Here is a 144179-nt window from a genome sequence, read left to right as displayed (position 1 = left end):
TTAACATAGAATGCATACTTGGACCAAGGGCATTATTTCCTTCAGTCTCCCTCTTGTCCTTAGGGACAAGTGTGCATTTCCTAATTCCTTTGTCGCTCGATGCTTGCTCTTGAACATAAGGTAAGAGTTGTCATCCTTATTATGTCCAGAGGTGTTCCTCGGTTTCAGAGTTCAACTGATCAAATAAACAGATAATCATAGCCTATGATTCATCCGAGCACGGCCATGCATTTCACAGTTTCTAGCTCTCCGAGTGGCCTTGTACAACTTTTAAGCATCTCATCCCGATTTATGGGAGGACAATCCCAATCTTGCGATCTTGAGATTAGACTTCGTTTGATAGGTGATTACCTGAGCGTTGCCTTTATAGCCTCCTTTTACGGTGCGACGGTTGGTCAACGTCAAAGCAACCAGTTCTCAAACAAGTAATCTCAAATCACTCAGGTATTGAGGATTTAGTGTCTAATAATTTAATGAAATTTACTTATGACAGACTTTCATCTCTTACAGTAAAGTTTCATAGGTCTTGTCCGATACTAGTCTTCCCAAAGTAAGTATCTATGCAAATGATTATGACATTGCCATGTCCACATAGTTCAAGAAACAGAACTACTAGTCATCTTGCATTCTAATCGTCTAACGTTTTCTATGCGTCCAATTTCATAGAAAACTCCGACTAGGGACCATTTTCAACCTTTGACATTCAAGTTCACTTGATAGACATTTCTTAGTCACAGGACTGGTCCTGACAGTCTATCTTGAATATATCGTCAAGTTGAAGGGACTCATCATTTAATAAACCACAAATTAAATGGAAAAATGAATTCCTTTCATTTATTGTGAATGATTAACCAATAATGTTTTACAAAGATTTAAACTCTAAAACTTTAAAACATTAAACAGAGACATCAAAGCCATTCTCCAATATGCTTGATTCCCATAGCTGCAGTGTGCGAGTTGTGCTTCGCTTGCGGCAGAGGTTTAGTTAATGGATCTGATATGTTGTCATCAGTTCCAATTTTGCTTATCTCGACTTCTTTTCTTTCAACGAACTCTCGTAGAAGGTGAAATCTACGAAGTACATGCTTGACTCTCTGGTGGTGTCTAGGCTCTTTTGCCTGTGCAATAGCTCCGTTATTATCACAATACAGGGCTATTGGTCCTTTAATGGAGGGGACTACACCAAGTTCTCCTATGAACTTCCTTAGCCATATAGCTTCCTTTGCTGCTTCATGTGCAGCAATGTACTCCGCTTCAGTTGTAGAATCCGCAATGGTGCTTTGCTTAGCACTTTTCCAGCTTACTGCTCCTCCGTTGAGGCAGAAGACAAACCCAGACTGTGATCTGAAATCATCTTTGTCGGTTTGGAAACTTGCGTCCGTATAGCCTTTAACAATTAATTCATCATCTCCACCATAGACCAGGAAGTCATCTTTGTGCCTTTTCAGGTACTTCAGAATATTCTTGGCAGCAGTCCAATGCGCCTCTCCTGGGTCTGACTGGTATCTGCTCGTAGCACTGAGTGCGTACGCAACATCCGGGCGTGTACATATCATAGCATACATTATTGAACCAATCAATGATGCATATGGAATCCCATTCATTCGTCTACGCTCATCAAGTGTTTTTGGGCACTGAGTCTTGCTTAGAGTCATTCCATGAGACATGGGTAGGTAGCCTCGCTTGGAGTCCGCCATCTTGAACCTATCAAGCACCTTATTGATATAAGTGCTTTGACTAAGTCCAATCATCTTTTTAGATCTATCTCTGTAAATCTTGATGCCCAATATGTACTGTGCTTCCCCTAGATCCTTCATCGAAAAACATTTCCCAAGCCAAATCTTGACAGAGTTCAACATAGGAATGTCATTTCCGATAAGCAATATGTCGTCGACATATAATACTAGGAAAGCAATTTTGCTCCCACTGACCTTCTTGTATACACAAGATTCGTCCGCGTTCTTGATGAAACCAAAGTCACTGACTGCTTCATCAAAACGTATGTTCCAGCTCCTGGATGCCTGCTTCAATCCGTAGATTGACTTCTTTAGCTTGCATACCTTTTTAGCATTCTTTGGATCCTCAAAACCTTCAGGCTGTGTCATAAACACAGTTTCTGTTAAAACGCCGTTTAAGAAAGCAGTTTTGACATCCATCTGCCATATTTCGTAATCGTAATATGCAGCGATTGCTAACATTATTCGAATAGACTTTAGCATTGCAACTGGTGAAAAGGTTTCATCGTAATCCACACCGTGGACTTGCCTGTAACCTTTCGCAACCAATCTAGCTTTGAAAACTTCAAGTTTCCCATCCTTGTCCTTTTTCAGTTTGAAAACCCATTTGCTTCCAATGGCTTGGTAGCCATCTGGCAAATCGACCAAATCCCATACTTGGTTTTCAGACATGGAGTCTAATTCAGATTGCATGGCTTCTTGCCATTGCTTGGAGCTAGGGCTCGTCATAGCTTGCTTGTAAGTCGCAGGTTCATCACTTTCAAGTAATAGAACGTCATAGCTCTCGTTCGTCAAAATACCTAAGTACCTTTCCGGTTGAGATCTATATCTTTGCGATCTACGCGGGGTAACATTTCTAGATTGACCATGATTCTCACCAGATTCTTCTAAAGGTCTCTGAGTTTCATCCTGAATGTCATCTTGAGCATTCTCTAGAGTTTGTTGTTCGACTCGAATTTCTTCGAGGTCTACTTTTCTCCCACTTGTTATTTTGGAAATGTGATCTTTCTCCAAAAAGACACCATCTCGAGCAACAAACACTTTGTTCTCAGATGTATTGTAGAAGTAATACCCCTTTGTTTCCTTTGGATAGCCCACAAGGATACATTTGTCAGATTTTGGATGAAGTTTGTCTGAAATTAATCGTTTGACGTATACTTCACATCCCCAAATCTTAAGAAAAGACACATTTGGAGGCTTTCCAAACCATAATTCGTATGGAGTCTTTTCGACAGCTTTAGACGGAGCTCTATTTATAGTGAGTGCAGCTGTATTTAGTGCATGTCCCCAAAATTCTAATGGAAGTTCGGCCTGACCCATCATTGACCTGACCATGTCTAGCAAGGTTCTGTTCCTCCGTTCTGACACACCGTTCCATTGTGGTGTTCCAGGAGGAGTCAATTCTGATAGAATTCCACATTCTTTCAGATGGTCATCAAATTCATGGCTCAGATATTCACCGCCTCTATCAGACCGCAGTGCCTTGATCTTCTTGCCTAATTGATTCTCTACTTCACTCTGAAATTCCTTGAATTTGTCAAAGGATTCAGACTTATGCTTCATTAGGTAGACATAACCATACCTACTGAAGTCATCAGTGAAAGTGATAAAGTAGCTGAAACCACCTCTAGCATTTGTACTCATTGGTCCACATACATCTGTATGGATTAAACCCAATAGTTCATTTGCTCTTTCTCCAACTTTAGAGAAAGGTTGCTTTGTCATTTTGCCAAGTAAACATGATTCGCATTTACCATAATCCTCTAAGTCAAATGGTTCTAGAATTCCTTCCCTTTGAAGTCTTTCTAAGCGTTTCAAGTTTATATGGCCAAATCGACAATGCCACAGATAGGTGAGATCTGAATCATTCTTTTTGGCCTTTTTGGTATTTATGTTATATACTTGTTTGTCGTGATCTAATAAATAAAGTCCATTGACTAATCTAGCAGATCCATAAAACATCTCTTTAAAATAAAACGAACAACTATTGTCTTTTATTATAAAGGAAAATCCCTTAGCATCTAAGCAAGAAACTGAAATGATGTTTTTAGTAAGACTTGGAACATGGAAACATTCTTCCAGTTCCAAAACTAGCCCGGAGGGCAACGACAAATAGTATGTTCCTACAGCTAATGCAGCAATCCGTGCTCCATTTCCCACTCGTAGGTCGACTTCACCCTTGCTTAACTTTCTACTTCTTCTTAGTCCCTGTGGATTGGAACATAAGTGTGAGCCACAACCTGTATCTAATACCCAAGAAGTTGAATTAGCAAGTATACAGTCTATAACGAAAATACCTGAAGATGGAACGACTGTTCCGTTCTTCTGATCTTCCTTTAGCTTCAAGCAATCTCTCTTCCAATGCCCCTTCTTCTTGCAGTAGAAGCATTCGGATTCAGAAGTGGGTTGACTGACCTTCCTCTTTGCAGATTTGGCGCCAGTTTGCTTAGTTGGGCTGGCTTTGTTGCCACCTTTCTTAGCATTCCTCTTCTTTCCAGATTTCTTGAACTTGCCACCACGCACCATAAGCACATCCTGCTTATCACTTTTGAGCGTCTTTTCAGCGGTCTTCAGCATACCGTGAAGCTCAGTGAGCGTTTTGTCCAGACTATTCATACTGTAGTTCAGTTTGAACTGATCATACCCGCTATGAAGAGAATGGAGGATGGTGTCTATAGCCATTTCCTGAGAAAATTGCTGATCCAGCCGACTCATATTCTCAATGAGTCCAATCATTTTGAGAACATGTGGACTTACGGGCTCGCCTTTCTTAAGCTTGGTCTCAAGAATTTGCCTATGAGTCTCGAATCTTTCGACTCGAGCCAGATCTTGGAACATGTTCTTCAACTCACTGATGATTGTGAAAGCATCTGAGTTGATGAACGTTTTCTGCAGATCCGCACTCATGGTGGCGAGCATTAGACATTTCACATCCTTGTTGGCATCAATCCAACGATTGAGGGCTGCCTGAGTGATCCCGTCGCCTGGAGCTTCGGGCATCGCCTCATCTAGGACATACTCCTTTTCTTCCTGCATAAGAACTATTTGCAAGTTCCTTTGCCAGTCAAGGAAGTTTTTCCCGTTCAACTTCTCCTTTTCGAGAATTGATCGAATGTTGAATGAATTGTTGTTTGCCATATTAAAAACTACAATTGAAAAGAATAAACAAATAAATAACCATTCACAGTTTCTCTTAATAAACTTAAATTCTAGCATTCATGCATAATTCAATGTTTATTAAGCATTTTATTCAAGTTATGTGTTCCGGCAGGTGTGAATAAAATGATTCCAAGATCCTAAAATCATTGAAGAACTAAGCACAGTTTGTCGACTTAATCCTAGAACATCTTAGGTAAGCAAAAGCCTTTTGCTAATAGTCTAGAAACTATTCTTGGTTGATAGGTACGTCTAAGAACTTATTAGGTAAACCTATCGAATTTGCCACGACATAAAAGGACTCCTTACTTATATCGTTGAGTTTCACCAAAACTAACATGTACTCACAATTATTTGTGTACCTTGCCCCTTTAGGACCAATAAGTAACACCTCGCTGAGCGAAAACTATTACTAGATTGATGTAAAGGATATCCAAGCAAGTGTATATTTTGGCATGGCACCTTTTAACTCAATTTTTAAGTTTGGAACTTAAGGCTCTTACTATGTTGGTTAGATTTTAAGTGAACTAAAATCCTTAATCATGCAACATAATCAAGCTTTTGATCTCATGCATTTTAAGACATATTTAAAGCAATAAATAACTTAAAACATGCATAAGATATTTGTGATCTAGTATGGCCCGACTTCATCTTGAAGCTTTGACTTCAAAGTCCGTCTTGAAAATCTCCGTGGGAGGCACCATTTTCTTCAAATAGGATAAGTTATAACTAATTACAACTATTTGATGGTACGCAGACCATATTTGAATTGAAAAACAACTTTGGTACTTTAGACCAATTACATTCAAATTAATGGTACGCAGACCATATTTTCTATCCTATTTGGGCCATACTAGTCACTTCATAACCTGCAAAACAGTAAATATACAATATATACCATTCACCCATTCATTATCATGAATGGCCCACATAGCTGGTTAGTTAAACACATTATGCATCACGTAAACATTTGCAGCAATTAATCAAGGGCACCAATAATCTACCAATTATTCAGTCCTTATTAATTCTAATCGAGTTGTTTTAACCTTAAGGATTTGTAGACCTAATCAAGAGTTTATGACTAAAAAGTGCTCCCACTCAAACCAATAAATTCATATGCTTTACTAATTTTAAACATAAAATTGTATTTCTAGTCTAACCGGAAACATACAAATTTAATTAAAATTTAAAGCTCATATAAATTTATAATTGAATCCAAAAATTTGATTTAATTTCAGTCGCATTTAAATTAATTCATGATTTTAATTTTAGTAAAATAATTAGAATAAATTCCATTTATTATAATTATAATATTCAAAATTAAAATCCAAGAAATTAATTCAAATTATTAATTTTAAAATTAATTAAAATTACGTGAACTGAAATTTTCAAATTAAACATTCAAAACGATCTAATCGAAACGCAAACACCCTACGCGTTGCACGCCCATGGGCTGTACGCACACAGCCGTTGCTGGCCATGTGCGCGCAGCCCATGCGCTCGTTGCATAGCTGCTGCTGTCCCATACGCAAGCCTCCGCACAGCGCCCCATCGCACGCGAGCTATCGCTCGCAGTGCGCGCGCGAGATCGCTCGCTGGGCGCGCTGGTTCGCTCGCTGGCGCGCGAGATCGCTCGCTGGCGCGCGAGATCGCTCGCTGGTGCGCGCGAGCCATCGCTCGCTGGCGCGCGAGATCGCTCGCTGGTGCGCGCGAGCCATCGCTCGCTGGTGCGCGACATCGCTCGCTGGGCGGGCGACGTCGCGCGCTGTGCGCGCGAGTGATGCTGTGCGCAGCGCTCGTGGCACGCGAGCTTGCGCTCGCTGCGCACGAGGCTGCGCGCTGTTGTGCGAGGCAGCGCGCGCTGTGGCGCAGCTCGCTTGCTGCCCACACGCGACTGCCTTGGCTCGCCCCTCGCCCATGCCCATCCGTTCATTGCTCGTGGCACACGTCACAAGGCAGGGCTGCTGCCTTGTGCTCGTGCACTACGCCCTTGCTCATTGCATTCGTGCCGCACGGGCGACGAGCTCCCTTGCTCGTCGTCGCATGCCCGCATTATACAACACCCCTTAAGGGTAACACGAAGCGTCCATTGCTTCGTGCGTGCAAGTTATTTGAACGAATCGCATAAAAATTTAAAATTTATATTTAAAATTAATGACAAATTAATAAATATTATTAATTTCATAATTTTAGGGCGAAAAATCGAAAATTTATTATCCAATTGATTTCCGATTGATATGGATTCAAGTCTAGGTCATAAAAATTTAAAATTTATCGTAAATTTACAATTTTTATGGTGGTTTTTAATCATAGGTTTCTAATTAAATTACAATTAATTATGAAAATCAAATTAATTCTAAATTATTCTAATTTTCAACAAATTAATCATAATTACAAATTAGATTGCATAATTAACAAGACTAGGCATTCAAACTTGTTAAACATATGCAGTAGGTCAATCAAAAATTCAAGATTTATCAACAGGAATCGCAAATATTTAATTTAACATCTTAAATTTACGAAATTTTGCATCCGAAAAACTAAAACCTTCGAAAAGTCATAGTTAGGCTTCGAATTTGAGAATTCTGGGTTCGGCAGAAAAATACCTTTTTGTCAAAATTTTAGAATGCCTTTTACATACGGAATTGACACAAAAATCACTCAATTCGGATGAGTAATGAAGAAACTGCCGAAAAACTGCGTACATATATTTAAATAAACGCAATTTGCAATTAATTAACAATTACGAAAATTAATCACCCCTTTTAATTCTTGCAAATTTGTAATATTTAACCATGTTCATGCAATTTAGATTATGAAAATAATAAGGGGCTCTGATACCACTGTTAGGTTATGATACATATGACATTTACATAGATCATGCGGAAACAACCATTAACCCAGGAAACATATTATTTACACATAATCATATAGCATAATTAGATGCATACTCTTTGTTGCGTGCCTTCCCTAGCTGCGCCCGAACCGAACAAGAACAAGTCTTTTAGGACTCCAAGTGTCGTCCCTCCGTAGAAAGTCCACAGCACGTCCGGATCCGCCTTAAGATTGACCAACTAGAATCGCCCTTAAGGTACTCAGAAAATTCGGCACTTTTGGGGCAAGATGGGTGTTTGAATTTTCTCTCAAAAACCTCACTTTTGAATACTTTGAAACTTATGTATAAATTATGACCCCTAGGCCTTTATTTATAGAGTTATGGAAAAGGAATCGTAATCCTAGTAGGATGCGAATTAATTGGAATTAGAATTCTACATGAATTCTACTTAATCAATTTATCCAATAGGAATAGACATTTAATCATACACTGACTCTTGCAGATTCAGGAATCTCGCATGAGCTCAAACTCACACACACACGGCAGCCACAAGGGCTGCCCACGCATGCGAGCAGCAGCCCACGCAGCGCGGCCCACGCATGCGCGGCCTTGTGCGCGCTGGGCTGTGGCGTGCGTGCTTGCTGGGCGATGGCCTGGCTTCGTGCTGGGCCTTCGTCCGGCAGGCCTCGTCCGATGCTAATTCGTACGATACGCTTCCGATTAAATTTCCATTTCCGGAATCTATTTCCGATACGAACAATATTTAATATTTCCGATTCCGGAATTAATTTCCGTTTCGAACAAATATTTAATATTTCCGTTTTCGGAATTATTTTCCGATTTCGGCAATATTTCCGATTCTGACAATATTTCCGTTTCCGGCAATATTTCCGATTCTGGTAATATTTCCATTTCCAATAATATTTTCCGATACGTACCATGTTTCCGTTTCCGGCAACATCTACGACTTGGATAATATTCATATTTCCGATACGATCCATATTTCCGTTTCCGGCAATATCATCGTTTCCGGAGTATTCATTTCTTGCCTGTGACGATCTTAGCTCCCACTGAAACCAAGATCCGTCGGTTCCGAATATTCATAGATGGAGTATTTAATGCCATTAAATACTTGATCCGTTTACGTACTATTTGTGTGACCCTACGGGTTCAGTCAAGAGTAAGCTGTGGATTAATATCATTAATTCCACTTGAACTGAAGCGGCCTCTAGCTAGGCATTCAGCTCACTTGATCTCACTGAATTATTAACTTGTTAATTAATACTGAACCGCATTTATTAGACTTAACATAGAATGCATACTTGGACCAAGGGCATTATTTCCTTCAGTAACTACCAAGAGGAGTACTCGCTCTTAGATAACTCCAGAGGCAGGATATCCTTACTAGCTCAGCATAAATAATTGAAGGGACATGCGTTAACTATTAAACTAATCTGAGTCGATTTTAACAATATGCAACATATAGTACTAGATCGAGCGTGATTATCTGATTTAGATTGTTTTAAGGGACCTAGCATGATAATCCGATTTCCCAAAAATATCATATTTATTAAGCGTGATCGAACAATCAGTTTTTAGTTAGTTTAACAGTTCATAAAAGGGCGAGGAAAGCAATTAAACCATGGAAAAGGGACACATTACGACGCACCCTTGAGAGGTGCGTCACGGTTCTCAGAAAACTAACCACTTTGACTTTGCTATTTCTCCTTTTATTTAACGAATCTCAAATGATGGGACAGGATACGTTCTGTTCGATTTATGGATCGATTGCGACAGAACGCGTGATCAGTTTTGCGGCGTGAGGCTTAGGCTTAGGGGTTTAGAGTCAATACTCAGAATATAATTGTGTGTTGTCTTTCACGTCGAACTTAAGGCCCTATTTATAGAAAAGAGTTCGTGGAAAGATAGAATTGCAGAACCCTAATCCACGAGGAATTAGGAAAACAACACGTACCAGGTATTTTCAGCGCCCAGGCCTGGGCGCCGAAGATTTCGGCGCCCAGAGCCAGGCGTTGAAAATAGGGTCTGGGCTGTTTTTCTTAGTCAGATTCGGATTCCTAGAATCCGGAGTATTTGAGATTTAATTGAGTCCTTTAGTGCGTATTAACCTTGTGACCGGATGCGTCTGGGCCTGTTACGAACTCTAGGCTCGTTTGGATTTTAATTAATACGTGGCTCTTACTTTCGAATCATATTAGGAATAGGATTCTCTCGCAATTTCTATCTCATTTAGCATTTATGTTGGAGTGCAACACCTAATTCTGACAGGTTTCTATCTTTTATGACTTGCCACTTTTAACAACTACCCATTACGGCAGTTACTATTTTTAGCAGGTTTCCATAAATAGCAGGTTTCAATAAATAGCAGGTTTCGGGTGAAATGAAAAGGGGAATTGAGATTCGTTATTTTATAAGAGATGCGTTGTCAAGTGGAGATTTACGTTTTCATCATCGAACCTTCCCTTTCGGGAATGGGGACAAAAGTAGGTGTCTACACATTTCAAATTTGCATAATGTTTGAACCACATTTGCTTGAAGAGTATCAAGTTTAGACGGATGGAGCACTTTGCTACATATGATATTGAAAATTCACAAAGTTCTGTAATAGTGTCCCTCACATGCTTAGGCAATATCCCACGAATTGCAATCGGTAAGAATACTTGCATCATGACATGACAATCGTGGGATTTCATACTAGATAACTTCAACTCTCCATTTAAGGTCACAAATCTTTTCATGTTCGATGAATACCCTGATGGAACCTTAATACCATACAAACACTCAAAAAAAGCCCGCTTCTCTGCTTTAGACATCGTGTAACAAGCAGGAGGCAAATAATTCTTCTCAACACTTTCGTCTTTCTTCTCTTTCACTTTAGTCTTGAATTTTCCTTTTCCCTTTCCCTTTCCCTTTCCCTTTTTGCTACTATTCCCTTTTTCCATCTCCTTCCTCTTCTTAGTGTCCTTCACCTGAAGCCACAATTCTGGTCGAAGCCCCTTAGATTCCAAGTACAATCGCACCCCCTTACTATCCTTTGTCACTTTCGGGATATTCATAAGTGTCCTAAGAATGGCTTCGCAAACATTTTTCTCTATGTGAATGATGTCGAGACAATGTTTAACATGTAGATCTTTCCAATATGCAAGTTTCCAAAAGACCGACTCTTTTTTCCAAAGTCCTCCTACCTCTGACTCTGAGCCTTTCATTGACTTACTGGAAATCGTCTCAATACCTTTCACTTGCTCATAAACCTCATAACCAGTCAGCGGCCTACGAGCTATTCCTTCTTCAACTTCCCCATTGAATGCAGCCTTCTTCTTACGATACGGGTGATCACGTCTTAACAATCTTCGTGTGTGCAAGAAAACATGTTTATGACACTGAGGTAGGTATGTGTAACCGGTGTCCTCGATATAAATCGGGCATGCTTTTATTCCCTTGTTCTTATACCCAGATAAATTGCCGTAAGCCGGGAAATCATTGATGGTACAGAAAAGCATTGCACGCAATGTGAACATCTCATTAGCATGTGCATCATATACTGAAACTCCTTCGTCCCACATTTTTCTCAAATCCTCAATGAGCGGTTCAAGATAGACATATATGTCATTTCCAGGTTGTTTTGGCCCCGAGATTAGAAGGGACAACATCATGTACTTGCGTTTCATGCACAACCAAGGAGGCAAGTTATAGATAACTAGAAGTACCGGCCATGTACTGTGTTGAGAGCTAAGAGTGCCAAATGGGTTCATCCCATCCGTACATAGTCCGAGCCTCAAATTTTGATTTTCGAGACCAAATGACTCATGTAACCTATTAATGTTCTTCCACTCAGGAGAATCAGCCGGATGCTTTAGCAAGCCATCTTTCTTTCTTCCGTCTGCATGCCACCTCAAATTCTTAGCATCTTTCTTTATTGAAAACAAGCGCTTGAATCTCGGTATTATTGGAAGATACCACAATACCTTAGCCGGAGGTCCTTTCTTATCCCCAACCCCCTTGCGCTTGTAACGCGACTTTCCGCACGTTGGACACGCATTAAAATTCGCATATTGTTTTCGATACAACACACAATCATTCGGACAAGCATGTATCTTTTCGTACTCTATATCAAAGGGACACATGAGTTTCTTAACGTAATAGTTCGACTTGGGAACTGTATTGTCATCCGGGAACATATCAGTTAACTTCGCTAACAACTTAGTGAAACTACTATCAGTCCAATTTCCCTCCGTTTTAATACTGTAGAGCGTTGACGTGTCGGTGTGTTTGGTGTACTTGGTACAACCAGGATACAATGGTTGTTCAACAGCCTCAGACAAGAACTTAAAAATATTGGGTCGTTCACCCTTCACCCCTTGCATCATCTCATCCACATTATCTATATCATCATCAATATTAACTTCGTCATCATCGTCCTCACACTCCATGCTATGATCTTCCTCAGAAAAATAAATATCATCTTCTTGTCACGCAGACCATTCTCACTTGAATTTCCTCTATATTTCCCCTCTTCACCGTGCCAAGCCCATACATGATATTGAGGCCTAAACCCACGACGGAAAATATGATCCCTAAGCAGTCGGGTACAACTAACCTTCTTCAAATTGCCACATTCAACACAATGGCAATAAAACTCACCCATTTCCGAACTATCACGATAGGTTACGGCAGAGTTACAAAATTCATCAACCCCTTTCACGAACTCCAACGTGTCACTATCACCATACATCCATGTACGGTCACTCTCCATCAAAAAGAACTATAATTGAACACATACAATCTTGTCACACATTTAAGCATATACACATGAAAGTTATTTTATGCATGCTGACGATGAGTATAATGCATGCTTTCCAAGGTCCTTATCACTCCAACCTAACCCATCCTTGGACGTCTAATCCCACTGGTGAATGCATGTCAACTTTTCGATTCTATGGAAAATCCGGCAGCATTTCCCTACAGTCCTCCAAGTACACGATGTAGGAAATTACTTAACTATATATGTACCCGAGAACAGCGTAGGGAAACGACGAGCCCAAATATTCCATAGAATAAAAAAGAAGACATACATTCACCGCCTAAGTGAGATTAAACGTCTAAGAACAGTCCCAAATGGGGACTATTCAAGACTTACTCCTAATGAGTAAGTCTTGAACAGGTATCTAGGCATATGATGATGATGATGATGATGACGCATTAACTTTTACATACTCAATTAAATCATATTTTTTTAATTTCCAACAACCAACAATACCACACACATTGAAATTTCATACTTGTTAAAGAAACTCTTATACATAAAGTAATACTAAATTAAATGTTAGAAATACATACCAATATTAACTACTATGAAAGGCGATATCTTTACTTCGTAGCTAGCTCCAAGTTGAATGAATCCCGATACAAAAATATGTATCTGTGACCAAAATAATAAAACAAGTTAGCTCATTAATTGACAAAAAATATTAATAAGAGAAAATCTCGTCTAACAATTAGTTTATAAGTAATAATAATACTCCGTACTTCGTCTCACAAGATAATAATAAAATCAAACTAATTTCTAGCAAAAAAATAAGAATTAAATTATAATAATACTCCGTACTTAGATTTTGTTTGATAATTAAATAATTAGTTTTTTGAGGTATCTAACAAAACAACTACAAACAATTAAACAAGCCTAACAAATTCTCACTCAGTAATTCTCACAAATTCTCACTCAATTAAACAATACTAACTAATTCTCACTTAATTAAACAATACTAACTCTCACGAATTATCACTCACTAATTCTCACTAATTCTCACTAATTCTCACTCAATTAAACAATACTAACTCACTAATTCTAACAACTGCTAACAATTAGTTTTTTGATTTCAGCACTTCTTTCTTTACTAATTCTCACTCACTTTCAGAAATTGAACAAGACTATAATTGATTAAACGAAACTAATAAATAAACGAAATTAATTAATTACTTAGGTTATAATTGATTAAGAAGGGTATTAAGAAGAATACAAGGTGGAGGTGGAGGAGGAGCAGCTACGACGCCGTGGAGGAGGAGCAGCTGCGACGCTGTGGAGGAGGAGCTGCGACGCCGTGGAGGAGGAGATGCGACGCCGTGGAGGAGGAGATGCGACGCCGTGGAGGAGGGGAACAGCGCTGGCGATGGGTGAGGTAACAGCACCGGCGACGCGCGAGGGGGGGTGTTAGGTTATGATACATATGACAATTCATAAATCATGCGGAAAAAACCATAAAGCCAGGAAAGCATATTATTTACACATAATCATTTAGCATAGTTTAGATGCATAATCTTTGTTGCGTGCCTTCCCTAGCTGCGCCCGAATCAAACAAGAACAAGTCTTTAGGACTCCAAGTGTCGTCCCTCCGTAGATAGTCCACAGCACGTCCGGATCCGCCTTAAGATTGACCAACTAGAATCGCCCTTAAGGTACTACTTATTTTCGGCTAAAGGGGCAAGAGTTATGGCTGATTTTTCTGCTTAAAAATCCTAGTTTTGAATACTTGAAAACTTGTATATAAACAATGACCCTAGCCCCTTATTTATAGAGGTATGGAAAAGGAATTGTAATCCTACTAGGATGTGGATTTGTTAATTAGAACTTTATTAGGACTCTAAATAACAAAGCAATTCTAATAAGATTAGGATTTTAATCTTCGCACGAATCCTAATAGAATTAGGATTTCCCGCACACGCATCGTACGAGCCGTGCACCCGCGCAGGCCTTGCGGCCCACGACAAGCGCACAGCCCATGTGCGGTGCTGCGTGCGCGCGCGCCCTTGGCTGGGACTGGCCTTGCGCTGGGCCTGGTCGAGGCGTGGGTTGCTGCGTGCGGCTCGCTGGGCGATGGCCTGGCTTCGTGCTGGGCCTTCGTCTAGCGGGCCTCGTCCGATGCTAATTCGTACGACACGCTTCCGATTAAATTCCGTTTCGAACAAATATTTAATATTTCCGTTTCCGGAATTATTTTCCGATTCCGATAATATTTCTGATTCTGACAATATTTCCGTTTCCGGCAATATTTCCGATTCCGGCTATATTTCCATTTCCGATAATATTTTCCGATACGTACCATGTTTCCGTTTCCGGTAACATCTACGACTTGGATAATATTTATATTTCCGATACGATCCATATTTCCGTTTCCGGCAATATCATCGTTTCCGGAGTATTCATTTCTTGCCTGTGACGATCTCAGCTCCCACTGAAACCAAGATCCGTCGATTCCGAATATCCATAGATGGAGTATTTAATGCCATTACATACTTGATCCGTTTACGTACTATTTGTGTGACCCTACGGGTTCAGTCAAGAGTAAGTTGTGGATTAATATCATTAATTCCACTTGAACTGAAGCGGCCTCTAGCTAGGCATTCAGCTCAATTGATCTCACTGAATCATTAACTTGTTAATTAATACTGAACCTCATTTATTAGACTTAACATAGAATGCATACTTGGACCAAGGGCATTATTTCCTTCAGTCTCCCATTTGTCCTTAGGGACAAGTGTGCATTTCCTAATTCCTTTGTCGCTCGATGCTTGCTCTTGAACATAAGGTAAGAGTTTTCATCCTTATTATGTCCAGAGGTGTTCCTCGGTTTCAAAGTTCAACTGATCAAATAAACAGATAATCATAGCCTATGATTCATCCGAGCACGGCCATGCATTTCACAGTTTCTAGCTCTCCGAGTGGCCTTGTACAACTTTTAAGCATCTCATCCCGATTTATGGGAGGACAATCCCAATCTTGCGATCTTGAGATTATACTTCGTTTGATAGGTGATTACCTGAGCGTTGCCTTTATAGCCTCCTTTTACGGTGCGACGGTTGGTCAACGTCAAAGCAACCAGTTCTCAAACAAGTAATCTCAAATCACTCAGGTATTGAGGATTTAGTGTCTAATAATTTTAATGAAATTTACTTATGACAGATTTTCATCTCTTACAGTAAAGTTTCATAGGTCTTGTCCGATACTAGTCTTCCCAAAGTAAGTATCTATGCAAATGATTATGACATTGCCATGTCCACATAGTTCAAGAAACAGAACTACTAGTCATCTTGCATTCTAATCGTCTAACGTTTTCTATGCGCCCAATTTTATAGAAAACTCCGACTAGGGACCATTTTCAACCTTTGACATTCAAGTTCACTTGATAGACATTTCTTAGTCACAGGACTGGTCCTGACAGTCTATCTTGAATATATCGTCAAATTGAAGGGACTCATCATTTAATAAACCACTAATTAAATGGAAAAATGAATTCTTTTCATTTGTTGTGAATGATTAACCAATAATGTTTTACAAAGATTTAAACTCTAAAACTTTAAAACATTAAACAGGGACATCAAAGCCATTCTCCAATATGCTTGATTCCCATAGCTGCAGTGTGCGGGTTGTGCTTCGCCTGCGGCAGAGGTTTAGTTAATGGATCTGATATGTTGTCATCAGTTCCAATCTTGTTTATCTCGACTTCTTTTCTTTCAACGAACTCTCGTAGAAGGTGAAATCTACGAAGTAAGTGCTTGACTCTCTGGTGGTCCTTTAATGGAGGGGACTACACCAAGTTCACCTATGAACTTCCTTAGCCATATAGCTTCCTTTGCTGCTTCATGTGCAGCAATGTACTCCGCTTCAGTTGTAGAATCCGCAATGGTGCTTTGCTTAGCACTTTTCCAGCTTACTGCACCTCCGTTGAGGCAGAAGACAAACCCAGACTGTGATCTGAAATCATCTTTGTCGATTTGGAAACTTGCGTCCGTATAGCCTTTAACAATTAATTCATCATCTCCACCATAGACCAGGAAGTCATCTTTGTGCCTTTTCAGGTACTTCAGAATATTCTTGGCAGCAGTCCAATGCGCCTCTCTTGGGTCTGACTGGTATCTGCTCGTAGCACTGAGTGCGTACGCAACATCCGGGCGTGTACATATCATAGCATACATTATTGAACCAATCAATTATGCATATGGAATCCCATTCATTCGTCTACGCTCATCAAGTGTTTTTGGGCACTGATTCTTGCTTAGAGTTATTCCATGAGACGTGGGTAGGTAGCCTCGCTTGGAGTCCGCCATCTTGAACCTATCAAGCACCTTATTGATATAAGTGCTTTGACTAAGTCCAATCATCCTTTTAGATCTATCTCTGTAAATCTTGATGCCCAATATGTACTGTGCTTCTGCTAGATCTTTCATCGAAAAACATTTCCCAAGCCAAATCTTGACAGAGTTCAACATAGGAATGTCATTTCCGATAAGTAATATGTCGTCGACATATAATACTAGGAAAGCAATTTTGCTCCCACTGACCTTCTTGTATACACAAGATTCGTCTGCGTTCTTGATGAAACCAAAGTCACTGACTGCTTCATCAAAACGTATATTCCAGCTCCTGGATGCCTGCTTCAATCCGTAGATTGACTTCTTTAGCTTGCATACCTTTTTAGCATTCTTTGGATCCTCAAAACCTTCAGGCTGTGTCATAAACACAGTTTCTGTTAAAACGCCGTTTAAGAAAGCAGTTTTGACATCCATCTGCCATATTTCGTAATCGTAATATGCAGCGATTGCTAACATTATCCGAATAGACTTTAGCATTGCAACTGGTGAAAAGGTTTCATCGTAATCCACACCGTGGACTTGCCTGTAACCTTTTGCAACCAATCTAGCTTTGAAAACTTCAAGTTTCCCATCCTTGTCCTTTTTCAGTTTGAAAACCCATTTGCTTCCAATGGCTTGGTAGCCATCTGGCAAATCGACCAAATCCCATACTTGGTTTTCAGACATGGAGTCTAATTCAGATTGCATGGCTTCTTGCCATTGCTTGGAGCTAGGGCTCGTCATAGCTTGTTTGTAAGTCGCAGGTTCATCACTTTCAAGTAATAGAACGTCATAACTCTCGTTCGTCAAAATACCTAAGTACCTTTCCGGTTGAGATCTATATCTTTGCGATCTACGCGGGGTAACATTTCTAGATTAACCATGATTCTCACAAGATTCTTCTAAAGATCTCTGAGTTTCATCCTGAATGTCATCTTGAGCATTCTCTAGAGTTTGTTGTTCGACTCGAATTTCTTCGAGGTCTACTTTTCTCCCACTTGTCATTTTGGAAATGTGATCTTTCTCCAAAAAGACACCATCTCGAGCAACAAACACCTTGTTCTCAGATGTATTGTAGAAGTAATACCCCTTTGTTTCCTTTGGATAGCCCACAAGGATATATTTGTCAGATTTTGGATGAAGTTTGTCTGAAATTAATCGTTTGACGTATACTTCACATCCCCAAATCTTCAGAAAAGACACATTTGGAGGCTTTCCAAACCATAATTCATATGGAGTCTTTTCGACAGCTTTAGACGGAGCTCTATTTATAGTGAGTGCAGCTGTATTTAGTGCATGTCCCCAAAATTCTAATGGAAGTTTGGCCTGACCCATCATTGACCTGACCATGTCTAGCAAGGTTCTGTTCCTCCGTTCCGACACACCGTTCCATTGTGGTGTTCCAGGAGGAGTCAATTCTGATAGAATTCCACATTCTTTCAGATGGTCATCAAATTCATAGCTCAGATATTCACCGCCTCTATCAGACCGCAGTGCCTTAATCTTCTTGCCTAATTGATTCTCTACTTCACTTTGGAATTCCTTGAATTTGTCAAAGGATTCAGACTTATGCTTCATTAGGTAGACATAACCATATCTACTGAAGTCATCAGTGAAAGTGATAAAGTAGCTGAAACCACCTCTAGCATTTGTACTCATTGGTCCACATACATCTGTATGGATTAAACCCAATAGTTCATTTGCTATTTCTCCAACTTTAGAGAAAGGTTGCTTTGTCATTTTGCCAAGTAAAAATGATTCGCATTTACCATAATCCTCTAAGTCAAATAGTTCTAGAATTCCTTCCTTTTGAAGTCTTTCTAAGCGTTTCAAGTTTATATGGCCTAATCGACAATGCCACAGATAGGTGAGATCTGAATCATCCTTTTTGGCCTTTTTGGTATTTATGTTATATACTTGTTTGTCGTGATCTAATAAATAAAGTCCATTGACTAATCTAGCAGATCCATAAAACATCTCTTTAAAATAAAACGAACAACTATTGTCTTTTATTAAAAAGGAAAATCCCTTAGCATCTAAGCAAGAAACTGAAATGATGTTTTTAGTAAGACTTGGAACATGGAAACATTCTTCCAGTTCCAAAACTAGCCCGGAGGGCAACGACAAATAGTAAGTTCCTACAGCTAATGCAGCAATCCGTGCTCCAATTCCCACTCGTAGGTCGACTTCACCCTTGCTTAACTTTCTACTTCTTCTTAGTCCCTGTGGATTGGAACATAAGTGTGAGCCACAACCTGTATCTAATACCCAAGAAGTTGAATTAGCAAGTATACAGTCTATAACGAAAATACCTGAAGATGGAACGACTGTTCCGTTCTTCTGATCTTCCTTTAGCTTCAAGCAATCTCTCTTCTAATGCCCCTTCTTCTTGCAGTAGAAGCATTCGGATTCAGAAGTGGGTTGACTGACCTTCCTCTTTACAGATTTGGCGCCAGTTTGCTTAGTTGGGCTGGCTTTGTTGCCACCTTTCTTAGCATTCCTCTTCTTTCCAGATTTCTTGAACTTGCCCCCACGCACCATAAGCACATCCTGCTTATCACTTTTGAGTGTCTTTTCAGCGGTCTTCAGCATAGCGTGAAGCTCAGTGAGCGTTTTGTCCAGACTATTCATACTGTAGTTCAGTTTGAACTGATCATACCCGCTATGAAGAGAATGGAGGATGGTGTCTATAGCCATTTCCTGAGAAAATTGCTGATCCAGCCGACTCATATTCTCAATGAGTCCAATCATTTTGAGAACATGTGGACTTACGGGCTCGCCTTTCTTAAGCTTGGTCTCAAGAATTTGCCTATGAGTCTCGAATCTTTCGACTCTAGCCAGATCTTGGAACATGTTCTTCAACTCACTGATGATCGTGAAAGCATATGAGTTGATGAACGTTTTCTGCAGATCTGCACTCATGGTGGCGAGCATTAGACATTTCACATCCTTGTTGGCATCAATCCAACGATTGAGGGCTGCCTGAGTGACCCCGTCGCCTGTGGCTTCGGGCATCGCCTCTTCTAGGACATACTCCTTTCCTTCCTGCATAAGAACTATTTGCAAGTTCCTTTGCCAGTCAAGGAAGTTTTTCCCGTTCAACTTCTCCTTTTCGAGAATTGATCGAATGTTGAATGAATTGTTGTTTGCCATATTTAAAACTACAATTGAAAAACCATTCACAGTTTCTCTTAATAAACTTAAATTCTAGCATATATGCATAATTCAATGTTCATTAAGCATTTTATTCAGTTTATGTGTTCCGGCAGGTGTGAATAAAATGATTCCAAGATCCTAAAATCATTGAAGAACTAAGCACAGTTTGTCGACTTAATCCTAAAACATCTTAGGTAAGCAAAAGCCTTTTGCTAATAGTCTAGAAACTATTCTTGGTTGATAGATACGTCTAAGAACTTATTAGGTAAACCTATCGATTTTGCCACGACATAAAAGGACTCCTTACTTATATCGTTGAGTTTCACCAAAACTAACATGTACTCACAATTATTTGTGTACCTTGCCCCTTTAGGACCAATAAGTAACACCTCGCTGAGCAAAAACTATTACTAGATTGATGTAAAGGATATATATCCAAGCAAGTGTATATTTTGGCATGGCACCTTTTAACTCAATTTTTAAGTTTGGAACTTAAGGCTCTTACTATGTTGGTTAGATTTTAAGAGAACTAAAATCCTTAATCATGCAACATAATCAAGCTTTTGATCTCATGCATTTTAAGACATATTTAAAAGCAATAAATAACTTAAAACATGCATAAGATAAATGTGATCTAGTATGGCCCGACTTCATCTTGAAGCTTTAACTTCAAAGTCCGTCTTGAAAATCTCCGTGGGAGGCACCATTTTCTTCAAATAGAATAAGCTATAACTAATTACAACTATTTGATGGTACGCAGACCATATTTGAATTGAAAAACAACTTTGGTACTTTAGACCAATTACATTCAAATTAATGGTACGCAGACCATATTTTCTATCTATTTGGGCCATACTAGTCACTTCATAACCTGCAAAACAGTACATATACAATATATACCATTCACCCATTCATTATCATGAATGGCCCACATAGCTGGTTAGTAAAACACATTATGCATCACGTAAACATTTGCAGCAATTAATCAAGGGCACCAATAATCTACAAATTATTCAGTCCTTATTAATTCTAATCAAGTTGTTTTAACCGTAAGGATTTGTAGACCTAATCAAGAGTTTATGACTAAAAAGGGCTCCCACTTAAACCAATAAATTCATATGCTTTACTAATTTTAAACATAAAAATGTATTTCTAGTCTAACCGGAAACATACAAATTTAATTAAAATTTAAAGCTCATATAAATTTATAATTGAATCCAAAAAGTTTAATTTAATTTCAGTCGTCTTTAAATTAATTCATGATTTTAACTTTAGTAAAATAATTAGAATAAATAAAATTTATTATAATTACAATATTCAAAATTAAAATCCAAGAAAATAATTTAAATGATTAATTTTAAAATTTCAAATTAAAATTTCAAATTACGTAAACTGAAAATTTCAAATTAAAATTTCAAAACGATCTAATCGTAACGCAACAACCCCACGCAACGCACGCCCATGGGCCACACGCACACAGCCATCGCTGGCCATGTGCTCGCAGCCCATGCGCTGCCTCGCATTGCTGCTGCTCACCATCGCAAGGCATCACGCGAGCTGGTGCTCGCTGCGCGCGCCAGCGCTCGACGCACGAGCATGCTGCCGCAGCCCATCGCTGGGCGCAGCGCTCGTCGCACACGAGGTTGCGCTCGCTGCGCGCGAGGCTCCGCACGCTTGCGCGAGGCAGTGCGCGCTGTGGCGCAGCTCGCTTGCTGCCCACACGCGACTGCTCGTGCCTTGCTCTCGCCCTCGCCCATTCGCCCATTGCACACAGCCCACGACACAAGGCAGGGCTGCTGCCTTGTGCTCGTGCACCATGGCCTTGCTCATTGCTTTCGTACCGCATGGGCGACGAGCTCCCTTGCTCGTCGTCACACGCCCGCACTATACAACACCCCTTAAGGGTAACACGTAGCGTCCATTGCTTTGTGCGTGCAAGTTATATGAGCGAATCGCATAAAAATTTAAAATTTATATTCAAAATTAATGACAAATTAATAAATAATATTAATTTCATAATTTTAGGGCGAAAAATCGAAAATTTATTATTCAATTGATTTCCGATTAACATGGATTCAAGTCTAGGTCATAAAAATTTAAAATTTAACATAAATTTACAATTTTTATGGTGGTTTTTAATCATAGGTATCTAATTAAATTATAACTAATTATGAAAATCAAATTAATTCTAAATTATTCCAATTTTCAACAAATTAATCATAATTACAAATTAGATTGCATAATTAACAAGGTTAGGCATTCAAACTTGTTAAACATATACAGTAGGTCAATCAAAAATTCAAGATTTATCAACAAGAATCGCAAATATTTAATTTAACATCTTAAATTTACGAAATTTTGCATTCGAAAAACTAAAACCTCCGAAAAGTCATAGTTAGGCTTCGAATTTGAGAATTCTGGGTTCGGCCGAAAAATTTTAGAATGCCTTTTACATGCGGAATTGACACAAAAATCACTCGATTTGGATGAGTAACGAAGAAACTGCCGAAAAACTGCGTACGTATAATTAAATAAACGCAATTTGCAATTAATTAACAATTACGAAAATTAATCACCCCTCTTAATTCTTGCATATTTGTAATATTTAACCATGTTCATGCAATTTAGATTATGAAAATAATAAGAGGCTCGTGATACCACTGTTAGGTTATGATACATATGACAATTCATAAATCATGCGGAAAAACCCATAAAGCCAGGAAAACATATTATTTACACATAATCATTTAGCATAGTTTAGATGCATACTCTTTGTTGCGTGCCTTCCCTAGCTGCGCCCGAACCGAACAAGAACAAGTCTTCAGGACTCCAAGTGTCGTCCCTCCGTAGATAGTCCACAACACGTCCGGATCCGCCTTAAGATTGACCAACTAGAATCGCCCTTAAGGTACTACTTATTTTCGGCTAAATGGGAAAGAGTTATGGCTGATTTTTCTGCTTAAAAATCCTAATTTTTAAAACTTGAAAACTTGTATATAAACAATGACCCTAGGCCCTTATTTATAGAGGTATGGAAAAGGAATTGTAATCCTACTAGGATGTGGATTTGTTAATTAGAACTTTATTAGGACTCTAAATAACAAAGCAATTCTAATAAGATTAGGATTTTAATCTTCGCACGAATCCTAATAGAATTAGGATTTCCCGCACACGCATCGTACGAGCCGTGCACCCGCGCAGGCCTTACGGCCCATGACAAGCGCACAACCCATGTGCGGTGCTGCGTGCGCGCGCGCCCTTGGCTGGGCCTGGCCTTGCGCTGGGCCTGGTCGAGGCGTGCGTTGCTGCGTGCGGCTCGCTGGGCGATGGCCTGGCTTCGTGCTGGGCCTTCGTCTAGCGGGCCTCGTCCGATGCTAATTCGTACGATACGCTTCCGATTAAATTCCCGATTCCGGAATTCATTTCCGATACGAACAACATTTAATATTTCCGATTCCAGAATTAATTTCCATTTCGAACAAATATTTAATATTTCCGTTTCCGGAATTATTTTCCGATTCCGATAATATTTGCGATTCTGACAATATTTCCGTTTCCGGCAATGTTTCCAATTCCGGCAATATTTCCATTTCCGATAATATTTTCCGATACGTACCATGTTTCCGTTTCCGGTAACATCTACGACTTGGATAATATTTATATTTCCGATAAGATCCATATTTCCGTTTCCGGCAATATCATCGTTTCCGGAGTATTCATTTCTTGCCTGTGACGATCTCAGCTCCCACTGAAATCAAGATCCGTCAATTCCGAATATCCATAGATGGAGTATTTAATGCCATTAAATACTTGATCCGTTTACGTACTATTTGTGTGACCCTACGGGTTCAGTCAAGAGTAAGCTGTGGATTAATATCATTAATTCCACTTGAACTGAAGCGGCCTCTAGCTAGGCATTCAGCTCACTTGATCTCACTGAATTATTAACTTGTTAATTAATACTGAACCGCATTTATTAGACTTAACATAGAATGCATACTTGGACCAAGGGCATTATTTCCTTCAGGGGGGGCAGCAGTGAGGTGTGTGCGGTGAGGTGTGTGGTTTCAGTCTTGCCCAGAGGGAAGAACCAGAGAGGAACCAGAGAGGGGAAGAGAGGGGAAGAGAGAGAAGCGGGAAAATGAATTGCAGAAATTTGGTGAAGCAAAGACCTAAGGGAGGAGAAGCGGGAACTGGAAAAAAAATTAGGAAATATTTTGTGCGGGTTTTTAGAAATGAGCCCGCACTTGAACTCAAGTGCTGCCAATTTTCTAAAATGTGCCCGCACTTGTGAAAATGTTATTTTTTTTTCTCTCAAGTGCTGCCAATTTATTAAATGGCCCGCACTTGAAGAGAAGCACATGACGATTTTTCCTCCAGTGCATAATCAATCCAAAACAACAAGCATCATAACTCTAAGCTTCACTATCACTTCTAAGGGTGAAAACAAAACAAAGGCTATTAGGCTTGTAATGTGCTCATAAGAAATGAAGGGTTAAGGCTCAAATGGCTAGCAAAGGGGAAAATGCAAACAAAAACATATGAGAAAAATAGAAAATAAATTCCTAAACTAAAAAGAAAAATTAATCACCGAAGGAAATGCCTCTATCGTCCCCTAAAGTAGTTCGGTCGCGGTCTTGGGAAGGAAATGGTCAAACTCGGGAGACTAGAAAGTCAATGCTAAGGATCCATGCCACTCAATATATGAAAAGTTATTTGGGCTAATCTTTGAACATGAACCTCACAAGGGAGCAAATGCCATTCTCTCCGGCTTCAAATCACTAGAGAAATCGACACCATCTTACCCCAAGCCAAGAGTTCATGACGCATGCTACCCGGCCCATAGTTCAACCAACTTTCTTGACACCAAATCCTAGACTCGACCCAAGACATTAAGAACCGTGTAAAAATCTACCAATTAGGAATAAAAGCATTCTAATCTACAAGTTCCAATTTTATATGCCCCAATCAAGAATATTGCCTATGAAAACCTAGAAAAACTTGCCTTGACGAAAAGGAAATCAAAACAAAAGAAAAAGGAAGAAAATAAGAAAACACACCAAAAAGGGAAACAAAAAGAAACAAACAAAAAGAAAAGAAACTAAAATCAAACTACATCAAACTAAAAAGAAAGAACTAACACATAATGGTATGATTCATAGCAATGAGCATCAACAAGTAGGCAACCACACAACAAAACTCCCCCCCAAGCTAGAATTAGGCCATGTCCTCAAGGCCTAAAACTAAGCAAGGAGGGGCACAGCTGCCCATCCAACCAAATGCCCCAACATGATATATGCCCGTCCCCTAAAGTATGCAATAGAGTTAGAAGGATGTTACCGGAATTGACGTGGGAGCAAGTCCCGCAAAGAACCGTTAAAACCCGAACAAACTCACTAAAATATAGACGAACAAGGCACAAGGTGGAAAGTGTGAACCACCGCCGAGAAACATACCAAAAATGACTCAAAAAGAACCAAGAAAAAATGTTAGGAGGCAAGGGCCAAATGGCCAAAACATACCAAAAGTATCATCATAGACTCATCATCATAATATATACAACCACACAAAGTGGCAAGAAGACCAACAACACCAACAAGCTTCAAAAGATCCCTAAGCAAACCCCCACTCCGCATTTCTCCCCCAAGCTAATCGCAAGCATACCGTCACATCAAGATGGGGGAGAAATGGAGGGAACTCTAAGAAGAAGGACCCGGGGCGTGCGCCTTACCCTTCGAATCATAAATCCTCCAATAGTCATCCCGCTCAAGGCGATGAGCACGAGCCTCATCGGTGGTGAACAGGGTGAAATTGTAGGTGGGGTCCACATCGGGCCCCGAAGCATCGGTATAAGGCGGCCAACCATATTCGGGCCGAAGGGGGTAATTTCCATGGGGTGGCTCTCCTCGGGGACCATCCCAACCTCCCGTGTACCCCCTAGGCCACCCGGTGAAATCCTCGGGCCAACCATCTGGCCGATCTACCGGTGGGGAAGTGGGATACATGGGGTCACCGCGGTAGTCACTCCCGCCCATCATGGTATAATCATAAGGCGTAAAAGAGGGAGGAGTGTGTTAGGTTATGATACATATGACAATTCATAAATCATGCGGAAAAACCATTTAGCCAGGAATACATATTATTTACACATAATCATATAGCATAGTTTAGATGCATACTCGTTGTTGCGTGCCTTCCCTAGCTGCGCCCGAACCGAACAAGAACAAGTCTTTAGGACTCCAAGTGTCGTCCCTCCGTAGATAGTCCACAGCATGTCCGGATCCGCCTTAAGATTGACCAACTAGAATCGCCCTTAAGGTACTAAATATTTCGGCACTTTTGAGCAAGGAATGTGTCTGAATTTTTCTCTCAAAAACTCACTTTGAATACTTGAAAAACTTCTTATAAATTGTGAACCCAGGCCACATATTTATAGGGGTATGGAAAGAGAATTGGAATCCTATTAGGATACGAATTAATTAAATTAGAATCCTAATGAAACTCTTATTTAATTAATTTATCAAATAGAATTAGGAATTTAATCATTAAACGAATCCTGTACGTTTTAGGTTTCGTATGTGAACACAAACACCTACGCACGCACAGCAGTCCACGAGGGGCGCCATGCGCGCGCGCGCACAGCCCGAGCATCGCAGCCCACGACTGCCGCAGCCTTGGGCGCGCGCTGGGCCTGCCTTGCGGTGGGCCTGGCGCAGCCTTGGGCTGGCGTGTTGTGGCGCGCGTTTCCCTTGCTGGACGTGGGCCTGGCTTCGTGCTCGGCCTTCGTCTAGCAAGCTCATCCGATGCTAATTCGTACGACGCGCTTCCGATTAATTTTCCGATTCCGGAATTCATTTCCGATACGAACAATATTTAAAATTTCCGATTCCGGAATTAATTTCCGTTTCGAACAAATATTTAATATTTCCGTTTCCGGAATTATTTTCCGATTCCGATAATATTTCCGATTCAGACAATATTTCCGCTTCCGGCAATATTTCAGATTCCGGCAATATTTCCATTTCCGATAATATTTTCCGATTCAGACAATATTTCCGTTTCCGGCAATATTTCCGATTCCGGCAATATTTCCATTTCCGATAATATTTTCCGATACGTACCATGTTTCCGTTTCCGGTAACATCTACGACTTGGATAATATTTATATTTCCGATACGATCCATATTTCCGTTTCCGGCAATATCATCGTTTCCGGAGTATTCATTTCTTGCCTGTGACGATCTCAGCTCCCACTGAAACCAAGATCCGTCGATTCCGAATATCCATAGTTGGAGTATTTAATGCCATTAAATACTTGATCCGTTTACGTACTATTTGTGTGACCCTACGGGTTCAGTCAAGAGTAAGCTGTGGATTAATATCATTAATTCCACTTGAACTGAAGCGGCCTCTAGCTAGGCATTCAGCTCACTTGATCTCACTGAATTATTAACTTGTTAATTAATACTGAACCGCATTTATTAGACTTATCATTGAATGCATACTTGGACCAAGGGCATTATTTCCTTCAGAGTGACACCGGGTTGGGATGGGCCCGTCCAATACGGGTAAGTGGGTGTACGCTCCTCATTCCAACTAGGGATGGGCCCTTATTGAGGAGGGTGATAAGGATAGTTGACATAGTGGGCAAAGTCCCCTTTGTCAACATGGAAGTCGTACACCCGCCTACCGTAGTAGGACGAGTCATAATCGGGATAAGAATCCCCCGTGCGGCTCCCTCAAGGAGCAAGAGAAGCCAAGGTATGAGTTTGGTTCTCTTGTCCTTGCAAGATAGCCGCAAGGGTAGATTGCAAGCCATGGAAATCAAAAGGAGAGGAGGAAGATGACGTACCACCCTCATTAGGGGAAGGCTCCGAGATAGGAGGAGGACCACGGGGAGGAGACTCCGGATCGGGTTGAGGAGGAGGAAACCGTTGTTCTTGGGCAATGAATTGAGGATCGCGGGGAAGCAAATTCCGGACATTGGGAGTCCAAGAAGTGATGGTAGGATTGGGGAGGATGCACCAATCTCGTTGCTTCACCGTCCAAATATACTTATCATTCTTGGTGGCCTTGATCCACTTGGCATTGGAGAGCGTCCTCAAGTCAAGGAACTCCCCTCCGGGAACCTCATCCAACTCAGCTAGGGTGTGCTCATAAGGATCACCGGGGAGTGCCCTCAAGAGAAGAGTGAGCATCCCACCTAATAGAATATCCCCACTAGTTGGTTGCCCGTCCCGATGCTCAATTATCCGGGTGATCAAAAGCTGCCCAAAATCCAAGATCCCTTCGTCCTTTTCAGTAGCTAGCCATAGTGCCCCAAGTTCCGGACTTGACAAGGATCCAGTGGCCCCTTTTGCAAAGACCGCGTATAGGAGCGTGCGGTTCAAGTAACGGATGGCGGGGTGATGAAAAGAAGATGACTTCGCCGAGGAGGAAATGAACTTCCTCTCCTCTCCCGTGAGCTCTCGCCACCAAATATTCTCATCATAAGAATCCGCACACTCCGCCACCGGGTTAACGACAAGACCCAGGTTTGGGTAGATAGTGAAGAAATCATTGATCATTTCGTCGGTGAGCACATGTTAATTATTGAATGCTGGAAAATGAAGCTCGACCGACTCTTTTCCATTCTCATGAACTCGGCGCCTCCTAGCCGAGGCAAGAAACTCGAGAGTGACTCTCCTGTATGTCTTGGCACTCATCCCCACAAACTCCTCGAGATCGAGCCCCTCAATCAAAGTGTTAAGCTCCTTCTCAAACCCCAAAGTTTGAACGGCCTTCTTGTCATAGAATTTTGTCGGGCGCATGTTCCGCTTAGACAATTCCTCAAAGTAAGTCCAAGACCGTTGCTCTGGAAATAAAATTCCGCAAGTCTCGAAGGCCGGAGGGGTGAGAGCCTTGCGCTTGTTCGGTTGGGAGTTAGGTCCCTTCTTTAATCGTTTTGTCATCATGATGAGCCTTAGGGAGCAAAAATCTACACACAAGCAAGAAAAGAAACACAATCCAAAGCAAAAGGAAAAACTAAGTTAGTCAAAAAAAACTACAATCTACTATTAAAACTATCACAAACAAGTACCAATTCACCACTCAAGTTGAAAGCGAACAAGAGTACTTCAAACAATCCTCATCAACCAAAAACAACAACCCAACTAGAATTCCACCAACATTTCACCAAAAATCTACCAATAGACTAGTCTTTACAAACATTAACAATGAAACATGCATAGCAAAACTAGACTATCAAGGAATAAACACAAAAACAAACATGCAAATCCAAACAATCAAAATCAAAAATTTCAGAAATTCACTCAAATAATATGAACAATGAGCCTAAATGTAAAGAAAAATGGAGAAAGAAGGGATAGAAATCTTCACCACAAGGGAGGAAGACAAGATCACCCAAAAACAAACTCCAAAGCTCCAATTACAACAAAGAATCACAAAATCAAAGTTCACACAAACCCTAGAAATTGGGGGGTTTTTGAGAAAAAATCTGAAATTATTGGTTTTGAAGTGAGGGAAGAAGATGAATTTGTGAATGTGAGTGATTTAGAGTGAAATGTGTGAGTGGGATTGAGTAGGAAATGGAATTTGAGGAGTTTGAGTAGAGAAAAAAGTGGAGAGATGGTGAAGAAATGAAAAAATGAAAGTAAGAAATTAAAAAGAAAGGGCGTGTTTTCTGATAAGCTCGATCGCAGAACCGGGTTGCCCGACCCGTGCGAGCGCACAAAATATCCGTGCGATCGCACGGCTCGAGCTCAATCTCACAGAAGACGAACCCGATCGCACGAAACTGCTGGGAGCTACTGACTCAAATTCCCAGTTTTGTGCGGCCGCACGAATTAGCTGTGCGATCGCACAGAACTGGAATAATGCTTTTTGGACTTGCTCGACTAATGCACCCCCATCTCATCATATTTATTTATATAAAAAAAAGAAAAATAATATGAAAAAAAATTATGAACAAAAACAAATTAGGACAAGAGTTAGACAACCGGGTTGCCTCCCGAGTAGCGCTCGTTTAACGTCATTAGCTTGACGAATCCCACCAAAGCTCATGGGGGGACAAGAATGAGATCAATACACGGGTTGCCTCCCGGTAGCGCTCGTTTAACGTCATTAGCTTGACGGACCCCCCAAAAAGGTTAAGGGGGGTCGAACACAACCAACCTAGGGTCAACACTAGTCAACATGCATTTCTTTGCCCCTTTGTGCACAAAGATCTTACCGACATCACCATTCAAGAGGCGGAAACCAAATAATCCACCAACAAGCCCCTCCTCGGGACTTGATGGACCCTTAGCTTTCTTGGACTGCCTGGCTTTCTTATGCGATCCATGAAACACTTTGGAGGGTTTAGCTCCATTATCATCATCAACATGCATTTCAAATATCTCGGGGATGGTTACAACATCATCAAGCTTATCATCAAGCTCATCCCCAAGCGCCTTTGGGACTCCATGGACATTCTTGTCATCAAGAGAGGACCTAGCAAGCTCATTAACACACTTAGAAACATGAAAATAGTTAGGAGAATCACCACAAGAGTGGTTGTTCTCAACACAAGCAAGAGTGTCAATTTTCATGCATTTTCATTTTAGAGAAACAATGTTCATCAATTGCTAGCTTGAAACTAGCCTTGGCGTCTCCCACTTTCAAAGTGATTAGTCCTTCTTGCACATCGATAGCACCCGCGGTGGCCAAAAATGGCCTCCCCAAGATAATGGGGGTATGGGCATCCTCATCAATGTGCAAGACGACGAAATCCACAAGGAAAGTAAGCTCGCCAACAACTAGGGGAACATCCTCAACCTTGCCAATAGGATACTTGACCGAACGGTCGGCAAGTTGCAAGGTGATGTTAGTTGGGACAAGATCTCCAACGTCAAGCTTGGCAAACACCGAATGAGGTAGTATACTAATGCTAGCACCCAAATCACACAAGGCATTGCTTATTTCAAGCTCCTTAATAGCACAAGGGATAGAAAAACTTCCCGGGTCTTTGAGTTTGGGTGGCGTTTTGTTAAGAATGATAGCACTACAATTTTCAGTGAGGTTCACCGTCTCCTTTACGTCAAGATATCGCTTCCCACTCAAGATTTCCTTGAGAAATCTCGTATAGGAAGGCATTTGTTTCAAAGCATCTGTAAAGGGGATAGTGACATACATTTGTCGAAGAATCACAAGAAATTTTGCGAATTGCACATCCAATTTGTGTCTATTAAATCTTTGGGGATAGGGGGGAGGAGGAGTTGGGAGAGGAGGAAGAGGAGTCTCCTTCGACTTATTACCATCACTCATGTCGTCGACATGAGACTTCTCTTCCGCATCATCACGGTCCGAGGACTCATTTCCCATAGAACTCTCACCCCTAGAGCTAGGAGCTTCAACATGCGTAGCACTATCATCTAAGGTCTTCCCACTCCTTGTCACAAAGGCATATAATTGCTTAGGAGGTTGACCTTGGGGTGGGAGACTTGTATGCACTTGTTGCTCTTGGATAGTGCTAGCTAGTTGAGCAAGTTGGGTCTCAATCATCTTCAAGTGAGTGTTGGATTGTTTGAATCCATCCTCAAACTCGACATTCTTCTTGGCTTGCGCCCCCACAAACGACTCCATGAGAGCCTCAAGATTAGACTTAAGAGGCGGGAGTGGTGGAGGTGCACCGCCATAACCACTAAGGTTTGCTTGATATTGGTTGCCAAAGGTCCTCGGTCCATTGAATCCGGGAGGTGGCAATTGAGATGCACCATAAGGACCTCCCGAATTCAAAGGATAACCCCCACTTGAGGCACCCCTAAATTGCCTATAAGAGTAGTTATAACCCCCTCGACCTTGATGGTTGGGATTATAACTCCCTTGGTTGTATTGTCCTTGATTGCCAAAACCTTGAGATTGACCATAGGGCGCTTGGCTTTGATAGCCTTGTGCTCTATAGCCACCTCGATTTTGGCTATCATACCCACTTCCTTGGCCATAGCCTTGGTGGGGACCATACATGGAGGGCCCTCTAGGTTGCCTAGCAAAATTAGGATTGTTAGGGTTATCATTCCTAGACCTCTCATTTATGGCATTAGCATACTCTACATCAAACTCGCCTTCATACGAAGGGCCATAATCCACAAATGACAAGTTATGAACCAAGGGGCATGCATCGGGGGAATGACTATAGTCTTGGCAATTTTCGCAAAAGAAGGTGCCCGGAGGCATTGAGCCATAAGAACTAACCTTGCCCTTCCCATTAGAGAGAAGAGTGGCCGAGGGAGGAGGGATTGTAGACGGTGATGGCGGTTGGCTTGGTGTGTTTTCGAGCTTCTCCAAGCGTGAGGTAAGCTTCTCTATCATCCGTGCTTGCTCTATGGCGTACACCGAACCCTTACCATATTCACTCCTACCTTTCCCATCATAATTCCTTGTGCCTACATGCCAAGATTGGTAGTTTTGAACTACATCCTCAATGATTTCCTCTATTTGATCCTCAGTTTTATTCATGATGGGGCCTCCCGCGCCCGCATCAAGACTTGTCTTCGAACTTGGACTCAACCCCAAGTAAAATGTTTGGAGCAACAACCATTTAGGGATCCCATGGTGAGGGCATTCCCTTTGGTACTCCTTGAAACGATCCCAAGCTTCAAAGAGTGGCTCATCTCGATTTTGCTCAAAGGATTGAATCTTGTGGCGACACTCCGCCGTCTTCCCATGCGAATAGAACTTGTTTAAGAATGCACTTGTCACTTCGGTCCAAGTGCGAAGTGAGTTGGGCTTGACCTCCTTGTCAAGCCAATCACTTGCTCGCCCAAGTAGAGAGAACCGAAACAATGTCAACCTCACGTAGTCCGATGTGACACCATTGTGCTTGATTGTGTCACGATAGTGCTCGAACTGTTTGAGATGTTCGTGAGGTGATTCATTACTCTTCCCACAAAAGGGGTGGCTTTGCACCTAATTGATCAAGGCGGGCTTGATCTCAAAGTTGTTGGCACCCGTTGTTGGGGCTTGAATACCACATGTAGCTTCGAATGCTCCCGGTATTCCCAAGTTCTTAACCGGGAGCGCCATGTTCTCAAAAACTTGCTCACTCTCTTGTTGTTCCTCACCAACACTCAACGATGCGAATCTGTTATTGCTTGATGAGCTAGACCGTACACGCCTTTGTCTCCTAAGTGTCCTCTCCAATTCAAGGTCAAGAGGATGGAGGGTCTGAAGGAAATAATGCCCTTGGTCCAAGTATGCATTCAATGTTAAGTCTAATAAATGCGGTTCAGTATTAATTAACAAGTTAATAATTCAGTGAGATCAAGTGAGCTGAATGCCTAGCTAGAGGCCGCTTCAGTTCAAGTGGAATTAATGATATTAATCCACAACTTACTCTTGACTGAACCCGTAGGGTCACACAAATAGTACGTAAACGGATCAAGTATTTAATGGCATTAAATACTCTATCTATGGATATTCGGAATCGACGGATCTTGGTTTCAGTGGGAGCTGAGATCGTCACAAGCAAGAAATGAATACTCCAGAAACGATGATATTGCCGGAAACGGAAATATGGATCGTATCGGAAATATAAATATTATCCAAATCGTAGATGTTGCCGGAAACGGAAACATATCGGAAAATATTATCGGAAATGGAAATATTGACAGAATCGGAAATATTACCGGAAACGGAAATATTGTCAGAATCGGAAATATTATCGGAATCGGAAAATAGTTCCGGAAACGGAAATATTAAATATTTGTTCGAAACGGAAATTAATTCCGGAATCGGAAATATTAAATATTGTTCGTATCGGAAATGAATTCCGGAACCGGGAATTTAAGCGGAAGCGTATCGTACGAATAAGCATCGGACGAGGCCTTCCGGACGAAGGCCCCGCACGAAGCCAGGCCATCGCCCAGCAAGCAAAGACGCGCGCCAACGCCCAGCCCAAGGCAGCGCCAGGCCCACCGCAAGGCTGCCCAGCGTGGGCTGCGTGGGCTGCGTGGGCTGAGCGCACGCGTGCTGGCGCCCTCGTGGCTCCGTGCGTGTGTGTTTGTGTCCATGCACAATTCCTAAATCTATTAGGATTTGGTGTATGATTAAATTCCTATTCCTATTAGGATTATTTAATTAATTAGAGTCCTTGTAAGATTCTAAGTCTAATTAAACCGGATTCTACTAGGATTCCAATTCTCCTTCCAAACCTCTATAAATAAGGGCCTAGGGTCATAATTTATAAACACGATTGAAGTATTCAATTTTAGGTTATGATACATATGACATTACATAGATCATGCGGAAACAACCATTAACCCAGGACAACATATTATTTACACATAATCATATAGCATAATTAGATGCATACTCTTTGTTGCGTGCCTTCCCTAGCTGCGCCCGAACCGAACAAGAACAAGTCTTTTAGGACTCCAAGTGTTGTCCCTCCGTAGATAGTCCACAGCACGTCCGGATCCGCCTTAAGATTGACCAACTAGAATCGCCCTTAAGGTACTAGAAAATTTCGGCACTTTTGAGCAAGATGTGTGTTTTAATTTTCTCTCAAAAACTCACTTTTGAATACTTTGAAACTTGTGTTATAAATTGTGAGCCCTCGCCTCATATTTATAGCGGTATGGAAAGGGAATCGAAATCCTATTCAGATACAAATTAATTAAACCTAGAATCCTACAAGAACTCTAATTTAATTAATTTATCAAATAGAATTAGGAATTTAATCATTAACCGAACTCTGCATGTTTTAGGAAACGTGCACGAACACAAACACTTGCACACACACGCACGGCAGCCACGATGGGCCCCATGCGTGCGCGCGAGCAGCAGCCCACTCAGCGCCCGCGCGCGCTGCGCGCTGCGCGTGCTGTGCGCGCTGCGCGCTGCGCGTGCTGTGCGCGCTGCGCGTGCTGTGCGCGCTGCGCGCTGCGCGCTGCGCGCAGCCTGCTGGGCCTGGCCTTGCGCTGGGCCTGGCGTTGCTGTTTGTGCGGCGCGCTTGGCTTGCTGGGCGATGGCCTGGCTTCGTGCTGGGCCTCGTCCGGCAGGCCTCGTCCGATGCTTATTCGTACGATGCGCTTCCGATTAAATTTTCCGATTCCGGAATTTATTTCCGATACGAACAATATTTAATATTTCCGATTCCGGAATTAATTTCCGTTTCGAACAAATATTTAATATTTCCGTTTCCGGAATTATTTTCCGATTCCGGTAATATTTCCGATTCTGACAATATTTCCGTTTCCGGCAATATTTCCGATTCTGGCAATATTTCCATTTCCGATAATATTTTCCGACACGTACCATGTTTCCGTTTCCGGCAACATCTACGACTTGGATAATATTTATATTTCCGATACGATCCATATTTCCGTTTCCGGCAATATCATCGTTTCCGGAGTATTCATTCCTTGCCTGTGACGATCTTAGCTCCCACTGAAACCAAGATCCGTCGGTTCCGAATATTCATAGATGGAGTATTTAATGCTATTAAATACTTGATCCGTTTACGCACTATTTGTGTGACCCTACGGGTTCAGTCAAGAGTAAGCTGTGGATTAATATCATTAATTCCACTTGAACTGAAGCGGCCTCTAGCTAGGCATTCAGCTCACTTGATCTCACTGAATTATTAACTTGTTAATTAATACTGAACCGCATTTATTAGACTTATCATAGAATGCATACTTGGACCAAGGGCATTATTTCCTTCAGTCTCCCACTTGTCCTTAGGGACAAGTGTGCATTTCCTAATTCCTTTGTCGCTCGATGCTTGCTCTTGAACATAAGGTAAGAGTTGTCATCCTTATTATGTCCAGAGGTGTTCCTCGGTTTCAGAGTTCAACTGATCAAATAAACAGATAATCATAGCCTATGATTCATCCGAGCACGGCCATGCATTTCACAGTTTCTAGCTCTCCGAGTGGCCTTGTACAACTTTTAAGCATCTCATCCCGATTTATGGGAGGACAATCCCAATCTTGCGATCTTGAGATTAGACTTCGTTTGATAGGTGATTACCTGAGCGTTGCCTTTATAGCCTCCTTTTACGGTGCGACGGTTGGTCAACGTCAAAGCAACCAGTTCTCAAACAAGTAATCTTCAAATCACTCAGGTATTGAGGATTTAGTGTCTAATAATTTAATGAAATTTACTTATGACAGACTTTCATCTCTTACAGTAAAGTTTCATAGGTCTCGTCCGATACTAGTCTTCCCAAAGTAAGTATCTATGCAAATGATTATGACATTGCCATGTCCACATAGTTCAAGAAACAGAACTACTAGTCATCTTGCATTCTAATCGTCTAACGTTTTCTATGCGTCCAATTTTATAGAAAACTCCGATTAGGGACCATTTTCAACCTTTGACATTCAAGTTCACTTGATAGACATTTCTTAGTCACAGGACTGGTCCTGACAGTCTATCTTGAATATATCGTCAAATTGAAGGGACTCATCATTTAATAAACCACAAATTAAATGGAAAAATGAATTCTTTTCATTTATTGTGAATGATTAACCAATAATGTTTTACAAAGACTTAAATTCTAAAACTTTAAAACATTAAACAGAGACATCAAAGCCATTCTCCAATATGCTTGATTCCCATAGCTGCAGTGTGCGAGTTGTGCTTCGCCTGCGGCAGAGGTTTAGTTAATGGATCTGATATGTTGTCATCAGTTCCAATTTTGCTTATCTCGACTTCTTTTCTTTCAACGAACTCTCGTAGAAGGTGAAATCTACGAAGTACATGCTTGACTCTCTGGTGGTGTCTAGGCTCTTTTGCCTGTGCAATAGCTCCGTTATTATCACAATACAGGGCTATTGGTCCTTTAATGGAGGGGACTACACCAAGTTCTCCTATGAACTTCCTTAGCCATATAGCTTCCTTTGCTGCTTCATGTGCAGCAATGTACTTCGCTTCAGTTGTAGAATCCGCAATGGTGCTTTGCTTAGCACTTTTCCAGCTTACTGCTCCTCCGTTGAGGCAGAAGACAAACCCAGACTGTGATCTGAAATCATCTTTGTCGGTTTGGAAACTTGCGTCCGTATAGCCTTTAACAATTAATTCATCATCTCCACCATAGACCAGGAAGTCATCTTTGTGCCTTTTCAGGTACTTCAGAATGTTCTTGGCAGCAGTCCAATGCGCCTCTCCTGGGTCTGACTGGTATCTGCTCGTAGCACTGAGTGCGTACGCAACATCCGGGCGTGTACATATCATAGCATACATTATTGAACCAATCAATGATGCATATGGAATCCCATTCATTCGTCTACGCTCATCAAGTGTTTTTGGGCACTGAGTCTTGCTTAGAGTCATTCCATGAGACATGGGTAGGTAGCCTCGCTTGGAGTCCGCCATCTTGAACCTATCAAGCACCTTATTGATATAAGTGCTTTGACTAAGTCCAATCATCTTTTTAGATCTATCTCTGTAAATCTTGATGCCCAATATGTACTGTGCTTCTCCTAGATCCTTCATCGAAAAACATTTCCCAAGCCAAATCTTGACAGAGTTCAACATAGGAATGTCATTTCCGATAAGCAATATGTCGTCGACATATAATACTAGGAAAGCAATTTTTCTCCCACTGATCTTCTTGTATACACAAGATTCGTCCGCGTTCTTGATGAAACCAAAGTCACTGACTGCTTCATCAAAACGTATATTCCAGCTCCTGGATGCCTGCTTCAATCCGTAGATTGACTTCTTTAGCTTGCATACCTTTTTAGCATTCTTTGGATCCTCAAAACCTTCAGGCTGTGTCATAAACACAGTTTCTGTTAAAACGCCGTTTAAGAAAGCAGTTTTGACATCCATCTGCCATATTTCGTAATCGTAATATGCAGCGATTGCTAACATTATTCGAATAGACTTTAGCATTGCAACTGGTGAAAAGGTTTCATCGTAATCCACACCGTGGACTTGCCTGTAACCTTTTGCAACCAATCTAGCTTTGAAAACTTCAAGTTTCCCATCCTTGTCCTTTTTCAGTTTGAAAACCCATTTGCTTCCAATGGCTTGGTAGCCATCTGGCAAATCGACCAAATCCCATACTTGGTTTTCAGACATGGAGTCTAATTCAGATTGCATGGCTTCTTGCAATTGCTTGGAGCTAGGGCTCGTCATAGCTTGCTTGTAAGTCGCAGGTTCATCACTTTCAAGTAATAGAACGTCATAGCTCTCGTTCGTCAAAATACCTAAGTACCTTTCCGGTTGAGATCTATATCTTTGCGATCTACGCGGGGTAACATTTCTAGATTGACCATGATTCTCACCAGATTCTTCTAAAGATCTCTGAGTTTCATCCTGAATGTCATCTTGAGCATTCTCTAGAGTTTGTTGTTCGACTCGAATTTCTTCGAGGTCTACTTTTCTCCCACTTGTCATTTTGGAAATGTGATCCTTCTCCAAAAAGACACCATCTCGAGCAACAAACACTTTGTTCTCAGATGTATTGTAGAAGTAATACCCCTTTGTTTCCTTTGGATAGCCCACAAGGATACATTTGTCAGATTTTGGATGAAGTTTGTCTGAAATTAATCGTTTGACGTATACTTCACATCCCCAAATCTTAAGAAAAGACACATTTGGAGGCTTTCCAAACCATAATTCGTATGGAGTCTTTTCGACAGCTTTAGACGGAGCTCTATTTATAGTGAGTGCAGCTGTATTTAGTGCATGTCCCCAAAATTCTAATGGAAGTTCGGCCTGACCCATCATTGACCTGACCATGTCTAGCAAGGTTCTGTTCCTCCGTTCTGACACACCGTTCCATTGTGGTGTTCCAGGAGGAGTCAATTCTGATAGAATTCCACATTCTTTCAGATGGTCATCAAATTCATAGCTCAGATATTCACCGCCTCTATCAGACCGCAGTGCCTTAATCTTCTTGCCTAATTGATTCTCTACTTCACTCTGAAATTCCTTGAATTTGTCAAAGGATTCAGACTTATGCTTCATTAGGTAGACATAACCATACCTACTGAAGTCATCAGTGAAAGTGATAAAGTAGCTGAAATCACCTCTAGCATTTGTACTCATTGGTCCACATACATCTGTATGGATTAAACCCAATAGTTCATTTGCTCTTTCTCCAACTTTAGAGAAAGGTTGCTTCGTCATTTTGCCAAGTAAACATGATTCGCATTTACCATAATCCTCTAAGTCAAATGGTTCTAGAATTCCTTCCCTTTGAAGTCTTTCTAAGCGTTTCAAGTTTATATGGCCTAATCGACAATGCCACAGATAGGTGAGATCTGAATCATCCTTTTTGGCCTTTTTGGTATTTATGTTATATACTTGTTTGTCGTGATCTAATAAATAAAGTCCATTGACTAATCTAGCAGATCCATAAAACATCTCTTTAAAATAAAACGAACAACTATTGTCTTTTATTATAAAGGAAAATCCCTTAGCATCTAAGCAAGAAACTGAAATGATGTTTTTAGTAAGACTTGGAACATGGAAACATTCTTCCAGTTCCAAAACTAGCCCGGAGGGCAACGACAAATAGTAAGTTCCTACAGCTAATGCAGCAATCCGTGCTCCATTTCCCACTCGTAGGTCGACTTCACCCTTGCTTAACTTTCTACTTCTTCTTAGTCCCTGTGGATTGGAACATAAGTGTGAGCCACAACCTGTATCTAATACCCAAGAAGTTGAATTAGAAAGTATACAGTCTATAACGAAAATACCTGAAGATGGAACGACTGTTCCGTTCTTCTGATCTTCCTTTAGCTTCAAGCAATCTCTCTTCCAATGCCCCTTCTTCTTGCAGTAGAAGCATTCGGATTCAGAAGTGGGTTGACTGACCTTTCTCTTTGCAGATTTGGCGCCAGTTTGCTTAGTTGGGCTGGCTTTGTTGCCACCTTTCTTAGCATTCCTCTTCTTTCCAGATTTCTTGAACTTGCCCCCACGCACCATAAGCACATCATGCTTATCACTTTTGAGCGTCTTTTCAGCGGTCTTCAGCATACCGTGAAGCTCAGTGAGCGTTTTGTCCAGACTATTCATACTGTAGTTCAGTTTGAACTGATCATACCCGCTATGAAGAGAATGGAGGATGGTGTCTATAGCCATTTCCTGAGAAAATTGCTGATCCAGCCGACTCATATTCTCAATGAGTCCAATCATTTTGAGAACATGTGGACTTACGGGCTCGCCTTTCTTAAGCTTGGTCTCAAGAATTTGCCTATGAGTCTCGAATCTTTCGACTCGAGCCAGATCTTGGAACATGTTCTTCAACTCACTGATGATTGTGAAAGCATCTGAGTTGATGAACGTTTTCTGCAGATCCGCACTCATGGTGGCGAGCATTAGACATTTCACATCCTTGTTGGCATCAATCCAACGATTGAGGGCTGCCTGAGTGACCCCGTCGCCTGCAGCTTCGGGCATCGCCTCATCTAGGACATACTCCTTTTCTTCCTGCATAAGAACTATTTGCAAGTTCCTTTGCCAGTCAAGGAAGTTTTTCCCGTTCAACTTCTCCTTTTCGAGAATTGATCGAATGTTGAATGAATTGTTGTTTGCCATATTAAAAACTACAATTGAAAAGAATAAACAAATAAATAACCATTCACAGTTTCTCTTAATAAACTTAAATTCTAGCATACATGCATAATTCAATGTTTATTAAGCATTTTATTCAAATTATGTGTTCCGGCAGGTGTGAATAAAATGATTCCAAGATCCTAAAATCATTGAAGAACTAAGCACAGTTTGTCGACTTAATCCTAGAACATCTTAGGTAAGCAAAAGCCTTTTGCTAATAGTCTAGAAACTATTCTTGGTTGATAGGTACGTCTAAGAACTTATTAGGTAAACCTATCGAATTTGCCACGACATAAAAGGACTCCTTACTTATATCGTTGAGTTTCACCAAAACTAACATGTACTCACAATTATTTGTGTACCTTGCCCCTTTAGGACCAATAAGTAACACCTCGCTGAGCGAAAACTATTACTAGATTGATGTAAAGGATATCCAAGCAAGTGTATATTTTGGCATGGCACCTTTTAACTCAATTTTTAAGTTTGGAACTTAAGGCTCTTACTATGTTGGTTAGATTTTAAGTGAACTAAAATCCTTAATCATGCAACATAATCAAGCTTTTGATCTCATGCATTTTAAGACATATTTAAAACAATAAATAACTTAAAACATGCATAAGATATTTGTGATCTAGTATGGCCCGACTTCATCTTGAAGCTTTGACTTCAAAGTCCGTCTTGAAAATCTCCGTGGGAGGCACCATTTTCTTCAAATAGGATAAGCTATAACTAATTACAACTATTTGATGGTTCGCAGACCATATTTGAATTGAAAAATAACTTTGGTACTTTAGACCAATTACATTCAAATTAATGGTACGCAGACCATATTTTCTATCCTATTTGGGCCATACTAGTCACTTCATAACCTGCAAAACAGTACATATACAATATATACCATTCACCCATTCATTATCATGAATGGCCCACATAGCTGGTTAGTAAAACACATTATGCATCACGTAAACATTTGCAGCAATTAATCAAGGGCACCAATAATCTACCAATTATTCAGTCCTTATTAATTCTAATCGAGTTGTTTTAACCTTAAGGATTTGTAGACCTAATCAAGAGTTCATGACTAAAAAGCGCTCCCACTCAAACCAATAAATTCATATGCTTTACTAATTTTAAACATAAAATTGTATTTCTAGTCTAACCGGAAACATACAAATTTAATTAAAATTTAAAGCTCATATAAATTTACAATTGAATCCAAAATTTAATTTAATTTCAGTCGCATTTAAATTAATTCATGATTTTAATTTTAGTAAAATAATTAGAATAAATTCCATTTATTATAATTATAATATTCAAAATTAAAATCCAAGAAATTAATTCAAATTATTAATTTTAAAATTAATTAAAATTACGTGAACTGAAATTTTCAAATTAAACATTCAAAACGATCTAATCGTAACGCAAACACCCTACGCGTTGCACGCCCATGGGCCGTACGCACACAGCCATTGCTGGCCATGTGCGCGCAGCCCATGCGCTCGTCGCATAGCTGCTGCTGCCTCATCGCAAGCCTCCGCACAGCGCCCCATCGCACGCGAGCTATCGCTCGCAGTGCGCGCGCGAGATCGCTCGCTGGGCGCGCTGGCTCGCTCGCTGTGCGCGCGAGCCATCGCTCGCTGGGGCGCGACATCGCTCGCTGGGCGAGCGACATCGCGCGCTGCGCGCGCGAGCCATCGCTCGCTGGTGCGCGACATCGCTCGCTGGGCGAGCGACATCGCGCGCTGCGCGCGCGAGCAGTGCTGGGCGCAGCGCTCGTGGCACGCGAGCTTGCGCTCGCTGCGCGCGAGGCTGCGCGCACCTGTGCGAGGCAGCGCGCGTTGTGGCGCAGCTCGCTTGCTGCCCACACGCGACTGCCTTGGCTCGCCCTTCGCCAATGCCCATTCGTTCATTGCTCGTGGCACACGACATAAGGCAGGGCTGCTGCCTTGTGCTCGTGCACTACGCCCTTGCTCATTGCATTCGTGCCGCACGGGCGACGAGCTCCCTTGCTCGTCGTCGCATGCCCGCATTATACAACACCCCTTAAGGGTAACACGAAGCGTCCATTGCTTCGTGCGTGCAAGTTATTTGAACGAATCGCATAAAAATTTAAAATTTATATTTAAAATTAATGACAAATTAATAAATATTATTAATTTCATAATTTTAGGGCGAAAAATCGAAAATTTATTATCCAATTGATTTCCGATTGATATGGATTCAAGTCTAGGTCATAAAAATTTAAAATTTATCGTAAATTTACAATTTTTATGGTGGTTTTTAATCATAGGTTTCTAATTAAATTACAATTAATTATGAAAATCAAATTAATTCTAAATTATTCTAATTTTCAACAAATTAATCATAATTACAAATTAGATTGCATAATTAACAAGACTAGGCATTCAAACTTGTTAAACATATGCAGTAGGTCAATCAAAAATTCAAGATTTATCAACAAGAATCGCAAATATTTAATTTAACATCTTAAATTTACGAAATTTTGCATTCGAAAAACTAAAACCTTCGAAAAGTCATAGTTAGGCTTCGAATTTGAGAATTCTGGGTTCGGCAGAAAAATACTATTTTTTGTCAAAATTTTAGAATGCCTTTTACATGCGGAATTGACACAAAAATCACTCAATTCGGATGAGTAACGAAGAAACTGCCGAAAAACTGCGTACATATAATTAAATAAACGCAATTTGCAATTAATTAACAATTACGAAAATTAATCACCCCTTTTAATTCTTGCAAATTTGTAATATTTAACCATGTTCATGCAATTTAGAATATGAAAATAATAAGGGGCTCGTGATACCACTGTTAGGTTATGATACATATGACATTACATAGATCATGCGGAAACAACCATTAACCCAGGACAACATATTATTTACACATAATCATATAGCATAATTAGATGCATACTCTTTGTTGCGTGCCTTCCCTAGCTGCGCCCGAACCGAACAAGAACAAGTCTTTTAGGACTCCAAGTGTCGTCCCTCCGTAGATAGTCCACAGCACGTCCGGATCCGCCTTAAGATTGACCAACTAGAATCGCCCTTAAGGTACTAGAAAATTTCGGCACTTTTGAGCAAGATGTGTGTTTTAATTTTCTCTCAAAAACTCACTTTTGAATACTTTGAAACTTGTGTTATAAATTGTGAGCCCTCGCCTCATATTTATAGCGGTATGGAAAGGGAATCGAAATCCTATTCAGATACAAATTAATTAAACCTAGAATCCTACAAGAACTCTAATTTAATTAATTTATCAAATAGAATTAGGAATTTAATCATTAACCGAACTCTGCATGTTTTAGGAAACGTGCACGAACACAAACACTTGCACACACACGCACGGCAGCCACGATGGGCCCCATGCGTGCGCGCGAGCAGCAGCCCACTCAGCGCCCGCGCGCGCTGCGCGCTGCGCGTGCTGTGCGCGCTGCGCGCTGCGCGTGCTGTGCGCGCTGCGCGCTGCGCGCTGCGCGCAGCCTGCTGGGCCTGGCCTTGCGCTGGGCCTGGCGTTGCTGTTTGTGCGGCGCGCTTGGCTTGCTGGGCGATGGCCTGGCTTCGTGCTGGGCCTCGTCCGGCAGGCCTCGTCCGATGCTTATTCGTACGATGCGCTTCCGATTAAATTTTCCGATTCCGGAATTTATTTCCGATACGAACAATATTTAATATTTCCGATTCCGGAATTAATTTCCGTTTCGAACAAATATTTAATATTTCCGTTTCCGGAATTATTTTCCGATTCCGGTAATATTTCCGATTCTGACAATATTTCCGTTTCCGGCAATATTTCCGATTCTGGCAATATTTCCATTTCCGATAATATTTTCCGACACGTACCATGTTTCCGTTTCCGGCAACATCTACGACTTGGATAATATTTATATTTCCGATACGATCCATATTTCCGTTTCCGGCAATATCATCGTTTCCGGAGTATTCATTCCTTGCCTGTGACGATCTTAGCTCCCACTGAAACCAAGATCCGTCGGTTCCGAATATTCATAGATGGAGTATTTAATGCTATTAAATACTTGATCCGTTTACGCACTATTTGTGTGACCCTACGGGTTCAGTCAAGAGTAAGCTGTGGATTAATATCATTAATTCCACTTGAACTGAAGCGGCCTCTAGCTAGGCATTCAGCTCACTTGATCTCACTGAATTATTAACTTGTTAATTAATACTGAACCGCATTTATTAGACTTATCATAGAATGCATACTTGGACCAAGGGCATTATTTCCTTCATTCAAAAGGGTAAGTTTTGAAAGAAAATTTAGCCACACTCTTGCACAATAATAACCGAAAATTCCTAAGCACCTTAAGGGCGATTCTAGTTGGTCAATCTTAAGGCAGATCCGGACGTATTGTGGACTATCTCCGGAGGGACGACACTTGGAGTCCTAAAGACTTGTTCTTGTTCGGTTCGGGCGCAGCTAGGGAAGGCACGCTACAAAGTGTATGCATCTATACTATGCTAAATGATTATGTGTAAATAATATGCTTTCCTGGTTTTATGGTTTTTTCCGCATGATTTATGTATTGTCATATGTATCATAACCTAACAGTGGTATCACGAGCCTCTTATTATTTTCATAATCTAAATTGCATAAACATGGTTAAATATTACAAATTTGCAAGAATTAAAAGGGGTGATTAATTTTCGTAATTGTTAATTAATTGCAAATTGCGTTTATTTAATTATATGTACGCAGTTTTTCGGCAGTTTCTTCGTTACTCATCCAAATCGAGTGATTTTTGTGTCAATTCCGCATGTAAAAGGCATTCTAAAATTTTGACAAAAATAGTAGTTTTCGGCCGAACCCATAATTCTCAAATTCGAAGCCTAACTATGACTTTTCGGAGGTTTTGGTTTTTCGGACGCAAAATTTCGTAAATTTAAGATGTTAAATTAAATATTTGCGATTCTTGTTGATAAATCTTGAATTTTTGATTGACCTACTGTATATGTTTAACAAGTTTGAATGCCTAGCCTTGTTAATTATGCAATCTAATTTGTAATTATGATTAATTTGTCGAAAATTGGAATAACTTAGAATTAATTTGATTTTCATAATTAGTTAATAATTTAATTAGATACCTATGATTAAAAACCACCATAAAAATTGTAAATTTGTGTTAAATTTTAAATTTTTATGACCTAGACTTGAATCCATGTTAATCGGAAATCAATTAATTAATAAATTTTTGATTTTTCGCCCTAAAATTATGAAATTAATATGATTTATTAATTTGTCATTAATTTTGAAAATAAAATTTTAATTTTTTATGGGATTCGCTCATATAACTTGCACGCACAAAGCAATGGACGCTACGTGTTACCCTTAAGGGGTGTTGTATAGTGCGGGCATGTGACGACGAGCAAGGGAGCTTGTCGCCCATGCGGTACGAATGCAATGAACAAGGCTATGGTGCACGAGCACAAGGCAGCAGCCCTGCCTTGTGTCGTGTGTTGTGAGCAATGGGCGAGTGAGCAAGGGCGAGAGCAAGGCAGCGAGCAGTCGCGTGCAACGCGCACTGCCTCGCGCGCAGCGAGCGCTGGCTAGCGTGCGACGAGCGCTACGCCCAGCATCGAACGACAGCGCTGGCTCGCGTGCATCGAGCGCTGGCGCGCGCAGCGAGCAGTTGCCTCGTGTGCTTCGATGGTACCTTGCGATGGTGTGCAGCGACGAATGCGACGCAGCACATAGGCTGCGCGCACATGGCCAGCGATGGCTGCGTGGGTGTGGCCTATGGCTGTGCATTGCGTGATGATGTTGCGCACCTCATGTTACGATTAGATCGTTTTAAAATTTTAATTTGAAATTTTCAGTTTACGTAATTTTAATTAATTTTAAAATTAATAATTTAAGTTATTTTCTTGGATTTTAATTTTGAATATTATAATTATAATAAATTTGATTTATTCTAATTATTTTACTAAAATTAAAATCATGAATTAATTTAAATACGACTGAAAATAAATTAAATTTGTGGATTCAATTATAAATTTATATGAGCTTTAAATTTTAATTAAATTTGTATGTTTCCGGTTAGACTAGAAATACATTTTTATGTTTAAAATTAGTAAAGCGTATGAATTTATTGGTTTAAGTGGGAGCCCTTTTAGTCATAAACTCTTGATTAGGTCTACAAATCCTTAAGGTTAAAACAACTTGATTAGAATTAATAAGGACTGAATAATTTGTAGATTATTGGTGCCCTTGATTAATTGCTGCAAATATTTATGTGATGCATAACATGTTTTACTAACCAGCTATGTGGGCCATTCATGATAATGAATGGGTGAATGGTATATATTGTATATGTACTGTTTTGCAGGTTATGAAGTGACTAGTATGGCCCAAATAGGATAGAAAATATGGTCTGCGTACCATTAATTTGAATGTAATTCGTCTAAAGTACAAAAATTATTTTTCAATTCAAATATGGTCTGCGTACCATCAAATAGTTGTAATTAGTTTAATTATAGATTATCTTATTTGAATAAAATGGTGCCTCCCACGGAGATTTTCGAGACGGACTTTGAAGTTGAAGCTTCAAGATGAAGTCGGGCCATACTAGATCACATTGATCTTATGCATGCTTTAAGTCATTTATTGCTTTAAATATGTCTTAATTATGCATGAGATTGTGGCTTGATTATGTTGCATGATTAAGGATTTTAGTTCACTTAAAATCTAACCAACATAGTAAGAGCCTTAAGTTCCAAACTTAAAAATTGAGTTAAAAGGTGCCATACCAAAATATACACTTGCTTGGATATCCTTTACATCAATCTAGTAATAGTTTTCGCTCAGCGAGGTGTTACTTATTGGTCCTAAAGGGACAAGGTACACAAATAATTGTGAGTACATGTTAGTTTTGGTGAAACTCAACGATATAAGTAAGGAGTCCTTTTATGTCGTGGAAAAATCGATAGGTTTACCTAATAAGTTCTTAGACGTGCCTATCAACCAAGAATTGTTTCTAGACTATTAACAAAAGGTTTTTGCTTACCTAAGATGTTTTAGGATTGAGTCGACAAACTGTGCTTAATTCTTCAATGGATTGTAGGATCTTGGAATCATTTTATTCACACCTGCCGGAACACATAACATTGAATTAGGCATGTATGCTAGAATTTAAGTTTATTAAGAGAAACTGTGAATGGTTATTTATTTGTTTATTCTTTTCAATTGTAGTTTTAATTATGGCAAACAACAATTCATTCAACATTCGATCAATTCTCGAAAAGGAGAAATTGAGCGGGAAAAACTTCCTTGACTGGCAAAGGAACTTGCAAATAGTTCTTATGCAGGAAGAAAAGGAGTATGTCCTGGAAGAGGCGATGCCTGAAGCCGCAGGCGACAGGGTCACTCAGGCAGCCCTCAATCGTTGGATTGATGCCAACAAGGATGTAAAATGTCTAATGCTCGCCACCATGAGTGCAGATCTGCAGAAAACGTTCATCAACTCATATGCTTTCACGATCATCAGTGAGTTAAAGAACATGTTCCAAGATCTGGCTCGAGTCGAAAGATTCGAGACTCATAGTCAAATTCTTGAGACCAAGCTTAAGAAAGGCGAGCCCGTAAGTCCACATGTTCTTAAAATGATTGGACTCATTGAGAATATGAGTCGGCTGGATCAACAATTCTATCAGGAAATGGCTATAGACACTATCCTCCATTCTCTTCATAACGGGTATGATCAGTTCAAACTGAACTACAGTATGAATAGTCTGGACAAAACGCTCACTGAGCTTCACGGTATGCTGAAGACCGCTGAAAAGACGCTCAAAAGTGATAAGCAAGATGTGCTTATGGTGCGTGGGGGCAAGTTCAAGAAATCTGGAAAGAAGAGGAATGCTAAGAAAGGTGGCAACAAGGCCAGCCCAACTAAGCAAACTGGCGCCAAGTCTGAAAAGAGGAAGGTCAGTCAACCCACTTCTGAATCCGAATGCTTCTACTGCAAGAAGAAGGGGCATTGGAAGAGAGATTGCTTGAAGCTAAAGGAAGATCAGAAGAACGGAATAGTTGTTCCATCTTCAGGTATTTTCGTTATAGACTGTATACTTGCTAATTCAACTTCTTGGGTATTAGATACAGGTTGTGGCTCACACTTATGTTCCAATCCACAGGGACTAAGAAGAAGTAGAAAGTTAAGCAAGGGTGAAGTCGACCTACGAGTGGGAAATGGAGCACGGATTGCTGCATTAGCTGTAGGAACTTATTATTTGTCGTTGCCCTCTGGGCTAGTTTTGGAACTGGAAGGATGTTTCCATGTTCCAAGTCTTACTAAAAACATCATTTCGGTTTCTTGCTTAGATGCTAAGGGATATTCCTTTTTAATAAAAGACAATAGTTGCTCGTTTTATTTTAAAGAGATGTTTTATGGATCTGCTAGATTAGTCAATGGACTTTATTTATTAGATCACGACAAACAAGTTTATAACATAAATACCAAAAAGGCCAAAAAGGATGATTCAGATCTCACCTACCTGTGGCATTGTCGATTAGGCCATATTAACTTGAAACGCTTAGAAAGACTTCAAAAGGAAGGAATTCTAGAACCATTTGACTTAGAGGATTATGGTAAATGCGAATCATGTTTACTTGGCAAAATGACAAAGCAACCTTTCTCTAAAGTTGGAGAAAGAGCAACTGAACTATTGGGTTTCATCCATACAGATGTATGTGGACCAATGAGTAGAAATGCTAGAGGTGGTTTCAGCTACTTTATCACTTTGACTGATGACTTCAGTAGATATGGTGAATATCTGAGCTATGAATTTGATGACCATCTGAAAGAATGTGGAATTCTGTCAGAATTGACTCCTCCAGGAACACCACAATGGAATGTTGTGTCGGAACGGAGGAACAAAACCTTACTAGACATGGTCAGGTCAATGATGGGTCAGGCCGAACTTCAAATAGAGTTTTGGGGACATGCACTAAATACAGCTGCACTCACTATAAATAGAGCTCCGTCTAAAGCTGTCGAAAAGACTCCATATGAGTTATGGTTTGGAAAGCCTCCAAATGTGTCTTTTCTTAAGATTTGGGGATGTGAAGTATACGTCAAACGATTAATTTCAGACAAACTTCATCCGAAATCTGACAAATGTATCCTTGTGGGCTAGTCAAAGGAAACAAAGGGGTATTACTTCAACAATACATCTGAGAACAAGGTGTTTGTTGCTCGAGATGGTGTCTTTTTGGAGAAAGATCACATTTCCAAAATGACAAGTGGGAAAAAGTAGACCTCGAAGAAATTCGAGTCGGACAACAAACTCTAGAGAATGCTCAAGATGACATTCAGGATGAAACTCAGAGATCTTTAGAAGAATCTGGTTATCATCATGGTCAGTCTAGAAATGTTACCCCACGTAGATCGCAAAGATATAGATCTCAACCGGAAAGGTACTTAGGTATTTTGACGAACGAGAGCTATGACGTTCTATTACTTTAAAGAGATGAACCTGCGACTTACAAACAAGCTATGACGAGCCCTAGCTCCAAGCAAGGGCAAGAAGCCATGCAATCTGAATTAGACTCCATGTCTGAAAACCAAGTATGGGATTTGGTCGATTTGCCAGATGGCTACCAAGCCATTGGAAGAAAATGGGTTTTCAAACTGAAAAAGGACAAGGATGTGAAACTTGAAGTTTTCAAAGCTAGGTTGGTTGCAAAAGGTTGCAGGCAAGTCCACGGTGTGGATTACGATGAAACCTTTTCACCAGTTGCAATGCTAAAGTCTATTCGAATAATGTTAGCAACCGCTGCATATTACGATTACTAAATATGGCAGATGGATGTCAAAACCGCTTTCTTAAACGGCGTTTTAACAGAAACTGTGTTCATGACACAGCCTAAAGGTTTTGAGGATCCAAAGAATGCTAAAAAGGTATGCAAGCTAAAGAAATCAATCTACGGATTGAAGCAGGCATCCAGGTGCTGGAATATACGTTTTGATGAAGCAGTCAGTGACTTTGGTTTCATCAAGAACGCAGACGAATCTTGTGAATACAAGAAGGTCAGTGGGAGCAAAATTGCTTTCCTAGTATAATATGTCGACGACATATTATATATCGAAAATGACATTCCTATGTTGAACTCTGTCAAGATTTGGCTTGGGAAATGTTTTTCGATGAAGGATCTAGGAGAAGCACAGTACATATTGGGCATCAAGATTTATAGAGATAGATCTAAAAAGATGATTGGACTTAGTCAAAGCACTTATATCAATAAGGTGCTTGATAGGTTCAAGATGGCAGACTCCAAGCGAGGCTACCTACCCATGTCTCATGGAATAACTCTAAGCAAGACTCAGTGCCCAAAAACACTTGATGAGCGTAGACGAATGAATGGGATTCCATATGCATCATTAATTGGTTCAATAATAAATGCTATGATATGTACACGCCCGGATGTTGCGTACGCACTCAGTGCTACGAGCAGATACCAGTCAGACCCAGGAGAGGCACATTGGACTGCTGCCAAGAATATTCTGAAGTACCTGAAAAGGCACAAAGATGACTTCCTGGTCTATGGTGGAGATGATGAATTAATTGTTAAAGGCTATACGGACGCAAGTTTCCAAACCAACAAAGGTGATTTCAGATCACAGTCTGGGTTTGTCTTCTGCCTCAACGGAGGTGCAGTAAGCTGGAAAAGTGCTAAGCAAAGCACCATTGCGGATTCTACAACTAAAGCGGAGTACATTGCTGCACATGAAGCAGCAAAGGAATCTATATGGCTAAGGAAGTTCATAGGTGAACTAGGTGTATTCCCCTCCATTAAAGGACCAATAGCCCTGTATTGTGATAATAACGGAGCTATTGCACGGGCAAAGGAGCCTAGACACCACCAAAGAGTCAAGCATGTACTTCGTAGATTTCACCTTCTACGAGAGTTCGTTGAAAGAAAAGAAGTCGAGATAAGCAAGATTGGAACTGATGACAACATATCAGATCCATTTACTAAACCTCTGCCGCAGGCGAAGCACAACTCGCACACTGCAGCCATGGGAATCAAGCATATTGGAGAATGGCTTTGATATCCTTATTTAATGTTTTAAAGTTTTAGAGTTTAAATCTTTGTAAAACATTATTGGTTAACCATTCACAATAAATGAATAGAATTCATTTTTCCATTTAATTTGTGGTTTATTAAATGATGAGTCCCTTCAATTTGACGATATATTCAAGATAGACTGTCAGGACCAGTCCTGTGACTAAGAAATGTCTATCAAGTGAACTTGAATGTCAAAGGTTGAGAATGGTCCCTGGTCGGAGTTTTCTATAAAATTGGACGCATAGAAAATGTTAGACGACTAGAATGCAAGATGACTAGTAGTTCTGTTTCTTGAACTATGTGGACATGGCAATGTCATAATCATTTGCATAGATACTTACTTTGGGAAGACTAGTATCGGACAGACCTATGAAACTTTACTGTAAGAGATGAAAATATGTCATAAGTAAATTTCATTAAAATTATTAGACACTAAATCCTCAATACCTGAGTGATTTGAGATTACTTGTTTGAGAACTGGTTGCTTTGACGTTGACCAACCGTCGCACCGTAAAAGGAGGCTATAAAGGCAACGCTCAGGTAATCACCTATCAAACGAATTCTAATCTCAAGATCGCAAGATTGGGATTGTCCTCCCATAAATCGGGTTGAGATGCTTAAAAGTTGTACAAGGCCACTAGGAGAGCTAGAAACTGTAAAATGCATGGCCGTGCTCGGATGAATCATAGGCTATGATTATCTGTTTATTTTATCAGTTGAACTCTGAAACCGAGAAACACCTCTGGACGTAATAAGGATGACAACTCTTACCTTATGTTCAAGAGAAAGCATTAAGCGACAAGGAAATTAGGAAATGTACACTTGTCCCTAAGGAAATAATGCCCTTGGTCCAAGTATGCATATAATATTAAGTCTAATAAATGCGGTTCAGTATTAATTAACAAGTTAATAATTCAGTAAGATCAAGTGAGCTGAATGCTTAGCTAGAGGCCGCTTCAGTTCAAATGGAATTAATGATGTTAATCCACAGCTTACTCTTGACTGAACCCGTAGGGTCACACAAATAGTACGTAAACGGATCAAGTATGTAATGGCATTAAATACTCTATCTATGGATATTCGGAATCGACGGATCTTGGCTTTAGTGGGAGCTGAGATCGTACAGAAACCGTGAAATGCATGGCCGTGCTCGGATGAATCATAGGCTATGATTATCTGCTTATTTGATCAGTTGAACTCTGAAACCGAGAAACACCTCTGGACATAATAAGGATGACAGCTCTTACCTTATGTTCAAGAGCAAGCATCAAGCGACAAAGGAATTAGGAAATGCACACTTGTCCCTAAGGACAAGTGGGAGACTGAAGGAAATAATGCCCTTGGTCCAAGTATGCATATAATATTAAGTCTAATAAATGCGGTTCAGTATTAATTAACAAGTTCATAATTCAGTGAGATCAAGTGAGCTGAATGCCTAGCAAGAGGCCGCTTCAGTTCAAGTGGAATTAATGATATTAATCCACAACTTACTCTTGACTGAACCCTTAGGGTCAAACAAATAGTACGTAAACGGATCAAGTATTTAATGGCATTAAATACTCTATCTATGGATATTCGGAATCGACGGATCTTGGTTTCAGTGGGAGCTGGGATCGTCACAAGCAAGAAATGAATACTCCGGAAACGATGATATTGCCGGAAACGGAAATATGGATCGTATCGGAAATATAAATATTATCCAAATCGTAGATGTTGCCGGAAACGGAAACATGGTACGTATCGGAAAATATTATCGGAAATGGAAATATTGTCGGAATCGGAAATATTACCGGAAACGGAAATATTGTCAGATCGGAAATATTATCGGAATCGGAAAATAGTTCCGGAAACGGAAATATTAAATATTGTTCGTATCGGAAATGAATTCCGGAACCGGGAATTTAATCGGAAGCGTATCGTACGAATAAGCTTCGGACGAGGCCTGCCGTACGAAGGCCCAGCACGAAGCCAGGCCATCGCCCAGCAAGCAAAGACGCGCGCCAACGCCCAGCCCAAGGCAGCGCCAGGCCAACCGCAAGGCAGGCCCAGCGCGCCAAGGCAAGGCTGCCCAGCGTGGGCTGCGTGGGCCGAGCGCACGCGTGCGGGCACCCTCGTGGCTCTGTGCGTGTGTGTTTGTGTCCATGCACAATTCCTAAATCTATTAGGATTTGGTGTATGATTAAATTTCTATTCCTATTAGGATTATTTAATTAATTAGAGTCCTTGTAATATTCTAAGTTTAATTAAACCGTATCCTACTAGGATTCCAATTCCCTTTCCAAACCTCTATAAAAAAGGGCCTAGGGTCATAATTCATAAACACGATTGAAGTATTCAAAAGGGTAAGTTTTGAAAGAAAATTCAGCCACTCTCTTGCACAATAATAACCGAAAATTCCTAAGCACCTTAAGGGCTATTCTAGTTAGTCAATCTTAAGGAGGATCCGGACGTACTGTGGACTATCTACGGAGGGACGACACTTGGAGTCCTAAAGACTTGTTCTTGTTCGGTTCGGGCGCAGCTAGGGAAGGCACGCTACAAAGTGTATGCATCTATACTATGCTAAATGATTATGTGTAAATAATATGCTTTCCTGGCTTTATGGTTTTTTCCGCATGATTTATGTATTTTCATATGTATCATAACCTAACAGGGTCCTTTGACGAGCACGCCCCCTAACAAGCATACAAACTCAAGAAAAACCGTGAGCAATGCCAAGGAAAAAGAAAGCTAAGAGAAATTGCAATGTTTTTGTATTTTCCAATGATGAACTAGTCTCAACTTAAACTCAAAAACAACAACCGTCCCCCGGCAACGGCGCCATTTTGATAGGCGTATTTTCCGTCGTTGATAGAAAACAACCTATGCAAACAATATTTATAAACCACTCAACTACCGGCTAGCGGTAAGCAAAGGGATCGTCCCAAAGAAACGGTGGTTATTGAGTTTGAAAGTCAATCTAGTTCGAACAAGGATTTGGTTTTGAATTGTCACTTTTAAGAATCTAAAACTAAGAATTATGCTAAATTGAATCAAGAAAGGGAAACGTTAGGGAGTCGGGGATAGGCTAGGGAAACCGGGGGAAATGAATTCAACTATCTAGCAATGGTGATCATGCAACGAAATGGTGATTAGGCAAATGGCATCTAAAGACGAACCCGCCACCTCTCGGATAGGGAACGCTAAGCGTCTAATCCACGGAAGAGCTTTCACCTAATCTTAGATTAAACTAACTAGCATATAATAGGTACCGCCATTTGATCACACAAGATAGGCCCACAATCTCTCGCCAAACCTATCCTATGGTTCCATGTGAATCCAATCGAATAGCATTTGCAACTACCACTCAACTAACATGGATATCCTATCATCAAATCATATTTAATCACATGAATCAACCAACAATCAATAAACAATTTCCCCTAATTAATCCTCTAGATTCTCCCCTTTCCCTAACCTAATTCTACTCACTGGTCATTCTACAAATCAAGCAATCCATTAATTCTAAGCTAGCAAGCATGAAATTGAAGGAGTAGGAGAGGAAGAATTAAGAGTTCAATTGCACAATCAAATCACAAATTGAAAATCAAAGTAACTTCAATCAATGAAATCAAGAATTCAAGAAATTAAGGAATTGAAGAACAATCAACAACAAAGCAAGAGCAAGAATTAAGAAACTAAGAATTAAATTGCAAGAAAAAGAGAAGAGTTGAAGGAATTATAGATTTGAAGCTTGAAATCAATGAGTTTCTCTCTCTAGAACACTAGCTTGAAGAGCAAAATATCTAAAACCTCCTAAAATCTATTTCTAAAATTAATTGTTAATGAAAATAAAGAAAATTCTATTTATACTAAACCCCGAAAATAAGAGATTTAAACTCGAAAACTGAATCTCGTGAGCCGTGCGAACGGGCATACCCAGATGCGATCGCACCTGTGCGATCGTGCTGTGATTCCATGCGAACGAGCTCAGCGACGATTCTCCTCCTTCGATCCGTGCGATCGTGCTCGGCAATCGCACGGTTCTGACTTGGCCAATTCTTCATAAATCCTCATGTGCTCGCACAGGAATTCAGTGCGAGCCCACCGAAATTTCGTGAGAGCGGGCTCCTCTGTGGTGCGATCGCACAAAATCACTCATAATTCCTGCATCGATTTTCCAGATTCGTGCGAACGAGCTCTTCTTCTGGTGCGGTCGCACAAATTCCCATATAGTTCCTGCATCGATTTTCCGAATTCGTGCGAACACACACTCTTGGGGACACGAGCACACGAACCTGCTTGACTTTGGAGGCAACTTTGCTGACCCGTGCGAACGCACATAAATTCCGTGTGATCGCACGGGCTCTATTCGAGCAATTCTCAGCCATTTTCCATCATTTTCAACATTTTTACCTGAAAAGTACAAAGATAGAATAAGGGGATAAAAATGCAACAAAACTATGCAAAACTATCAAAAAGCATAATAAAATTCTATAAAATCCTAGGCCTAGAGCGACATAAATGCCGCTCATCACCTATTCTTTTAGAAAATTGCAATTTGTTTTTCGTTAAAAGCAAAGAAAGACAAAAGAAATTAAAAATAGAAATTAGCAGTCAATTGGCTATGGAATAATTAGAGAAGGTGGTACCACTTATTCAAAGACAATAAATTATTCCGCGCGATTTAATATATAATCAATATAGGTGCCCTTTTCTCTCTTCCTCTTTCAAAACCCTAATTTTCTAGGGGCTACCACCAACCATTAGGTTGATGGTAAGCCCCCCTTTTTCTTGTTTTTCGTAGATTTTGATTTTATGTTTGGAATAAAAACTCTATTCTCTCCTTACCGGAGAGCTTTTTTACCCATTTATCGGGTTATCTGTACCCATTTATTGGGTTTTATCTCTCTCCTTGTGCGAGTTTGAGGCCATTTAATTTCGCAGGAAAAGTTGATTTATCGATGAAGATTTGTGCGGGGTTACAACGGATGTCAGTCTCACGTCTACAATCAATTGAATCAGATTCAATTCAATACCAAAGCTACAACAGATCGATAGACCTCCTCGTTGAAGGTTGTATCAAACAGCGATGTGAAAGAGGGTATTCATCATTGTCAGATCTCATCTACAACGATCGTGGTTTTGCCGGATTAGAATTTTGTTTGATCCAAATTGTTTTATATTTGTTAGTTTTAATTTCTATTATAGATGTCGAATGACTATTTTATCAATGAACTATTTTTTACCAACAATATATATATATATATATATATATATATATATATATATATATATATATATATATATATAATTAAGATAGGTTGTGTGAGTTACCACTGAATTTTATTTTGTTGTACCCCAAAAATCCAGGGCCCTGTGCTAGAGGTCCTAACAGACCTTCTTATAGTCGGCTCTAAATGTTAGGCCCCGTTTTGTTAACCTTATTTCTTCTGATTTGATCTAAACTTTTTTTTTATGATCTGATCGGAACTTATTTTTTCTAATCTAATCTGATTTGAACTGACATCATCTGATTTTTCAAAATTAAGATTTAAATAAAAATCTAAAATTTTTAATATTAAACGAGTTACAAGTAAAATAATTGTTTTTCAAATTTATAATATATATTGTTTTTAAAATTTCACATTATTTATTTGACTTTGCTCGTGATTTAACTATTTCTTATATTAGATAAACCCTGGACATGATATAGATGAAGGAAATAATGCCCTTGGTCCAAGTATGCATTCAATGATAAGTCTAATAAATGCGGTTCAGTATTAATTAACAAGTTAATAATTCAGTGAGATCAAGTGAGCTGAATGCCTAGCTACAGGCCGCTTCAGTTCAAGTGGAATTAATGATATTAATCCTCGGCTTACTCTTGACTAAACCCGTAGGGTCACACAAATAGTACGTAAACGGATCAAGTATTTAATGGCATTAAAATACTCTATCTATGGATATTCGGAATCGACGGATCTTGGCTTTAGTGGGAGCTGAGATCGTCACAAGCAAGTGAATACTCCGGAAACGATGATATTGTCGGAAACGGAAATATGGATCGTATCGAAATATAAATATTATCCAAGTCGTAGATGTTGCCGGAAACGGAAACATGGTACGTATCGGAAAACATTATCGGAAATGGAAATATTGCCGGAATCGAAAATATTGCCGGAAACGGAAATATTGTCAGAATCGGAAATATTATCGGAATCGGAAAATAGTTCCGGAAACGGAAATATTAAATATTTGTTCGAAACGGAAATTAATTCCGGAATCGGAAATATTAAATATTGTTCGTATCGGAAATGAATTCCGGAACCGGAAATTTAATCGGAAGCGTATCGTACGAATAAGCATCGGACGAGGCCTGCCGGACGAAGGCCCAGCACAAAGACAGGCCATCGCCCAGCAAGCAAGACGCGCGCCAACGCCCAGTCCAAGGCAGCGCCAGGCCCACCGCAAGGCAGGCCCAGCGCGCCAAGGTGTGGCTGCGTAGCGTGGGATGCTTGGGCCGAGCGCACGCGTGCGGGCGCCCTCGTGGCTCCGTGCGTGTGTGTGTTTGTGTCCATGCACAATTCCTAAATCTATTAGGATTTGGTGTATGATTAAATTCCTATTCCTAAAAGGATTATTTAATTAATTAGAGTCCTTGTAGGATTCTAAGTTTAATTAAATCGTATCCTACTAGGATTCCAATTCCCTTTCCAAACCTCTATAAATAAGGACCTAGGGTCATAATTTATGGACATGGGATTGAAGTATTCTAAGGGTAAGTTTTGAAAGAAAAATAAGCCAAACACTTGCAAACACTTAACCGAATTTCCTAGTAACCTTAATTGCGATTCTAGTTGGTCTAACTTGAGGCGGATCCGGACGTACTGTGGACTATCTACGGAGGGACGACATTTGGAGTCCTAAAGGCTTGTTCTTGTTCGGTTCGGGCGCAGCTAGGGAGGGCACGCTACAAAGTGTATGCTCCTAAATTATGCTAAATGATTATGTGTAAATAATATGTTTCCTGGCATTAATGTTTTTCCGCATGATTTATGTGTTGGCATATGTATCATAACCTATCAGTGGTATCACGAGCCTCTTATTATTTTCATAATCTAAATTGCATAAACATGGTTAAATATTACAAATTTGCAAGAATTAAAAGGGGTGATTAATTTTCGTAATTGTTAATTAATTGCAAATTGCGTTATTTAATTATACGGATATTTCATGAAATGCCCTCGAGTTTTTCCATAATTCACCAAACGCCCATCAAGTTTCAATAATTCATAAAATACCCCTCACAATTCGTACAAATACCCAACATACCCTTACTAATAACGGACCGTTAGTCTGCCGTTAGCCAAGTTTTCTATTCACCCAAATGCCCCTATTCTGAAACTTATTTCACCAAATGCCCCTATTGTGAAACTTATTTCACCAAATGCCCCAAACTTATGTATAGCTATTTTGATGTTTCAACGACTAGTTTTTGTGTTTGAAAGGTAGATGTTGGTCACGGTTGACTATAAAAGCCCCTTTGCTGAATGGTTCTTGTAAGTTAGATGTTATTTTGATTTGCTTTGCTAATTTCATAAGATTTTTGTCATGAGTTTTCTTTCAAAATCATCATTCCAAACCCAATGAGTCCACATATACTAGAGTACCTACCAATTTTTGTTATTGTGGTAGGAAATTTGTCATTCGAAGCTTTGATACAACACTCAATCCACAAAGGTTGTACTACAAGTGTGATCCTTGAAACAATCTGAGATGGTGAAAGGGAGTAGTTGAGCAAAAAAACAAGGGGCAACAACACGAAGGACAATGCGGGGGAAGCTTAGGCGAAGGAGAAAGTATTGAAAACAGGCGAAAGAGTAAGATGCAAGAAGAATTGAAGCAAATGAAGAAGAAGCTAAAACAACAACAAAAATTAGTCAAAGTTGCAATACAAATGGGGATATTGATGTTTGTAATTTTACTGTTTCTAATCATGAAGTAAACACAAGTAATGAGAAACAAATTCACATTTCATAAATAATTGATGTTGCATAATCTGCACAAAATACCAAACTGGGAAGCATTTCTGTTTTTAGCTTCACTTACAAAACATCTTTGCACCAACTTCATTTAATGTTATTTTCTACTCAATGAATATGTGCAAGATCAAAACAGATGTGCAAAAAACTACCCCAAAAAGCATTAGCAGCTATCCAGAAGAGCTTGTGGAACACCACTTCAACCTCCATTCCTACCACAATAACAAAATTTGTTAGGTACCCTAATATATGTGGACTCATTGGGTGTGGAAGATGATTTTGAAAGAAAACTCATGACACAAATCTTATAAAATTAGCAAAGTAAAGTAAAATAACATCTAAAATACAAGAACCATTCAGCAAAGGGGTTTTTATAGCCAACCATGACCAAGAACCACTTTTCAAACACAAAAACTAGCTGTCGGAACATCAGAATAGCTATATTTAAATTTGGGGCATTTGGTAAAATAAGTTTCCTACTAGGGGCATTTGGTGAAATAAGTTTCAGAATAGGGGCATTTGGGTGAATTGGAAACTTGGCTAACGGCGGACTAACGGCCCGTTATTAGTAAGGATATGTTGGGTATTTGTACGAATTGTGAGGGGCATTTTATGAATTATTGAAACTTGATGGGCGTTTGGTGAATTATGGCAAAACTCGAGGGCATTTCATGAAATTTCCGTTAATTATATGTACGCAGTTTTTTGGCAGTTTCTTCGTTACTCATCCAAATCGAGTGATTTTTGTGTCAATTCCGCATGTAAAAGGCATTCTAAAATTTTGACAGATTTTGACAGTTTTTCGGCCGAACCCAAAATTCTCAAATTCGAAGCCTAACTATGACTTTTCGGAGGTTTTAGTTTTTCGAACGCAAAAGTTTTTTAAGATGTTAAATTAAATATTTGCGATTCTTGTTGATAAATCTTGAATTTTTTATTGACCTACTGTATATGTTTAACAAGTTTGAATGCCTAGCCTTGTTAATTATGCAATCTAATTTGTAATTATAATTAATTTGTTGAAAATTCGAATAATTTAGAATTGATTTGATTTTCATAATTAATTAATAATTTAATTAGATACCTATGATTAAAAACCACCATAAAAATTGTTAATTTGTGTTAAATTTTAAATTTTTATGACCTAGACTTGAATCCATGTTAATCGGAAATTAATTAATTAATAAATTTTCGATTTTTCGCCCTAAAATTATGAAATTAATATGATTTATTAATTTGTCATTAATTTTGAAAATAAAATTTTTAATTTTTATGCGATTCGCTCATATAACTTGCACGCACAAAGCAATGGACGCTACGTGTTACTCTTAAGGGGTGTTGTATAGTTCGGGCATGCGACGACGAGCAAGGGAGCTCGTCGCCCATGCGGTACGAATGCAACGAACAAGGCTATGGTGCACGAGCACAAGGCAGCAGCCCTGCCTTGTGTCGTGTGCTATGTGCGATGGGCGAGTGGGCAAGGGCGAGAGCAAGGCAGCGACAGTCGCGTGTGGGCAGCAGGCGAGCTGCGCCACGACGCAACTGCCTCGCGCGCAGCGAGCGCAAGCTCGAGTGGCGACGAGCGCTACGCCCAGCGACGAATGCTCGTGCGCAGCGAGCGTTTGGTCGCAAGCTACGAGCACTACCTCGAGCAGCGAGCGCGAGCTCGCGTGCGTCGAGGGCAGGCGCGCGCAGCGAGCCAGAGGCCAAGCATGCCTCGAGGAGCCTTGCGATGGTGTGCAGCAATGGATGCGACGCAGCACATAGGCTGCGCGCACATGGCCAGCGATGGCTGCGTGCGTGTGGCCTATGGCTGTGCGTTGCGTGGTGATATTGCGTACCTTGTGTTACGATTAGATCGTTTTAAAATTTTAATTTGAAATTTTCAGTTTATGTAATTTTAATTAATTTTAAAATTAATAATTTGAATTGTTTTCTTGGATTTTAATTTTGAATATTATAATTATAATAAATTTCATTTATTCTAATTATTTTAATAAAATGAAAATCATGAATTAATTTAAATACGACTGAAAATAAATTAAATATGTGGATTCAATTATAAATTTATATGAGCTTTAAATTTTAATTAAATTTGTATGTTTCCGGTTAGACTAGAAATACATTTTTATGTTTAAAATTAGTAAAGCATATGAATTTATTGGTTTAAGTGGGAGCCCTTTTAGTCATAAACTCTTGATTAGGTCTACAAATCCCTAAGGTTAAAACAACTTGATTAGAATTAATAAGGACTGAATAATTTGTAGATTATTGGTGCCCTTGATTAATTGCTGCAAATATTTATGTGATGCATAACGTGTTTTACTAACCAGCTATGTGGTCCATTCATGATAATGAATGGGTGAATGGTATATATTGTATATGTACTGTTTTGCAGGTTATGAAGTGACTAGTATGGCCCAAATAGGATAGAAAATATGGTCTGCGTACCATTAATTTGAATGTAATTGGTCTAAAGTACCAAAATTGTTTTTCAATTCAAATATGGTCTGCGTACCATCAAATAGTTGTAATTAGTTTAATTATAGCTTATCCTATTTGAAGAAAATGGCGCCTCCCACGGAAATTTTCAAGACGGACTTTGAAGTTGAATCTTCAAGATGAAGTCGGGCCATACTAGATCACATTTATCTTATGCATGCTTTAAGTTAATTATTGCTTTAAATATGTCTTAAAAATGCATGAGATCAAAGCTTGATTATGTTGCATGATTAAGGATTTTAGTTCACTTAAAATCTAACCAACATAGTAAGAGCCTTAAGTTCCAAACTTAAAAATTGAGTTAAAAGGTGCGATGCCAAAATAACACTTACTTGGATATTCTTTACATCGATCGTAGTAATAGTTTTCCGCCATAGCGAGGTGTTACTTGTCGATACTAAAGGGGTAAGGTACACAAATAATTTTGAGTACATGTTAGTTTTGGTGAAACTCAACGATATAAGTAAGGAGTCCTTTTATGTCGTGGCAAAATCGATAGGTTTACCTAATAAGTTCTTAGACGTACCTATCAACCAAGAATAGTTTCTAGACTATTAGCAAAAGGTTTTTTCTTACCTAAAATGTTTTAGGATTGAGTCGACAAACTGTGCTTAATTCTTCAATGGTTTTAGGATCTTGGAATCATTTTATTCACACCTGCCGGAACACATAATTTGAATAAAATTCTTAATGAACTTTGAATTATGCATGTATGCTAGAATTTAAGTTTATTAAGAGAAACTGTGAATGGTTATTTATTTGTTTATTCTTTTCAATTGTAGTTTAATTATGGCAAACAACAGTTTATTCAACATTCGATCAATTCTCGAAAAGGAGAAGTTGAGCGGGAAAAACTTCCTTGGCTGGCAAAGGAACTTGCAAATAGTTCTTATGCAGGAAGAAAAGGAGTATGTCCTGGAAGAGGCGATGCCCGAAGCCGCAGGCGAAGGGGTCACTCAGGCAGCCCTCAATCGTTGGATTGATGCCAACAAGGATGTGAAATGTCTAAAGCTCGCCACCATGAGTGCAGATCTGCAGAAAACGTTCATCAACTCAGATGCTTTCACAATCATCAGTGAGTTGAAGAACATGTTCCAAGATCTGGCTCGAGTCGAAAGATTCGAGACTCATAGGCAAATTCTTGAGACCAAGCTTAAGAAAGGCGAGCCCGTAAGTGAAGGAAATAATGCCCTTGGTCCAAGTATGCATTCAATGTTAAGTCTAATAAATGCGGTTCAGTATTAATTAACAAGTAAATAATTCAGTGAGATCAAGTGAGCTGAATGCCTAGCTAGAGGCCGCTTCAGTTCAAGTGGAATTAATGATATTAATCCACAGCTTACTCTTGACTGAACCCGTAGGGTCACACAAATAGTACGTAAACGGATCAAGTATTTAATAGCATTAAATACTCCAACTATGGATATTCGGAATCGACGGATCTTGGTTTCAGTGGGAGCTGAGATCGTCACAGGCAAGAAATGAATACTCCGGAAACGATCATATTGCCGGAAACGGAAATATGGATCGTATCGGAAATATAAATATTATCCAAGTCGTAGATGTTGCCGGAAACGGAAACATGGTACGTATCGGAAAATATTATCGGAAATAGAAATATTGCCGGAATCGGAAATATTGCCGGAAACGGAAATATTGTCTGAATCGGAAATATTATCGGAATCGGAAAATAATTCCGGAAACGGAAATATTAAATATTTGTTCGAAACGGAAATTAATTCCGGAATCGGAAATGTTAAATATTGTTCGTATCGGAAATGAATTCCGGAATCGAAAAATTAATCGGAAGCGCGTCGTACGAATTAGCATCGGACAAGCTTGCTAGACGAAGGCCCAGCACGAAGCCAGGCCCACGTCCAGCAAGGGAAACGCGCGCCACAACACGCCAGCCCAAGGCTGCGCCAGGCCCACCGCAAGGCAGGCCCAGCGCGCGCCCAAGGCTGCGGCAGTCGTGGGCTGCGATGCTCGGGCTGTGCGCGCGCGCGCATGGCACCCCTCGTGGGCTGCTGTGCGTGCGTGGGTGTTTGTGTTCACATACGAAACCTAAAACGTACAGGATTCGTTTAATGATTAAATTACTAATTCTATTTGATAAATTAATTAAATAAGAGTTTTATTATGATTCTAATTTAATTAATTCGTATCCTAATAGGATTCCAATTCTCTTTCCATACCCCTATAAATATGTGGCCTGGGTTCACAATTTATAACAAGTTTTTCAAGTATCCAAAGTGAGTTTTTGAGAGAAAAATTCAGACACATTCCTTGCTCAAAAGTGCCGAAATTTTTAGTACCTTAAGGGCGATTCTAGTTGGTCAATCTTAAGGCGGATCCCGACGTGCTGTGGACTATCTACGGAGGGACGACACTTGGAGTCCTAAAGACTTGTTCTTGTTCGGTTCGGGCGCAGCTAGGGAAGGCACGCAACAAAGAGTATGCATCTAAACTATGCCATATGATTATGTGTAAATAATATGTATTCCTGGCTAAATGGTTTTTCCGCATGATTTATGAATTGTCATATGTATCATAACCTAACAGTGGTATCACGAGCCTCTTATTATTTTCATAATCTAAATTGCATGATCATGGGTTAAATATTACAAATTTGCAAGAATTAAAAGGGGTGATTAATTTTCGTAATTGTTAATTAATTGCAAATTGCGTTTATTTAATTATACGTACGCAGTTTTTCGGCAGTTTCTTCGTTACTCATCCAAATCGAGTGATTTTTGTGTCAATTCCGCATGTAAAAGGCATTCTAAAATTTTGACAAAAAAAGTAGTTTTCTGCCGAACCCAGAATTCTCAAATTCGAAGCCTAACTATGACTTTTCGAAGGTTTTAGTTTTTCGAATGCAAAATTTCGTAAATTTAAGATGTTAAATTAAATATTTGCGATTCTTGTTGATAAATCTTGAATTTTTGATTGACCTACTGTATATGTTTAACAACTTTGAATGCCTAGCCTTGTTAATTATGCAATCTAATTTGTAATTATGATTAATTTGTTGAAAATTAGAATAATTTAGAATTAATTTGATTTTCATAATTAATTATAATTTAATTAGATACCTATGATTAAAAACCACCATAAAAATTGTAAATTTATGATAAATTTCAAATTTTTATGACCTAGACTTGAATCCATGTTAATCGGAAATCAATTGAATAATAAATTTTCGATTTTTCGCCCTAAAATTATGAAATTAATATTAATTTATTAATTCGTCATTAATTTTAAATATAAATTTTTTATATTTTATGCGATTCGTTCATATAACTTGCACGCACAAAGCAATTAATGGACGCTACGTGTTACCCTTAAGGGGTGTTGTATAGTGCGGGCATGCGACGACGAGCAAGGGAGCTCGTCGCCCATGCGGCACGAATGCAATGAGCAAGGGCATGGTGCACGAGCACAAGGCAGCAGCCCTGCCTTGTGTCGTGGGCAATGAGCAATGGACGAATGGGCATGGGCGAAGGCAAGGCACGGCAGTCGCGTGTGGGCAGCAAGCGAGCTGCGCCACAACGCGCACTGCCTCGCGCAAGCGCGCGCAGCCTCGCGCGCAGCGAGCGCAAGCTCGCGTGCCACGAGTGTTGCGCCCAGCGTCGATGCCTCGCGCAGCGAGCGCTGGCTTGCACAATCGAGCGCTGGCGAGCGCGCGCAGCGAGCGCTGGCTCGCATCAAGCGAGCGCTGGCGAGCGCGCACAGCGAGCGATGGCTCGCGTGCATCGAGCGCTGGCGCGCGCGCAGCGAGAACCAACTCGCGCGATTGCTTGCGAAGGGTAGAAGCAGCAGCTATGCGACGCAGCGCATGGGCTGCGCGCACATGGCCAGCGATGGCTGTGTGCGTGTGGCCCATGGGCGTGCGATGCGTAGGGTGTTTGCGTTTCGATTAGATCGTTTTGAATGTTTAATTTGAAATTTTCAGTGTACGTAATTTTAATTAATTTTAAAATTAATAATTTAAATTAATTTCTTGGATTTTAATTTTGAATATTGTAATTATAATAAATTTTATTTATTCTAATTATTTTACTAAAATTAAAATCATGAATTAATTTAAATACGACTGAAATTAAATTAAACTTTTTGGATTCAATTATAAATTTATATGAGCTTTAAATTTTAATTAAATTTGTATGTTTCCGGTTAGACTAGAAATATATTTTTATGTTTAAAATTAGTAAAGCATATGAATTTATTGGTTTAAGTGGGAGCCCTTTTAGTCATAAACTCTTGATTAGGTCTACAAATCCTTAAGGTTAAAAAAACTTGATTAGAATTAATAAGGACTGAATAATTGGTAGATTATTGGTGCCCTTGATTAATTGTTGCAAATGTTTACGTGATGCATAATGTGTTTTACTAACCAGCTATGTGGGCCATTCATGATAATGAATGGGTGAATGGTATATATTGTATATGTACTGTTTTGCAGGTTATGAAGTGACTAGTATGGCCCAAATAGGATAGAAAATATGGTCTGCGTACCATTAATTTGAATGTAATTGGTCTAAAGTACCAAAGTTGTTTTTCAATTCAAATATGGTCTGCGTACCATCAAATAGTTGTAATTAGTTTTAATTATAGATTATCCTATTTGAAGAAAATGGTGCCTCCCACGGAGATTTTCAAGACGGACTTTGAAGTTAAAACTTCAAGATGAAGTCGGGCCATACTAGATCACATTTATCTTATGCATGTTTTAATTTATTTATTGCTTTTAAATATGTCTTAAAATGCATGAGATCATAAGCTTGATTATGTTGCATGATTAAGGATTTTAGTTCACTTAAAATCTAACCAACATAGTAAGAGCCTTAAGTTCCAAACTTAAAAATTGAGTTAAAAGGAGCCATGCCAAAATATACAATTGCTTGGATATCCTTTACATCAATCTAGTAATAGTTTTCGCTCAGCGAGGTGTTACTTATTGGTCCTAAAGGGGCAAGGTACACAAATAATTGTGAGTACATGTTAGTTTTGGTGAAACTCAACGATATAAGTAAGGAGTCCTTTTATGTCGTGGAAAATCGATAGGTTTACCTAATAAGTTCTTAGACGTACCTATCAACCAAGAATAGTTTCTAGACTATTAGCAAAAGGCTTTTGCTTACCTAAGATGTTTTAGGATTAAGTCGACAAACTGTGCTTAGTTCTTCAATGATTTTTGGATCTTGGAATCATTTTATTCACACCTGCCGGAACACATAACTTGAATAAAATGCTTAATAAACATTGAATTATGCATATATGCTAGAATTTATGTTTATTAAGAGAAACTGTGAATGGTTATTTATTTGTTTATTCTTTTCAATTGTAGTTTTAAATATGGCAAACAACAATCAAAACATCATCATAGGTTCTGAGCTTATGGTCAAGCTGAACCTGGCAAATTTTCTTGAATGGGAAGCTAAGCTAGTTGAAATAGTCAAACTCAATGGACTTGAGTATGTACTGTCACATCCCATGCCAAGCTACTATGCCAGAGACATGACCCCTGAGAGATTTTACGCTTGGGATGCGGATCTCAAAAAGGTTATGAGTCTCATGCTGAACAATATCCCTGATGATTGGGCTAGATGGTTTGTAGCCTATGAACCTTTTACGCTCATCAAGAATCTGAGGGATATCTGTCGTGGAAGCACGGAGGACAGGGACCTGAACGTCCATGAGTTGATTGAATCAATGCCTTGTCTAAAGGTTAGTTCTCCCAACAGGTGTTATAGGATGGAAGTCCAAGAAACACATGTTCAGCTCCTTCGCACTAAACAGAGGGTAGGCGTCCCACTGAGGTTCCATGTGGATCTTATGCGTTCATACTTTGATCGCCTAAGTCTACTAGGAACACCAATAAGCGAAAGGATGGCAGTCTCTATCTTGCTCAATTCACTACACAGTGGGTTTGGTCGCTTTAAGCAACTATACCTAAGTGAACCAAGAGAAGAAACAGTTGCAGAATTTGTTCACCTTGTCAGAAAGGCTGAAATAATACTGGACTGTGAAGCCAAAGATTTACTCAAGGCTAAAAAGAGACCGTTCAAGAAAAGTGGAAAGTCCAAGGGCAATGCTAAATCAAAGCAGGACAAGTCCACATCAAGCTGTCTTTATTGTGATGGAATAGGCCATTACAAAAGAGAATGTCCAAAGCTAAAGGAAGATCAGAAGAACGGAACAGTCGTTCCATCTTCAGGTATTTTCGTTATAGACTGTATACTTGCTAATTCAACTTCTTGGGTATTAGATACAGGTTGTGGCTCACACTTATGTTCCAATCCACAGGGACTAAGAAGAAGTAGAAAGTTAAGCAAGGGTGAAGTCGACCTACGAGTGGGAAATGGAGCACGGATTGCTGCATTAGCTGTAGGAACTTACTATTTGTCGTTGCCCTCCGGGCTAGTTTTGGAACTGGAAGAATGTTTCCATGTTCCAAGTCTTACTAAAAACATCATTTCAGTTTCTTGCTTAGATGCTAAGGGATTTTCCTTTTTAATAAAAGACAATAGTTGTTCGTTTTATTTTAAAGAGATGTTTTATGGATCTGCTAGATTAGTCAATGGACTTTATTTATTAGATCACGACAAACAAGTATATAACATAAATACCAAAAAGGCCAAAAAGGATGATTCAGATCTCACCTATCTGTGGCATTGTCGATTAGGCCATATAAACTTGAAACGCTTAGAAAGACTTCAAAAGGAAGGAATTCTAGAACCATTTGACTTGGAGGATTATGGTAAATGCGAATCATGTTTACTTGGCAAAATGACAAAGCAACCTTTCTCTAAAGTTGGAGAAAGAGCAAATGAACTATTGGGTTTAATCCATACAGATGTATGTGGACCAATGAGTACAAATGCTAGAGGTGGTTTCAGCTACTTTATCACTTTCACTGATGACTTCAGTAGGTATGGTTATGTTTACCTAATGAAGCATAAGTCTGAATCCTTTGACAAATTCAAGGAATTTCAGAGTGAAGTAGAGAATCAATTAGGCAAGAAGATTAAGGCACTGCGGTCTGATAGAGGCGGTGAATATCTGAGCTATGAATTTGATGACCATCTGAAAGAATGTGGAATTCTATCAGAATTGACTCCTCCTGGAACACTACAATGGAACGGTGTGTCAGAACGGAGGAACAGAACCTTGCTAGACATGGTCAGGTCAATGATGGGTCAGGCCAAACTTCCATTAGAATTTTGGGGACATGCACTAAATACAGCTGCACTCACTATAAATAGAAGCTCCGTCTAAAGCTGTCGAAAAGACTCCATATGAATTATGGTTTGGAAAGCCTCCAAATGTGTCTTTTCTTAAGATTTGGGGATGTGAAGTATACGTCAAACGATTAATTTCAGACAAACTTCATCCAAAATCTGACAAATGTATCCTTGTGGGCTATCCAAAGGAAACAAAGGGGTATTACTTCTACAATACATCTGAGAACAAGGTGTTTGTTGCTCGAGATGGTGTCTTTTTGGAGAAAGATCACATTTCCAAAATGACAAGTGGGAGAAAAGTAGACCTCGAAGAAATTCGAGTCGAACAACAAACTCTAGAGAATGCTCAAGATGACATTCAGGATGAAACTCAGAGATCTTTAGAAGAATCTGGTGAGAATCATGGTCAAACTAGAAATGTTACCCCGCGTAGATCGCAAAGATATAGATCTCAACCGGAAAGGTACTTAGGTATTTTGACGAACGAGAGCTATGACGTTCTATTACTTGAAAGTGATGAACCTGCGACTTACAAACAAGCTATGACGAGCCCTAGCTCCAAGCAATGGCAAGAAGCCATGCAATCTGAATTAGACTCCATGTCTGAAAACCAAGTATGGGATTTGGTCGATTTGCCAGATGGCTACCAAGCCATTGGAAGCAAATGGGTTTTCAAACTGAAAAAGGACAAGGATGGGAAACTTGAAGTTTTCAAAGCTAGATTGGTTGCAAAAGGTTACAGGCAAGTCCACGGTGTGGACTACGATGAAACCTTTTCACCAGTTGCAATGCTAAAGTCTATTCGGATAATGTTAGCAATCGCTGCATATTACGATTACGAAATATGGCAGATGGATGTCAAAACTGCTTTCTTAAAAGGCGTTTTAACAGAAACTGTGTTTATGACACAACCTGAAGGTTTTGAGGATCCAAAGAATGCTAAAAAGGTATGCAAGCTGAAAAAGTCAATCTACGGATTGAAGCAGGCATCCAGGAGCTGGAATATACGTTTTGATGAAGCAGTCAGTGACTTTGGTTTCATCAAGAACGCAGATGAATCTTGTGTATACAAGAAGGTCAGTGGGAGCAAAATTGCTTTCCTAGTATTATATGTCGACGACATATTACTTATCGGAAATGACATTCCTATGTTGAACTCTGTCAAGATTTGGCTTGGGAAATGTTTTTCGATGAAAGATCTAGGAGAAGCACAGTACATACTGGGCATCAAGATTTACAGAGATAGATCTAAAAGGATGATTGGACTTAGTCAAAGCACTTATATCAATAAGGTGCTTGATAGGTTCAAGATGGCGGACTCCAAGCGAGGCTACCTACCCATGTCTCATGGAATGACTCTAAGCAAGAATCAGTGCCCAAAAACACTTGATGAGCGTAGACGAATGAATGGGATTCCATATGCATCATTGATTGGTTCAATAATGTATGCTATGATATGTACACGCCCGGATGTTGCGTACGCACTCAGTGCTACGAGCAGATACCAGTCAGACCCAGGAGAGGCGCATTGGACTGCTGCCAAGAATATTCTGAAGTACCTGAAAAGGCACAAAGATGACTTCCTGGTCTATGGTGGAGATGATGAATTAATTGTTAAAGGCTATACGGACGCAAGTTTCCAAACCGACAAAGATGATTTCAGATCACAGTCTGGGTTTGTCTTCTGCCTCAACGGAGGAGCAGTAAGCTGGAAAAGTGCTAAGCAAAGCACCATTGCGGATTCTACAACTGAAGCGGAGTACATTGCTGCACATGAAGCAGCAAAGGAAGCTATATGGCTAAGGAAGTTCATAGGTGAACTTGGTGTAGTCCCCTCCATTAAAGGACAAGTAGCCCTGTATTGTGATAATAACGGAGCTATTGCACAGGCAAAGGAGCCTAGACACCACCAGAGAGTCAAGCATGTACTTCGTAGATTTCACCTTCTACGAGAGTTCGTTGAAAGAAAAGAAGTCGAGATAAGCAAAATTGGAACTGATGACAACATATCAGATCCATTGACTAAACCTCTGCCGCAGGCGAAGCACAACTCGCACACTGCAGCTATGGGAATCAAGCATATTGGAGAATGGCTTTGATATCTCTGTTTAATGTTTTAAAGTTTTAGAGTTTAAATCTTTGTAAAACATTATTGGTTAATCATTCACAATAAATGAAAAGAATTCATTTTTCCATTTAATTTGTGGTTTATTAAATGATGAGTCCCTTCAATTTGACGATATATTCAAGATAGACTGTCAGGACCAGTCCTGTGACTAAGAAATGTCTATCAAGTGAACTTGAATGTCAAAGGTTGAAAATGGTCCCTAGTCGGAGTTTTTTATAAAATTGGACGCATAGAAAACGTTAGACGGTTAGAATGCAAGATGACTAGTAGTTCTGTTTCTTGAACTATGTGGACATGGCAATGTCATAATCATTTGCATAGATACTTACTTTGGGAAGACTAGTATCGGACAAGACCTATGAAACTTTACTGTAAGAGATGAAAATCTGTCATAAGTAAATTTCATTAAAATTATTAGATACTAAATCCTCAATACCTGAGTGATTTGAGATTACTTGTTTGAGAACTGGTTACTTTGACGTTGACCAACCGTCGCACCGTAAAAGGAGGCTATAAAGGCAACGCTCAGGTAATCACCTATCAAACGAAGTCTAATCTCAAGATCGCAAGATTGGGATTGTCCTCCCATAAATCGGGATGAGATGCTTAAAAGTTGTACAAGGCCACTCGGAGAGCTAGAAACTGTGAAATGCATGGCCGTGCTCGGATGAATCATAGGCTATGATTATCTGTTTATTTGATCAGTTGAACTCTGAAACCAAGGAACACCTCTGGACATAATAAGGATGATAACTCTTACCTTATGTTCAAGAGCAAGCATCGAGCGACAAAGGAATTAGGAAATGCACACTTGTCCCTAAGGAGAAGTGGGAGACTGAAGGAAATAATGCCCTTGGTCCAAGTATGCATTCAATGTTAAGTCTAATAAATGCGGTTCAGTATTAATTAACAAGTTAATAATTCAGTGAGATCAAGTGAGCTGAATGCCTAGCTAGAGGCCGCTTCAGTTCAAGTGGAATTAATGATATTAATCCACAGCTTACTCTTGACTGAACCCGTAGGGTCACACAAATAGTACGTAAACGGATCAAGTATTTAATAGCATTAAATACTCCAAATATGGATATTCGGAATTGACGGATCTTGGTTTCAGTGGGAGCTGAGATCCTCACAGGCAAGAAATGAATACTCCGGAAACGATGATATTGCCGGAAACGGAAATATGGATCGTATCGGAAATATAAATATTATCCAAGTCGTAGATGTTGCCGGAAACGGAAACATGGTACGTATCGGAAAATATTATCGGAAATAGAAATATTGCCGGAATCGGAAATATTGCCGGAAACGGAAATATTGTCTGAATCGGAAATATTATCGGAATCGGAAAATAATTCCGGAAACGGAAATATTAAATATTTGTTCGAAACGGAAATTAATTCGGGAATCGGAAATGTTAAATATTGTTCGTATCGGAAATGAATTCCGGAATCGGAAAATTAATCGGAAGCGCGTCGTACGAATTAGCATGGGACGAGCTTGCTAGACGAAGGCCCAGCACGAAGCCAGGCCCACGTCCAGCAAGGGAAACGCGCGCCACAACACGCCAGCCCAAGGCTGCGCCAGGCCCACCGCAAGGCAGGCCCAGCGCGCGCCCAAGGCTGCGGCAGTCGTGGGCTGCGATGCTCGAGCTGTGCGCGCGCGCGCATGGCGCCCCTCGTGGGCTGCTGTGCGTGCGTGGGTGTTTGTGTTCACATACGAAACCTAAAACGTACAGGATTCGTTTAATGATTAAATTCCTAATTCTATTTGATAAATTAATTAAATAAGAGTTTTATTATGATTCTAATTTAATTAATTCGTATCCTAATAGGATTCCAATTCTCTTTCCATACCCCTATAAATATGTGGCCTGGGTTCACAATTTATAACAAGTTTTTCAAGTATTCAAAGTGAGTTTTTGAGAGAAAAATTCAGACACATTCCTTGCTCAAAAGTGCCGAAATTTTTAGTACCTTAAGGGCGATTCTAGTTGGTCAATCTTAAGGCGGATCCGGACGTGCTGTGGACTATCTACGGAGGGACGACACTTGGAGTCCTAAAGACTTGTTCTTGTTCGGTTCGGGCGCAGCTAGGGAAGGCACGCAACAAAGAGTATGCATCTAAACTATGCTATATGATTATGTGTAAATAATATGTATTCTTGGCTAAATGGTTTTTCCGCATGATTTATGAATTGTCATATGTATCATAACCTAACAGTAAGTCCACATGTTCTCAAAATGATTGGACTCATTGAGAATATGAGTCGGCTGGATCAGCAATTCTCTCAGGAAATGGCTGTAGACACCATCCTCCATTCTCTTCATAACGGGTATGATCAGTTTAAACTGAACTACAGTATGAATAGTCTGGACAAAACGCTCACTAAGCTTCACGGTATGCTGAAGATAGCTGAAAAGACGCTCAAAAGTGATAAGCAAGATGTGCTTATGGTGCGTGGGGGCAAGTTCAAGAAATCTGGAAAGAAGAGGAATGCTAAGAAAGGTGGCAACAAGGCCAGCCCAACTAAGCAAACTGGCGCCAAGTCTGAAAAGAGGAAGGTCAGTCAACCCACTTCTGAATCCGAATGCTTCTACTACAAGAAGAAGGGGCATTGGAAGAGAGATTGCTTGAAGCTAAAGGAAGATCAGAAGAACGGAACAGTCGTTCCATCTTCAGGTATTTTCGTTATAGACTGTATACTTGCTAATTCAACTTCTTGGGTATTAGATACAGGTTGTGGCTCACACTTATGTTCCAATTCACAGGGACTAAGAAGAAGTAGAAACTTAAGCAAGGGTGAAGTCGACCTACATGTGGGAAATGGAGCACGGATTGCTACATTAGCTGTAGAAACTTATTATTTGTCGTTGCCCTCTGGGCTAGTTTTGGAACTGGAAGAGTGTTTCCATGTTCCAAGCCTTACTAAAAACATCATTTCAGTTTCTTGCTTAGATGCTAAGGGATTTTCCTTTTTAATAAAAGACAATAGTTGTTCGTTTTATTTTAAAGAGATGTTTTATGGATCTGCTAGATTAGTCAATGGACTTTATTTATTAGATCACGAGAAACAAGTTTATCACATAAATACCAAAAAGGCCAAAAAGGATGATTCAGATCTCACCTATCTGTGGCATTGTCGATTAGGCCATATTAACTTGAAACGTATGGAAAGACTTCAAAATGAAGGAATTCTAGAACCATTTGACTTAGAGGATTATGGTAAATTCGAATCATGTTTACTTGGAAAAATGACAAAGCAACCTTTCTCTAAAGTTGGAGAAAGAGCAACTAAACTATTGGGTTTAATCCATACAGATGTATGTGGACCAACGAGTACAAATGCTAGGGGTGGTTTCAGCTACTTTATCACTTTCACTGATGACTTCAGTAGATATGGTTATGTCTACCTAATGAAGCATAAGTCTGAATCCTTTGACAAATTCAAGGAATTTCAGAGTGAAGTAGAGAATCAATTAGGAAAGAAGATTAAGGCACAGCGGTCTGATAGAGGCGGTGAATATCTGAGCTATGAATTTGATGACCATCTGAAAGAATGCGGAATTCTATCAGAATTGACTCCTCCTGGAACACCACAATGGAACGGTGTGTCGGAACGGAGGAACAGAACCTTGCTATACATGGTTAGGTCAATGATGGGTCAAGCCGAACTTCCATTAGAATTTTGGGGACATGCACTAAATACAGTCGCACTCACTATAAATAGAGCTCCGTCTAAAGCTGTCGAAAAGACGCATATGAATTATGGTTTGGAAAGCCTCCAAAAGTGTCTTTTCTTAAGATTTGGGGATGTGAAGTATACGTCAAAAGATTAATTTCAAACAAACTTCATCCGAAATCTGACAAATGTATCCTTGTGGGCTACCCAAAGGAAACAAAGGGGTATTACTTCTATAATACATCTGAGAACAAGGTGTTTGTTGCTCGAGATTGTGTATTTTTGGAGAAGAATCACATTTCCAAAATGACAAGTGGGAGAAAAGTAGACCTCGAAGAAATTCGAGTCGAAAAACAAACTCTAGAGAATGCTCAAGATGACATTCAGGATGAAACTCAGAGATCTTTAGAAGAATCTGGTGAGAATCATGGTCAACCTAGAGATGTAACCCTGCGTAGATCGCAGAGATATAGATCTCAACCGGAAAGGTACTTAGGTATTTTGACGAACGAGAGCTACGAGGTTCTATTACTTGAAAGTGATGAACCCGCGACTTACAAACAAGCTATGACGAGCCCTAGCTCCAAGCAATGGCAAAAAGCCATGCAATCTGAATGAGACTCCATGTCAGAAAACCAAGTATGGGATTTGGTCGATTTGCCAGATGGCTACCAAGCCATTGGAAGCAAATGGGTTTTCAAACTGAAAAAGGACAAGGATGGGAAACTTGAAGTTTTCAAAGCTAGATTGGTTGCAAAAGGTTACAGGCAAGTCCACGGTGTGGATTACGATGAAACCTTTTCACCAGTTGCAATGCTAAAGTCTATTCGGATAATGTTAGCAATCGCTGCATATTACGATTACGAAATATGGCAGATGGATGTCAAAACCGCTTTCTTAAACGGCGTTTTAACAGAAACTGTGTTTATGACACAGCCTGAAGGTTTTGAGGATCCAAAGAATGCTTAAAAGGTATGCAAGCTAAAGAAATCAATTTACGGATTGAAGCAGGCATCCAGGAGCTGGAATATACGTTTTGATGAAGGAGTCAGTGACTTTGGTTTCATCAAGAACGCAGACGAATCTTGTGTATACAAGAAGGTCAGTGGGAGCAAAATTGCTTTCCTAGTATTATATGTCGACGACATATTACTTATCGGAAATGACATTCCTATGTTGAACTCTGTCAAGATTTGGCTTGGGAAATGTTTTTCGATGAAGGATCTAGGAGAAGCACAGTACATATTGGGCATCAAGATTTACAGAGATAGATCTAAAAAGATGATTGGACTTAGTCAAAGCACTTATATCAATAAGGTGCTTGATAGGTTCAAGATGGCAGACTCCAAGCGAGGCTACCTACCCATGTCTCATGGAATAACTCTAAGCAAGACTCAGTGCCCAAAAACATTTGATGAGCGTAGACGAATGAATGAGATTCCATATGCATCATTGATTGGTTCAATAATGTATGCTATGATATGTACACTCCCGGATGTTGCGTACGCACTCAGTGCTACGAGCAGATACCAGTCAGACCAAGGAGAGGCACATTGGACTGCTGCCAAGAATATTCTGAAGTACCTGAAAAGGCACAAAGATGACTTCCTGGTCTATGGTGGAGATGATGAATTAATTGTTAAAGACTATACGGACGCAAGTTTCCAAACCGACAAAGATGATTTCAGATCACACTCTGGGTTTGTCTTCTGCCTCAACGGAGGTGCAGTAAGCTGGAAAAGTGCTAAGAAAAGCACCATTGCGGATTCTACAACTGAAGCGGAGTACATTGTTGCACATGAAGCAGAAAAGGAAGTTCATAGGTGAACTTGGTGTAGTCCCCTCCATTAAAGGACCAATAGCCCTGTATTGTGATAATAACGGAGCTATTGCACTGGCAAAGGAGCCTAGGCACCACCAAAGAGTCAAGCATGTACTTCATAGATTTCACCTTCTACGAGAGTTCGTTGAAAGAAAAGAAGTCGAGATAAGCAAGATAGGAACTGATGACAAAATATCAGATCCATTGACAAAACCTCTGCCGCAGGCGAAGCACAACTCGCACACTGCAGCTATGGGAATCAAGCATATTGGAGAATGGCTTTGATGTCCTTATTTAATGTTTTAAAGTTTTAGAGTTTAAATCTTTGTAAAACATCATTGGTTAATCATTCACAATAAATGAATAGAATTCATTTTTCCATTTAATTTGTGGTTTATTAAATGATGAGTCCCTTCAATTTGACGATATATTCAAGATAGACTGTCAGGACCAGTCCCGTGACTAAGAAATGTCTATCAAGTGAACTTGAATGTCAAAGGTTGAGAATGGTCCCTGGTCGGAGTTTTCTATAAAATTGGACGCATAGAAAACGTTAGACGACTAGAATGCAAGATGACTAGTAGTTTTGTTTCTTGAACTATGTGGACATGGCAATGTCATAAAAATTTGCATAGATACTTACTTTGGGAAGACTAGTATCGGACAGACCTATGACACTTTACTGTAAGAGATGAAAATCTGTCATAAGTAAATTTCATTAAAATTATTAGACACTAAATCCTCAATACTTGAGTGATTTGAGATTACTTGTTTGAGAACTGGTTATTTTGACGTTGACCAACCGTCGCACCGTAAAAGGAGGCTATAAAGGCAATGCTCAGGTAATCACCTATCAAACGAAGTCTAATCTCAAGATCGCAAGATTGGGATTGTCTTCCCATAAATCGGGATGAGATGCTTAAAAGTTGTGTAAGGCCACTCGGAGAGCTATAAACTGTGAAATGCATGGCCGTGCTCGGATGAATCATAGGCTATGATTATTTGTTTATTTGATCAGTTGAACTCTGAAACCGAGAAACACCTCTGGACATAATAAGGATGACAACTCTTACCTTATGTTCAAGAGCAAGCATCGAGCGACAAAGGAATTAGGAAATGCACACTTGTCCGTAAGGACAAGTGGGAGACTAAAGGAAATAATGCCCTTGGTCCAAGTATGCTTTCAATGATAAGTCTAATAAATGCGGTTTCGTATTAATTAACAAGTTAATAATTCAGTGAGATCAAGTGAGCTGAATGCCTAGCTAGAGGTCGCTTCAGTTCAAGTGGAATTAATGATATTAATCCACAGCTTACTCTTGACTGAACCCGTAGGGTCACACAAATAGTACGTAAACGGATCAAGTATTTAATGGCATTAAATACTCTATCTATGGATATTCGGAATCGACGGATCTTGGCTTTAGTGGGAGCTGAGATCGTCACAAGCAAGTGAATACTCCGGAAACGATAACATTGCCGGAAACGGAAATATGGATCGTATCGGAAATATAAATATTATCCAAGTCGTAGATGTTGCCGGAAACGGAAACATGGTACTTATCGGAAAATATTATTGGAAATGGAAATATTGCCGGAATCGAAAATATTGCCGGAAACGGAAATATTGTCAGAATCGGAAATATTATCGGAATCGGAAAATAGTTCCGGAAACGGAAATATTAAATATTTGTTCGAAACGGAAATTAATTCCGGAATCGGAAATATTAAATATTGTTCGTATCGGAAATGAACTCCGGAACCGGGAATTTAATCGGAAGCGTATCGTACGAATAAGCATCGGACGAGGCCTGCCGGACGAAGGCCCAGCACGAAGCCAGGCCATCGCCCAGCAAGCAAGACGCGCGCCAACGCCCAGCCCAAGGCAGCGCCAGGCCCACCGCAAGGCAGGCCCAGCGCGCCAAGGTGTGGCTGCGTAGCGTGGGCTGCATGGGCCTAGCGCACGCGTGCGGGCGCCCTCGTGGCCCCGTGCGTGTGTGTGTTTGTGTCCATGCACAATTCCTAAATCTATTAGGATTTGGTGTATGATTAAATTCCTATTCCTAAAAGGATTATTTAATTAATTAGTGTCCTTGTAGGATTCTAAGTTTAATTAAATCGTATCCTACTAGGATTCCAATTCCCTTTCCAAACCTCTGTAAATAAGGGCCTAGGGTCATAATTTATGGACATGGGATTGAAGTATTCTAAGGGTAAGTTTTGAAAGAAAAATAAGCCAAACACTTGCAAACACTTAACCGAATTTCCTAGTAACCTTAAGGGCGATTCTAGTTGGTCTAACTTGAGGCGGATCCGGACGTACTGTGGACTATCTACGGAGGGACGACATTTGGAGTCCTAAAGGCTTGTTCTTGTTCGGTTCGGGCGCAGCTAGGGAGGGCACGCTACAAAGTGTATGCTCCTAAATTATGCTAAATGATTATGTGTAAATAATATGTTTCTTGGCATTAAGGTTTTTCCGCATGATTTATGTTTTGTCATATGTATCATAACCTATCAATAGATATCGGCTATGATTTGCACATCAGTTGGATATATCGGTTCGGATCTGGACATATGGGTAATGGTCCAGACATGATCTAGAAAGATTGGCTCTGATCTGTACATGTTCTGCATATATCGGTTATGATCTGGATAGATCTGTATTGATCTAAATATATGGGTTCTGATGTGAACATGATCCGTACAGATCGGTTCTGATCTGAATATAAGGGTTTTGATCTGGACATGATCTGGATATATCAGTTCTAATCTGGACATGATCAATTCTAAGCTTGACATGATTTGGACAGATCGGTTCTGAACTTGACATGATTTAGACAGATCGGTTCTGAACTTGACATGATCTAGACAGATCGGTTCTGAACTGAACATGATAAATCAATTTTGATTTATACATATAGGTTCTGATCTAGACAAGATCTGCACATATTGGGTCGAATCTAGACATGGGCCCTGTTTGGCAATTGGCTGTTGGCTGTCGGCTGTTTTACTTGGCTGGTTTGACTGGCTGTTCAAGTTGGCTGCTTTTGTTGGCTGTTTGACTAAGGATTGGTTACAAATATGTTTGGTAAAATCAGTTGTTGGCTGTTGGCTGTAGCTATGTAAAATGACATTTAATGTCTTTTATTCATTTTTCAATACATACTGTGTATTGTGTACGGAGTAAAACGTAATTACAAATAAATAAAATATAAATTAAAAATAAATTAATTTATGCAATAGTATTAATTAATTATTATTTCAATTAATAATTACGGACTAATAATTAATAACAAATAATAAATAATCAATGATTAATAATTAATAATTAATAATTAATAATAATTAAATTAATAATTATTATTAATTATTAATTAATCATTAATAATAAATTATTAATTATTATTATTATAATTATTAATTATTAATTATTAATTATAATTATATAATTATTAATTATTAATTATTAATTATAATTATTAATTATTAATTATTAATTATTAATTATTAATTATTAATTATTAATTATTAATTATTATTATTAATTATTAATTATTAATTATTAATTATTAATTATTATTATTAATTATTAATTATTAATTATTAATTATTAATTATTAATTATTAATTATTAATTATTAATTATTAATTATTAATTATTAATTATTAATTATTAATTATTAATTATTAATTATTAATTATTAATTATTAATTATTAATTATTAATTATTAATTATTAATTATTAATTATTAATTATTAATTATTAATTATTAATTATTAATTATTAATTATTAATTATTAATTATTAATTATTAATTATAATTATTAATTATTAATTATTAATTATTAATTATTAATTATTAATTATTAATTATTAATTATTAATTATTAATTATTAATTATTAATTATTAATTATTAATTATTAATTATTAATTATTAATTATTAATTATTAATTATTAATTATTAATTATTAATTATTAATTATTAATTATGAATTATTAATTATTAATTATTAATTATTAATTATTAATTATTAATTATTAATTATTAATTATTAATTATTAATTATTAATTATTAATTATTAATTATTAATTATTAATTATTAATTATTAATTATTAATTATTAATTATTAATTATTAATTATTAATTATTAATTATTAATTATTAATTATTAATTATTAATTATTAATTATTAATTATTAATTATTAATAATAATTACTGATTAATAATAAATAATCATTATAATAATAATAATAATAATAATAATAATAATAATAATAATAATAATAATAATAATAATAATAATGATAATAATAATAATAATGGCCGTTTAGAGTGAAAAAAGGGGCGATTAGGGTGCGCTAATGGCCGTTTAGGGCATTTTCCACGGCCATCTCCGACGGCTTTTCCGGCACGGCGAAGTTTCGCAGCGGCGCGCAGGGCTCAGGCAGGGTTTAAGCTGCGGTTACTGGCGGTTTTTCAGGCGGTTAGCACGACGTTTGGGTGTAGTTTCGGTGATATTCTGGTGCAGTTTCTGGTGCGGTGTTTCTGGGTTGTGGTTACAGCGACGACCGAGGCTGTTTATAAGGCAATTACCGGCGAGTTTGGCAGGCGGTTTTGGGCGTTTCTTGATCAATTCAGGCGAGTTGTTGGTTTCTTAGTCGTTTCAGGCGAGTTTCCGGCGACATTCAAGCTGTTACGTGGAGTGTGTTTGGTGTTTGGGTTCGCTGCTATTACGTGGGTTTCTCAACGGCTGCTTCCTTTGTCCGACGACCTTGGAAGAGCTTCCAGTTGGGTGATCGTCGCATCCTCATTTTTGAATATATATCATATCTCAGATTAGTGACTATTCGCTGGAGTATTGTGCATTGCGCATTGTGTAGTGCGAATTCGCTGATTGTCTTGTGAATTCAGTATTTTGTGTGTCGTGATTTTGTGGCTGGAGAATTGTGGTTCGTTCCTTTGTGAATTGGGGTTGGTAGGGTGCTGGGGTTCTTGTTATTTGTTTGTTGACAAGCAGGTTGCAGAAGGGTGTAGCTTTCTTTAAAGTCAAAAGTTGTGTTGCGGTGGTGGAGACTAGTTTTCTCGGCGTTGTGTTGAGGTTAGTGGGGCAGTTCACCGGCAGTTTTTGGTGCAGTTTTTGGTGCAGTTTCCGGCAGTTTTTGGTGCAGTTTACCGGCAGTTGTTTTGGTGCATTTCCGTTCGACGTTCGACGGGGAATTTTTGGTGAGTTCCGTTTCAGATTCAGTGCGGTTGAAGTGCTTTGATATGGCGGCTTCCGTGGAGAAGTTTCATTGCCCTTTTGTGGGTCTTAGCGGGTGCCAGGATGGAGGTGGGCGTGGTTTGGTGAGGAGTTCTCTGATCACTCACTTACGGGATCGTCATTGTTGCACTGGTGTGCGGGATGTAACCCGTCATTCCCTTACCACCAATTTGCAGGTTTTTACTACGGCTGAGGTGACCTTTCGTCGTATGGGAATTTGGCTATGTGGAGATTGTTTTAGGACGCATACTCATCGTATTAGGTGTCGACATGGCAGTGGTTCTAGTACGGTTTTGGTGGACCCACCTGATTCTGGGGATGGTACTATTCGTTTTACTCTCTACGGTATTCAAACACCACAAGCTCCTGCTTCCGAGCTGTCTACTTCTGAGGCGCCTCGAGAACATCATTTTTCTTTTGATGTTGCTCTTCTAAACACTTTATGGTCTAAGCGGCTGCGTTCTGTGAAATCCATCCCTCCCAAATGTCGTTTGGGTTTTTCGCGAGTTCTGAAAGGGGCGCTTGATAAGGTGATTTGCAGACCAGATGACATCGCTTGTTGGGTTCAGTTGCTCGTGTTACCTCTTTGTGTCCTCAAGACTTTTTCTCCACGAAGTAATCGTGAGTGTTCCTCCGGTGTTAGGCGGCGACAGCAGGAAGAGAGTATCACCTCTGCTATTCGTTCTTGGGGTGTGTCTGGTGGTTCTGAGCAACTTGTCATAGACACATTGGCTAGCGTGTCTCCCCCTCTATTGGATGTTGACGAAGACCATGATTTAGCAGAGCGTAATATTATGCAATGCAAGAGAAAGATTTCTGACGGTCACTACACTGCTGCCGTTAGGGTTCTTTCTTCCTCAGGTCTTGCCCCTTACAATGATGCTACTCTTGCAGATTTGCAAGCAAAGCATCCTTCCGTTCCGGTCCCTACCTTACCGGATATCCTTGTTGATCATCACCTTACTGCTTCCTCCGCTGTTGTTTTGGAGCAGATTAAGGGCTTTCCGCGTGGTACTTCGTGCGGTAGAGATGGCTTGCGTGCTCAACACCTTTTGGATTGCTTGGGTGGTGCTGCTGTAGCTGTTTCTGATGAATTGGTGGATGTTATCACTCAGGTAGTTAATCTCTTTCTTGCTGGAAAGTGTCCTGCTGAGCTTGGAGGATACATTGCAAGTGCTCCTCTTACGCCACTTGTTAAGCCTGGTGGGGGTATTCGGCCTATTGCTGTGGGCACTATTTGGAGGCGCCTTGTTTCTAAGGTCGGGGTTGCTTTGATTGGTCCGCGTTTAGGAAACTACTTTGGAGGTCTTCAGTTTGGAGTTGGAGTTCCAGCAGGTGGTGAGGCCATTCTCCATGCTGTCAATCGGTTGGTTGAGGCTCGTGGGGCCGATGTTGGCCTCTCTATGTTATTGGTGGATTTTCAGAATGCGTTCAATTTAGTTGATAGATCGGCTTTGTTGCGTGAGGTTCGGCTACATTGTCCTTCTCTTTCGCGTTGGGTTGAATTCTGCTACTCTTCTCCAGCGCGGCTGTATTATGGGGAGCATACCTTGTGGTCTTGTCATGGTGTGCAGCAAGGGGATCCTCTCGGCCCTTTGCTTTTTTCTCTGGTTCTACATCCATTGGTGTGTCGAATAAGAGACTCATTTGATCTATCTCTTCAGGCTTGGTACTTGGACGATGGCACTATCGTTGGTGACACTTTGGTAGTTGGACAGGTCTTGGAGTTGATTTTGGAGGAGGGTCCTCATTTAGGTCTCCATGTTAATGTTGAGAAGACGGAGGTTTTCTGGCCTTCGGAGGACCCACGCCGTCGTCTAGAGGGTGTCTTTCCTACGGATATTGCTCGTCCTGCGCTTGATGTTAAGTTGCTTGGTGGTCCAGTCAGTTCGGATTCCTCTTTTTGTAAGGAGTTGGTTTCGCAGCGTGTGTCGAAGACTGTTGTGTTGATGGATGCTGTAGCCAAGCTTAATGATCCCCAGTGTGAGTTGTTGCTTCTTCGTGCGTGTACTGGAGTTTCTAAACTCTACTTTGCTATGCGCACTTGTCCGCCTCATCTTTTCGAAGCGGCCCAATTATCTTTTGATGTGGCTCTGCGGGCTTCTTTAGAGCGCATCGTGGCTGCTTCGGGACCTGGGTTCGGTGACTGGCAATGGCGCCTTTCCACCTTGCCTTATTCTTATGGAGGATTGGGTGTTTATTCAGCTGGTGATGTTCGGCATTATGCTTTTCTTGCATCCCGTTTGCAGTCTTCTGGTTTGCAGGATTCGCTTCTTCGGCTTTCAGGTGTTGATGGTCCGGGACCGGCCTTTGACGATGCTCTTGGTCTTTTCAATAGGACCGTGGAGACCGACCTTATGCGTAGCCCTAGTGAGATCGCTGCCCCCAGACTCATGAAGAAATTGGCAGACATATATTTCACGAAGGTTACTGCTGATGCGGAATCCGCCTACTCCTTATCTTCGCGTCTTGTTGCCCTATGGAAATCACAGCAGGGGGATCACTCCTCGGCTTGGTTGCGGGCAGTCCCCATCTCGAGGTTAGGCCAGACTATGAACGGTAAGACTTATCGTTCGGTTCTTTGCTATCGGTTGGGTATTCCGTTGTTCTCTTATTCGACGCCGTGTTCCGCTTGCTCTCGGGTTTTCGACGGGGACATTTATGGGGATCATGCCGTGTCTTGTGCTGGGATTGTGGGTATCAAACATCGGCATAATGTTGTTCGTGATACCCTTTTGGATATTTGCTATCGGTCGGGGATTTCTGCTCGCAAGGAGGTTGATGTTGGGCTGACTAGTGAGAGTGATGGAGCTCTTCGTCCTGCAGATATACTGCTTTACTCATGGGATGGCGGTCTGGATGTGTGTGTTGACTTGACTGGGTCTTCCCCTATGACGCAATCTGGGTTGTCAGGCTTCGTTCCGGGTCGGGTTGTGGCGGTTGCAGCGCAGCGGAAGCAGGATAAGTATGGGGCACGTTGTAGGGCTTTGGGTTACGGTTTCTTTCCTTTTTCCTTCTCTTCTTTTGGGGAATTAGAGAAAGGGGCTGTTTCTTTGCTGAAGTGGGTCCAGACGTACTCCAGGGCTCAAGACATTGGGGCACGGGCAGCTGCCCACATTTTCAGCAGGATCGGGTTCGCCATAGTTAGAGGAGTGGGGGCCCAGATTGTATCTCGGCTCCCCTCCAACTTCTTGTAGTTCATTTGATCTTTGTAGCTTGTTAACGTTTTATAATAATAATAATAATAATAATAATAATAATAATAATAATAATAATAATAATAATAATAATAATAATAATAATAATAATAATAATAATATTATTATTATTATCCATCCCATAATAGTTTTTACACTTTTCATTTTCATCCGTCCAAGATTAGTGTTTATACTTCAATTATATTTTAGGAAAGACCTCAAAATTATTTAAATACCTCTCTCTTTTCACTACCAAAAAGTAAGGGTCCCACACTCTTTCACATTAAATTAAAAAAATATATTTCACTATCTTTTACCACATATACTTTTCAATAAAATAATGCCCCAAAATCTCATTTCACATCTAAGTTTCTAATAAATTAATATTTGATAATCAAACAACAACTTATCTCCTTAAAATTTGTCATAATTTGGGACGGAGGGAGTAATAATAATAAATAATAATGATAATGATAATAATAATAATAATAATAATAATAATAATAATAATAATAATAATAATAAATAATAACAATAATAAATAAATAATCATAATAATTAATAAATAATAAATAATCATAATCATAATTTCCTGATATGAACTTATTTTATGGATCTGATCTGACCTGAAATTATTTTTTCAATCTGATCTAATAAGATTTGAAATAAGTAATAAGGTCATGAAACAAGGTAAAATAAACAGGACATTAGTAAAATCTTGGAGCATAATTTTGAAGGAAATAATGCCCTTGGTCCAAGTATGCATTCTATGTTAAGTCTAATAAATGCGGTTCAGTATTAATTAACAAGTTAATAATTCAGTGAGATCAAGTGAGCTGAATGCCTAGCTAGAGGCCGCTTCAGTTCAAGTGGAATTAATGATATTAATCCACAGCTTACTCTTGACTGAACCCGTAGGGTCACACAAATAGTACGTAAACGGATCAAGTATTTAATGGCATTAAATACTCCATCTATGAATATTCGGAACCGACGGATCTTGGTTTCAGTGGGAGCTAAGATCGTCACAGGCAAGAAATGAATACTCCGGAAACGATGATATTGCCGGAAACGGAAATATGGATCGTATCGGAAATATGAATATTATCCAAGTCGTAGATGTTGCCGGAAACGGAAACATGGTACGTATCGGAAAATATTATTGGAAATGGAAATATTACCAGAATCGGAAATATTGCCGGAAACGGAAATATTGTCAGAATCGGAAATATTACCGGAATCGGAAAATAATTCCGGAAACGGAAATATTAAATATTTGTTCGAAACGGAAATTAAATCCGGAATCGGAAATATTAAATATTGTTCGTATCGGAAATAAATTCCGGAACTGGAAATTTAATCGGAAGCGTATCGTACGAATTAGCATCGGACGAGGCTTGCCGGACGAAGGCCCAGCACGAAGCCGGGGCCAATCGCCCAGCAAGCATGCGCGCCACAAGCCCAGCCAAGGCAGCGCCCAGGCCTACCGCAAGGCAGGCCCAGCGCGCGCCAAGGGCCACGGATGCGTGGGCCGTGCTGCGCGGGCTGCTGCTCGCACGCGCATGGGCAGCCCTTGTGGCTGCCGTGTGTGTGTGAGTTTGTGCTCATGCGTGATTCCTGAATCTACAAGAGTCAGTGTATGATTAAATTTCTATTCCTAATTGGATAAATTAATTAAATAGAATTCATGTAGGATTCTAATTTCAATTAATTCGTATCCTACTAGGATTACGATTCCTTTTCCATAACTCTATAAATAAAGGCCTAGGGGTCATAATTTATACACAAGTTTCAAAGTATTCAAAAGTGAGTTTTTTGAGAGAAAATTAAAACACACATCTTGCTCATAAAGTGCCGAAATTTTCTAGTACCTTAAGGGCGATTCTAGTTGGTCAATCTTAAGGCGGATCCGGACGTGCTGTGGACTATCTACGGAGGGACGACACTTGGAGTCCTAAAAGACTTGTTCTTGTTCGGTTCGGGCGCAGCTAGGGAGGGCACGCAACAAAGAGTATGCATCTAAATTATGCTATATGATTATGTGTAAATAATATGTTGTCCTGGGTTAATGGTTGTTTCCGCATGATCTATGTAGTGTCATATGTATCATAACCTAACAAATTTTAGTTTTCTTAACTGTTAGAAATATACAAAGTTCTCATATATCATACGCACATTAATTATACGGGTGCATGTGCTAATTGTATCGCTATTTGACGTCCGCGTACGCAAAAAATGTCCCCATTTTGAACATGAAATGACACATTTACCCCATAAAAATATTACCCTCCCTTCATTTTTTTACCCATCTCTCACCCCTCCCCCACCGGCAAGCTGTTCCTTCTCCTCGCCAGTAACCATAAATTCCAACGATTTTTTTAACAATTTCGTTGGAAAACGTAAGTAAACTACCATTTCTTGTTGGAACATAAGTATACTACAAATTTTTCGCCGGAAAACGTTAGTAAAGAGAGGCGGAGCTGGAGCCACCACCTCTCTCATCACTTGAGCTGACAAAAACACCACCACTCATCACTTGATCTCACAAAGTGAACAACACCCCATCACTTTAGCTAGTGTCGGCAAATGGAACACTCTTCGTTACAGGAACGGTCGTCGGAGGTGAAAAAATGAAATAATTACTTTACCACCCAGCCGCATGCAATTTGCTTGGAACTCATTCGAAAAACTAAAACCTTCGAAAAGTCATAGTATTTTTCTGCCGAACCCAGAATTCTCAAATTCGAAGCCTAACTATGACTTTTCGAAGGTTTTAGTTTTTCGAATGCAAAATTTCGTAAATTTAAGATGTTAAATTAAATATTTGCGATTCCTGTTGATAAATCTTGAATTTTTGATTGACCTACTGCATATGTTTAACAAGTTTGAATGCCTAGTCTTGTTAATTATGCAATCTAATTTGTAATTATGATTAATTTGTTGAAAATTAGAATAATTTAGAATTAATTTGATTTTCATAATTAATTGTAATTTAATTAGAAACCTATGATTAAAAACCACCATAAAAATTGTAAATTTACGATAAATTTTAAATTTTTATGACCTAGACTTGAATCCATATCAATCGGAAATCAATTGGATAATAAATTTTCGATTTTTTCGCCCTAAAATTATGAAATTAATAATATTTATTAATTTGTCATTAATTTTAAATATAAATTTTAAATTTTTATGCGATTCGTTCAAATAACTTGCACGCACGAAGCAATGGACGCTTCGTGTTACCCTTAAGGGGTGTTGTATAATGCGGGCATGCGACGACGAGCAAGGGAGCTCGTCGCCCGTGCGGCACGAATGCAATGAGCAAGGGCGTAGTGCACGAGCACAAGGCAGCAGCCCTGCCTTGTGTCGTGTGCCACGAGCAATGAACGAATGGGCATGGGCGAAGGGCGAGCCAAGGCAGTCGCGTGTGGGCAGCAAGCGAGCTGCGCCACAACGCGCGCTGCCTCGCACAAGTGCGCGCAGCCTCGCGCGCAGCGAGCGCAAGCTCGCGTGCCACGAGCGCTGCGCCCAGCACTGCTCGCGCGCGCAGCGCGCGATGTCGCTCGCCCAGCGAGCGATGTCGCGCCCCAGCGAGCGATGGCTCGCGCGCGCAGCGCGCGATGTCGCTCGCCCAGCGAGCGATGTCGCGCCCCAGCGAGCGATGGCTCGCGCGCTCAGCGAGCGAGCCAGCGCGCCCAGCGAGCGATCTCGCGCGCGCGCACTGCGAGCGATAGCTCGCGTGCGATGGGGCGCTGTGCGGAGGCTTGCGATAGGACAGCAGCAGCTATGCGACGAGCGCATGGGCTGCGCGCACATGGCCAGCAATGGCTGTGTGCGTACGGCCCATGGGCGTGCAACGCGTAGGGTGTTTGCGTTACGATTAGATCGTTTTGAATGTTTAATTTGAAAATTTCAGTTCACGTAATTTTAATTAATTTTAAAATTAATAATTTGAATTAATTTCTTGGATTTTAATTTTGAATATTATAATTATAATAAATGGAATTTATTCTAATTATTTTACTAAAATTAAAATCATGAATTAATTTAAATGCGACTGAAATTGAATTAAATTTTTGGATTCAATTATAAATTTATATGAGCTTTAAATTTTAATTAAATTTGTATGTTTCCGGTTAGACTAGAAATACAATTTTATGTTTAAAATTAGTAAAGCATATGAATTTATTGGTTTGAGTGGGAGCGCTTTTTAGTCATAAACTCTTGATTAGGTCTACAAATCCTTAAGGTTAAAACAACTCGATTAGAATTAATAAGGACTGAATAATTGGTAGATTATTGGTGCCCTTGATTAATTGCTGCAAATGTTTACGTGATGCATAATGTGTTTTACTAACCAGCTATGTGGGCCATTCATGATAATGAATGGGTGAATGGTATATATTGTATATGTACTGTTTTGCAGGTTATGAAGTGACTAGTATGGCCCAAATAGGATAGAAAATATGGTCTGCGTACCATTAATTTGAATGTAATTGGTCTAAAGTACCAAAGTTATTTTTCAATTCAAATATGGTCTGCGTACCATCAAATAGTTGTAATTAGTTATAGCTTATCCTATTTGAAGAAAATGGTGCCTCCCACGGAGATTTTCAAGACAGACTTTGAAGTCAAAGCTTCAAGATGAAGTCGGGCCATACTAGATCACAAATATCTTATGCATGTTTTAAGTTATTTATTGTTTTAAATATGTCTTAAAATGCGTGAGATCAAAAGCTTGATTATGTTGCATGATTAAGGATTTTAGTTCACTTAAAATCTAACCAACATAGTAAGAGCCTTAAGTTCCAAACTTAAAAATTGAGTTAAAAGGTGCCATGCCAAAATATACACTTGCTTGGATATCCTTTACATCAATCTAGTAATAGTTTTCGCTCAGCGAGGTGTTACTTATTGGTCCTAAAGGGGCAAGGTACACAAATAATTGTGAGTACATGTTAGTTTTGGTGAAACTCAACGATATAAGTAAGGAGTCCTTTTATGTCGTGGCAAATTCGATAGGTTTACCTAATAAGTTCTTAGACGTACCTATCAACCAAGAGTAGTTTCTAGACTATTAGCAAAAGGCTTTTGCTTACCTAAGATGTTTTAGGATTAAGTCGACAAACTGTGCTTAGTTCTTCAATGATTTTAGGATCTTGGAATCATTTTATTCACACCTGCCGGAACAATAAAATCGAATAAAATGCTAATAACTTGTTTGAATTGCATGGTTGCTTTAATTTCAAGTTATTATTCATGATAAATGTTTAGACTTTGCATGCTTCAATGTATGTTTTAATTATTGTTTATAATTAAATATCTTGCACTGCAATAAATCCTTTTAGAAAGGTAACAGTAAATTTCCTCGATTGGTAGTGAATCCAAGAACGATTCACGGAAATGAGAGAAAGTGAGCAATTTAAAATGTACGTTTCTTATATCGACTTTTATGGTTGTTTTCGAGTATCAAAGTCGAATGGCAAACCGATTGGTGCTTGTGAATTCAAAATACAATGTGGTTTTGAGATCATAAAGCATTGAGTTTAAACGCTCAGCTTTACCAATGGTTAACAACCTAAAATCCTTTTTCCATTTAATTCTCGAATGAGTCTAGTTCCTAGACATTCGAATAGATCGATGCTTAGAGAACTTTAGAAGCTTCTGGTAAGATCATCTAGTTGAAACAGAATATTCAACATAAATTAAAATGGTAAAGAACCTTGTTGGTGACATTGGACATGTCTAACAAAGTATAAAAGTCAACACTAAAGAATTCAATTCTTAAGACTATAAGAAAGGGTACAAGAAATAGGAAAACGAGGAACAAATGAAAGGAATTTACGATTCCGTTTCTACCTATAAATTTATGTTTAAAGAGAAGTGACCTAGCAATCAAACTTCCTTGGTATCATATACCGCTTGAGGTTCTTACTTCGGTAATAACTCAAACAATGGAAGCTAGGATACACTAATGACCTACAAGTGGGAAATGAAGCATGGCAATGCTACATTAGTTGTAGGGTCATCTAGTTTGTTTTAAGTCCTTTCAAAGGCTGGAACTTAATGGCTATTTTGTTCCATAATCAGCATACCTAAATTTCTGCTTCAAACACAGAAAGACTCACATTCAGAAGAACAAAAACAATGCTTGTTTGTTTGTTTATTTGAATGAAATGGTCAATTACTGGTTGAGTCAATATGCTTGATTAAAACAAACAACTCTTTAAAGAACTTTACTAGGTTCAAATCAAACCCTTGATTTGAGTTTCATTAAATCTTTGGCATTGTTGCTTAGACCATATCAACAAGTTAACATTCATAAGCTCTATTTTGATGGACTTTTGAAAGTTGGTTGATTTCTAGATCAACTTAAGACAAGCTAGTCTTACTTGTTGAAAGTAACAAAGAATATGAACTATTGTTAGAACGCCTAGACGATAGAGTTCAAAGCTAAAGAAAGGTTTTATGACTTTATTATTTCACATGGATTTGAGTGAATATAGGTTTATTTACTCAAATGTGATATAAGTTGAATCTGTTTGGCTAGTTCAAAGATTCAGAAGTATAAAATCCACTCGGCAAGAAATCATAAAGATCTAGGTTAGATCATGTTGATGATTACTTGAGACCAAATATGATCATCAATGATTGTGTGTTGTAATTTCACAATCTAGCTCCATAAGATATGGCATATCTACGTTGGAATGATCGAAGTCAATTAGTACTTGATTCGATCAATGATGAATCATAAAGACTTTTCCTATAATTTCTAAAACAAAATGCTCAACTACCACCAAACTAAACCAAATTCGTCAAAGCTATTGAAAAGTAGTTTCAGGATATCTTTTCAATTATATATATCTAAAGAGTTGCTAAACTCAGTGGGAGCTTAGTGTTTGTTATTCAACAAACTAAGGCCCAAGTCTAGATATATGTTTCATTGTGATTTATTCAAATGAGACACAAGGGTATTGTTTCTACCACGAATTTTTGAGAACATAATGTTTGTTTGCTCGAAATAATGTCCTTTTGGAGATTCGTTTCCAAAATGACAAGTGGGAGAAAATAGACCTCGAAAATCTTCGAGGCGAACAACAAACATAAACGGACATTCCGGAGGCTTTTCGAAGTGCTTCAGAAAATCCGAACTTATTCTGTAAGGACTTTACAAGTGGCTTTAAAGAATAAACATCTCTTAGAAGACTTTACAAGTGCTTCAAGGAGAACAGAATATTCAAAGGACTTTCAAGTGGCTATTGATATTCTATTGTTTGATGTTCTATACCCTAGTAGGCATAGAGTTCAAGTCACTGGAACTATGAGATTCTTCTATTAGATAGTGAAGAAACATGGAGTTCAGGTCATTGAAGCTATGCGATTCTTCCATTAGATAGTGAAGAAACCTACAACTTGCAGTCAAACTATTATCATGTAGATTAATGAGTTTGTGACTTGTAAGAAAGCTATGACGAAACCCAGATTCCCTAAAATGGTTAGAGGCCATATATAGACTCAAATGTTTTAAATGGTTAGAGGCCATAAAACATACTCAATGTTTTGATGACAAAATTGAAATTTTGTTGATTTGCAAGAATAGTTTCACACCTATTGGTTGCAAGTTTGTTTTAAGGATAAAAACCATCAAACATGGAATTGTGTTCACACACAAAGCTAGATTAGTTGCTAAAGGTTACAAGCAAATTCATGGATTGTGTTGAAACCTCATGCAAAATCGTAATGCTTAAGTCTATAATTCAAGCAATGATTGCATATTGGTACATATGGCAATTGGATGACAAAACGTATTCCTCAATCAAATGATGGAATACAATATGTACATGGTATGTCATAGAGTTTGTGGATCCAAATAAATGCTTGAAAAGGAAAGCTAGCTTATAAAATCTAAGTACAGATTTAAGCAAGCAATTGGGAATTGGAACTGTATTTTAGTGAAACTAATAAGTATTTTAGTTTCATAAAATATACATGATTCTTATAGATATATAAGAAGTTTAGTGGGAGTACTTAAAACTTAATTGGTCCTATGTGTATCACACACATATCTCTCTATTGTGAAATAACATTCAAATGCTAATGACTTAGATTTGAAATTATTCATCAATAATGGACCATGGCGAAACTTAGTACATACTGGGTATTAAGATCTATTTACAAAGATCTTATGATATTATTTTGGATTAAGTAATGGCATTTACTAAATCAAACACGAAAGTCTCCATTGGAGATATTCGACCCATGTGAATAAATCTAAGTAAAGAATGTTTGAACTATGTATAAGCATTTACTAAGTTAAACATCAAAGAGTCTAAATGAGATTCTTAACCTATATTTAGCTGGATTCAGTATCTGCTGAAATTGAATAAGCTAAAGTTACATGAATAGAATTCAATTGGGAATTATTCTGCAAAAGAATTTATCATGTATGATATAATATGAGGATCGCCAAAAACGTATCGTATGACTTTAGCCATGACGAACATATACCAATCTCTATTGATCTAAGTGAAGATCAACTAGATTGAGATCAAGAATACTTATGGTACTTGAAAAGGTACATAGGAATAGTTCTTGATTCAAGGAAATAAAGATATGCTAAATATTGATGCTACACGCAGAAACACTGGCAAAGGATCAAGCAAGACCCCTTTGGAGTTAACCATTGACAAGGACGAGCTATAGAGCATCGTGTTTTGAAATGGCAACATGGGTTGGAGACCATGAGTTGTTGCGTGGGAAATTAAAATAATGATTTCTATGTTCTAAGATATAGTTGAGAGTATTCCACATATCTGTGAACTGCTTGGATAAGTAATTCCAAACAAAGCATCACTAGCAACCTATAAAGTTGAAGTAAAAGTAATTATTGCCTAAGAAGCAATAAAACAGGGTTGTTTAAAGTTCTTCACTGAACTTGGGTAGATCACCTATCTGCTGGCTTGATGATTCTTCATTGAAAAATGCGTAGAACCACTCTTGAAGCAAGAAAAACGTCTGCTAACTTGATGGTTCTTCATTGCAAAATGAGTAAAACCACCATCGAAGTAAGAAAGACTAGATCACATAATAAACAAACTCGAAAAGATCTTATCATCATATCTCGAAGAACATTCGATGAAAAGGATATTAAGATTGGCAAAGCATGATAACTAAACCTATGCAACAAGTGAGAAGCAACACTCACATTGTAGCACTGGAAATCAAGCATAGCTTTGAATTCCATGAACTGTTTTAGAAGATGGGTTTGAGGCCCATGCTTGTAAAACATTGGGGTTGAACATTTATCATATATGAAATGTATTTTCATATTCCATTTAATCTTGGTTTAGTATTAAATGATGAGTCCCTTCAATTTGACGATATATTCAAGATAGACTGTCAGGACCAGTCCTGTGACTAAGAAATGTCTATCAAGTGAACTTGAATGTCAAAGATTGAAAATGGTCCCTAATCGGAGTTTTCTATAAAATTGGACGCATAGAAAACGTTAGACGATTAGAATGCAAGATGACTAGTAGTTCTGTTTCTTGAACTATGTGGACATGGCAATGTCATAATCATTTGCATAGATACTTACTTTGGGAAGACTAGTATCGGACAAGACCTATGAAACTTTACTGTAAGAGATGAAAGTCTGTCATAAGTAAATTTCATTAAATTATTAGACACTAAATCCTCAATACCTGAGTGATTTGAGATTACTTGTTTGAGAACTGGTTGCTTTGACGTTGACCAACCGTCGCACCGTAAAAGGAGGCTATAAAGGCAACGCTCAGGTAATCACCTATCAAACGAAGTCTAATCTCAAGATCGCAAGATTGGGATTGTCCTCCCATAAATCGGGAAGAGATGCTTAAAAGTTGTACAAGGCCACTCGGAGAGCTAGAAACTGTGAAATGCATGGCCGTGCTCGGATGAATCATAGGCTATGATTATCTGTTTATTTGATCAGTTGAACTCTGAAACCGAGGAACACCTCTGGACATAATAAGGATGACAACTCTTACCTTATGTTCAAGAGCAAGCATCGAGCGACAAAGGAATTAGGAAATGCACACTTGTCCCTAAGGACAAGTGGGAGACTGAAGGAAATAATGCCCTTGGTCCAAGTATGCATTCTATGTTAAGTCTAATAAATGCGGTTCAGTATTAATTAACAAGTTAATAATTCAGTGAGATCAAGTGAGCTGAATGCCTAGCTAGAGGCCGCTTCAGTTCAAGTGGAATTAATGATATTAATCCACAGATTACTCTTGACTGAACCCGTAGGGTCACACAAATAGTACGTAAACGGATCAAGTATTTAATGGCATTAAATACTCCATCTATGAATATTCGGAATCGACGGATCTTGGTTTCAGTGGGAGCTAAGATCGTCACAGGCAAGAAATGAATACTCCGGAAACGATGATATTGCCGGAAACGGAAATATGGATCGTATCGGAAATATGAATATTATCCAAGTCGTAGATGTTGCCGGAAACGGAAACATGGTACGTATCGGAAAATATTATTGGAAATGGAAATATTACCAGAATCGGAAATATTGCCGGAAACGGAAATATTGTCAGAATCGGAAATATTACCGGAATCGGAAAATAATTCCGGAAACGGAAATATTAAATATTTGTTCGAAACGGAAATTAAATCCGGAATCGGAAATATTAAATATTGTTCGTATCGGAAATAAATTCCGGAACTGGAAATTTAATCGGAAGCGTATCGTACGAATTAGCATCGGACGAGGCTTGCCGGACGAAGGCCCAGCACGAAGCCGGGGCCAATCGCCCAGCAAGCATGCGCGCCACAAGCCCAGCCAAGGCAGCGCCCAGGCCTACCGCAAGGCAGGCCCAGCGCGCGCCAAGGGCCACGGATGCGTGGGCCGTGCTGCGCGGGCTGCTGCTCGCACGCGCATGGGCAGCCCTTGTGGCTGCCGTGTGTGTGTGAGTTTGTGCTCATGCGTGATTCCTGAATCTACAAGAGTCAGTGTATGATTAAATTTCTATTCCTAATTGGATAAATTAATTAAATAGAATTCATGTAGGATTCTAATTTCAATTAATTCGTATCCTACTAGGATTACGATTCCTTTTCCATAACTCTATAAATAAAGGCCTAGGGGTCATAATTTATACACAAGTTTCAAAGTATTCAAAAGTGAGTTTTTTGAGAGAAAATTAAAACACACATCTTGCTCATAAAGTGCCGAAATTTTCTAGTACCTTAAGGGCGATTCTAGTTGGTCAATCTTAAGGCGGATCCGGACGTGCTGTGGACTATCTACGGAGGGACGACACTTGGAGTCCTAAAAGACTTGTTCTTGTTCGGTTCGGGCGCAGCTAGGGAGGGCACGCAACAAAGAGTATGCATCTAAATTATGCTATATGATTATGTGTAAATAATATGTTGTCCTGGGTTAATGGTTGTTTCCGCATGATCTATGTAGTGTCATATGTATCATAACCTAACAAATTTTAGTTTTCTTAACTGTTAGAAATATACAAAGTTCTCATATATCATACGCACATTAATTATACGGGTGCATGTGCTAATTGTATCGCTATTTGACGTCCGCGTACGCAAAAAATATCCCCATTTTGAACATGAAATGACACATTTACCCCATAAAAATATTACCCTCCCTTCATTTTTTTACCCATCTCTCACCCCTCCCCCACCGGCAAGCTGTTCCTTCTCCTCGCCAGTAACCATAAATTCCAACGATTTTTTTAACAATTTCGTTGGAAAACGTAAGTAAACTACCATTTCTTGTTGGAACATAAGTATACTACAAATTTTTCGCCGGAAAACGTTAGTAAAGAGAGGCGGAGCTGGAGCCACCACCTCTCTCATCACTTGAGCTGACAAAAACACCACCACTCATCACTTGATCTCACAAAGTGAACAACACCCCATCACTTTAGCTAGTGTCGGCAAATGGAACACTCTTCGTTACAGGAACGGTCGTCGGAGGTGAAAAAATGAAATAATTACTTTACCACCCAGCCGCATGCAATTTGCTTGGAACTCATGGCTTTCGCGCACAGAAATTGCTTGGCAGCAATAGCTATTGTGCAGATCTAGCGCTTGGAAGCCATGACAACCAAGCATGAAATTTGCTTGGAAGCCATGGCTACCGCGTAGATCTAATATTTGGAAGCCATGACAACCAAGCACGAAATTCACTTGGTAGCCATGGCAACCATTTGGCATTGTCGCACTACCTATAGCTACTCTCTCCGTCCCATTTTTTTTTTCTTTACGCTTGGTATCATACACGCGATTTAACAAATAATTAATGTGGATAAAAATTCTCTTTTTGTTTAACTTAAACAATGCACTTATATTTATTAATAATATTTTCACTTTTATCAAAGAATTTACAATGGAAAATGATAAAGATTAATATTCCAATGGAAAAGTGTGATAGATTTAAAGATTAAAATGTCCCAATGAATATGATTGGTTGAAAAATCAATAATCATTTGACACAATTTTGATAGAATATTACAGACTTTTATGCTACAATATAAAAATGAGAGATTCTAATTGTTAAGGTTAAAATGGGACACTTAAAACGAAAAGCGTAAAGAATAAATCTGTACGGAAGAAGTATAACGGATTAAAAGTCAAACAACTTTGTTTAATGTCCCAAAAAACTCCTCAAACCCTCAAATGCGAATTCTTGTAGTAGTTTAATTTCTAGAATGAGAAACAAAGATTTAGCAAGAAATGGAAACTCATGATCGCTCTAATGGCATGTACCCCACCACCAGCCGTCGCAGGTTAAGCCACGGCAACACGGCCAATACCCCGTGAAAAAGCCACAACTCTTTCCAACTCCAGGGCACCATGAGCAAGTGCTATAGAGCAAACTCCAAACACATTCGGAATTTGGGCAACAATCTTCATCCTTCTTGCAAAAATCACGAACACCTTTGCACCCGAGTCCTTCCTCTGTTGGGGTTGAGTCCGATTCAAGCATGATATTCGAGATCGGAAATTTGTCAACAAATTCATCTGCCGCCGAAGCAGTGATGAAAACTATTACAAGGATAGCAATAATAGTAAGCAAAACATCAGCCTCAACATATTTCTTGGACTTCATTTTTGTTACTATGGTATTTTTGGCCAGTTTTGGTGCTCCATAGATGAAAACCCATTTATAATAATTCACTTCGATTAATGAAGTCAATGTCCAAGGTAATTTAATGACATCTTTTAATTAGTAGTAATTAATAATGGATCTAATATACATAATTTTTAAGGTGTCTAAGATTGGATCAGATGGAGTATTATATGTTTGAGTACTTTGACCTTCACTATAAAGTCATTAATAATAGTTACAAACTATTTAATTTAAGTGTTGAACATATATTCGTGTTCACCATGACGAGGCCATCCACCAATACACCAATGCGGAATATTTTTTTGTCTTTTTGTTTGCAAATGAACCAAAAGGTCAAGTGTCACATTGCAATTTTGTCTTTTCTTATGTTAAATACGGGCCTGGGCCGCACCCGCCACCAAGAGAGAGAGTCCATTTAACAAGTCCAAAGGAGGTTTCACCTTAAATTCATATGACAATAAGGGTAGTAGCCCCTTGGCCTTATTAAGTGATTAGCTCTCTCATCTTTTATCAATATGGGACTGTCACACGTGATGTTTCATGGATCAAATCTTAACATGTTAGAAAACTTAGAACCTAGCAAGGTCGCAATTTGATTAGCTTGTTGAGAAATGGGAATGGACTTTCAACATAATACTTCGTGTCAAGCAACACTCTTCGAAAATTGATTTAGGCTATGTTTTGCAAAATTAATTGAAACGAGACTGAAACTGATAAGATAGTAACTGAAATAGATAAGGTACTGAAACTGATAAGTTAGCTGATTAGATAAATTGTTTGGTAAAACTGATTATTTAAGATTTTGATTGTTAATTAACATTTATACTCCATATATTCTATATACTTCTATGTCAACATTACTTTTTTTAAGTCATTGATCTTGTCACATAGGATGGGCTATTAAACACTAGTATTTTATGCACGCGATGCGTGCGTGAATTTTAGAAATTTTATTGTGCTTAGTATTTCATGCACGTGATGCGTGCGGAATTTTATAATCATTTGTGGGATTAAATTTAAATGCTAACGTTTCCAATCATTTGTTCTAATTTTTCTCTTTTCAATATTCTTTTTTAAAAATCAGTAACAAACTAGAAAATTAAAATGATAGTGTGTATCCTTTCATGTTAGAGAACTTGGATAACCCAAATTACTTTCAAGAGAGAGATATTCTTGCTCCAACAAATGAATGTGTGCATGTGGTTAATGAGCATTTACTGTCCATGATTCCAGGCGAGGAAAAAATATATCTTATCTCAAATAGTATTTGCGCATCAGATAGAAATATAAGAGGCAATCAAGAGTTATATACAACAGATTTTTTGAACAGCATCAAAAGTTCTGGTCTGCCAAATCATACCCTAAAACTGAAGGTTGGTGTCCCAGTTATGCTACTTAGGAATATAGACCAACCTAATGGTCTATGCAATGGCACAAGATTAGTAATTACTCAGTTGGGTAGCCACATAATCGAGGCTAAAATTATATCGGGAAACAACATTGGTATGAAAGTGTTTGTTCCTCGCCTGCTCTTAACCCCATCGGACATAAAATTGCCTTTCAAGTTTTAACGAAGACAATATCCATTGGTTGTTTGTTTTGCTATGACGATTAACAAAAGTCAAGGGCAGTCTCTCACACACATTGGTCTATATCTTCCAAGGCCAGTATTTAGCCATGGCCAACTTTACGTCGTCGCAATCTCAAGAGTTATAAGGAAAAGTGGATTGAAGGTGTTGATTTGTGATAAGGATGGCCAGACATATAATACTACCCAAAATGTAGTATACAAAGAAGTGTTCAAGAATTTAGCGTAATGAGGTAATTTCAACTAATTCTTATACTAAAATAACTACATATTTTTAGATACACAGTTTTAATGGAATATACTCTGTCCTAATGGATTTCCCTCTGATTTCTGCTTCTCCCGGTGCTCCAGTTCCAGATCCAGATCCAGGTACTGTAGGTCATTATCCTTTCTTTTCTGGTTTCATGAAACCTCACTACCAAATCAAATAAGCTGAAATATCTTTGTTTCAAGTTTCTGTCCTTGGCTAATATATTAGTGACTAATTAATTTGATAAATGTTAATTGATACTCCGTCCTCCTAATTGCAGATATATTATAAGACAAGAAAATTCAGGAGGCAAAGTGGACACTTATAGTAATTCTTTGTGTACCTTCAATTGTTTTTCTATCTTTATTATGCTTTATGTTTTAGTTGAAACACAGTAACTGCAACTCACATGATTGATAGCGTACCTTAATTAATTTCAGTTGATCTTTTTCACGATTAAACTGTAAGATTAATGCATGCATGCTCAAACTTAAATCAGATTGGTCTCTAGATTGAATAATAAAATCAGATAACTTACAGAAATATGTGAAGAACCCCCGTTATTGATGTACCCTAGACACAAAGATCGTTTAACACGTCTTGCATTCATTTTAACAGAAGCTACTCATGCAAATGCAGTACAACGTAACCAGAGTGCCAGACACCCAAAGTTGAACAAATGTTCAAAAACCAATTTCGACACCAAGCATTTGTAAGTGAATTTGCAAGAAGGACACAAAATGCAGCTCAATACGTTCACATCTATTGAAGAAAAATCTTACCACATTCATTGCATAGCTATCCAAGAATTCGAATGCTGACAAGACCAAGTTTCCTTCTGGCTTCAATTAAAAGTTTCTGTATACAATAAATAGGCAGAATTAAATGGTTTAATTTAAATACTTGTTAAACATCCATGCCAACTGCAACAGTAAACAAGCTGATGAGCTTAAACTTAGAAGCATCAGTAACACGCTAGATTAGGATGCGAGATCAAATGAATTACTGCATCAAATACGTACCTTATCAAAACTCTATTGCTATATAGGCATAGGAAGATGAATAACCACCTTGGAGATCTCGCGCTACCTAAAAGTTAAATGAATGACAACAAACATTCAAACAAGCTACACCTCAATTTTTAGATAGAGAAAATACTCTATGTCATTAAACATATTCTTGAGCAGGATGCAATTTTCTATAAGCTACGTTGATACCAGACACTCACATAGTTGAAGAATCAAATGAACTATGTTATGAGAGTCGGGTTCTACAACCGTATTTTCCCGACCAATACCAACTTATTCAGGTATTGGTTGTGAGAGAAAACACGATTTACACATAAGGCCATGCTAGAGTTCCACTCACAGTGGAATGTATGGAGTCGATCAAACTTGAGGCTTGGGCAACTGAAAATAGCATCCAAGTCATTTTCAGTTGACACAACCACCTTCAGCTTCTCCAAAGTCATGCTCAGTTTTGGCATCTCTCTTGAGAACCAATCACCCCCTACACATTTTACACCCCAGAGTATTGACACTCAAGCTTCACTACAGTCCACTTTAATTAATTTCTCATGCTAAACAAACTATTAATTTAAACCCCTAGACCAACATGACGTAATTTGAGTCACAAACTTGGGTACTAGGCTAACGATACAGATAATCATGCTATACATGAATCGAGGTTAATTAGCAATTACTTTCAGGAAAATCAGAAAATACGAAAAGCTGATATTAGAATCAACAACAACAACACATTTTCATCAGAATGACCTTCCAAGGTACTTGCAGGGTTATATTATCAGTTACCTGCACATAATCATCATAATCAACAACAGGGAAGCCATGACTATTCGGCCAACTCTTCCTCACCCGATCAGCCACCTCCGCCATTTACCAGCGGCGTCTTCCCAATCACCTCGCCCACCCCCACCGCCGCTGGTGTCACCACCGCTGTTTTAATCGAAACAATTGACATGACCCGATTCTTTCAATAAGATGACCGATAACCATTGGTGTCACCACCTTTGTATTAGGAACAAATTTGAATGCCATAAAAGTCGAAATCAAGTGGGAATTGATCCAAATGAAATAAAACAATTAATAAGACTATTCTATCAATATATTTTCAAAGATCCAGAATATATTCATGAACTTTTTTCGATCAAACTATTTTCAAAAACATTCGTTCATTTCAATTCTCAAAATTGTTTTTTCAACCAAAATTGTATTATACTAACCTGGAAGACATTAGGAGGAAGAGCGACGCATATGGTGAACGATTTCTACGCAATACACTAAATCAACTTCAAAATTTGGAAAGTGTGAAAGATTTATTTGGAGTTTTTTATTGGATTACCAAAACAGTTTTGTAAAATCTTGATCAAAATTTTGGAAGGTGCGAAAGAAATCTTGCAAACCTACAAATTTAGGCCTAATTTACTTTGTCTTTTGGTTTGGCTTCAAACGATCTGGGTTTTTTTTTTGGCATGGGTTTTAGGCGGCGGAATAGAGGAGAAAATTGCTTTCTCAAGGTTCAAGAATATTGTCTTAGTAAATTACGAGATTATAATATTGTCTTAATATTATAAGTGCAACGTGCTTTTACAAAAAAAAAATTGTGTTTTTCCTTTGCCAAACTGTATATCCATGTTTAGTATAAAAATTAAAATTGTTTCTTATTCATGTATATATTCATATTAATTTTTTTTGGTGTTTTGTTAAAAAAAAAAGTGGGGAGGGCAGACAGACAGAGGACTGCACCCCGTATATATTCATATTATTAGTAGATAGATTGTTCACTTATGCACCGTAAGAACAATGGAAAATAATAATTATATCGTAAGAACAATGGAAATTAATAATAATACGAAGTATTTGAAAAACGGAATATTATTGGTACATAATAGATGGATACGAATTATTTAAAAAATATATATTTATAACATATCAATAATTTTGAATAACCGTGCATGGTACGAGTCCTATACTAGTAACTTTTATTTTTTTTGTTTGCAAATGAACCAAAAGGTCAAGTGTCACATTGCAATATTTTTTGTTTTATTTTGTCTTTTGTTAGAAACTAGCAAGGTCGCAATTTGATTAGCTTGTTGAGAAATGAGAATGGACTTTCAACATAATACTTCGTGTCAAGCAACACTCTTCGAAAATTGATTTAGGCTATGTTTTGCAAAATTAATTGAAACGAGACTGAAACTGATAAGATAGCAACTGAAATAGATAAGGTACTGAAACTGATAAGTTAGCTGATTAGATAAATTGTTTGGTAAAACTGATTATTTAAGATATTGATTGTTAGTTAACATTTATACTCCATATATTTTATATACTTCTATGTCAACATTACTTTTTTTAAGTCATTGATCTTGTCACATAGGATGGGCTATTAAACACTAGTATTTTATGCACGCGATGCGTGCGTGAATTTTAGAAATTTTATTGTGCCTAGTATTTCATGCACGTGATTCGCGCGGAATTTTACAATCATTTGTGGGATTAAATTTAAACGCTAATGTTTCCAATAATTTGTTCCAATTTTTCTCTTTTCAATATTCTTTTTTAAAAATCAGTAACAAACTCAAAAATTAAAAACCACGCCCTGTACGAAGTATATTGGAGAGTGAATAATGTAATTTATTCACTAATTAATTTTTTTCTTTTTAAAATTCTATTTTTAAATTTTTATTTTTATTTATTTAGATTAAAACATCTCTATTAGCCAACCACACGCAGGCCGCAGCCTGAAGGAAATAATGCCCTTGGTCCAAGTATGCATTCTATGTTAAGTCTAATAAATGCGGTTCAGTATTAATTAACAAGTTAATAATTCAGTGAGATCAAGTGAGCTGAATGCCTAGCTAGAGGCCGCTTCAGTTCAAGTGGAATTAATGATATTAATCCACAGCTTACTCTTGACTGAACCCGTAGGGTCACACAAATAGTACGTAAACGGATCAAGTATTTAATGGCATTAAATACTCCATCTATGAATATTCGGAACCGACGGATCTTGGTTTCAGTGGGAGCTAAGATCGTCACAGGCAAGAAATGAATACTCCAGAAACGATGATATTGCCGGAAACGGAAATATGGATCGTATCGGAAATACGAATATTATCCAAGTCGTAGATGTTGCCGGAAACGGAAACATGGTACGTATCGGAAAATATTATTGGAAATGGAAATATTACCAGAATCGGAAATATTACCGGAAACGGAAATATTGTCAGAATCGGAAATATTGCCGGAATCGGAAAATAATTCCGGAAACGGAAATATTAAATATTTGTTCGAAACGGAAATTAATTCCGGAATCGGAAATGTTAAATATTGTTCGTATCGGAAATAGATTCCGGAAATGGAAATTTAATCGGAAGCGTATCGTACGAATTAGCATCGGACGAGGCTTGCCGGACGAAGGCCCAGCACAAAGCCGGGGCCATCGCCCAGCAAGCATGCGCGCCACAAGCCCAGCCAAGGCAGCGGCCAGGCCTACCGCAAGGCAGGCCCAGCGCGCGCCAAGGGCCACGGCTGCGTGGGCCGTGCTGCGCGGGCTGCTGCTCGCACGCGCATGGGCAGCCCTTGTGGCTGCCGTGTGTGTGTGAGTTTGTGCTCATGCGTGATTCCTGAATCTACAAGAGTCAGTGTATGATTAAATTTCTATTCCTAATTGGATAAATTAATTAAATAGAATTCATGTAGAATTCTAATTCCAATTAATTCGCATCCTACTAGGATTACGATTCCTTTTCCATAACTCTATAAATAAAGGCCTAGGGGTCATAATTTATACACAAGTTTCAAAGTATTCAAAAGTGAGTTTTTGAGAGAAAATTAAAACACACACCTTGCTCAAAAGTGCCGAAATTTTCTAGTACCTTAAGGGCGATTCTAGTTGGTCAATCTTAAGGCGGATCCGGACGTGCTGTGGACTATCTACGGAGGGACGACACTTGGAGTCCTAAAAGACTTGTTCTTGTTCGGTTCGGGCGCAGCTAGGGAGGGCACGCAACAAAGAGTATGCATCTAAATTATGCTATATGATTATGTGTAAATAATATGTTGTCCTGGGTTAATGGTTGTTTCCGCATGATCTATGTAATGTCATATGTATCATAACCTAACACAGCCCAAATATATAATCCGGCCCAGTCTCTTTCGTTTGATTTCGTTTAAAACTAAGGAGTAACAGGTTTCTTCTAAACCTATTTCAATTTGTTCTATCCGCCTCTCTCCTCTCTCTCCTAACCCTATTTGGTTTTGTTTCTGATCTCTCTCCTTTCTCTCTCCTAATTTGTCGCTTTCCTTCCACTACTAGAATTTATGCTTTTAACGACCAATAAATAACGACGTGAACAGAAAATTATCGTTAATATAGCCAAAATATTTTTCCTGTTACGCGCGGGTCATCTCGAATTTCTAAACATTTAAACAAAAAAAATTGGGCGGATATTTTTCATCTTTGTCCGTCGTTAATGTCTGGACTTCAAAGCACTTATAAAATTCTACTAAATCCTCTCCAAAACCTAAGATTGAAAAGATGAAACCCTCAAAAAGTTCAACTGGAGGCCATGGCTGGAGTCCATTTAGAAGTACAAACCAGGTATTTCACTCTTCTTGTCTCTCTCGTTAATTTTCTCTCTCAATGTAGTCGAATTCTTAAAAAGTTGATTGCCAATTTCTGTAATTTATTCCATTCAATGTGGATTATCAAGTTTTGTACAATTTGATTTATAAATGATGAAAAATGCTTTGTGAACTTTTGACGATCTCCAGTTGATTTAACGATTTATTGATTGAGGGAGACTGGATTAATTTCATTAATCCATTCGAATATAAAACTATAACTGAAGTGCTATGATTAAGGGAATGTTTCTGGAACCTTAGAAAATCATTGATTTGGAATTCAACCCCTTGTTCATCAATTTTAGAATTTCGCTGCGATTGTATCTTTTTTCCAGCGGAAAATTTCTCGATTACATATTCTACCATTGACCATAAATTCCAGGAGCGTCCCTCTGATGATCAACAGCGTATCCTTCTCTCCCTTTTTCTTGGTTGTTTATTTTACTGTTTTTTATTTGATCAATATTTTACAATTTAGATGAGTCATTAATTCTTCTTAATCAATTAACAGGGTGATTATAATGGTGATTGAATGGTTTGTTATGGTCTATTGCAAGTTTGTGGTCCTCTGTAGCAAATTATCACTCCCTCGGTTTGGAAATAATTGTCACATTGTGTAAATAACTTATCACTATGAATATGGGAAATTATTTCTAGATAATTCTTTGTTATAGTTAGATCATTCTTGTACTCCAGTTGGGTAGTTTTGGGGAAGCCAGTCACGTGTTGGTATGCTGTATTGAGTATTCCATTGTATGTTAGGAAAGGTAACATTTTTGTTTGTACATCCTAGAGTAGTATATACATGACCATTATTTTTGGATGGAGGGAGTGATAGAAATATGTGAGGTTTTAATCTTTTAGGCAAGTGAGCCTTGTGTGGAACCTGTTTTCATAATTTGAATTATACATAGCTTTTGAGATATGATTGGGTGTATTGTGGTTAGTTATAACTTATATACTGTAATTTTCATTCTGGTGCTTATATTCAGGTTCAATGTCTGTTGGCTGGTTGCACACTAAGTGTCTATGCTTTACAACCTAGATACAGATCAGAAAAAAAGTAACAACTTACTGTTTAATTGAGTAGTCGATCGGATCTTTATATCATGTTGCAGTTCTGCTGATCACATGTTTGAAATTTAGTGTTTGCTACTAGCTCGTATTACTTTCAAATTATGCCGGATTGAATGTGATCGCAAGAAAGTTTCTTTTAGTCATAATTATTTACAGGCCTGTTAGATTACAAGCCTGTGAATTATTAAGTTTTGCCTAGAAAATGGCATCCCAAATATTGTTGCAGGCTTGTAAAAAACTGCTTCTGGGGGTATGGCTTGTACGAGCTTAAGTGCACAAGCATAAAAGCGAATAGATAACATCAGGTGTGACCATGTTAGGGTATATATTACTAGTATATGATTTTTTGGTTTCAATTTCTTATTTAACGACGAAAATGGAGGCTTTTAACGACGAAATTGTTCGTCGTTAAATGTCCTTTTTCTAGTAGTGTTCATTTGTCTCCTAAAAAAATGGCTTCAGATACATACTCATTCCATTTATTTGAATATCTCAGCAAAATAAAAGGGCGAAAACCTTCAGAATAATGAATGCCATGAAGATCTTACGCATAACTCTCTCGCCTATTTTACACAGGTATTTTAGGGTTTTATCAATTCATGTTTTTGGGTTTATAATCTGGATTTTATTCATGCCGAATAACGATTTGTTGCTTAATTTTTGTTGTATTTCGTTTTCTTTATTATTGGTTAACAATTTTTTTTTTATTTGCATGTGGTCTCCCTCCATGAGTTGGAGAGAGAGATGCAGGAGCGGTGAGCGACATGACGGCGAGGCGGTGTTGAGGCGCGAAAAGCGGTGGTCGAGGCGCTGCCCGAGGCGATGTGCAAGGCGATAGGTATTTTTCTACATTATTATTATTGTCGTTATTAGATCAGTTTGATTTGTGTATGTTTCTGATAGATTTGATTTGTGTGTCTCTGATGTGGGTTTTCAAGCTAATTAGAGTTCAAAATTCAGGGTTTTTCTACATGATTTTTTTTCTTTATCTTCATTTTTTGCTGATCTGGATGCTGAGAATTTTGGTTATTTTTTCACGTTTATTTGACCATTTTAGTTTTTTTAAGATCTAAAATTAAATAAATTTTGGTTTTTTGGCCTAACCTACTTTTTTTGGGTTTGTGTATTTGTGTAGTAATAATATCATGTTATTTCCAAATAATTCTGATATGTGTATTTTTGGGTCTGTGTATTTCCAAAGAATTGTAGAAATCATGCTACTTTTTTTGGGTCTGTGTATTTGTGTAGCATGATTTTTACAATTCTTTGGAAATAACATGATATAATTTTTCACTCTATCTCTTGATTTTGATTGTGGAATTGTTGAATTTCATGGAAAATAGTGTTTTCTATGATAATTTTCTCAAAATTTCTTTGGGAATCATTTCAAATGAATTTAATTGTTTTTTTAAACAGTTTAACTTGGGGTTTTTTGGATTTAGCAAAAAAGTGTATCTTTTCTTGCTATTTTGTTTGATTTCCTGCTGATTTTGTGCAAATAGAAAATGATTCTCTGTTTCATGCTATTCTGCATGCTATTATGTTTGATTTCTTTTGTTCGTGTTTTTGATCGTGGAGTTGTTGAATTTCACTTTAAAACAGCATCTTGTATGTTGTTATTGTGATTTTGTGGTCTATTATGTTATGCTGAAATTGGTTTTTGGTCGAAATGTCCTCAATTTTTGGAGTTGAATGTTGGGATTTCAACATTATACTGAAAATCAGTGTCAGTGATTGTATGGGATTTCACTGTTCTCTGTGTTAGTAATGTGTTAGTAATGTGTTTCTTTGTGATGATTTATTGACTCGTGCTTTAGTTTTTTACATGAACCAGTTTAAATTGGTGTGGGTTGTTGGTAGAAATGTTTTAGAACCTAATAAAATCTGAAATAAAAACCAAATAAATAACAACTTATGTAGACTAAAAGCATGAACATTAATCATTAATTAATAGTTAATTAAAATCAGTAAAATCATGCAAATTACTATTTTGTTTAAGAGATTGGTGCAATTGGCGAACTTAACACCCAAATGAAAATCGAACTTGAAACTGTAACTCTAATCTGAAAAAACCAAAAGTATATTTCAGATTTCTTGATTGATGTAGATTTACATTTTTTCATGCTTTTAATCAATAAAATCTGAAGTAATTACTTTTAATCAAGTAAAAGCTAATCAAGCAATTTACATTTGCTGGTGAATGATATTTTGTTTTTAATGGGGGCACGCGATCGATTTACATAATTCATGTTTTTTATGCTCACCAATGTATACTCACCAAATTATTAGCAACAAACGATGAAATTATAATTATCACCAAATTATCAGCAATAATAATCAGCAAATTATATCACCAATGTAAAATATTCTCTTTTAATAAACAATAATTACTTTTATTTAATTTAAAAACTAATCAAGTAATTTGAATTAATGTTGAAAAGTAATTATTAAGAAAATACTTTGTAATGGACTGATTTTTTCAAGTAATTAAAGAAATTAAAATCAAATAAGACACGATTTAATTAATTAAATTCTGAGTCGATTTATCAGCATGAATTCAAGTCTGAAATAATTAATTAAATTAGGTTAAAAGCATGGCTATTACTATTATTTTTGTTTGATTGGCACATACCGTATGTTGTTCGTTATTTGATCCCGTTATGAAGTTTTAACTCAACTTAAAATCTGCATAAAAACCAATCCAAGTCGATTATTTTCTGATTCATAATTGTAATAACACAAATGTAAACAGAAATTCGTAATTTTTCCAAACATGATTTTAACATAAAAAAATATAAGAGATTATTTAATTAAAAGCATAAATTAAAATTTGAAATAATTTATAATTAAAATTAATAGAAGCATGAAAGTTACATACCTTGTATTTTGAAATCTGCAATTAGAGTTTAAAAAATATAAGAGATATTAAAGCATTAATTAAAATGTGAAATAGTTAATTGGAACTCATAAAAGAAACTTACATACCTTGTGTTTTCAAATCTGCAAAATAAATTAACGAAATTATATAAGTTAGACCGATTTAATTATAATGACAGAAATATTATAAATAGAATTATTAGAGATTTATAATTCTCTCAAAAACCCTATAAACATAAAAAAAATATGAGATTATTTAATTAAAAGCGTGAATTAAAATTTGAAATAATTAATTTAAATTCATAAAAGTGTGAAAGTTACATACCTAGCTTGTATTTTGAAATATGCAACATTAAACAAACATGAATTAAAATGTGTATTATTTTCTAAAAAACATGGTTTTAACATAAAAAAATGTAAGAGATTGTTTCATTCAAAGCATGAATTAAAATGTGAAATAATTAATTGAAATTCATTAAAGCATGAAAATTACATACCTTGTATTTTCAAATCTGCAAAATAAATGAAAGAAATTATATAATTTAGACCGATTTAATTCACGAATCATTATTAATTAAAAATTGTTTAATTTATGTTATGCATACTATAATTCCATGTATTTTATGCATATTACAATTTTATTGGCCTTATCCTTGTTGGTTATGCATTAATATTCACGAATCTATATTGAAAGTGTTATTTTTTTTATTTTTTCTTGCAAGGATTCGTGAGAAAAGTATACTTACTTGTATGGGATCAACTTCAAGAACGGTGATATAGTTCTTCTGAGAATCACACTTTGCGAATGATTCTTCTTCTTCTTCTGAGAATCAGTGCTGAAGAACGTTGTTTTTCAGTTCTTGTTTTTGGGGTTTTTTTGTTCTTTGCAGATTTTGGAGATTTTTACTGTTTTTTTGTTTTAATATGTAAATTTGTTTTAATTTGGCAATTAGAATAAGCTGTAATAATTTGTAATAATTTCTTTCCGAATGTTTATTTTATTTCCTGATTTAAGTAATCAATCAACCCTAATTGTGGTAATTGACATGCATAGATATTATTCTGTGGGTACAATGAATGGGCCATTAATGTGTTGGGTGTTAGAAACTGGTAGGTTCTGGCATACACTGTTAAACAGTGAAGGGTGTTTTTGTAATTTTATTGGGGGACACGAAAAGTTAAGTTACAAAAAAGACCTCAGGAGCTGGCTTATATAATAGAGATTATTGTTGTATTGAATACTCTTGTAACAATCCGTAACAAGGCAAGATGGAGGTAATGAAGAATGTCAAAAGTAATAAATTAACCGTATTATTTGAAAGAATCAAAGTCATAATTTGCTAATAGCATGTCAAAACAAATGTCAAAGTGTTGCATGACGGTCAAGTAATCCATATACGCCGTATATAGTTGGAGTCAGATATCACTGTGTGATGATGCAGCCATGTCATGAAAGGTGATGATTTCATATCGTCACTCCATATTAAGCGCATTTCAGCTACTGAATTCCAAACATTACTTTGAGTAACGTTCTTATTTCAGTCCAATTCACCACCTAAAATATCATTTCAGCTCTCTACCAAATACTTTTAAAAGGATAAGTTAATAAAAATTTCAGGTAGCTGGTAATTTCAGGTGATTGAAATGAGTTACCAAACAGAGTCTTAGACTACTCCGTCCGTTTTTTTCTATGCACGTGATTTAACGATTAAATAATGTCGATTGGTATTCCATTTATTTTTTATTGAAACAGTGCAAATTACGTCTATTTATAATATTTTCACTTTTATCCAACATCTGACATTGTAAAAGTGTGAAACGTCTAAGCCCTTATGGAAAATTTTAAGAGATTAAATACCCCCATAAATTTAATTGATTAAAATAATTAATTGGCACAATTTTTGACAGAACACTAATGACATTTATGTGATAATGTAAAATAAAATATTCTAAACGTAAATAATAAAATGGGACTCCCTAAACGAAATACGTGAAAAATAAAATTGGACGGATGAAGTATATACGGACAAATGTGAATGATATAAAAATTTATACACCTGAAAGAACACATTTTCGTAGGCCAGTAATTAAAGAATATGAGTAATACTACATCTGTTTCAAAATGATCTTTGCACTTTCTGTTTTTATTCTGTTTCAAAATGATCTTTACACGTTTTCGTTTTAGTCCATTTCATAAAGTGTTTTAAATTGTGTGCTATATACCATTTTTTGACATGAAAATATATTATCTTACCCTTCTTATCCCACAACATTTAAAAATTTCCATTCAATTTCTTTCCTTTATTTGTTTTTTTTTCTTTACACTCACCCACCATTTTACACATTTATCTTACTTTATCCATATTTTATTATATTTACCCACTTTTTACACATATTTCCTCTTTTATCTTAACATTTGTCCAAATATTAATCATAAAGATCATTTTGAAATGGAGTTAGTATATGGCAATACGATATAAAAAAAATACGAGGACGTATTACTTTTGTTTTTCCTATTGATATAAATTAAAACATATCTCATGTTATTATATATAATGTCACTAGTCTTATATGCACGCGATGCGTGCGAATATAAAAACAAATTTGATCCCCTTGAACAAACATACTTTAAAATCAAGATCAAATCATTAATATTAACAAATAACACAAAAATTTCAGAATTCTTTTGTTTTACCTTAAAAGAATTATGACTTTTAAAGGACATACAATTAATGGAACACACTCTAGAATCTAAATACTCCGTTTGGAGCGAGCAGTCTTGCACATTTATTTTACTCAAATTGGAGGAAATGGAATCGTTTAACTAAACCTGAAATACAAAAGATCTAAGGTTTACCATACATGTAAAACATCATCAACCAGCTAGACAATACTAATCCCTTCATAACAACCATGCAATTATAAGTTTAAGTAGAAGCGGCGGCTGCTTTAAGCCTAGCAAAAATGATATTGGCAAACTCAGCAAACTTAGCAGTCTTAGGCATGTAATCCTTCACAGAATCATCAGCACAGAACTTGTCAGCCCAGGCTAGGAGGTTAGACGTCTTCTCCTTGTCCAGCAACTCAATATTAATTGTTTGTCTTTTCAGTGACGGGCAACCATCCCAAGTAGCTCCCAAAGGAGATGTCAAGGTAGCCAATACTATCACCCCCGAAAAAGGGACTTCCCTTAGCTGCATTTGACAAAGGCATCCTCAATCAATGACAACCCTTGTATTGTTTCCTCTAAAGCTACTGCTTTTGCTACCTCTGTTTGTGCCTTTGTTGTTCTTTGTAAACTTGGGAACCACTGCATTTTATTTTTTTTGAACAATTAACACAAACATTTAGTGTTTAATACAAACGTTCAAAATTCGACACTAATTAACCAGCTGAATCATAACTAATGGATTGTGTCGAGCTTCCTAAAATAGAATGATGTAGTGCATCAATGATCTCTAGAGCAATTGAATAGTGCACGCAACATCAAGTTGTATGGAATTATGAAATTATTATGGTAATTTTCTCTTTTCAAAATAACAAATTAGTTTTCTCAAAATTAACCAAACTGAAACTTCTAAAACAACAGAAAGTATACCTTATTAATTTTCGGACGACCTTCCGCCTTAGGATCCAGTAATGCCTTCCTGTCTTTATCGAGCTTCAACATAGTCACAACCATATTAGAAGGGTGAATTCCAACATTAAAATTCCAACTTTTAGCCGCTTCGGCGAAACCCGAGGAGAAGAATCGAAATCATCTGAACAACAAAAACAACGTTAAAAGTCACATAAATTTGAGAAGGAGAGATAAAATTGTGGAATGAGGGTTGAGAAATCTTCAAGGTCAACAAAAAAAATAGGGTTGAACTCGGCTATAATCGACCAAAGGTTCAAGTTTTTCATCTGAATCCCCCTTTTATTTGAATTAATCAATTAGAAATTTGTAATCAAATGTGATATTATATTAAGAATGGAGGGGTAAATTGCAATTGGAATTGTAAAATACTCACAATTATTGATTTGGAAACTTCTACTTTCTAGATTTGTGCAGAGCTGCAACGAAACAATCAACAACAACCAGCAGCACAACCAAGGGTTAATGCATTACCACATATACTTTTGTACAAATAAGTAGAGAAAACAGAAGTGTTAATGCATAAGGAAGAATACCTTGAAAGTAAGAGATTCTTCTCGAGAAACGGAGATTTTCTATAGGTACAAACCCTGCTCAGAATATATTGATTGCTTCTCTAACAGAGAATGGCAGGGTCACAACTCCCTATGCACCCGGTTTACCATATAAGCAGCAAATGAAGTCTGAAAGATAGTCCAAAACACTAAGATCATGCTCCACGACAATAATGTAGCTGAAACACAAAAACTGACAATAAAAAAAGTTTCTTAATTAGCTATCTTCCAATAAAAAGCCAAAAAAAGAGGTCAAAAATATTAAGCATTGAAAGATACCTTTTGGGGCTCGAGGAAGTAAATTCGGCATGCTGTGATGTGTTTCAAAACACATCACAGGGGCATTTCTGTAAATACAGTTAATTTCAATGGTACATGTTTTAATCGTAATGGTACATGCTTTTATCGTAATGGTACTCCGTTTAACGAAATGGTACTTTCTTTTTAATGAATGGTACACAAAATACCCCTGTGATGTGTTTTGAAACACATCACAACATGTCGAAATTCCGCTCCCTTTGGGGCTCAGCAATGATCTAATAACTCAGGCTGCTTTGAGTCTCGGTTTCACATCCATGACATCTGCTTTGAATGATTCATCTTCTGTACCATAAAAATTTTAAAATAATCAGGAAATCACCCAAACTCCCCCTTCTTGACGTTTAGGCACCTATTTGTTTGTTAAAAAAATAGGCCAGGCTTGCTTTCCAGGTCTGCGATACTGCAAAAAACAAAAACACAGAAGCTTGAACTCTCTAGCACAAAACATAATTCACATGCTATCAGGCTTTTGTGCATTGGGATTTTTTCAAAGCAGTACTGATTGATCTCCGACGAAGATTATTCTTAATAAGCATTAAAAAATATTTGTATATGTAAAAACAGAAACAATAAATTCCAGGCATGAATATCCTATAGTAAAAACCAATAAAAGATATTCACTACAATAAAGAGTATGTTGTTAAACAAATAAATGTCTATGAGGATTCCAAAGCCAACAATGATATATCAGAGAGTTAATATAAAGGTCGTATTTTAGCTTTATCACAACCTAAAATATTGAGATACATATTGATGAAGTTAACGTTGGTAAGGATACCCAAAACCTAAAAAATCTTTTGCACCTAAAACTATTGACAAAGCAGACACATTCACTAGTACATCAATATAGAAGCATCCGAGGAGAAGTGCAAAGTACATGTCTATGATTTTAATTGATAGGCAGCTTATTTATTTCAGAGTTATTCATTATTATATTGAAATATTTATTCCTTCAAACAGCACATTCGGATATTCATCACCAAGTAAATATTTATTCCTTCTAATGTCGAGTATTAAGACTTTTCATCATTTTGATAACCAATTTGATAAATTACTTAACTATGTGATTCAATTCACTTGGCATACAATTCCATATAATTCACATACTTCATGCACATGTAAACAACTCTAAACAACCAACATTACGCAACACTATCATAGTTGGAATAACTATGAAAGAGCGATATAAGAGCTTTAGTGTGTGTAACAATCAGATAATTGATCTCAGTGAAATCCTCTAAGATAAAGTAAATTATCATCATCAACTCTAATCAACCAACAAATTATTCAGATAAATACATAATTTTTTAGAACAATAAAGCTGTAACAAAAATTTTCAAAGGTTTACTCAGAGAGCCAAGGGTTTTGTCTTTAACCATAAGGTCAGAACCTCTAGTCCACACTCCACAGTAAATTATCAACTCGCTTCGCTGTAGTACACATTAAACTCCAAAGTAAGATCTTATTTCAAAAATGCAATATGATATAACCACTTCTTTCTGTCAAAACTATGGAATGCTCTCCTGCTGCTATAATTGTGGTTTGAAAAATGGTAAAAAGTTTATGTTCCTCTATTACAATTTACATGATATATATTATTACAATTTATAATACTATTATTATTATTAATTATTATCTGTTTTTCGAGACAATAACATAAAAAGATAATAATCTACCCCCAACAAAACCACTCCATCAGCAAATATTAGAAAGATAACTTCATACAGAAAGAATAAAAGCAGCAGAAGAAATAAATGTATTTCTTCACCAGTGACCAATATTAACTTAAAATAAAGTGAAGTATTTATTTTCTCCTTAGATGCAAATAAAAAGAATATTTTCTTTAACAGGAAGAATATTTTCTAGAAAATATTGGTGTTAGTGATGTAATGAATATCATGCTTAAGTGTTTTCCACAATTTATACTGATGAAGTCCCTCACAATTACTACAGTCATGGCTATTTACTAATCATAAAACACTAATTCTGTGAAATATCCAAGCACCGAAGATTCACTAAAATATTGTGCACATAACAGTTAATTCATATAAAATCCAGTAGAGTAAATTAATATTAAAATAAACCGTGCAAATCTAGTAAACCATTTTTTGAGCATAATAAATTAAGGAATAAAATGTTTACAAATATACGTACCGATCTCCCTCTATATTTCTCTCCCTTTGTGTCTGAACATTTCGTACGCTTGACGCATCACCGGTCTTGAATATCTACCAACCTGAGAAAATGGCCGAAAGCAAGGTTTTTAAGAAATCTCTTACTTTTTTCTAGGAAACAGACATAGTAAAACACACAATTATGTTGATGAAAGAATTAATGACAGCAGGGTTCATAGACTATTGCAAACAACTAATACAATGCTGAAATTTTAATAAATTAACCATACCCAGAAAATATTACTCAAAACTACACCAATTAATGGAAAAAAAATATGAATTTAACAACAAATTTCACCTAACTATATCACCTTTTCTTCAATTGGACAAAAACCCCCTTTCAAGAAATCTGGAAAAGCAAATTAAAAAGATTGAATTTTTCACCTCATTTCTGAAATGGGTCCCCGAACAAACCCTAAAAAACTCAATAATTTCTAACATTTTAAAGCAACCCCATAAATAAATTGGGGGAAAATCAATTTGCAGGTAACCCAGAAAAAATAAAAATAACCCCAGATAATAAAAACTAACCAGATCGAAGTTGGATAATTACCAAACTCCATATCAATATATTGCCCAGTTTTCGGCGAGTAAAGCTTCACCAAATCTTTCCTTTGCATCACAAAAAAATACATAAGATGAAATTGATTTCGAAAAAAAATTGAAAAACCTCTTGCAGCAGAGAAAAAGAGTACTTGTAGGTAATTTGAAAGACGTAAAAAAGAGTTTCTTCCTGCCCAAGTTTTCTCTCGGCGTACGATAAGACCCTCTTCCTTATCATGCGTCGTCGCCATGGCTGGCAAATCCAAAGATCGGAAGAACTCCACGAAACCTAAGGGACCTGTTTCTGACTCTCAAGCGAAGAAGATGAAGTCAATGGACGAAGTTCTTGGTGTTTTGGCTATGGAGGTTGAATCGGATGATGATGGTAATCACTCGGTGGAGGGTACGAATGCTTTGGGAGATGAGAATGTGGTGTTATCTCCTAGAACCTCACTCTTGGAACTGAAATCTCGATCGGAATCGCATCGTACATTCTCGTCGTGGTTGTTGGTGATAAAGTCTGGAAAACAGAGTCAGGTAACCCCCATTCCTATTTTTCAACCTGATTGTGATGCAAACTTGCATAAAACTGAAGATATTGTTTGCATTGAATTGGATGATATCCAAGATGAGGTGAAATACTGGAACTCAGCATTAATTTGTGCTGTTTTAGGTGCTAATCCTCCCTTATCTGTTTTTGAGGGTTTTTGTAGAAGAATCTGGAAAGATCTAGGGATTGATAAAATTGTTGCTATTGAACATAGTGTTTTTCTGGTCAGATTTTTCACTATGGAAAATCGAGATAAAGTTCTTGCTGATAATCGACCCACTTTTGATAAGAAACCTGTAATTTGCAAACCTTGGCACAAGGACATTGTTGATTTCAAAGATGAAGTCAAGGTGGTTCCTATTTGGATTCATTTTTTTTTTCTAGGCAAGAGCAAGAATATATATTAACAATCAGAGAAACCAAAGATCAAGGGAACATACTCCCACTGATCCAAACACAAAATGACCAGAAGCCACCCACACTACCCCTCACACAAGTTGGAAAACCAACTGTGATCACCAGGGTTGACATTCCTAGGGAGAATGTTGCTAATTCTATTATGTACACAGAATTTGATATTCTTACACACTGTACTAGGAACTCTAATCTGACCATTCCAAAGAGCATTATTCCTTTCACACCATACATGATAGACAGTGCTAAGTATGCTGCAATATATGACACATTTCTTGAATCTGGAAAGCTTCTTCCTATGAGTCCACTTAATCAGAGAAACAAGATCATAGTGACTGGTATGAATACCTAACCAAACAGCAATGTCAGACCAGCATTGCTTGCTGTATTCACATCTGAAAAACAGATGTGAGTGGCTTTCAACATCAGTGCCACATATCAGGCACCAATTATCAGGGGTGACACCAATCTTCATCAATTTCTCCTTGGTGTTCAGCCTCTCCAGCATGGTTAACCATGTAATGAATCTGTGTTTAGGTATGTTCAATCTCCCCCAGACTGCATAACACCACTTCAAATTCTCAGAACCAGTTGACATACTACTATAGGCCTGCTTGATTGAATACTTAGGCATTGCCACCAACTGTTGTGATGAAATGTAGCTTTTCATCAAATCCTTTACCTGACATATTGCTTTCCAGTACCAGCTATCAGACACTTTTGGTGAGTAATCCCACCAATTTTTGTCTCTGATATACACTGAATGCACCCACCTAACCCAAACATTGTCTTTCTTGGTGGCAATCATCTAAACATGCTTCCCCATGGCTGCCACATTCCATAATTTGAGATTTAGAAGACCTAAACCCCCTTCTTTTTTAGGTTTGCAAACATTCATCCATGCCACTTTCCCTAGGCTATTAGAATCAGCTGAACCATGCCATAGATAATTCCTGCAAATGGCATTCACTTTCTTGTAGATCCCTTTAGGCAAGATCATGATTTGGGACCAGTATGATTGCAGAGTCATCAACACAGAATTTACAAGTGTAAGCCTTCCAGCAAAAGAAATGTTTCTTGAACTCCAAGTTTTCACCCTAGCACACATATTCTCAACAATTTTGACACATTCAGCTACTGATATTTTCTTTGAAAATATGGGAATTCCCAAGTATCTGAAAGGAAAGCTTCCTCTGGCAAAACCAGTCATGTCTATGATTCTCTTAATGTTATTTGGATTCATTTGAAACACCTAGATCTTAAATTTTGGGGAAATCGTAGTTTGGGTAAGATAGTGAGTTCTATTGGGGAATTCATCCAAGCTGATCAAGCAACCATCAATAGGGACAAACTGCAATTTGCTAGGGTCCAGGTGGAAGTTGCTTTATCTCAGGATCTACCTGATTATGTGAAATTCCAGGATGAACATGGTATTTTGAAAACAATTAAGGTGGGATATGAATGGAAGCCAATTTTTTGTGAACATTGCAAATTACTAGGGCACCTTGTTGTTGACTGCAGGAAGAAAAAAGGGAAGAAGGCGTGGGTGACTAAAACAAACCAGACTATACAACCAGTTACTAGGGACAGTGTTGTTCTGGATACTAGTGATGGGGAGGAGGGTTTTGTACAAGCCATCAACACTGTCCAGATTAGACAGGAAAGCATTTCACCAATTGTGGTGGCAAATTCTTTCCAGATGCTGCAAGATAATGGGGGTAACATAGAAGATACCATTGATAGTGGTGTAACTGCATTAGATGATGGGGGTGGAATACCTCCTGATTCTAATGGATAGATTTCTATTTTGGAATGTTAGGGGGTGAATAGGGGCACTAAACAAAAAGATGTGAAAGCCTTTTTGAACTCTAACAAGTGCAGCCTGGTTTGCCTCCTTGAAACCAAGGTCAAAACCAAGAATTTTGGGGGCTTTGTACCTTAATTTGTTTGCTGGTTGGGCATTCACTTCCAATAGCATGTGTCACCTGGGGGTAGGATCATTCTTGCCTGGAATCCATCTGAATTTCAGGTGAATCCTTACTTTTGTTCTAGTTAGTTAATTCACTGTGACATCAGTACCAAAAATGGTACTACCTTTGCCTGTTCTTTTATATATGCTCACGACTCTCAACATGAGAGAGTTTATCTGTGGAAAGATCTTTGTACTCTTGCTGGAAACATCAATGGTGCTTGAATTATGATGGGGGACTTTAACTGTGTGCTTAATACAGATGAAAGGGTAGGTAGTGCAGTTAGATTGAATGAGATCCAAGATTTCCAGAATTGTGTCAACTGTTGTGGAATGGAGGATGCAAAGTTGAATGGTAATTTCTTTACTTGGAACAATAAACAGCAAGGCAGTAGGAGGGTTTTCTCAAAACTGGATAGAATCATGATTAATCAGGACTGGTGCACTCAGTTTCTAAACACTGAGGTATGTTTTAAAAATGAGGGATACTTTGATCATTGTCCTGGCAACATTTCTGTGTATCCTCACCTTGCTGTGGGGAAAAAACCTTTCAAGTTCTTTCCTATGTGGCAAGCAACACCACAGTATAATGAGATTGTAAAGCTAGCATGGAGCAAGAATATTCTTGGTACCCCTATGTACCAAGTGGTACAGAAATTGAAAAATGTGAAAATTGCTTTGAAAAAACTGAATAAGGAGGGGTTTGGAGACTAAAACTGCTCATCTTAACCCTGCTGATAATGTGATAGCTGACAAAGAAAAACAGGCTCAACATGATTATATGGTGGCTCATAAAGCCATGATTAGCTTTCTTGCTCACAAAGCTAAAGATAGGTGGGTCAAAGAAGGGGATGAGAACACTGCAATGTTCCATAAATCAATTAGAAGAAGACAGATGCAGAACACTATCCTGTCAATCAAAGACATGAATGGCAAATGGACTACTAATCCAGGGCAAGTTCCAGTTGTGTTTTTGGATTACTATAAATGGCTTTTGGGAACTAAAGGTGGTGACAGAACTCCAGTCAAGCAGTCAGTAGTGAATAAAGGGCCTTTGGTATCTGATGATATGGCTTGTATGCTGTCTAATAGCTTTTCTAAAGAAGAGATTAAGGTGGCTATGTGGGACATTGATGGTAGCAAAGCTCCTGGCCCTGATGGGTTTGGAAGTTCTTTCTTCAAGGATGCTTGGGAGGAAGTGGGTGAGGATGTGTGTAAAGTTGTGCTGGATTTCTTGAACAATGGAAAGCTGTTGAAAGAAATTAATGCTACAAGTATCACTCTCATTCCTAAGGGGAAATGTCCAGAGAGTGTGCAAGAATACAGACCAATCTCTTGCTGTAATGTGGTGTACAAATGCATATCCAAGGTTCTCTGTAACAGATTGAGAATTGTTCTACCTGAGGTGATTTCCCAGAACCAGGGTGCTTTTGTTCATAGCAGGTTTATAGCTCATAACATCATGGTATGTCAAGATCTGGTGAAAGGTTATGAAAGGAAAAACAACTCTGCAGGGTGTCTTATTAAACTTGATTTACAGAAAGCTTATGATTCTGTTGATTGGGATTTTATAGAAGAAATGATGGTGGCTCTTAAGTTCCATGTTCACTTCACCAAGTTGGTCATGCAATGTGTGAGATCTCCTAAATTTTCTTTATTTATTAATGGTTCCTTACATGGCTTTTTTGAGGGGAAAAGGGGGCTCAGACAGGGTGATCCATTGTCTCCTCTACTTTTTGTGCTGTGCATTGAATACCTTTCTAGAACTCTGGTGATGGTTGGTGAGAAAAAAGAGTTCAGATTTCACCCAAAGTGTGCAGATGTCAAACTTAATCATTTATGTTTTGCAGATGACATAATATTGTGTTGCAAAGGAGAATTTAAATCTGTTCACTTGTTGATGCAAGGGTTTCAGCTTTTCTCTATGTCCAATGGGTTGAAAGCAAGCCCCTCCAAGACCTCAGTGTATTGTTCTGGATGGATGATCACACAATGCAGAGAATACTGGAGATGACTGGTTTTGCTAGAGGTGTTTTTCCATTTAGATATCTTGGCATACCAATATGTTCTAAGAAGATAAGTGTGGCTGATTGTGAGAAAATTGTTGAGAGAATGTGTTCTAAAATCCAAAGCTGGAGCCATAAAAACCTCTCCTTTGCTGGCAGATTAACCCTGGTCCAGTCTGTGCTGATGACTATTCAGACTTATTGGGCTCAAATCATGATTCTCCCAAAGAGCATCTTGAAAACTGTCAATAGTATGTGTAGATCTTTCCTTTGGAATGGTGTTGCAGAACATGTGGGGCCTGGGAAAGTTGCTTGGAAGCAGTTGTGTAGTTCAAAAAAAGAAGGGGGTTTGGGGCTTATTAATTTACATGTGTGGAATACAGCTGCTATGGGCAAACATGTATGGATGGTAGCCTCAAGAAAGGAGAATGTGTGGGTCAGATGGGTAGAGTCAGTGTATTTCAAAGGAGGGAATTGGTGGAATTAATCTCGTAAGAATATTGATAGCTGGTACTGGAAGTCCATCTGTCAAGTGAAAGAAATGATGAAGCTGCATTTGTCTGAAGTTCAGTTGTGCTCATTGTCTAAGTATTCAATTAAGTTGGCTTACAGTCAGCTTGTTTCTCCTAGTGGTAACAAGATGTATTGGGCTAATGCTATTTGGTGTAAATTAGCTCAGCCTAAACACAGGTTCATTTCATGGCTAGCAGTTTTAGAGAGACTGAGTACCAAGGATAGATTGAAGCTGTTTGGGGTCTCAGTGGATGATTTATGTCTTCTGTGTGGTGTTGAAGTGGAAAATCACAGTCACCTATTTTTTGGTTGTCAGTATAGCTCAAGATGTTGGGAGCAGATTGCTGGTTTCCTCCAAATCAATACAAGTATAAGAAGCTTGCCTCAACTGATTAAATGGATTCATAGGAGAAAGTTCACTAAGTTCAGGAAAGGGGTGTTATTCACCTTTGCCTGGTGCTTAGTGTACCACGGGAAAATGGAAGACGCTAGTGCACTCAAGTCCTTCGCAACACTGTCCAGAGGTGCAATATTCGCCAAATCCGACGCAAGCAGCCGCGCCAGGGGCGGTCGCCACCATCAGAATTATGGCAATGGTTAGCAACAAGAGAACATCAACAACATATTTCTTTGTATTCATCTTTGCTAAGTTGTGTTAAAATAGATGTGTGTTTTATTTGTTATATGTTGATGCTAGAAACACATTATATTGGTTCCCTTTTATAAACTTCAAAGTCAATGCATCTTATGCAAGCTGGACATGACCAGATCAAATCATCATGCATTCATGCATGGTGGTGGCCTCATCTTAATTTGGAGTTATTGCATTTCAGATTGGATAATTAATTATTAATAATGACTTTATTATGATGTCAAGTACGCAAGTTATATATAATACTTTCACTAATAATTGGTGTATAAAACTGATATTGATGTCGATATAATACTGACATACGACTTAAGACTATGTTATGTTCACTAAATTTTCACTTATTCCAGTAATAATAATTATAGAAAAGTCCAAGAAAGAGTTGCTAAAGATTGTCCGAGTTCTGATAATTAAGTTTTAATAAGTTCAAATAAGCTATTTAAATTCAATTGATATAGGTATGATATATGAAACCCTAGCTTGAAGGTGCATATAAGCATTCAATGTATTTCATGAATTATTTATTTTTAACTAACACGCACTGACGCACATATAATAGATATCTCTTATGTTTAATGGTTCTCAATATGGTGTCTTTCGGACAAATAGGGGTTTGAGACAGGGTGATGTCATCTTCCTCTCTAAACCTTGTCATGATAATAACATTTTCATTGAATTCTCATCAGATTCTTTTTCTGTGAAAGATATATCAAATTCGTGTTTTTTTTCTTTTTTTAAATACAAAGCCTATTAGAATGATTTTTGAATTAAAAATTAGGTAGACATTTGTCTACCCATATTACACAGTAAATCCGCCCCTGCACGCACATATAATAGATATCTCTTATGTTTAATGGTTCTCAATATGGTGTCTTTCATACAAATAGGGGTTTGAGACAGGGTGATGTCATCTCCCTCTCTAAACTTTGTCTTGATAATAACATTTTCATTGAATTCTCATCATATTCTTTTTCTGTGAAAGATATATCAACGGGGGCATACCTTCTCCAAGGGAATAAGTGTGGGATTTATGAAGCTCGTCACACCACCATTCCTAAAGAGTACACAACCACAAAATCCACCTCCCTTGATTGACATCACGGCTTGGGACATCCATCTCAACAAGTTTTTTGTTTACTTATTTCAAAAAATAGTCTTAATGTTCCTAGTATCTCCACCGTACATTGTAATTCATGTGCTTGCAATAAAAGCCACAAACAACCTTTTATTCGTCTACTATTACTTTTACATCTCCTCTTGAGTATGTATACACTGACTTATGGACTGCTCCTATATATTCTCATGATGGATTCAAGTATTACATAATTTTTGTTGATGTCATCTCTCCTATTTTGTTTGTTCTGGATAGAGATTATCTTTCACGTATATAGAAAAAAGTTGGCGATTGTCCAGTTTTAATTCCATCGAAAGTATATATATGCTCCCATGAGATTGACTCACTTTTGCTTCGTTGATGATGTAATGGTGAAATTATAGACGCCTACGTTTGACCCCTGACCCAAAGCAAAAATTCCGGTGATGAACCTATAAACCACTTGTCAACGCTCTCCTGACTAAGCAACATGCTACAACTGACTGAAACGGTCCTTGAAGCGATATTTCTATTTGTAGTAATTTCCAGAAACAGTAAATGATATTCTAAGTAGCTACTAAATATAGAACCCGAACATGATAGATATTGACTAGAAGATAAAATTGCACTCCAATTAATCTTTTAGAAGAGTTAAAACCGTAAGAAAAGAGATAGAATTCGGAATAAACCGGAAGAATCTAGAACGTGCGCTACACCAACCTACCAGCGGTAGATATTTCTAGTATTGACAGGCTAGTGACCGTTATTTCTTACAATGCATCCCATCTCCAGTTATTTCCTATGATGCAGTTTGTGTTTCACCCAATAACAAATATTCGCAAAAGTTCCAGAATATTCTAAATCCGACGTGGAAAGTAACAGATTTGGCGCCACCTGGCCAACACCACTTAGCTAGAATATTTTAGCGCTTGCAGTCGAATTTCAACGAACTTCTAACTCTTTTTAAGTCTATCTTTACCCGGCCAATTTACACTATAAATAGGGGCCTTAAACCTCCGTAATCATTCACCGTCAATCACCCAAACCTAAGCTTAAGTATGAACCAAGCATGAATATTTTTCCTACGTTCCGAATCGCTCTAATCCTTGTTAACTCCTGTTATCAAATCTATGTCGATACACACACCCAAATCGTCCTGTTTCTAAGCTAGATTATAGCCGGATCTCTAGCCTAAACTAGGGGAATCTAAGGAGAAATCTTAAGGTATACTCTGGAGGATTCAAATCAAGACTCGGGACCTGTCATCCACCAGGCAACTCTAAGCTTAAACGGAGATCTAGCAAATTAAAAGGCAAGTGATATTTGTTTATGAGAACCGCAATATAGCCAAAACTATATTGTAAGTGCATAACTTTTAATCTCTTTCGTGACCTTTTATAAACTGCTCACCTAATCTGGTTAATTATCACGTACGTCTAATAAGATAATCTCTGGACAATTTGGATCTTGCTAGGTTCCTTAAATTAACATAAATCATGTTTTTACGTTGTCCATTAGGCCCCATCCCATCGGATCCGAAATTAACAACCCGCCACGGAACACCTGACCCACCCAAACTAATACACGAACCCAACCCACCCGGAACACGAAACCAACCCACCTAAAACACGAGCGAAACTCATCCTAATTTAAACAAATTTGTATATTTAAAATGCTAATAAATTATAATTATATTGTGTAGATATACACTAACCACATTCATATGAGTAAGTGAATAACAAAAAATGTAATTAATTTAAGTTCATACAAAATTTGTAATTTTTTAACGCTTAATTAATCGTCCAAATCCACATGACCCAAACCAGCTCCTAAAACTCATGTAAACCCAACAAATCCACCTGACCCATCAGAATCACATCTGTCATAACCCACAAAGCCCATCAGACCCACCCGACCCGCACAACCCACTTCGACCCACGACACACGTAACCCATGAGGCATCATGTACTGCGTCAATTTTTTCCGACACAACCCACCACTCGACCCATCTTATATAATTTAACTGAGGCGGGTTGTGTGTCAATTATCCCCGAGCCACGAACCCCCAAACCCACCCACGACCCACACAACTCGCCACATTGTTCATCTCTACCAATGAAAAGATAAAATCAACATTATAACAAAGACAAGAATAAACGAGAAAGAAATTGGTGTAGTAAAAATAGATAAACTTGCGAAAGTCTGTTAAAAGACCACTGAAGATTTCATTACATACAACCTTTAATCTTAATAGAAGATTTCATTCAACTAGCAAGCAGGCACATATATACGAACTTAGCAAGGTTGTCCGCCTTCGCACATTTGGCCGTCGAAGGAGGCACCCCAGTTTAGCAACAGTCTTCCTTCAGAATTCTTGACAGCCACTTCGGGATCCTGCGCAGCTGCAATGGTGGCCACCATCACAATAATGGCGACGGTAAGCAGGAAGAGAACCTCAACATATTTCTTTGTTTTCATTTTTATTTTCATATTTTCGCTGCTATAACAAAAATGGACGTTTTCCTTTTATAGTACGCGCTCCGGTCCATTGAATTGGTGTAGTGACAACGTGATGTTCCAATTTTAATAACGTAATCAAAGTCGATGCTTTCACGTACTTGCATTATATTGTGTCAACGAATAGACATGAGCTGGTAACATGATGTGCAATACATATTAGTATACTCCGTATTACAAATAGGAAGAGGGTGGGAACCATCATGCTACCTATCATATGTAAATCCTCAATTTTAACCAGCATATAGTTCTTTCAAATTGTCTTTTTCATAATCATTTAAAGGTAAGGTTATCTTAAACATTTTAGGGGTCTTGTGCTATGTATATAATTGAATATTTTATTCTATAAATTTTTTGAAGTTACACAGGAAAAATAACTCCAAATTTAATCAAATATATATAAGAAAATATATAAGAAAATATTTATGATCACAACACTATTGTCTGGATTATACATCATATCATGAAAATTCATTATTCCAAAAATATGCATTATTTCAAAAAAATGTGTTTGTTTTACAAGTGAAAATAGGAAAGCAGTTTTCCTTTTTTTTTTGTGAAGGAATGGGAAATTTAAAAGGAAAATTTTATTCATTAAGAAAGATTCATACGACATCTACAAGAGAAATATAGATATGGTAAATACATGAAAAATTGAATCAAATAAATGTTTCCTTCATCAAAATTACGGTCGTTGAATAGATCTTGCATTGTAGAACGTCTCTCGTATATAACCCTTGAACATGCTGCCTTTTCAGAGGGAGGGTCTAACGATTTGTTGTAGCTGCGAGGCTGATTTCCAAATGATTCATCTGAATGTACTCGGAATATTGATATTTGTTGCGATGCCGCATAAAATTTTACGAGCGGACCAATTCTACATAAATCCACTACGAATGAACGACAAACCAAACATATTAAAACTAACTCCACCATAGAAAGACTAACGAACAAAGACGAACTTCGTCCATATGGTGAAAATTTATTGAACATAAGAGACATTAACTTTTATTTAAATGAAGGCAAAGGGTTTCAAAATTAGACAATTTATGGCCTATGACGGCCAAGAAAATAAAGTTAACTGGCGTCAACAAGTTGCTCAAAGCATCACCTAGCAGACAATTCTAAAGTTAAAGATAGGAAATATTGCCTTATCAGGAGCGGGTACATCTGACAGGATTTTCATCATAGCTAGGTTACTCTGACTGAAAGCTTTTGGGGTGTCCTTCGTAATAGAATGTATAGTAGGAAAAGGTAACCATCGCTGCAGCGACCATGATAATTTAGGGGAATAATGGATGAACTGATCGAAGGAAATAATTCCCTTGGTCCAATTATGCATTTAATGCTAAGTCTAATAAATGTGGTTCAGTATTAATTAACAAGTTAGTAATTCAGTGAGATCAAGTGAACTGAATACCTAGCTAGAGGCCGCTTCAGTTCAAGTGGAAATAACAATATTAATCCACAACTTACTCTTGACTGAACCCGTAGGGTCACACAAATAGTACGTGAACGGATCAAGTGAATATATTATTTATTAAGTACTCCATTTATGATCTATCGGAAACGACGGATCTCGGTTCCAGTGGGAGCTGAAATCGTCAAAAGGCAAAATAAAGAATACTTCGGAAATGATGATATTGTCGGAAACGGAAATATATGGTTCATGACGGAAATATAAATATTATCCAAGTCGTAGATGTTACCGGAAACAGAAACATAGTTCGTATCGAAAAATATTATCGGAAATAGAAATATTGCCGAAATCGGAAATATTGCCGGAAACAGAAATATTACCGGAATTAGAAATATTACCGGAAAAGGAAATTATTTCTGGAATCGGAAATATTAACGGAAACATAAATATTTGTTCGAAACGGAAATGGATTCTGGAATCGGAAAACGAATTGGAAGCTCAACGAACGACAAGCCGACAAGCGAGCTGGCCCATCGCTCGAAAAGCAAAGGCCGAGCGCATAGCACTGAGCACGAAGCCCGGCGCCAGCGCCCAGCCGATGGGCCGCACCAAGCAAACAAGGCAGCAGCACACAGTGGGCCGTGTCAAGCAAGCAAGGCAGGAGCAGAACCATGGGCCGCGCCAAGCCTGCAAGCCCGCCAAGGCAAGGCCGCAGCGTGATGGGCCTTCGGCCAACTACGGTTGTGGCTGGGCTAGGCAGGCACGCGCACCAACGTGGCCCGTTGTGGCTGTGTTGGATTGCTTGGTCTTGGGCTCCAAGAAAAGTCCGATTGCTTAATTACCAAGTAACCTTGGATTAAGTATTCCTAGTCCTATTGGAATTGATTTAATTAAGAGTTTAACTAAAGTTACAATTCTAATTGGATAAGAATTTCAATCCTAGTAGGATTGGTAATTCTCTTCCTAGTAAGACTCAAATTCCTTATTTCCTACCCTATAAATATGAGGCTAGGCCCTCATAATTATACACATCAATTACATTGGAAATCATATTTTTTTACTTACATTGTGTTCAAGGGAGAACATAATATAGCCTAACCCGAATACATAAAACCTTAAGTAAAATCCTAGTTGGTTAAACCTAAGGTGGATCCGAACGTGCTGTGGACTTTCTACGGAGGGGCAACGTTTGGGGCTCTAAAGACTTATTCTTGTTCGGTTCGGGAGAAGCAAGGGAAGGCACGCATCACATTGTATGTAACCTATATTATGCTAATTGACTATGTGACAATTAATTTTGATTATGGCTTTATGGTTTTTCCGCATGAATTATATTATTGTATTATTCATAACCTAACATTGATATCACGAGCCTCTAATTAATTCCATAATCAATTATAGTTAACATCGATTAAATTTTATAAATTTGCAATGAATTAAAGTGGTGATTAATTTCGTGGATGTAATTGATTACAAATTCGTGCTATTATTTGATTATATGTTCGCATGATTTTTCGGCAGTTTTGTCAATAATGGTCGAAAGTTTGTGTTTTTTATAGTGAATTTCGCATGTAAACGACGTTTTAAAATTTTGACAAAAATCAAAGATTAGATGCAGAACCCATAATTCCCAAAGTCGAAGCCTAACTATGACTTTTCGGAGGTTTTGAATGCAAAATTTGTAAATTTTATGATGTTAAATTAAATATTTGCGAATCTTGTATGTAAATCTTGAATATATGATTGACCTACTTGTTTAACAAATTTAAGGTATAATTTTGTTAATTATACAACCTAATTTGTAATTATAATTAATTTGTTGAATTTCAAATAATTTTTGTTTTGATTTTCATAATTGATTGATAATTTAATTAGGATCCTATGATTAAAATACACCATAAAATTTGTTAAAATTGAAATATTTTAAAATTTTATGACCTCGATTTTAATCCCTAAGAAAACATGTAATCGGAAACTAATTTGAATAATAAATTTTTGATTTTTTTGCCTAAATTTAGTGAAATTAATATGAATTAAAAATCGCCCTGATAGCCTAAAAGGGAGAGCTTTACATCAAAGAGGGCGATTTTTTGCCCTCTTTGATCTTATATGTTGTAGTGAACCACATCCACCAGAATCATCTACCTTCTGAACCCTCCACCTCCAACCACCAGGCTAGAAATCCTACATAACAAAAATCTCCCAACCAACCCAGCTGCTATCAAAATCCCCCCCTCCAGCGACAAAACTCTCACTCCGATCCACCCACGACCGAATGAATGATCCCCTTAATAACCCACACAATCACCCCTAAAAGTCCCCCATCTACCACAAAGCCATTCACCATCAACCTGTCACGTGTATCTCATAATAATATCTTCTTCAAATGGTAGAATTGAATATAGTTTTTATATTTCTCCTATTTTTTTCTCTTACGTACTATATATATATATACATATATATATCATAATTTTTGATAGGCGAGGATTTTATATTTTTTCTAACTTTTTAATAATAAGTTATAAATTGTATAGTTTAATCATTTGATTGAATTACCTACTTTTTTTTATTATTAGATTGATAAAATATACATCAAATACCTAATAAAAAAGATGGTGGTCTATGTGTGTTAGATGGATTGGAATTATATTTCAATTTATATCATAATATTTGATAATTCGTTTCGAAATAGTAAGTAATTATATCTATGTTATTCAAATTTTCTTTCAAAAGATACACAATCTGATTTTTTAATTTATTATTTTAGTTTTTCTTATTTATTTCTACTAGTTGTTGGATAGCGCGCTAGAAAAACATAAAATAAAATGAAGTGTTGATGGTAGGATTTGAACCTTAGACCAAAAGAAACAAGCTTTACAAAGGGAAGGTTTGAAAATGTTGCTCCTTATGAATAGGAAATTTTGCTTAATTAATTAATCAGCCATTTCTTGTCAAGGATATAGTAACATTGACGAACACGGTCTTCTCTTCAAACATCGAAACTCGAACGACATCCTCATATCTCTGGAACAACTCTTTGATTATGGCTTTGCCAAAATGACATGTGAGCAAAGGCTCTGCTACGGATCGTATGCATTTAACAAAGTCATAATGATCATATGAATTCTCATCATTTTCGTTTACTTCCCAGCTAACTTCAGATGTATGAACGTGATTCATAGTAAAAGATCCTTCTTTCTCCACCAGAACACCCAACTCTGCTGCCGTTGCGGAGTATTGCGGGATGTTGAATGAATTTAGCCTCTTTTCATCTATCAATTCCTGCACAATTAATCAGTCAGTAATTCAGTATTGTCAATCCGTCTGATCCGCATTCTTTTATTAGTTCTATTTCAAATTTTGACAATATTTACAATTGAAGAAAAATCATATTCAAAAGTATTCAGGTGGGATCTTGTTTTATTTTTCTAAATATAGTTTCACAGTATCATTTTTTTTTTAAAAAAAAATCTACGATACGTATTTTAAGTTATTTACTTTAAAATATTGCATTTGAGACTATCCAAAAAACAAATAGTGTAGTAGTAATTGTAAAAACTAAATAATTAAATGAAAAAGACGATCATATATGTTAAATACAACAGGTATGTGTTGCACCCTTCGAGTTCACTTTACAAGATTATAAGAGGTTCTGCCTTAGAGCAATATGGTAATAAGATGAGTAGCTACTCTTCTATTACTATATACTAAAAGAGACACCAGAAATGACACGTGTCATTTCCTGATGTGATTTTTTCCCCCCAAAATGTTTTTTTTTTAAATAAATAAATTACATTACGTTTTTTTAGGAAACTAAGATAAAAATATATTTTAATTACCATAGATGTGTATTGCATAATATATTATTGGAGGAAAGCTAAATCAATATTATTTTTTCCTTTATGATATAATTTTATTTATGTATTATTATCACTTTTTAATCTGATAAGAATTATAAAAAATATTGATAAATGAACTTATAATGTTAGTCTACTATTAATAATATAATACATGGTAACTGGTAAGTAAGAATGTTAATTAAAATAATAATATATGGTAAGTATACTAACATATAAGTTTATTTATCAAGATTTTACTCAATTCAAAATATGTTGTATTTGACTAACTCGGTTATGCGCGGGTATTTTCGAAAATTAGTCTTGAGTCATTCGGGTTAGATCATTCTACATACAAGTAAACGACTATAATTTTTAACTTTGTATAGTAATATGCAAATTTAGTTCATTCGAATATTTTTTTTACACAACTTTGAATTTATACTTTTTCATATAACATTTTTACTTTCATGTTTTCCTAATATCACAAGTCTTTTAGTTACTATTAAATAATAAATTGTTTTAGTAGTAGCCGTGCGTTGCACGGGGCCTAAACTAGTATCCTTAATAAGTGATTGGCTTTCCCATTTTTTGTTTAATCAATATTGGACATCTATAATTAATGTGATATTTTGACAAATATTTTTTTCTTTTATCATGCCTAGTTTGATTGACATTTGTAAATAATAAGAAGTTTTATTTCCTATGAAGTAAAGTGTAAAGACATCGTTTGATTGACATGAGTGAAGGAAATATATAAAACTTAGTAGGAAAACTTCATATGCTCAATCGGGGTTGTTTTTTCGGATATCAGATATGTGTGGCAACACACATATCAGCTAAAAGGCAAATAGCTAAAAGACAAAAAATGAAGTACCATTCTGTAAAAAAAAAGTACCATTTTGTAAAAAAAAAAATCATTCTGTTAAAAAAAGTACCATTTTTGTTTTAAAAGTACATTTTTTGTCTTTTTCCTACTTTTGTCTTATGCTATGATATACATTACCAAGCACATATCAGATATACAAAAATACATCCTCGGCTCAACCCAACAAAAATACTCAATTCCTAGGAAGTCAAAACACACAAAAACTGCAAATATAAGAAAAATATAACTTCTTAAGTGCAACCAAATATCACCTAAAAGTAATTGTACCTCAGAAACCATATCATTTAGGACAGTAGCAAGAAGCTCCCACATATGGCAGGATTCCTTATTATATGGTTCATTATAGATACTGCTTCCTAAAATTGTTAGCACCATCATCCCTCTTGCCACAACCTCTTCGGATCGACACTTTAGAAACATTAAAAAGTCCTTTTCAAATTGCTTATAGAAAGATTTAATCACATGAGGGGGGCTTGTTCTTGCTATGTAGATGTTTCCCCGGTTATCCTCTATTCCTTCGGGTACCTGCACTTACAAATTATGCAATATTAGAGACGAATTTTTAGACAGGTACTATAAGCATCTCAAACTTCAGATGGACGTATTGCTAAAAATTTGTCTGTAAATAACACTTGAGATGAAATTGTTATGGAGAGGACATTAACCTCGACAACAGATCAGTCAACAATAGACCTGTCAAAAATCGACCCGATCCGAAAACCGACCCGAACCCGACCCGAAAAAAGCGGGTCCTGAACAAGATTTTTCGACCTGTAACCCGTTTTTATCCGAACCCGAACAACCCAAAATTTTCGGGTCAGAAACGGGTTGGGTTCGGTCTGACCCGTCGGGTTTAGGGGTTAAATGAAAAATTAAGTTTTTTTAAAAAAAAAATTGAAAAAACAACCTAAAATCCTAAAAACCCTAAAACTAAACTATCAGATTCTGGAGCCGCCGACCAAACACCCATCTTTCTTTCTCTCTCTCATCCTCTCATTCTCTCTGAGTCTCTGGTTTATCGGCAAGGCGACCATGGGTCAGACGGTCGAACTCTCGTCCTCCCTTCTATAAGCGAGGAGGTTCTCCATCAGGGTGTATACCCTTTCCTCGTGGTCAATCAATTTTTTCATCCTCTTCATCTCCCACTACTCAAGAAGGTAATCCCTTTATTAATTTTATACTTTAAGATAGTGTTATCAATTTATCATTGATCGTGCTAAGTTAGTTGAAATTTCTAGGGAGTTCTAGTCCATGGTTGATTTTTTACTTGATTTATTCCGGTCTGTTTCCATGTTTTAGTCACCGCCTTAGTAGTTGAAAGGGCCGTGAACACATATGAATTGCTAGATTGACATAATCTCCAGGTCCTCAGTCACTGAATTAAGCTATCATGTTCGTCTAAATGCTTAGGGGTTGTTGAATCAAGGTTTTCTTGGACTGAAAATAGGTCAATTTTTCCCGCCTAACTGTTGCTTGTGGACAGACTGTGTTGATTCCTTTTATCCACACAGATTACATCATAATCAAAATGCTTACACGGTCCTTTTTGTTTACTTGCATTTTGTTGATTTAAATGTCATGTTGCTGTACTCATTTAGTCATTTACTCTTAGATTAGTTTACTGTATTCATTAATTGACACATGTTACTATAGCCGTTAAGACTAGTGAGAGGCGAGGTATATTTGTGAGGACACAATACTGAATATGATTGTTTTTATGGAATAGCCTCTATGCTTGGACACTAATATTAGTATATTACTGTATGTGTGCAAAATTCTAACTTTGATAATTGTCAATTCTACTGCAGGTTTCTTCAAAGTAACTCTCATGTCAAATACTGGTTTGCCTTTGAAAAAAAAAAGGCGTTGTAAAAAAAGGCACTAAAAAAGCTCTAAACCCGTTGGGTCAACCCGAACCCGAACACTCTGGGTCCTGAACAAGCATTTGTCAACCCGAACCCGAAAGTGACCGAACCGTTAAAACCCGAACCCGAAAGTGACCGACTCTGACCCGACCCGACCCGTTTGACAGGTCTAGTCAACAAGGGTTATTGGGCCTAGCTGAGGCAGCCTAGTCAACCCTTTATGTCTAAAATTTCTGAATTCAATAATTCTACGCGTACGGAGTTTCAAAATTTCCGTCTAAAATTTGTAACGAACTTGTCCAAGGTCCGTCTTAAGAATATTTTGGTATGATCTCTACGTGGATATTTTATGTCATTTCTAATCAATATTCTGAGACAGATTTGGACTAAGGACAAATTGTTTTCTACCACCTAAAAAAATCGAAAAAATATTTTTTACCATCTAAAAAATTAAAACTTGTATTTTACTACCTAAAAAATTAAAACTTATTTTTTACCCCCTGAAAACGATAAAATAGATAAAACCTTTATGTGTTGCTAACCAATACAATTTACCTCCAATTTTTTTACTCTTTGTGTGATTTTATTTAACTCTTTCACCCTTCTATCTTTACTTTCATTAAATTTTGTCATTTTTGTGAATTAATATTAGTGAAAAATTATGTTAATTCATTGAAGATAAGGGAGCTAGGAAAGAAAAGCGAGGTAAATACATGAAATCGTGAAAGAAAACAACATATCATAAACATTATCGTTATTGTGTCCCCCCACAGGCCCACATACCATTTTCATCTATTCCATTTTCCAAGTGGTAAAAAACATTTTTTTTTAAAAAAAAAATTAGGTGATTATTTTTTACTCCAGTTGGTAAAAAACAAATTTTAAATTTATTTAGGTGTTAAAAAATAATTTATTCTTGGACTAATTAGAGACAAAATTCTTCTTCTACATAAACGGATTGTTTTGCAGTGTTATCTATTCGATAAGCAACTATCATAAATTTGTACACATTTGTTCATAGATTTTGCATGTAAACAACGTTTTAAGAAAGAATGAAACATCATACATACCTGAGATAGCCAATGGAGGCTATATGAAGAATGCACAAAATGCAAGTGGTTTGAGGGAAAAAGCCTTCCATAGAAGGAGCCAGGTACACCATTCACAAAACAATGCCCAAAATCATCTCCTAATTGTTGCTTGAGCTTATCCTTAAAGCTTGATAATGACTGAAAAATTGTATTGAAATCATTCTTTGGAAGATCATTCAAGTAAACTTGATACTCTACCGGCCCGTTTCCGATGTCTCGACGAGCATCTTCAACGGTTTCTATGAGGTCGGAAACCACGCTTAAGGTGTTCGACTCTGAAGAGGAACAACCCAAGTCTGCTATGCATATGGTTGCCGGATGTTCTCTGCAATAGAGTTCTCTTATGGCCTTTTCTTTCACCAGTTTTGTTAATGACAACACCTGTTTCTGTTAATTACATGAATAATTTTTTTAGGTTTTGACATGAATTTTTGTGTTAAATCTTGGCTCAACCCGAATTTTAATTGCCTTTAATTTAACCTGATTTATATCCTAATAAATGAAAAAAAAACTCGGATATTTCTTTTATTAATTTTTTTTTTGACATACAGTAAAATTTATTATTATTAATACAGCCATTGTAATAGCGTAATAGGAACATATAAGTCTTGCCAAAAAAAAGCAACATATAAGTACGTGACGTGATACGTGATATCAGTGATATGTGTTTCATTGTTTGACTATTTATATTGGAAATGTTTGTCGCTCACTACCTAACAAACGAGGAATGATATGTGTCTAACGTTTGTATATAGTTCTATTAAAATCTATCAACAAAAAAGGGGAAAGGAAATGAAATACTCCCTCCGTCTCGAAATACTCGACTCGGTTTGACCGGTACAGAGTTTAAGGGACTTGAATTTACTTATTTAATTTAATAGGTAGTAGTTGATAGTGGGGTATTATTTTAATGTAGTTAGTGGGAAATGTGTAAAGGGGTGGGGTTGGGGGAGAGTAGGGGTTGAATTTTTAATTATTTTTTCTATGGAGTAGGGGGTATGTGGGTTAATAGGGGTGGAGTGAGAAATAATATAATATTGTTAGAATATTTTCATTTTTAGAAACAGGTCAAGTATTAAGGGACGACCGAATAAGGAAAACAGGTCAAGTATTCCGGGCGGAGGGAGTAGAATATTTTTTTTTTTTATTCAGCTGAGGCAAAGCCTAATGAAAGAAAAACGTATAGGAATTAAAAGGTACTAAAGCAAACAAACAGAAAGCCAAATTAAAGGAAGTAAAATCAAGGAGGGAGGCTACATCGCTGGTTACCAGCGATGTATGTGCCCCATACCCACCAAAAAAAAAGTGAAAAGAAAATAAATTACAATGATGGCCCACCCCTTAAATAAATGGTAAAATTGTTGCGAACTTGCTATATACTGTCAATGGTTAGATAAATACTGTCATTATTGTGTATATACTGTCATTGTTGTATTAAAATTTGTCATAATCATCCAAAAAGAAGAAAACGAAATGAAACAAAAATAGTAAAGGGACCACTTAAATGACTGGATAAACGTGTTACATATAATCTCTGTCATAATCATCCAAAAAGAAGAAAACGAAATGAAACAAAAATAGTAAATGGACCACTTAAATGACTGGATAAACGTGTTACATATACTATGTCATTGTTTGTATAAATATTGTCATTGTTGTATTGAATACTGTCATTGTTATATTGAATACTGTCATTTATCTCCGATACTTAGTACTTTGTTTGACTTTTCAACTAATTAAGTGAAAAGATGATTTTGCCCCTGGGTATGGGCAAAAAAGCCGCTGGTAACCAGCGATGTAGCCTCCCTCAAAATCAAGGAGGAATGAAACGGGGTAAGGCTACTCCTCGACTCCTCGTGCATCCTCCTCTAGAATTCTACTTAACATTACTGGTGAAAGTATGCTGTTTAAATTAATGAGTAAGGCTTTATTTGGTTGGGAGGAATTGGATGGAAAAGAAAAGAAAGGAAAGGGAAAATAACGTTTCTTATATTTGGTTCAAGAAATTATATGGGAAGTGGAAGGAAATGAAGGGAATTGGAAGGAAAGCTTCCTGTATAAAAGTTTTACTTTCCTTTCCTCCCAAAATTGGAGGAATTTGGAAGGAAAGAAAAAATTAAGTCTGTCAAATAAAATATTAAATCTTAAACTCACGTTTTTTTCTTTCCTTCCCTTCCCTTTCTTTACTAATGTTGTACCAAACATGGAATTTCTATTATTTTCATTTATCGTACCAAACATGGGAAAATATATTTTATTTCATTTCCTTTCTCTTCCTTTCTCTTCTCTTCCCTTCCTTTACTAATATTGAACCAAATAGGGCCTAAGTGTTGACATATATGAAGTATACTGTTATCATTTGTGTAAGTAAATATTGTTATTTAAATATTGTCATTGTTAATTTGTTACGGATTCTTTAATACTTTGTTTGACTTTTCAACACATTATGCAAAATACCATTTTACCTCATCCGGTCATTTTGGTTTTGAAATGATGTCACAAGTTTGAATTTTTTTAAACCCCTAATTAACCACCCCCAGCATTTATCTTTTCTGTAAAACTAATTAACTACCTATCTTGGAGTGTTTAGTTAAGGGGTCAATGCTTTTTTTTTTCTTCCTTTTATTAATTTATTAATTGGATGATCATCCAAAAATAGTCATTTTATGACGTCATTACGAAAAAATTAACTTTTTTTACGGGTGGAAAAATATGTATACTTTCTCTTTTCATAAATAATATAGCAGCATTTTTATTTTTTACACTATTTACACTAGACATTTATTCATCTTTTGTGATTCATATATAAGAAAAATTGTAATCATCTGAGATCTTGTTAGATTCGCATTGACATATATTTTCTAAATATTATTTTTTATTTCCTCCGATTTTTAATACTCGCAACGTTTGTGATTTATACACTATTCACCTATTATACTTTGACCATTGTTGGTGATTTATACGTAAGATAAACATAGTCATGTGAGATCTTGTTAGATTCGTCTTAATGTGTATTTTCTAAATATTAACTTTTTATAATTTTTGCTTAAAGATAATTAAAGATGCTAATGATCAAAGTCGTGCATTGACATTCGTGAAAATGACAAACATTGCGAGTAAAAATGAACGGAGGAAGTATAATTTTTTACTTATACAAAGTATGTGTTAGAAAGTATAAAGTCAACCACGGTGCAATATTTAAGGAACGGAGAAAGCTAGTATTAAACTTATTACTAAGTTTAAACACTTTACACAATCAAAACAAAACAAAACAAAACAAAAGTTTGGTACTTTGTGAACTATTTCGTTTAATGTATGTTTAACCCTATGCAAAAAAATATTAAAAACAAACAATAAAAAAATTAGTTTAGTTTGTAACATTTTTTTTAGAATTCTCTATGCCTTTGAAAGTTTACCTGAATGTATGAAGATTTTGCGTAACTGGTTTCATCAATCCCCTCTTTCATGCGAAGTACTTGCTGTATTTCAGCTGCTGACCCCATTCTATCCTCTCTCTTTTTTTCCGCTTTTTTGGGTAACAAAATGTAGGAACTAGGAAGTATATAATAACGTGTAGGAAAATTTGTTGCAATGATCGAGCTATATATAAGCTTGTAAATGGGTTGAATATTCCAAAATAAAAGGTTCTTGAATTGATTTCATGCCATACTGTCATAGGTTAATTGAATGATGACTGTTCCAGTATGGGTTAGGAACGGTTGGAGAGGCCGAGCTGGTTGGATAACTTTGATTCCGTGGTAAGATCTTGTACACAGAGTAAGGATAACTTTAATTCGAGGATCCCCTCCGATGCCAAAGTCAGAGATGATGAAATATATGTTTTAAGGTCTAGTGAAATGATTGGGATTACGTACCTTTTACAATAAATGCGATCCATATATATAGGAACGGGTCGGGTGTACGGATAATTCGGGGCCTATCCTGGAGATAGCGACCCGTTGACTTTACCGACAGAAGATCTGGTTCTGCTATCGGCCATAGGATAGGGTTGGTAAGGAGTCGCGAGGCCAGTAGCGGCTTTTATTGTTCTTTATCTCATACGGGTAAGAGTGCTATCTGCTAGCTGGTAACACACCCGTACAATGACTAAAATAATTTAGCACCATACAAATTAATTGAAGATATCATTGTCTGGAATCTCGATCAACCTAGCTAGAAAAAACGAGGAATGATTTGGATCAAGGTGATCAATAACAGTTGCGTGCAGTTTTTATAATTTTGTAAAAAAGAAGATAGAAGTTGGGTTGTGCACTATTGTCAGGAATCAGGATTGATCTGTAATTGATTTTGTTTTGATGCTTGTAATTATTGGCCTTATTTTAAGGTGTGATAAAGTTGTTTGTTTGTTCGAGTTTGGCTCTCACTGGCGGATCCAAAAAAATAATATTTTGCTCGACACGAGGGAGGCTACATCGCTGGTAACCAGCGATGTATCTGCCCCATACCCATCAAAAAAAAAAGTGAAAAGAAAATAAATTGCAATGATGGCCCACCCCTTAAATAAATGGTAAAAATGTTGCGAACTTGCTATATACTGTCAAAGGTTAGATAAATACTGTCATTATTGTGTATATACTGTCATTGTTGTATTAAAATTTGTCATAATCATCCAAAAAGAAGAAAACGAAATGAAATAAAAATAGTAAAGGGACCACTTAAATGACTGGATAAACGTGTTACATATAATCTCTGTCATAATCATTCAAAAAGAAGAAAACGAAATGAAACAAAAATAGTAAAGGGACCACTTAAATGACTGGATAAACGTGTTACATATACTATGTCATTGTTTGTATAAATATTGTTATTGTTGTATTGAATACTGTCATTGTTATATTGAATACTGTAATTTATTTTCGATATTTGGTACTTTGTTTGACTTTTCAACTAATTAAGTGAAAAGACGATTTTGCCCCTGGATATGGGCAAAAAAACCGCTGATAACCAGCGATGTAACCTCCCTCGGCAAGACACTGTCTTGTGCAATTCTTCAAAAGAAAGTAACTCGTATGTCCCTAAAGTTTGGATAATGTACATTCGTAAAAAAAAACGCTGAAATTATCTACATAATTAACAATATGACGTGACGCACCTAGAAATACTATTATGTGGGTTCATAGAAGTAAGAAAATTAAATTTATCGCTTATACTCCCTAATGTGCAGGAGTACTGCATAATGTGCACGGGTTACGGGTACTAGTCACTTAGCATGTGCAATGCATGATTATATTGTTAATCAAGTTTTTTAGCTAATGTATTTTAATCAAAAATTTAAGTAGGATGGAGAAATTTATATTCTCCCTCCGTTCCAATTTAATTGTCACATTTTTTATTTACGTCCGTCCAATTTAATTGTCAAACTTATTTTTATGGAATGTATCCATTAATATTTCTCTTTTCTGACTACCAAAAGTCATGTCCCACATTCGCTCACATCTATATCTAGTACTTAAAAAGGAACACCATAGATATTATTAGAAGACATGTGGCATCTCATTATTAGAAGCCATGTGGCATCTCTCCTTTCATCCATCTTTTTATTTTACTTTTTTTTCAATTTTTATTTATTGTTTCTATGATTTACAAATTCTAATGCCTCTTTCACTCCATTTTCCTTTTTCAACATCAAGTTATTAATAGTCTAATATATACTCATTAGTCTCTTCCACTCCACCCCTTTAACATCCAATATTTATTCAACATATAATTTTTATATTTTTTCGACCTTCAAATTACACCTCTATTTAATTCATATATTACCAAAAATCACAAGTACTCACTAATTAAAACTTCAAAAGACATCTGAACAACCACTATACAACCGCCCGTTCTATGAACGGGCTCAAAAACTAGTTCAATTAAAAAATTATCCCACTATCTATTACAGAATATCTCATCTACTTTTCTATTAAAATATAATAGATAAGCATGCAACAAATTATCACATAAATTTTCGTGAAAATTTTGATATGACAATTAAAATTGAGACGGATGGATTATTTTTAAATGCAACTTTGATCGGGTAACAAGTGAAATACTGAAATGCAAGGTTTTTTATTTCAAAATATATTAGGCCCTGTTTAGTTCACCTTATTTCTCATGATCTGAGCTTATTTTTTCTGATCTGATCTGCTATGGTATGGTCTGATCTGATCTGATTCTTAAGAATTAATTTTAAACAAAAATCTACATTTATTAATATTAAACGACTTACGTGTAAAATAAATATTACAAAAATTTATAATATTGTTATTATTTATTGGACATTGCTCATGATTTAACTATTCTTTATATTAGATAGACCTATACATGATCTAGATAGATCGGTTAAGATCTAGACATATAAGTTCGGATCTGGATATGATATGTAGAGATCAGTTCTGATCTATACATGATTTGTACAGAACAATTATGATCTGGTCATTTTCAGTTCTAATCGGGACATGATCTGTACAGATTAGTTCTGATCTGGACATGATATGTACAGTTCAGTTATGATCTAGACATGATCTGTACAGATCAGTTCTGATCTGGACATGATATGTACAGTTCAGTTCTGATCTAGACATGATCTGTACAGATCAGTTCTGATCTGGACATGATCTGTACAGATCAGTTCTGATCTGGACATGATACGTACAGACTAGTTCTGATCTAGACATGATCTTTGCGGATCAGTTCTGATCTAGACATGATCTTTGCAGATCAATTCTGATCTGAACATAATCTGTATAGAGTCGATATCTATACCAGTTATAATTTGGACATGATCTGTACAAATCGGTTTTGATCTGAACATATTGGTTCTGTAAGGATCGGTTCTGATGTAGACAAGATCTTTGCAGATTTGAACATGATCTGGACATGATCTGTACAGATCAGTTATGATCTGGATATTATCTGATCCTATCAGTTCTAGTCTGGATATATAATGGTTCTGATCTATAAAAATCAATTCTGATATTGACATGACCTGATCATATCGTTTCTGATCTAGACTTAATGGTTTGAATTTGGACATGATCAATTTGAATGTTTTGATAGTGTTTTTTATGCCTTAAATAATAGATTTTAATTGCACCGACAACAACATTATTTTTTATTAAAGCAATAATAGTAATAAAATATTAAATATAATAACAATGATATAAACATATACCAATAATAATAATAATAATAAAATAATAATAATAATAATAATAATAATAATAATAATAATAATAATAATAATAATAATAATAATAATAATCTGTTCTGATCTAATCTGATATGATCTGGTCTGATCTGGTCTGATCTGATCTGATCTGATTTGGTTTGATCTGGTCTGATTTTTTCTGATCTGATCTGATTTGATCTGGTCTGGTTTGATCTGGTCTGATTAGATCTGAAATAAGTAATAAGGTCCTGAAATAAGGTGAACTAAACTGGACCTTAATATACGGAGTAGATCGAGAAGACGGGAAAGGAGGAAAACACCAAAAAAGAAAAAAAAATTAAAAAAGGAAAAGACCAAAAAAAAAAAATGAACACAGAAATTGCAATCTTCATGAATTGAACCCACATAACTGACAAAAGTGAGTTTGCAAGAAAAACATTAAGCCATCCTAAGCTTTCATATAAGATTCTACCTCCGTTTCGAAATAGTATGGACACTTTCACTTTTGACACTATTCATAAATTTTAATTTGACCATCATTTGCGATTTATGGGTATGGAAAAATATTGTCATGTGGGATCTTGTTTGATTCCTCTCGATATATACTTTCGAAACATCTAACTTGTTATAATATTTACGAATACAAAATTACAGATATTAATGACCAAACATTTACATTGGCAAATGTGAAAAGGTAAATTGTCCCCATTATTTCGAATTAGAGGGAGCATGTACGCATTGTTATAAAAGGCTTTTCAACGATTCTTAGATTCTCCAAACAATGGTAGGGCACGTGCCCCAAACCCCCATGCC

At 37.7% G+C, this 144179-nt stretch overlaps 3 protein-coding genes, 1 long non-coding RNA gene and 4 pseudogenes across 4 annotated transcripts; 4 read left to right on the top strand and 4 right to left on the bottom strand.

Annotated features, from left to right (window-relative positions):
- The first annotated feature begins 32318 nt into the window (after positions 1–32318).
- On the top strand, positions 32319–100513 carry LOC130462763 (uncharacterized; annotated as a pseudogene).
- On the top strand, positions 32615–32715 carry LOC130466525 (uncharacterized; annotated as a pseudogene).
- Positions 100514–113075: 12562 nt separating the features above from the next.
- Positions 113076–113830, bottom strand: LOC110791777 (glutathione S-transferase U17-like; annotated as a pseudogene).
- Positions 113831–115849: 2019 nt separating this feature from the next.
- On the bottom strand, positions 115850–115928 carry LOC130466666 (uncharacterized; annotated as a pseudogene).
- Positions 115929–118408: 2480 nt separating this feature from the next.
- On the bottom strand, positions 118409–119149 carry LOC110791778 (uncharacterized). The gene has a single exon (XM_021996541.1). It carries the CDS (start codon positions 119147–119149, stop codon positions 118409–118411), a length of 741 nt encoding a protein of 246 aa, XP_021852233.1.
- A 3708-nt stretch (positions 119150–122857) lies between these two features.
- LOC110791780 (uncharacterized) lies at positions 122858–123430 on the top strand. The gene has a single exon (XM_021996543.1). The coding sequence runs from the start codon at positions 122858–122860 to the stop codon at positions 123428–123430; it is 573 nt and encodes a 190-aa protein (XP_021852235.1).
- A 7912-nt stretch (positions 123431–131342) lies between these two features.
- LOC110791769 (S-adenosyl-L-methionine:benzoic acid/salicylic acid carboxyl methyltransferase 2) lies at positions 131343–140508 on the bottom strand. Its single transcript, XM_021996532.2, has 5 exons — positions 140065–140508; positions 139606–139954; positions 136169–136576; positions 133501–133758; positions 131343–131790 (listed from the first exon to the last, which is right to left on the bottom strand). The coding sequence occupies exons 2-5, from the start codon at positions 139690–139692 to the stop codon at positions 131446–131448; spliced, it is 1098 nt and encodes a 365-aa protein (XP_021852224.1). The 5' UTR covers positions 139693–139954; positions 140065–140508; the 3' UTR covers positions 131343–131445.
- LOC130466261 (uncharacterized) lies at positions 133780–140871 on the top strand. Its single transcript, XR_008926300.1, has 3 exons — positions 133780–134390; positions 135042–137709; positions 140754–140871. It is a non-coding gene; the product is annotated as an uncharacterized lncRNA (long non-coding RNA).
- Positions 140872–144179: the final 3308 nt, after the last annotated feature.

Source organism: Spinacia oleracea, chromosome 1 (genome assembly GCF_020520425.1).
Source record: "Spinacia oleracea cultivar Varoflay chromosome 1, BTI_SOV_V1, whole genome shotgun sequence".
Lineage (NCBI taxonomy): Eukaryota > Viridiplantae > Streptophyta > Magnoliopsida > Caryophyllales > Amaranthaceae > Spinacia > Spinacia oleracea.
Note: the sequence above shows the minus strand (reverse complement) of the source record. Positions and strands in the feature narration are given on the sequence as shown.

Coding starts and splice junctions, on each gene's coding strand:
- LOC110791778 (XM_021996541.1), bottom strand. CDS start 119,149: ATGATTGCCACCAAGAAAGACAATGTTTGGGTTAGGTGGGTGCATTCA.
- LOC110791780 (XM_021996543.1), top strand. CDS start 122,858: ATGATGAAGCTGCATTTGTCTGAAGTTCAGTTGTGCTCATTGTCTAAG.
- LOC110791769 (XM_021996532.2), bottom strand. CDS start 139,692: ATGGGGTCAGCAGCTGAAATACAGCAAGTACTTCGCATGAAAGAGGGG. Junction 136,577..139,605: donor CAAAATCTTCATACATTCAG/GTAAACTTTCAA, acceptor TGTAATTAACAG/AAACAGGTGTTGTCATTAAC. Junction 133,759..136,168: donor GCCTCCATTGGCTATCTCAG/GTATGTATGATG, acceptor TTGTAAGTGCAG/GTACCCGAAGGAATAGAGGA.